Source organism: Salvelinus alpinus, chromosome 16 (assembly GCF_045679555.1).
Source record: "Salvelinus alpinus chromosome 16, SLU_Salpinus.1, whole genome shotgun sequence".
Classification (NCBI taxonomy): Eukaryota; Metazoa; Chordata; class Actinopteri; order Salmoniformes; family Salmonidae; genus Salvelinus; species Salvelinus alpinus.
The window spans coordinates 16,893,471-17,037,649 of record NC_092101.1 but is presented as its reverse complement, the minus strand read 5'-3'; the positions used below and the strand labels follow the sequence as shown (position 1 = coordinate 17,037,649).

The 144,179-nt window shown below is 43.2% G+C and overlaps 4 protein-coding genes across 6 annotated transcripts; 2 read left to right on the top strand and 2 right to left on the bottom strand.

Moving 5' to 3' along the window:
• Nucleotides 1-14,422: 14,422 nt before the first annotated feature.
• Nucleotides 14,423-21,291, bottom strand: LOC139540973 (follistatin-related protein 3-like). Its single transcript, XM_071345070.1, has 5 exons — nucleotides 21,078-21,291; nucleotides 19,323-19,508; nucleotides 16,442-16,657; nucleotides 16,082-16,309; nucleotides 14,423-15,918 (listed from the first exon to the last, which is right to left on the bottom strand). The coding sequence occupies exons 1-5, from the start codon at nucleotides 21,151-21,153 to the stop codon at nucleotides 15,866-15,868; spliced, it is 759 nt and encodes a 252-aa protein (XP_071201171.1). The 5' UTR covers nucleotides 21,154-21,291; the 3' UTR covers nucleotides 14,423-15,865.
• A 4,732-nt stretch (nucleotides 21,292-26,023) lies between these two features.
• LOC139540972 (serine/threonine-protein kinase STK11-like) lies at nucleotides 26,024-61,479 on the top strand. The gene is made up of 11 exons (XM_071345069.1): nucleotides 26,024-26,200; nucleotides 26,824-27,667; nucleotides 28,060-28,143; nucleotides 29,818-29,907; nucleotides 30,024-30,156; nucleotides 30,268-30,404; nucleotides 30,823-30,950; nucleotides 31,783-31,840; nucleotides 39,115-39,317; nucleotides 59,276-59,567; nucleotides 60,846-61,479. Exons 2-10 carry the CDS (start codon nucleotides 27,381-27,383, stop codon nucleotides 59,521-59,523), a joined length of 1,368 nt encoding a protein of 455 aa, XP_071201170.1. The 5' UTR covers nucleotides 26,024-26,200; nucleotides 26,824-27,380; the 3' UTR covers nucleotides 59,524-59,567; nucleotides 60,846-61,479.
• Nucleotides 61,480-62,630: 1,151 nt separating this feature from the next.
• On the bottom strand, nucleotides 62,631-116,281 carry LOC139540971 (voltage-dependent calcium channel beta subunit-associated regulatory protein-like). Of its 3 annotated transcripts, none has more exons than XM_071345065.1 (10): nucleotides 116,180-116,281; nucleotides 90,768-90,840; nucleotides 83,977-84,125; nucleotides 82,794-82,855; nucleotides 77,756-77,927; nucleotides 74,403-74,574; nucleotides 74,026-74,205; nucleotides 71,963-72,197; nucleotides 68,727-68,919; nucleotides 62,631-67,751 (listed from the first exon to the last, which is right to left on the bottom strand). In XM_071345065.1, exons 2-10 carry the CDS (start codon nucleotides 90,813-90,815, stop codon nucleotides 66,242-66,244), a joined length of 2,721 nt encoding a protein of 906 aa, XP_071201166.1. In that variant the 5' UTR covers nucleotides 90,816-90,840; nucleotides 116,180-116,281; the 3' UTR covers nucleotides 62,631-66,241. The 3 variants fall into 3 exon arrangements, with proteins under 3 accessions (XP_071201166.1, XP_071201168.1, XP_071201167.1); XM_071345067.1 differs by having other exon boundaries at nucleotides 77,756-77,924; XM_071345066.1 differs by lacking the exon at nucleotides 116,180-116,281 and adding an exon at nucleotides 108,785-108,907.
• Nucleotides 116,282-118,003: 1,722 nt separating this feature from the next.
• Nucleotides 118,004-122,589, top strand: atp5f1d (ATP synthase F1 subunit delta). The gene is made up of 5 exons (XM_071345064.1): nucleotides 118,004-118,279; nucleotides 119,254-119,407; nucleotides 120,312-120,400; nucleotides 121,800-121,943; nucleotides 122,448-122,589. Exons 1-4 carry the CDS (start codon nucleotides 118,163-118,165, stop codon nucleotides 121,920-121,922), a joined length of 483 nt encoding a protein of 160 aa, XP_071201165.1. The 5' UTR covers nucleotides 118,004-118,162; the 3' UTR covers nucleotides 121,923-121,943; nucleotides 122,448-122,589.
• Nucleotides 122,590-144,179: the final 21,590 nt, after the last annotated feature.

The following is a 144,179-nucleotide window of genomic DNA, read 5'->3' as shown; positions in this document are numbered from 1 at the left end:
TGTATAAATTGCCCAGCCTAATTTACAAATTGTCATGGCCTTTACAGCCTTGTGGGTAGTTATGCCTTTTAAAATATTTTCCATCACATTAGTTAGTTTAATACGAGGACTACTTCTCTTTATCAACTGAGAACATTTTACAGTGATAGGATTTAATGTGAATGGAATGTTCTGCCCATAGGAAATACATAGTAACCCAGTCAGTTAGTCCACAGCTCCTGTATCCTGTGGTGCCTGATCACTGTTGGAGCTGGAGGGGCACTTCTGTTCTATGGGCTGTGAATAGAGAGGTCTGATAGCACTAAGGTTGCTATGTCTAAGTCGCTGAGGTAAGCTATTGTCTCCCTGCTCCCCAGTGTGCTATTGCTGCAATCCAATGTTCATTGTTGCACTTAAATCTGGGGAGTGTCTGTGAGCAGACCAGGGTCAGAGACAGGTCATGTGAGCTGTTGGAAACAATGCAAGACTGAGCAAGCACTCTGATCACGCCACCAAAGTAATATGGGGTTGAGATATTGAATTGATAAGTGTTGAAAATAGAACTGAGCTTACCATTCAAGTATTTTATGGTGTCCCTGAGTCATGTAGAAGTAAGATATGGTGACAGGCAGCAGTTCAATATGAAATATGTTGAATAGCTCAAAATGTGTGTATGCCTAGAGCAGGGCTGTTCCTGGAGAGCTACCCTCCTGTAGGTTTTCGCTCTAACCACAGTTGTAACTAACCTGCATCAGCTCATCAACCTGCTAATTATTAAAAGCTCTGGAGTAAATGGGATGGATTAACACTGTAATAAATCAAATCAAATGTTATTGGTCACATACACATATTTAGCAGATGTTATTGCGGGTGTAGTGAAATGCTTGTGTTCCCAGCTCCAACAGTGCAGTATTATCTAACAATTCACAACAATACACACAAATCAAAAAGTAAAATAATGGAATTAATATATAAATATTAGGACGAGCAATGTCGGAGTGGTATATACATATGAAATTAGTAAATTAGTATGTAACCATTATTAAAGTGACCAGTGATACCATGCCTATATACAGTGCCTTCGGAAAGTATTCAAACCCCTTGACTTTTCCCACATTTTGTAACGTTCCAGCCTTATTATAAAAGTATTAAATTGTTGTTTTCCCCTCATCAATCTACAGTCGTGGCCAAAAGTTTTGAGAATGTCACAAATATACATTTTCACAAAGTCTGCTGCCTCAGTTTGTATGATGGCAATTTGCATATACTCCAGAATGTTATGAAGAGTGATCAGATGAATTGCAATTAATTACAAAGTCCCTCTTTGCCATGCAGATGAACTGAATCCCCCAAAAACATTTCCACTGCATTTCAGCCCTGCCATAAAAGGACCAGCTGACATCATGTCAGTGATTCTCTCGTAAACACAGGTGTGAGTGTTGACGAGGACAAGGCTGTCTGTCATGCTGATTGAGTTCGAATAACAGACTGGAAGATTCAAAAGGAGGGTGGTGCTTGGAATCATTGTTGTTCGTCTGTCAACCATGGTTACCTGCAAGGAAACACGTGCCGTCATCATTGCTTTGCACAAAAAAGGGCTTCACAGGCAAGGATATTGCTGCCAGTAAGATTGAACCCTAAATCAACCATTTATCGGATCATCAAGAACTTCAAGGAGAGCGGTTCAATTGTTGTGAAGAAGGCTTCAGGGCGCCCAAGAAAGTCCAGCAAGCGCCAGGACCGTCTCCTAAAGTTGATTCAGCTGCGGGATCGTGGCACCACCAGTACAGAGCTTGCTCAGGAATGGCAGCAGGCAGGTGTGAGTGCATCTGCACGCACAGTGAGGCAAATACTTTGAGGATGGCCTGGTGTCAAGAAGGGCAGCAAAGAAGCCACTTCTCTCCAGGAAAAACATCAGGGACAGACTGATATTCTGCAAAAGGTACAGGGATTGGACTGCTGAGGACTGGGGTAAAGTCATTTTCTCTGATGAATCCCCTTTCCGATTGTTTGGGGCATCCAGAAAAATGCTTGTCCAGAGAAGACAAGGTTAGCGCTACCATCAGTCCCTTGTCATGCCACCAGTAAAGCATTCTGAGACCATTCATGTGTGAGGTGGCTTCTCAGCCAAGGGAGTGGACTCACTCACAATTTTGCCTAAGAACACAGCCATGAATAAAGAATGGTACTAACACATCCTCCGAGAGCAACGTCTCCCAACCATCCAGGAACAGTTTGGTGACGAACAATGCCTTTTCCAGCATGATGGAGCACCTTGCCATAAGGCAAAAGTGATAACTAAGTGGCTCAGGGAATAAAACATCGATATTTTGGGTCAATGGCCAGGAAACTCCCCAGAACTTAATCCCATTGAGAACTTGTGGTCAATCCTCAAGAGGCGGGTGGACAAACAAAAACCCACAAATTCTGACAGTCTCCAAGCATTGATTATGCAAGAATGGGCTGCCATCAGTCAGGATGTGGCCCAGAAGTTAATTGACAGCATGCCAGGGCGGATTGCAGAGGTCTTGAAAAAGAAGGGTCAACACTGCAAATATTGACTCTTTGCATCAACTTCATGTAATTGTCAATAAAAGCCTTTGACACTTATGAAATGCTTGTAATTATACTTCAGTATTCCATAGTAACATCTGACAAAAATATCTAAAGACACTGAAGCAGCAAACTTTGTGGAAATTAATATTTGTGTCATTCTCAAGACTTTTGGCCACGACTGTACACATAATACCCCTTAATAACAAGGTAAAAAGGTTTTTAGAAATGTTTGCTAATTTATTATAAATTAAAAATAGAAATATGACATTTACATAAGTATTCAGACCCTTTACTCAGTACCTTGTTAAAGCACCTTTGGCAGAAATTACAGCCTTGAGTCTTCTTGGGTATGCTTGGCAAGCTTGTCACACCTGTATTTGGGGAAGGTTCTCCCATTCTTCTCTGCATACCCTCTCAGGTTGGATGGGGAGCGTTGCTGCACAGCTATTTTCAGGTCTCTCCAGATATGTTTGATCGGGTTAAAGACCGGGCTCTGGCCAGGCCACTCAAGGATATTCAGAGACTTGTTCCGAAGCCACTCCTGTGTTGTCTTGGCTCTGTGCTTAGGGTCATTGTCTTGTTGGAAGGTGACCCTTCGCACCAGTCTGAGGTTCTGTGCGCTCTGGAGCAGGTTTTAATCAAGGATCTCTGTACTTTGCTCAATTCATCTTTACCTCGATCCTGACTAGTCTACGAGTCCCTGCTTCTGAAAAACACCCCCAAAGCATGATGCTGCCACCACCATGCTTCACCGTAGGGATGGTGCCTGGTTTCCTCCAGATGTGACGCTTGGCATTCAGGCCAAAGAGTTCAATTTTGGTTTCATCAGACCAGAGAATCTTTTTTCTCATGGTCTGAGAGTCTTTAGGTGCCTTTTGGCAAACTCCAAGTGGGCTGTCATGTGCCTTTTACTGAGTAGTGGCTTCCATCTAGCCACTCTACCATAAAGGCCTGATTGGTGGTGTGCTGCAGAGATGGTTGTCTTTCTGAAAGGTTCTCCCATCTCCACAGAGGAACTCTAGAGCTCTGTCAGAGTGACCATCGGGTTCTTGGTCCCTTCCCTGACCCTTCTCCCCCGATTACTCAGTTTGGCCGGGTGGCTCGCTCTAGGAAGAGTCTTGGTGGTTCCAAACTTCTTCCATTTAAGAATGATGGAGGCCACTGCGTTCTTGGGGACCATCAATGCTGCAGAAATATTTTGGTACCCTTCCCCAGATCTGTGCCTCGACACAATCCAGAGCTCTATGGACAATTCCTTCGACCTCACGGCTTGGTTTCAAGTCTCATAGCAAAGGGTCTGAATACTTACAGTTGAAGTCGGAAGTTTACATACACTTAGGTTGGAGTCATTAAAACTTGCTTTTCAACCACTCCACAAATTTCTTGTTAACAAACTATAGTTTTGGCAAGTCGGTTAGGACATCTACTTTGTGCATGACACAATTAATTTTTCCAACAATTGTTTACAAACAGATCATTTCACTTCTAATTCACTGTATCACAATTCCAGTGGGTCAGAAGTTTACATACACTAGGTTGACTGTGCCGTTAAATAGCTTAGAAAATTCCAGAAAATGATGTCATGGCTTTAGAATCTTCTGATAGGCTAATTGACATAATTTGCGTCAATTGGAGGTGTACCTGTGGATGTATTTCAAGGCCTACCTTCAAACTCAGTGCCTTTTTGCTTGACATCATGGGAAAATAAAAAGAAATAAGCCAAGACCTCAGAAAAAAATTGTAGACCTCCACAAGTCTGGTTCATCGTTGGGAGCAATTTCCAAACGCCTTCCACGTTCATCTGTACAAACAATAGTACGCAAGTACAAACACCATGGGACCACGCAGCCGTCATACCGCTCAGGAAGAAGACGAGTTCTGTCTCCTAGAGATGAACGTACTTTGGTGCGAAATGTGCAAATCAATCCCAGAACAACAGCAAAGGACCTTGTGAAGATGCTGGAGGAAACAGGTACAAAAGTATCTATATACACAGTAAAACGAGTTCTATATCAAAATAACCTGAAAGTTCTCTCAGCAAGGAAGAAGCCACTGCTCCAAAACCAAAAAAGATCGTACTTTTTGGAGAAATGTACTCTGGTCTGATGAAACAAAAATAGAACTATTTGGCCATAATGACCATCGTTATATTTGGAGGAAAAAGGGGGAGGCTTGCAATGCCGAAGACCACCATCCCAACCGTGAAGCACGGGGGTGGCAGCATCATGTTGTGGGGGTGCTTTACTACAGGAGGGACAGGTGCACTTCACAAAATAGATGGCATCATGAGGAGGGGAAATTATGTGGATATATTGAAGCAACATCTCAAGACATCAGTCAAGAAGTTATAGCTTGGGTCTTCCAAATGGGTCTTCCAAATGGACAATAACTCAAAGCATACTTCCAAAGTTGTGGCAAAATGGCTTAAGGACAACAAAGTCAAGGTATTGGAGTGGCCATCACAAAGCCCTGACCTCAATCCTATAGAAAATTTGTGGGCAGAACTGAAAAAGTGTGTGCGACCAAGGAGGCCTACAAACCTGACTCAGATACACCAGCTCTGTCAGGAGGAATGGGCCAAAATTCACCCAACTTATTCTGGGAAGCTTGTGGACGGCTACCCGAAACATTTGCCCCAAGTTAAACAATTTAACGGCAATGCTACCAAATACTAATTGAGTGTATGTAAACTTCTGAGCCCATGGGAATGTGATGAAAGAAATAAAAGCTGAAATAAATCATTCTCTCTACTATTATTCTGACATTTTGCATTCTTAAAATAAAGTGGTGATCCTAACTGACCTAAGAAAGGGAATTTTTACCAGGATTAAACGTCAGGAATTGTGAAACTGAGTTTAAATGTGTTTGGCTAAGGTGTATAAAAACTTCTGACTTCAACTCTATGTAAATAATGGTTTTCAGTTTTTAATTTTAATACATTTTCAAAAATGTCTAAAAACCGGTTTTTGCTTTGTCATTATGAGGTATTCTGTGTAGATTACTGTGGATTTTTATTTGTTTAATCCATTTTAGAATAATGCTGTAACGTATCAAAATGTGGAAAAAGTCAAGTGGTTTGAATACTTTCTGAAGGCACATAGGGCAGCAGTGTACTGTATGTGTGTTTCTATGCAATTTATCTAAGTAGGTCCTTTAGGAACAGCATCGCCTACCCCTGGTGGTACAGTCAGAGGAACAGAAAAATATTTTGTGTATAGGCAACTATTGTCCCGGGCATGCTGGTAGGACGATTGTCACCCCATAGAGTTGTTCCAGACACTCCAGCAGGGAATGCACCGCACAGTTCCGCTTGGCCCCCGAGTACCTAGACACACATCAGTAGCACATTTCCTGGGCCTCTTAGTCATGCATGCGTCACTTATTTTTGCTCCCACTGAACAAGATCCCTCTCCTACACATGCTGGCGGAAGCCATGCGTCACAAGAGCTGAGCATCACACTGTAAAATCCCAGAAGTGAGTCCCAGAGTTGAAATATGTCAGTAGTTAAGGAAAGAGTTGTGCCCAACAAGTCAAGACAGACATAAAACTCCTCAACACATAAATTAAAGTGCCACTTAAACATACGTTAGGCAGTGTGGATTGTCTGCCAAACTAATTCCAGGCCATGAGATCTTCTCTTTGCTCAGCTCATCCAGTGTTTTCCATTGTGTGACTAGACTCTGTGTCATACACACTGGCCGCACTGCAATAGTCCATTAGCTTTGGCAATTACATCATTATACAGCTAAGGAAATATAGACGTCAGTGTGGTCTGCAATAACATGTGTGCACAATTAGCAACAAAAATCCAATCTCCTCTGTCATAGTAAATTTGATCTTAATCACTCTCTGCACATCCTCTTGCAGTACCCAAGAGATCTTGATATCATGGTAGTTTGAGAGTGACTTTATGACCCATTGCTTCACTAACACATTATTACAGTCTTCCCTGAACATGTCTAAGACATGAGTGTGAACACAAAGTGTGCCTCCATCCCTAATCTCGGAACCAGGTCACCATGGTGAGGAACGGTGGCAGAGGGCCACAGCAGACAGATTCAGATCCCTATTTGCATATTTCCCAGGGTGCCTTTTCGAGTGAATTTTACAGTTAGCAGTATCACCCATGACTGTGTTTGCTAGTGACAGAGACATTGCTTTTGCAGTCATTCATTTTCAGATCTGTGGCCTTCACCATTATATCCTAGGTGAATATGTCATCATTGAAATACAATTATTTAAGACAATACTTCACTTACAATATTTAATACAGCCTTCTATGAGGGCCTAGTTTTACCCATATTCAGTGGCCTGAAACTCACAGGTTTCAGGCCACGTCGGGCCTGCAAGTCGCATTATGTTGGCTTGCAAAGTGAAGTGTAATTCCTATTGGAATCCAGCCAGAGTTCGCATATTCACCCTCAACCTGCATTCAGAATGACTGCCATGGTTGGGAAGACTAAGATATGAGACTACCTAAAGCATCTAAACTGGAATAACCATTTCAGTAACGGGTGCAATAAGTCCAACTAATTTATTCTGATCTTTTTTTCACTAATTAGTCTGTTGGCCAATTAGATCAGCTCTGTAGAAGAGCTGATGTGAAAAGATCTGATGTGATTGGTCAAAAGACCAATTAGTGGAAAAAATATCAGAATTGGGCTGCCTGTCTAAACGCCGTCAGATTGGACTAGTTTATAAAAAATGATGCTATTTATATTTGTGTAGAATAAGATTAATTAATCAATCAATGTACATGCATAAACATAGATATTGAACAGTGGCAACCCGTCATTCAGGGCAGGTGGGGCTTTTCTCCACGAGGAGGTGATATTATAATGTTTTTGGGTCTGTAACCATGTTTCCCAGTGAAAGTTCAGTAATAGACCCATGAAATTCCAGTTGATATTGCAAGGATTGTTTTGTTTGCGCAATGCACTGTCTGTGCTTCGGTATAGGCCTATTCTCTATAAAGTGGATCCTTGTGATTGTATTTTCCTTCCTTTTTAGACAACATAAGCCTAATAAAATACTATTAAGCTAACCGCGTCTCACTCTCGCTCTCTCTATCTCTGGTGACTTAAAGAAGAGTAAAATTAACGCCTCAGCATCTGCTGAATATATCTGCACTAACACCTACCTGAATCTCTATCTGTGTCCATTTTGAAGGTGCTGAACGAAGGCCTACCTCTTCGCAGCTCGTTTTCTTGCACTTACTGTACTTATAATTAGAGCTTAGTGTTAATGATATAAGAACAAACATTATGAATCTACTGAACATAAATGTAATAATGTTTGTGTTTGGTTCAAGAGTCAAAACTCATGTCGGCATTCATTATTATTGAAGGAGAAAATGTTTTTTATAGAGTTACACAAATCCACAAGGAGTCAGTAGAAACCATATTTATTTAAGCAAGTCAGCCATATCAGCTATGGTTTTTAAAAAGGCTGAGGCTGAATTAAGGTTTTCGCTGCAAGATGAGGCTCCACTGATAGCCAGGTGTAGCGGGGGTAAAGATACAGGGGCTCCCGAGTGGCGCAGCGGTCTAAGGCACTGCATCTCAGTGCTAGAGGTGTCACTACAGACCCTGGTTTGATTCCAGGCTGTATCACAACCGGCCGTGATTGGGAGTCCCATAGGGTGGCGCACAATTGGCCCAGCATCGTCCGGGGTTAGGGTTTGGCCGGGGTAGACCGTCATTGTAAAAAATAATTTGTTCTTAACTGACTTGCCTAGTTAAATAAATGTTAAATATATATATTTTTTTAAATACACTCCATGGTGCTGAAAGAAAGCTCCACTGTCAGAACAGCTTTATGTAGGCCCTAACAGTTTGTGGGCACTGCTTGTCACCGTTATAGTGGAATTAATATATTGTTCAGTGTTGTGTTGTGTAGTGGCTTTGCTGGCATGCATCTATTTTTTTGTTGTTGAGTTTGCCCCACCAAGATTTACATACTAAAATCGCCACTGATATTGAAACAAACAATTCAAAAAAATCTACCTGCAATAGAGCATGCTGGGAAATCTGATAATGATGGGCGTGGTTTTGGTTTAACTCTGGTTGTTAATACCAACACTGGGGTTATTTTACAACAAAGAGTGTTGATTTAACTCTTTACGGTGTTAATTTAACTCCTGAATCAACACTAGAAATGTTACATGGAAAAATCAACACTCCTTAACAATTTGCTATGTGCTATGAAAGGGACACATCTGCCGGTTTCCACACATTTCAAAGACCTTTTAGAATTCTGAAGAACGGTAGATGCCATATTAAGGTTCCTTATTGGGCAAGAGTTCTCCAAGGAACATCAAGTGCTAAGGAAGAACCATTTAAGAACTTTATTTTGTCCACTGTGTTAGACACAGCATATGTCAAAAGGCTGAGTGCGGTGAAAACAATACAATTACCTAAAGAGCAACAACAATATATAGTACCAGTCAAAAGTTTGGACTCATCTACGCATTCAAGGGTTTTTCTTTATTTTTACTATTTTCTACAATGTGGAATAATAGTGAAGACATCAAAACTATGAACTACTACATATGTGTGCAAAGCTGTCATCAAGGCAAAGGGTGGCTACTTTGAAGAATCTAACATCTAAAATATATTTTGATTTTGTTTAACACTTTTTTGGTTACTACATGATTCCATATGTTTATTTCATAGTTTTGATTTCTTCACTATTATTCCACAATGTAGAAAATAGTAAAAATAAAGAAAAACCCTTCAATGATTAGGTGTGTCCAAACTTTTGACTGGTACTGTAGATGGTGGAGGAGATACATAGTGGGGCTAGTGCGTCAGACTGTTATTGTCGACACGCTCCTGCACTGAGCCGGGACAGATGTTATCAGGGCAGAGGCAAGCAGGCAGGCAGGCAGTCCTCCAGTCTAGAACTCCCTCACCATAAGTCTGTTGCTGAGATGTGTGTAATAGTCAGAGTAAATAGATTCCATATGGCCACAGGAGTTCACTGGGGGTACATTGTTCCCTTCTGATGAGAAGGGAATTCTCTGCAGTTACTTTTGCTATCTAGTTGTGTCCTTGTGGTTAATCTATCAAGTTGATATAAATTGTCACCGTTTGCTTGTATCTTCGAAACGCTGATTTATGCTGCTGAATGTGCACTTGTCAAAAGGTTATGCATAACTTCTGTGAACGAATACAACCAACTATCTATGACAAATAGGCAGGCATTTTGGCCCTCTCTTGAGCCAACGTTTATAAAATAGTTACTACCTGTGTCTAAATTAGCCCACCGAATGTAGGGCAGTGATGTTGCTGATGGTGTAAGAAACCACATATGTACAGATCTACTCAGTTGACTCATTAAGACTGAGTCAGTTGGTAAGACTTAAGACTACTCAGTTGGTAAGACTGGGAACATTCAGTTATCATAACTTCCCCCAATGACGCATTCAACCTGTGCCCGCACCTGGGTTCAATCAGTGACCTTGTCATCACAGGGTGCAGAGGGTCAATCAACAATAATCCTATCCCATTCCTAGACCAAACAATTAAATGGTTGTTTGTCACAGCTGTAATATTTCGCTGAGAATCTGTATGAAAATGATATCACACTCCAGCAAATCCAGCTGCCGTCTCCACTGACTCAATCAGACCACACACAGACACAGTCAGGGGTCAGGCTGTCCCAGTAGACGCATCCAGGAAAATAAAAGTTGCATAATTGGGGACAATTAACTTTTTGCGCAACTTCCCAAATCTGTTGATCTCTTGTCTTGATGGTCTGATTATCCCCCCGCAATTGAAAGCATGGCCCTCAATTGCTAACAGGGCACTGCTGGTGTTTAATGGTGCAGGTGGAGTGATATGTTAGCCTAGTGGTGGCACAGTGGATGGCAAGTTTATGTTGACAACGTAATGATGTAGTCAAAGGGATACATATCTTGCTGTACTTGAAGTCAATTACAAATAGACTCAAAGACAGGTGCTCATCACATACTAAAATAGTTGTCTACTATGCTACTAATTAAAAAAGGTTGTATTTTATATATTTATTAAGGCACATAAATTATGTTTGACTATTTTATTAGGTTCCATCAATATTTTAACTAAGCAAAAACTGGTTTGTAATTTTCTTTGCTAATTTATAAAATAAACTGAAATATCACATTTACATAAGTATTCAGACCCTTTACTCAATACTTTGTTGAAGCACCTTTGGCAGCGATTACAGCATCAAGTCTTGGGTATGATGCTACAAGCTTGGCACACCTATATTTGGGGAGTTTCTCCCATTCTTCCCTGCAGATCATCTCAAGCTCTGTCAGGTTGGATGGGGAGCGTTGTTGCACAGCTATTTTCAGGTCTCTCCAGAGATGTTCGAGTCCAGGCTCTGGCTGGGCCACTCAAGGACATTCAGAGACTTGTCCCAAAGCCTCTTCTGCATTGCCTTAGCTCTGTGCTTAGAGTTGTTGTCCTGTTGGAAGGTGAACCTTCGCCCCAGTCTGAGGTCCTGAGCACTCTGGAGCAGGTTTTAATCAAGGATCTCTCTGTACTTTGCTCCATTAATCTTTTCCTCGATCCTGACTAGTCTCCCAGTCCCTGCCGCTGAAAAACATCCCCACAGCATGATGCTGCCACCATCATGCTTCACCGTAGGGATGGTGCCAGGTTTCCTCCAGACGTGACGCTTGGCATTCAGGCCAAAGAGTTCAATCTTGGTTTCATCAGACCAGAGAATCTTGCTTCTCATTGTCTGAGAGTTTTTTGGTGCCTTTTGGCAAACTCCAAGGGGGCTGTCATGTGCCTTTTACTGAGGAGTGGCTTCCGTCTGGCCACTCTACCCTAAAGGCCTGATTGGTGGAGTGCTGCAGAGATGGTTGTCTTTCTGAAAGGTTCTCCCATCTCCACAGAGGAATTCTAGAGCTCTGTCAGAGTGACCATCAGGCTCTTGGTCCCCTCCCCGACCAAGGCCCTTCTCCCTCGATTGCTCAGTTTGGCTGGGCGGCCAGCTCTAGGAAGAGTCTTGATGGTTCCAAACGTCTTCCATTTAAGAATGATGGAGGTCACTGTGTTCTAGGGGGCCTTTAATGCTGCAGAAATTGTGCCTCGACACAATCCTGTCTCGGGTCTGTACGGACAATTCCTTCGACCTCATAGCTATGTTTTTACTCTGACATGCACTGTCAACTGGGGGACCTTATATAGACAGGTGTGTGCCTTTCTAAATCATGTCCAATCAATTGAATTTACCACAGGTGGACTCCAATCAAATTGTAGAAACATCTCAAGGATGATCAATGAAAACAGGATGGACCTGAGCTCAATTTCGAGTATCATAGCAAAGGGTCTGAATACTTATGTAAAAATGTCTAAAAACCTGTTTTTGCTTTGTTATTATGGGGTATTCTGTGTAGATTGCTGAGGAATTTTTTTTATTGAATCAATTTTAGAATAGGGCTGTAATGTAGCAAAATGTGGAAAAAGTCAAGGGGTCTGAATACTTTCCGAAGGCACTGTATATCAATTTGTTTCAGCTGTGGGGTTGGGGCTGTTTAAAATCAAGTGGTGTGATGTGGAGAGTGGGTGGTCTCTTTGCGAGCCCCAGCATGTTTTTGTCGAGATGTCTATGACGATCAATCTATTGGGCGTAACTTACTGGAAGTTGTCAGTCGACTGTAGGAAATGACGCACCATGACGACGAAAAATAGACAAACATAGGCATGGAGAGAGAGCAATGAGGAATTGTGTATGATCAAAATGGATGGACCCAACAGCTCTCAAACTTGAGTGTGTACACTTAGTTGCTACAAGTGTTTGTTTCAAAGTCTAAACATTTCACTTGGAGCTCCTGACAGAGGGATTTGTGCATCTGTTAGATTCATAGCAACAGAGCAGTGTGTTCTGGGAAAACCCACGGATTTGCATGACGCATCATCTACAGCAGGATTACACACTCAGTCCCACTCCCTCCATTCAGGAAGTGGCCTTCAGAACAGCCCCCTTATGTGTAGAAAACAGATTGCTCTGTGGAGCATGTGATCATGGTGTGTTACGAATCGCAAGCCCCAGGCCGGGCAACACAAAAATGGGAATGGACGTGAACTGGCAGCTGGAAGGCTGTACCATTTCCTGCTGTTGTGCCCTTGAGCAAGACACGTAACTCCCCACAATTGCGCTCCATCCAGGGGCACTGTACTGCTGCTGACCCTGTGCCTCTCGACATGTGTGTGTGTGTCCGGCAGTGGAGGCTGGTGGGACGAGCTATAGGAGGACAGGCTCATTGTAATGGCTGGAATGGAATTGTGGTTTTCATATGTTAGATGTGTTTGATACCGTTCCATTTATTCCAATCCAGCCATTGCCCGTCCTTCTATATCTCCTCCCACCAACCTCCTCTGGTATCTCAGGTGTTGGGAAAGGCTGAAAAACATTTCATTTTCAACTAATTGACAATAAATTTGTTTTCTGTTCTACTGTTCGGTCACAGATATTCCTTTGGGTCACAGTTTAGTCTAGATTGGTGCCAGAAACATTGGTTTTGTTTATTGGGTGGGTCACAAGACAATTGAAAAGGCTTTAGATGGGTCACATCCCCAAAACGGTCTGGAAACCACCGCCTTAAAGCGTGTACATTTTCCCATGCTCTCTCCATAATTAAACTTTACTTTAAATTCCTTACATTTTAGGCCCTTTGGTACTTAACTGTAATATAGAATAGCCTGTGGAATATACTTTTATATGCCAATTATCACTATATGAAAAACTGAGCTGGCATTATTGAGTGGTGCATGCCATTGGATCACATTGAGGTCAGGTCTTGGTTGCTGATGACAAGATCATCAGGCCATTAAAGTTTGTACCAGAACTCAGTAAACTAGGCTAAATGGAATGGGTTAGCAGCGTCACACATTCTTCCCGCTATGTCATCTGATACCGTATAATTTCATTAGAAAACAGAAAAGGAAATAACATAATTTACAGTAGAGAACAAGACATAAGATGCATGCATATCAGAAAAACAACCACTTTTCGATGGCATTGTTATTGCCCGTTCGAGCAAACATTTAAGTCCTTTCCCAATGTAATAAAAGGGTGCTTGGATCAGAATATAAACATCTCCCAAAGTTAAACCAGATGCTGGCCCAGTCAGTCCAGGAGTGGTTCTCAGTCAGAGTAAGGAAAACAAGGAAGGTATTTCATACAGAAAAGTGAGTCAGTCAGTGGCCCTCTGTCTCTCACCTCACCCACCTCCTCTCCTCCAGAGGAGGCTCCAAAGGGACAGGAAACGAGGGCCTGTCCCCCTGCTTTGATGCTCCACCGCCCCTCTCCTCTGGTCTCCTCTCCTCTGAGGCCTGTCAGTGGGCTGTCAGGCGCCAGGGCCATTGCACGCACAGAGGCTGCAGCATTGTAAAAGCCGTCCATCACTCTAGCCCACCTGCTGCTCTTCTGTCAGGGTAGTTAACGTGGACAGTTCACCACAGTTCATAATCATGAACGCGACCTCCTTTTGGCAGTAAGTGATAGATGCTGTGCATATAAGCTTGTCGCGCAGCCACATGAGGCTTGCAATGACTGCCATTGATACATTTCTTTACTATTGTGTGTATTTTTAGACTGACAAAAGGCATATAAACATTACATATAGAATGGCAATTACTGTGCATGCAGTGTCTGTACTGTAAGTGATATGTTGTATGATAGATAGTTAATAACAGAGGGTAGGACAAAGCCTGTCTGGAATTATACACTAAACCAGAGAGACCATAGCCTGAGTACCATTTTCTTTAGCTAACATTCCACTCCTTGTCATTGCCAATGAGACAATTCTGACTTGTGTAACAGGTGTTACTCATTTGTGCTGAATTTAATGCCGGTTGAAGTCGCACCAGAAATTAAAGAGGCATCATGACAAATACTATAGTTTATGTTGAGAGTACAAAAATACAAAAATAAGAAGATACATTTATCATTTAAATTTCACAGTAGGTACACTGGTACGTGGAACATGAAATGGAGTTGTATTTACAATAAACTACTTTTAATTATTCAACAACAGTATGTATTTATTTATTTTTTATCATAAAATTAATTAAGTCATCTAGATAAATGGGAAGCACTATTCATTCACATTACAATAACCAATAGCTATTTGCAAATAGCTATCTGCCCATTTGGTTCAAATGGTTGACAGTATTTCAACATTGAACAGATATATTCAGCTGCATAGTCTGGGGATCCGGTGAGTTAACTTGAGGTCATTTGGCATTCCCAGACAAATTTGATTCTGTTTTCAATTTGATAAGGCTAACAACATTTGTCAGATTTTTCAGTTCCACTGTTATGGTGTATTCAACAACCCGAATGGCATTATATTGAACTCGTATGACCTACAAACATATGAAATAAACAAAGCCAAGACTTCAACAGTGGAAGTATTGTAAAGGCTTGGTGTCGAACAAACAGCCTAATAAAACTGCTGCAGACAGAACTAAACTTTTAATTTCAGTAATCAGCAGGTGGCTCAGAGTTTTGATTGGGCTCCAGCGTAAACAGTATCATACTCTGTGCAGGCAGAGCAAGAGGAGACATGCTGTATACTTTGTTTTGGCTGAGTCTTCCCTCACCTTCAAACAAAGACTGAAACATACTTGACATACATGACTTCACATGGTTGACATATACTAAATGTGGTATCCAGTAACCAAACAAATTGAGGTTGCTTGCCATGTTGCTTTTAGGGGACTAATGCACTTAATTTAGGGATATGAAAAACACAAAAATAAAAACAACTCTCTGAAATAAAAGAATGTCAGTGACCATTGAAATACATGTACATCTAAAAACAAAATACAATATATACATTTTTTTGTAAAAGCTGACCTATGGATATATGGATTTGTATACAGAGTAAAAACATAAATATAACAGATTTGATACCTTCTCCAATAAATAGTAGTGGTATTTATTTACAATATACACATATCTTCCTCTACTCAAAGTCGACTAGATATTTATTTTTTAAGATATATGCCTTTCATCTGTTTCCACAGTTTTACGAGCAAATCATCCCATTTAACATACATTGCATGCATCAACAAATACAGTATTGGTTTCCGTTTGGAATAAAAATGGTTTCTTCCAGCAGGTTCTCCCACATCAAATGTATCGTCATTCTATGTACAGGTGGTAGATATGGAGGGGATAGGTGATTGTAAAAAAGATGTCAACATCAATCAGAGCTTGGGGAGTGAACAGCGGGACAACACTGGTTCACCTATCGAAGGTGATCTCTTGGAAATCTTCTTACCAGGTGGACTGTAGTACCAGGTGGACCACATCAGAACTGTCCCCCTAGAGTGAATTCTCCTCACTGCCCTCCAAATCCAGAGTGTTCCTCGGAACACCTGAGAGAGAGACCCCAAGAGAAAAAGATCAAGCACAGCCAACACATGCCAAATCAATGCAAAGTACGAAATATCTAAAGTCACTAGAAAATGTATTTAGGTTGTTTATTCATTTCTATACTTAGGCTGTGTTGACAGATCAGGAAAGGTGAAGGGGACTTACTAGAGCAGTTGCCATAGTGACGCACTCCTATGGAGCGCCCCAGGAAGCAGGTGGCTCTGCGGAGGTGGCAGGCGCTGGGGTAGGTGATGTTGTCATTGCCACAGATAGGCACCTCGGACTTCAGCGGTATTGGGCAGGGGGTCATGCGGCACATGACACAGTGGGCACTGTTAGTCTGGTCCGTCACACAGGTGTGGGTACCCGGGCACACCACGTTGGAGCACGACTCTGGACAGAACAAGGACACATATTTGTATCCGATATTGTGTGTAATATTGCTTCAGTAGCACAATGAGTACTTGAAATAACCAAACTGCTGACATATGCAAGATAACTTGTTCGAAGCACAGGTGTCCTCACTTTTGCATTCTCCCTGGTACATGACCTCCAGATCAGGGTGGCCCTTACAGCGGGCCATCAGCAGAGCACACTCATCACGGTAGGACTTCCCATCGCTCCCACACACAGCATGCTTTATGGAGATGTGAGTGCAGTCAGGAGAACACACACACTGAGGACGTCCAACCATCATCTTACACACCTTCCCTGGGCCGCATTTCACACCATCACAGGTCTCTGCCCAACATAGAGTAGAAAGTCAGTATTATTGTCAAAGCGTTAACTTACATTCAATGTTCTGTCATCAAGTGATCCAGATCATCTGACGCTCAAGATTCATTCTCCACAGAACAGAATAAAATGGATGAAAAATGTTGTCTTCACTGCAGCATGATTCATCCAGCAAAACATTTGCAATAAACACATATTTTGTTTATGGTCATGCTCGAGGATGTCTAGTCTGTAGGAATGTGTCTGAGGTTGTGCCTGTTTCCATGACAGTGGAATGGATCCCTGCAATGGGCTAAGTCTCATAGATGGATGGAGGGGTGTTCGAGCAGACCGAGCCAGTTCAAAGGCCTGTCACTGGGTTTTACAGGCTGATAGATGTGGCAGGAGGAAACGCAGGCTAAACAGACACTAGTAGACTGTCCAAGGCCCAGCCAGGTCAATAGGAAGTCTCCAGGTACTGTAACCCTAAAACAACACAGATACCATCGTCACTTTTCAACAGGCTTCTCGGGACCCGTTTGATCCTGATACAGAGTGATGTTCGGCCCAGATCCCTGAGATCCTGTAAAAAAGCCGGACTTTATTTCCTTTCTCTGCGAGCACTTGCTTTAATATCCTGTTATTCTCCATCTCCAAAGAGGCCAACTCTGCTACCTCTGGGTTTCTCACACAAGTATTAGATTTGTCCCCCTCCCTTTCAGGGATCCAAGCAGTTCCCTTTTTCTGTTATGTTTTGGTCCGGCTTTACTGGCAGCCGGTTATGATTTTATACATTTTCACAAATCAATGCAGATTGAAAGATAGGCCAGTCATGGAGTTCTAGTCAACACCCAGGAATGTTTTGAACCACTGGAAATCAGTAGCCCCAAGAGGACCAACTGTGGAGGTTCAGTCTGAGTCTGACAGGGAGTGCTACAGTATGATAATAGAACAGCACTTCCCCACAGTATCACATGTACATTGATGCTGTAGTTTTGTTCTTTCAGTTGGACTAATGATCCAAATAGTGCTCCACATTATGAGGAACAGACGTCTGGGCATGTGGCAGACATTTCTCCTGTGGTAAACAGGAATGTGGTTTTTTTTCTCTGAGGGGAGGCAACCAGGCCTGTGTCCCAGCCAGCATTGGGAAATAATTCATGCAGAGTGAATTAGAGGAGGGAGGAGGAGGAAGGTTATTTCCCATTTATTCCATTTTTTCAATGTCATTCATTTGCACTGCAACTTTGAGGAGATATATTAGTGAACAATTCCATTGTGGTAGACCAGCCTCTCGATAGAGAGATACAAATGCAGCTAAATGATTGAATTTTGTAGCTTGTCTTTTATAACTTGTCTGCTTCTCATTCTGGATCACTTGAGTTCATTCATTTACATTTACATTTAAGTCATTTAGCAGACGCTCTTATCCAGAGCGACTTACAAATTGGAAAGTTCATACATATTCATCCTGGTCCCCCCGTGGGGAATGAACCCACAACCCTGGCGTTGCAAGCGCCATGCTCTACCAACTGAGCCACACGGGACCACATTCACTTATCATTGAAGCATCATGTTATTAATGAGAACATTTCATTGTTTCCTTATGCTGACATGTCATTCTAATGCTGCTGTTGATTTGGCTCATACCGTTTTGGTAATAAACAGCATGCTGGAATAGCCTTAATCTTGGATTAAAAAACATGATCCATCATACACTAGTTGGCAGGGATGCTACTGCATTTTGAATCTACGATTCAATTGGTATTTGGTAGCTGCTCAAGGCTTCAGCCTTGCTGACACTAATCATCCTCACATGGTTTAAAATAATCCTCTCTACCCTGGCCAGAGATCACATGCACATGTTCAGGTGCCTTAGTTTCTAAAGACAGGAATAAATATCCTTGAGTGAACCTGAATACCTGGCCAAGGCTTCCAATAGTGGAAGCGACTCAAAACAGCTGGACAGAGTTAGATGGAACGCCTGGCCCAGATCCACAGCTAAGTTTTCAAAAAACTTAGAAGAGACCTCTGGAAATCAACTTAGCTTGGAAATTCCATATGGATCAAAGTTATCCCAAGAAGAAGACAGGTGGTCTGGTTATGGCCAAATGAGCTGCCATTTGGAGCTATACTCAAATGTGGCCCCTAAACTTCTTTGCTTTTTGTTGCTATGTATTAAATGTGATCTATCTCTTATTCATCCAAATAGGCTCCAACACATCTAAATGAAATGTGGCAGTATGAAAAATGTTTTGAGAGGAACACAAAGGTAAGGAGGTTTTGGTGCTACATGTGAGCAGCTGTTTCTCATTTCAGATCGGCCACTGCTTCTCAGTGACTACATTTTCCCACAATGACAAATGAAGACCTGCACCCAATCTTGCATTTCGCCACTTCTTTGTCAGAGGCTGACAACAAGGGGGGACCATATGAAGAAGCTTAAACCAAACCTAACTTGTCTGAAGTACCTTTAGGACACTTCCTGGGATGGTGGCTTGCAATAAAATGATAAAGCGTCAAGGATTGTGATAGTAGGGAATCATAATCAAAATAAATCAGCATCTACTTTTAAGTCAAATAGTTTGAGAAAAAGCAAAACACCCTCATTGATGATAGGGTTGACTAATGTTGTCATTTTGACACAGTTGGTTCACAGCAGGTCATTGTGGGAACTGTAGTGTGCTGTTACCTTTGCAGAGTTTGCAGGACACGATTCCCAGGAAGCCCAGCAGGCTGACCTCGTTGATGGGCAGACTGGTGTTGGACCAGGCCGTGTCTAGACGGCCCCCGGCGCAGCATTCCTCCCTGCTGACCCCACGCATCAGCACCATGTCACAGCGCTGCTCCTGGCTCTGCTGCAGCCAGCACATCCCCGCTGAACACACCACAACAAACACAATAACACGTCTAGTTGGATTTTTTTTTACATACTTGACATACATGACTTCACATGATTGACATACTTAAAGTAGGCATACTTAAGCAATAAGGCCTGAGGAGGTGTGGTATATGGCCAATATACCATGGCTAAGGGCCGTTTTTCTGCACAACGCAACGTGGAGTGTCTGGATACAGTCCTTAGCCGTTGTATATTGGCCATCACAAACCCCAGGTCTACCAAGTGGTGCAGTGGTCTAAGGCACTGCATCGCAGTGCTAGCTGTACCACTAGAGATTCTGGGTTTGAGTCCAGGCTCTGTCGCAGCCGGCCATGACCGGGAGACCCATGGGGCGGTGCACAATTGGCCCAGGGTAGTCCGGGTTAGGGGAGGGTTTGGCCGCCAGGGATGTCCTTGTCCCATCGCACACTAGTGACTCCTGTGAGCAGTACACGCTGACACGGTCGCCAGGTACACGGTGTTTCCTCCGACACATTGGTGCGGCTGGCTTCCGGGTTAAGTGAGCATTGTGTCAAGAACCAGTGCGGCTTGGTTGGGTTGTGTTTCGGAGGATGCACGGCTCTCGACATTCGCCTCTCCCAATTCTGTACGGGAGTTGCAGCAATGAGACAAGACTGTAACTACCAACTGGATACCATGAAATTGGGGAGAAAAATGGGTGAAAGTAACAAACCCCCAAAATTTAAATATATATTTATCACAAACCCCAGAGGTGCCTTATTGCTATTATAAACTGGTTACCAACGTAATTAGAGCCTTAAAAATACATGTTTTGTCATACCCGTGGTATACGGTCTGATATACCACGGCTGTCAGCCAATCAACATTCAGTGCTCGAATCACCCAGTTTATAATTGAATGTATACAATGGCCTCCTGGAAATACAAATAGCCCACTTAGGTTGACTTCAGAGCCAGAACCCACTTGTACAATATTCAGGACTCAGTCTACTCTACATCAAAGTGGGCTGAATGGACCAGACCAGTCATAGCCAGACCTGGCTGACCTCTCTCTCCACACACAATACACTTTACCAGCATTTAATCCACCAATTCAGACAGGAGAATAGAGACCTGCTGTTGCACTGTCATATAGTTTTGTTTATAGGTTTTAGAACTCATCACTTACACATCTCTCATATTGTTTAAAAAATAATATATAAAATATACTAAAGTAGCCAAAATGAGACATTAAAATTACTTTGGAATCCAGAAATATGCAGTTCTGTATACTAATTCCAACCAGTGATGAAGTAGCTAACTGTATGTAATACATACATTATTACTAAGCTGTACTAACACCATGTGCACCTGCACTCTGTAAATATAGAATTCTCAGTATCAAACGAGTAAAAATATGGCTTTAGTTGGTTTATTTTCATTATACTTTTTTTTACTATCAATTTTGAATGATACAAAACTTTGAATAACGTTTAAACATAAACAAATAAAGTTAGACTATTATTTTTTTAGCAAAACTTTTATAATTAATCATAATGTATAAAACATAATTTATTAGAAAATACATTTGAAAAGCTTTACTCACCATTTACATGGTAACTTCCAAAGATTTGACACAAAGCAACAAGTGTCACACCGAAAAGAGCAGTCAAAAAGCCCATGGTGACAAGAAAATCTAAAGTTCTAAAATAAAAGTTGTGGCAAAACTTGCAAAAAAATGTGTTTGTCCTTTTGCAAATGGTTTCAAATATTTTGAACTTGCCAATGGAGAAGTTTTCAGAGTTCTCTCTCTTAAGTGAATGAATGTGTAAGTGATGGTGTTCCCCTCTTTATAAATATTTAGGCCTAACCCACTGAGTTATGCTGCTGGGATAGGCAATGGTCTCAGCCAGTTAAAATGCTGGAACGGACAGTGTTCTACGTGAGACGTCCCCTCACCAGAGTGCAACAGATGTAACTGCACCATGCATCTTCTGATAATGTTATTGTGATTGTAAAGTAGGCATACCACATTTCGAATTGATGTTGCATCATTTTAAATTATTATATGGAAATAAGTACTACATAATTTTTCACATAAATATTTCAAATAATGTAGAACCACTTTAGCACTTTTCAGCTTTCAATTGTGTTACATAGAGATAATTTGCTCTGTGGACAATGTTAGCTATAATCAATAAGAACAATATCACAATTCTGTCTTTAAAAAAATGGTATATACCGATAACAGGATATACAGTTCCTTCGGAAAGTATTCAGACCCCTTGACTTTTCCCAATTTTTTTTTACGTTACAGCCTTATTCTAAAATTGATTAAATAAATAAAATAAAAATCTTTAGCAATCTACACACAATACCCCACAATGACAAAGCGAAAACAGGTTTTTAGAATTGTTTGCAAATTTATTACAAATAAAAAACAGAAATATCTTATTAACATAAGTATTCAGACCCTTTGCTATGAGACTTGAAATTGAGCTTAGGTGCATCCTGTTTCCATTGATCATCCTTGAGATGTTTCTACAACTTCATTGGAGTCCACCTGTGGTAAATTAAATTGATTGGACATGGTTTGGAAAGGCACACACCTGTCTATATAAGGTCCCACAGTTGACAGTGCATGTCAGAGTAAAAACCAAGCCATGAGGTTGAAGGAATTGTCTGTAGAGCTCCAAGACAGGATTGTGTCGAGGCACAATTTCTGCAGCATTAAAGGTCCCCAAGAACACAGTGACCTCCATCATTCTTAAATGGAAGAAGTTTGGAACCACCAAGATTCTTCCAAGAGCTGGCCGCCCAGCCAAACTGAGCAATCGGGGAGAAGGGCTTTGGTCAGGGAGGTGACCAAGAACCAGGGAGGTGACCAAGAGTTCGTCTGTGGAGATGGGAGAACCTTCCAGAAGAACAACCATCTCTGCAGCAATTCACCAATCAGGCCTTTATGGTAGAGTGGCCAGACGGAAGCCACTCCTCAGTAAAAGGCACATGACAGCCTGCTTGGAGTTTGCCAAAAGGCACCTAAAGACTCTCAGACCATGATAAACAAGATTCTCTGGTCTGATGAAACCAAGATTGAACTCTTTGGCCTGAATGCCAAGCATCACGTCTGGAGGAAACCTGGCACCATCCCTACGGTGAAGCATGGTGGTGGGAACATCATGCTGTAGAGATGTTTTTCAGCAACAGGGACTGGGAATGGATGGATGAATGGAGAAAAGTACAGAGAGATCCTTGATGAAAACCTGCTCCAGAGCACTCAGGACCTCACAAGTCTCTCAATGTCCTTGAGTGGCCCAGCCACCCAATCGAACATCTCTGGAGAGACTTGAAAATAGCTGTGCAGCATTGCTCCCCATCCAACCTGACAGAGCTTGAGAGGATCTGGAGAGAATGGAAGAAATTCCCCAAATACAGGTGTGCCAAGCTTGTAGCGTCATACCCAAGACGACTCGAGGATGTAATCGCTGCCAAATGTGCTTCAACAAAGTACTGAGTAAAGGGTCTGAATATTTATGTCAATGTGATATTTCAGTTTTTTCAAAAATATATCAAAAATATTTGTCATTATGGGGTATTGTGTGTAGATTGGTGAGGGGGAAAAAACGATCTAATCAATTTTAGATTAAGGCTGTAATGTAACAATGTGGAAAAGGTCAAGGGATCTGAATACTTTCCAAATGCACAGTATGACATGCAGCTTTTCTTATAGCCTGGATTGTTTTAAGAGTGTAGTGACCATAGTGACTTATTAGGAATATTTTCTTTGCAAATGGAAGCAGTCTCTTTACACTTGTCTGGCTCTGTTGTCTAGGTTCTGTCTGGTTTGTGTTGCATGTCCTCTCCTCCAAACGGAACTCAGCAGATTGTGAGATGTGATTATGGGAGACTGCTGTTACACAAGTACTTAGTGCTTTGTGGATGTGTGTCAGATTTTCCTTATGGGTTAATTAACTCAAAAATAAAGAATGGTTTAAGAATTCAATAATGATTCTTAATTTCCCTCAGTGCAGACGAGCCTAATTTCCTCAACTATACAGACTATTATTGCGCGATAGATTAACCTAAACTGTACGCAAAGTGAATCTGTATCATTAACTAACCTATGAAATCAGACACATCCTGCCTATAGACAGTCTACTACCACTGAGCTCGATGTGGTTAGATAAATACCCACATATTAGAGATGGGTTGTCAGTCTTTGGGCAAGCTAGGGGACAGGCTTTTTCACTTTTTATGAGGGAGGGCACATTAAAGCTAATACGTGATAAAATCAATTTGTGGCCCCAAGTCAGTCTTCAACAGCGGCAGGGCCACCAAGGCAGAGAAGCAGAAGCAGATACAAAACATCTGTATCAGAGTGATGGCAGGTGATTGTGGTGGCTTGGAGGGGGACTGGCACCAAGGCAGGGTAGGTTACTTTCAAAATGTAATCTGTTAAAAGTTACTTGTTACCTGTCCAAAATTTGACTTTTTTGGATTACCCAAACTCAGTAACACACTCTGATTACTGTTACTTTTGGATTACTTTCACCTTAAGAGGCATTAGAAGAAGACTAAAAGGATCCATCAAACTCATTTGGTGTGTCATCATAGTGGTCTTTGACTTGTAGTCAGACTCGCTCAGGTGGGACAAACTTAAACAAACTTGTGCCTTTTTTCAACGCTGAATTGAATGTCATTGAGAAAACAGAAAGGCGTCATAATGTTTTTTTTCTCTTTCACGACATCCTTTCTGAATTGAAGTAATGATCAAGTTATTCAAAAGTATCTGTAATCTAATTACAATATTTCTGCTGGTTAAGTAACTGATTACAGTTAGAGTTTTTTTTGCAATCAAATGACATGTAACTGATTACATGTAATACATGTAATCAGTTGATCCGTAACCCTGTCTGGCACTCATTTCACCGATAGAACCCCTAAGTGAGAATGGCAGAGTGAGCCCCATTTTAGCCACATGTATGCCTCCATCATTCTTCTGCATCCCTGGATCCCTGGTTGTCTATCTGAGAGCCGTCCTTGTGGTCTACATGGACACATCTGGCTGCTAGCCAATTGATTTCTGTGGAAATGAAATACCTTTCAGCCCCCCCCCCCCCAGCCGGCTCCTTTCTTTCTCCTGTCCCCTCTCACTGCCTCTTTCTTCTGTGGAGTATGATGTTGCTTGGGAGCCAAAGTTGTGTCAATCTTCCCATCTGTCTGTCTCTGGCATTAATGTAGTCCCTTTGATGGTGGAGAAAATTAAAGTAGCATATGCTGTTGCTGTAAGTTGTGATGAATGATGTTGCCTTCTGTTGCTGTACAGAGACCCTAGGGCACAGCAGGAATGCGGACCCGTCAGAGTGGTGCAGTGGGTGGGCTGGAGCACTGGGTCACTGCAGCAGCTCACATGGTTTGGATCATTGGGCCACACAGATAATGAGGCCAGTGCATGACAACCCAGACTAACCACTTCAAATCTCCATTATTTATGTAATCTATGGCAAAGCAATACTGATGGGACCTTTCAAGTTGGAGAAATGTTGTGAAACAGCATAAAATTGAAGTATGTGTGGAATCTAGGGTTTTCTCAAAGCTATATGACTAAGGATATATGTTATATCAACCTATCAATCATATATTCTGTCTTCTGTTTGTATGTCTGTCTTTTCTCTTTCCATCCATCTGTCTGTTTACTTGTAGGCTGTGTAGTAATGTGCCACTGTATCATTGGGGCCACTTTGCATTTGTTCCAGAAAAATATAATCTACCAGTGCTGCCATCAACTGGTGAGTGTTAACATCACATCCACATAAGAGAAGGCTGAATAAAATCTAGCTAATTATTATAATTTATTAGCATAATCCAATAATGTATTCATGCAGCATCACCAGCTGATATTGACATGATAGGGCCCTTTCACAGGGCCCTCAATCCTTTGCTCATAGACATGTTTTCATTGAGGTCAACTCACAGAAACCATCATGTTTCTTCAGAAAAAAACTACACATGGTAAAAACACAGTATTTTTTTTGTTTTTTTTGTTTTGAGCATAACCAACCTTAGTAGCAGACTACTGTATGACTTTGATATGGAGAATTTTAACCCCTCGGAGGATCACGCCATGTATTCTTATACCACAATTCTTAGCGGTTGAAATATATTTCTGCATGATAAATTTCTATGGTTTGGACACAGCGTTTCTAAACCCAGAGGCCAACATCGCGAGACTTCCGGGAACGCTTGCGAAACAGACCAAACAGACCAGGCCGGGGTTTGGGGCTTGATAAGTTAATGAGAGAAAATAAGAAGTATTTCTTAGTTGTTCATTTTCTTGAAATCTAAATGCACAACCTAGATTCAAGACAAGTACTTAAGTAGTTGAACATGTTATTACTCCAACCTCGAGAAAGTGACAAACTGAAACGTTTTTATTTTAGTCTAAAACAACTTTATATCGAAGGAGTGCCTTTGATATGTTTGAGTTTAGCGCGAGACGACCATTAGACACGATGACGTATTGTCACGCATGCGCGTTGCTAGTCAACGTCGCCATGACATCGCCTACAACTGTGATCGGGGATTTCTATTGGAGAAGCAGTTTTACCCTATCTTCATATTGTACTGTCTTTGGTTTGGAGCATGGAGTATGTAAACAAGATGGAGGCGTTTCTGACATCCAGCACTTCTACATGGGCAATCGGTGATATCGGTCAAGTAGCATTCAAGGTAAAGTTGACCTCTTTCAACATGCAAAACATGTACCCCGTAACTGCAAATGCTATAAAAAATTACGTGGCGACAGGGGACGTGAAATAAATGTAGCGTTCGTTACGTTATCTAGCAGGTTTGTCGCACATAGCTAGCTAGTATGTATGCTTGCTAAGCTAGCTAGCCGAATGCTAATAACATTGCTTGGTTTGTGGATATGACTGCGAAGCGTTACAGTAGTGAAGAGCTAGTTGGCAAACAGACTAGCTAGTTGGGGAGATATTGTTATTACACGAGTTGGCTGCTACAATCAATCGAATCTCAGAAATGTTATTGTGCTTCTGTGTGCCCGTACGGAAGCTATCTAGCCTCGCTAGCTATCTGCTGGTTTGCACTATCCAAGCTCACTGATTACTGTATATTACCCATGACCTGCTATTGTTGTTGAATGGATGTGATGTTCATAAGAAGATTTAGCATTTCTTGTTGTAATTGGAGCTAGTATTCAAATGTAAATCGTTATGATAGCACATCCATATCATTGGTAGTGTGTATTTGTCATATTCCAAGCATTTGGAAGGTGCCATCTCATGATGTGAATTTCATCAAAATGCTTATGCGATTGTACATTTGTAATGCAGATCTGAGGATCCCTGCAACGATTCATTGACGCTGGCAGACCAGTTTTGCAGTCTTGGCAAGTACCCCGGATTTATTTGGTACATGGGATGGAGGAAGAAAATTTGATCAGCTAAACATTGTAGAAGAACTCAATGAAAATCATATACCAGATGCACAATTAAGTTGCCCAAAACATGACATTCACCAAGAACCAAAGAAAGCTGCACACATCACAACACTGCAGGTCCCAGGTGTCACAAGGACATGGATAAGAAGGAGGGAATAGGCCTATATCATCAGAGAACAAAGAACCAAACCATTCCCTCATACCATAGCCAGACATTGTAATATTGGACAGTACCCAAACCCAGTCCACTCACTTCTCTGCTCAAGCAATGCTGCATGGTCAGCAGGTTAAGGAGAACATTCTGTAGCCTTTCTGCTGTTGCATTATCCTGCATTTCATTATTCAATATTGGAATATTTTTCTTGCAATTTTATATTGTCCGACCCAGGGCATCCAGAAACAAACAGTACAGTAGTATTAAAGAACAGTCAAGTTGCTGAAGGGGCAACCATGAATGACGAGGACATCCATGAACACATGGACTATTTGGAGAATGACTTGACCATGTGCATGGAAACCTTCATCCACCGCATCGACTCCACTGAAGTCATCTACGAGCCGCGGAGGAAGAAGGCCAAGCTGATTGGGAAGTACCTGATGGGAGACCTGCTGGGGGAGGGCTCCTACGGGAAGGTGAAGGAGATGCTGGACTCTGAGACCCTCTGCAGGAGGGCAGTCAAGATCCTCAAGAAGAAGAAGCTGAGACGCATCCCCAATGGGGAGCAAAATGTGAAAAAGTATGTGGAATGCTTTGCATGGCTTTTCAGTGCTTTTAGTGTTGATCTACAGAATAAGCTAGCTGTGTTGATGGATTTGTTGTTTTGGTGTGTGAATATGCTTCTAATCAGATTATATACTTCAGGAGTTACTCTGAGGAATTACTGAATGTAAAATTCACCTCACTATTGATTGAAGTGGGATGTAAATTGAGCTTTTCAGGACACTAATGTTTATCTCAATAAATCTTGCCTTTGAAAGGCCAGAAGATAAAACAACATGAAGGTTGTTCAAATTACTTTTGCCCTGTGTCTTTTGTTGTGAGTGCTGATGAAAATGCAGTATTATTCCATAGTGCAATTACTCCAGTTTTCTTATTACCATATATCTGAACACTTTTATTTCTTTACAGAGAGATTCAGCTGCTACGAAGATTGAGGCACAAGAATATTATCCAGTTGGTTGAAGTTTTGTATAATGAGGAGAAGCAAAAGATATATCCTTTAAAAAATGTTTTTATTCTTTAGCATGAGTACCTAAACCAAGTACGCAAAGTACGTCCTATCCTATTTTTTTTTTTTTTTTTTAATCTCGCCAATTTCGTGGTATCCAATTGGTAGTTACAGACTTGTCCCATCGCTGCAACTCCCGTATGGACTCGGGAGAGGCAAGGGTCAAGAGCTGTGCGTCCTCTGAAACACGACCTAGCCAAGCTGCACTGCTTCTTGACACGATGCCCGCTTCACCCAGCCGCACCAATGTGTCAGAGGAAACACTGTGCACCTGGCGACAGCATCAGCGTTGCACTGCGCCCGGCCCGCCACAAGATTGGCTAGAGTGCAATGGGACAAGGAAATCTCAGTCTGCCAAACCCTCTCCTAACCAGGATGACGCTGGGCCATTTGTGCGCTGCCTCATGGGTCTCCAGGTCACGGCCAGCTGTGACACAGCCTGAGATCTAAGCCGGGTCTGTAGGGATGCCTCAAGCACTGCGATGCAGTGCCTTTGACCGCTGCGCCACTCAGGATGCCCCCGCAAATTGATTTTAACAAACAATTGGTCCCCCAAAAAATGCGGTCCTCTGTTGAATTTCAAAAATCCCGATGTGGCCCTCGACCCAAAGTTTGCCCACCCCTGATCTTAACCATAGTGATGTCATACAAGTCGCACTAACAAAGCCTTCGCAAGCACTGCATAAGATTTGCCCAAGCATAATAACGTGTGGATAGTGGGTTAGGCTAGTCTATTTTGGGGTGACTTTTTCCTCACATCTGGAGAATTATCTTGTCCCATGGAACAGTTGTCGAGTAAGCTATGCAGATCAACTGTAAAAACTATGCACTGTCCTTCAAAGCTCATGTTGCTGTAATTCAGCAGTATGACCACAAGGGGTCTCTGTTGGCCTCTTGGGGAGAAAAAGGCAAGGTTAAATCAGATGGACTAACTAACTTCACAAGGCATTTACCTTCTGCCCCCCCAACTCACTGTCTTTGATTGTAATGATCTCTGGCTTGTCCTTAGTCTGCTGCTCTACACCACATAGACACTCAGTAAACTTTGTCTCTGATATTAAAAGGGTCTCCCCAATACATTTTAGTACAGTTAACACTTAAGATGGCTTTAGGACTTGCTCTTTAGGACCATGAAGGATTCTGCCAATGTCAGGTCAAATAAATCCCAATTGGCATTTTAGGGTAATTGTTGAGGTGAGAACATTATTATAGGAACTAATGATCCCCTTTCACGCCTCTCTCCACCCCGCTCTGGTTGAGGATGCTGGCTAGATGAGTGCCTTCTATAAGTGACCCTGAGGAGTGTGAATACAGAAATGAGTATTGTTTTGACATTCATTTTCACAATTTGTACGCTTTTATTGCCTTGTCATCTTCAGTCCATTCAGGAAGATTAATGTATTCTCAAGGACATTGCATGTTCCCAGACTTGGATCGATTTATATTTTGTGTATCTAGCTAGTTTCATGGATTAGTGACTAGTCAGTCAACCACATATTGATCAGTACTGTAGTAGACATTAGGATTCAAGGTTATTTGTGTAGAATTAATATAGATCCTTTGGTGATGAAGATGTATAGCACGTTTGTTTTGGCACCTTGCTAAATTACCAGTATGAAGCCATTGCCACCTTGTCTCTTTTCCTTGACTCTGCCTACGTATATGGTGATGGAATATTGTGTATGTGGAATGCAGGAGATGTTGGACAGTGTTGATGAGAAAAGGTTTCCAGTCTTTCAAGCTCATGGGTATGTGTATCTTTCATCTCAATTCAATAGTTATAGATATGTGGCTTAAAGATATCTGGCCAAACACTAACACCAAACAGTGACATTAATGCAGATGTATTCCTATTTTTCCCCAGGTACTTTTGCCAGCTGCTAGATGGCTTGGAATATTTGCACAGCCAAGGAATAGTTCACAAAGATATTAAACCAGGGAATCTACTGCTGACGACGGATGGCGCACTAAGAATCTCCGACCTGGGTGTAGCAGAGGTGAGCCCCTAGTCCTCTGACTTTTCCGATATCCACTTTATATTGCAGTTTAATTGGGTTACCTTTATGGGGCCGAATGATTATCTGTGTATTCCTGTTCTCCCTCCCAAGGCGCTGCACCCATTTGCAGAGGATGACACGTGTTGTACGAGCCAGGGCTCTCCGGCCTTCCAGCCCCCAGAGATTGCCAACGGCCTGGACACCTTCTCAGGGTTCAAAGTGGACATCTGGTCTGCTGGTGTCACACTGTGAGTGGCCACTCCGACATTAATTGTTTCGGCTGGTATATTTATTTCATGCCTCTTGGGTGAAAAATACTATTTATTGAATTGAACATGCTTTGCTGTCTAATAATGTGATTTCAATTGCAAATGATCAGGGGCGTAACTTTGGTTTTAGAAGTGTGGGTGATATGTGTATATATATTATCCAGTCGGATAAACACTCCAAACAGCCTACATGACTGCTCGGAGGCGTCCGCATGGTCCTAAACCACACTGTTGCCATGTTTTTGTGTCACATTCCAATGATAATACTGGGGGGGACAAAAATGCAATTTTAGAATGTGGGGGGGCCCTCCCCCATCCCCAGTGAAAGTTGCGCCCCTGCAGATTATTCTTCATTAAAGTACTCTTCTTGATTTTGGAATTGTATTTTTTCTTTCAGTTATAACATAACAACCAGCCTGTACCCTTTCGAAGGTGACAACATCTATAAGCTGTTTGAGAACATTGGGAAGGGAGACTACAGTGTTCCAGAGGAGTGTGGCCCTCTGCTCTCTGGCCTGTTAAGAGGTAAGAGTCTAGACCAGGGCTCTCCAACCTTGTTGCTGGAGAACTAACCCTACTCACTCCAAACCTACTCAAGGTCACCTGATTCTAATAATTAGCTGGTGGATAAGCTTAATCAGGTTAGTTATAACTGGGGTTGGACTGAACCTACAGGAGGGTAACTCCAGGAACAGGGTTCAAGAGCCCTGGTCTAGACTAACACTGCTTCTGGCACTCCCAATATTCTATGTCATGTTATTAAGCCTTATTAGAGATGAAAGCATTAGCTGCAGTCGTAAGAGTATTTGAGGGATGCCAATTTTGATAACTTATTTCTCAAATATGCTTTTAGATATACATGTCAACAATTATTCCTCCAAAGGACCATTCAGTCGATAACATTTTGTGAAAATCCCCCAAATCATGGCGTCTTTTTGTCCCGGTTTCGTGACTCATTACAAGAAGGGTATGGCCACAGAATTATAAATGTTCCTCTTTATTGGACTTAATTTGACCACTCAAATGTACTTAGCAGTTAGTAGTGATTCATTCTTGGAGGTTTTTCTTTTGGAGATGGTTCTGTGGTGATTGTACCTTCTGTGTCACAACAATTGTTATTTTGATGCATCGCGAATATGCAGTGTATTAAACATTTCTCAGATAAAGATGTGTTCGAAGGACAGCCACTCAGTTTTTCTCGGTGGAAACGGTCATTATGCTCAATTGTCTGTTTTCATTGTTGTCAAATAGCCCTGATTTAAACACCGCACAAAAATAAGGACATAATGAAAAGAATAAATGCATCTCATCAAATTATTTCGAAACTGTCTAATTTATTTTTGTATTTTTCTTCCAGGAATGCTTGAGTATGACCCTGAGAAGAGGTTCTCAATACAAAACATTAGACAACACAAGTAAGTCCTCGTGCTCCCTTTCTAGCTGAAGCAGCAATTGAATTTACCTCCATACTTGCTGAAGAGAGGGCTCTTAATTGAAATGCAAATTCAATCGAAAATTAATTGGGGGGGGGGGGGTGAGCGATGTCCAATCTATTTATTTTCAACATAGGATGATGAATGTAAAGTGCTCGAGGAAACAAGCTGTCACTTTAGTGATTGATTTGTTGTCATTTGCATCTGTGCTCTGCTGAAGGCCAAATTGTATCATTTCGATAATGATGGGAGGAGAAAACAGAACCCACTGCCTCTTTCTTGTATCATGTGGAGGTCTAATGTGAGGCCCATTGTGTTGGAACAGGCTTTTATGGTAATGCAGCTCCTGTTTGTTTACAATACATAACCTATATGATATAGGCCACTGTACATTACGCACCACAGAAAAACATAATAGCCCATGGGGCTTACAAAGTTACAAGTATGGGCTAGCAAATTTAATTTTAATTTTGAAATGTAATAGTAATGTAATCAGTAGCCTGACGCATATATATCTTAAATATTTCCCCTAATGTTAGAGCCTACCTCCTCTTTCTCTCTTGTTGCTTCATTCCTTCCTCGCTTTCAACAGTTAAATGAAATATGTTTTGTTGTCCTTATCTTCATCATTCTAATAACATCCTTGAATAATATAGATTTAGAATTAGACGCAAAAGGCTTTCACTTCTCTTCACGAAGATTGAACGGTTAAGGGTCTGAACAAATAACTGCTACAGACCGCTATTGCACGTTCGCTCTTCTTTCAAACTACCCATGAGTTCTATTGGCTGCTGTATTTACCATTCAGGAAACAAGAGCTTGCGTCCCTATTCGAATAGTCTATTGGTATAAGAAATCATGTCCAGCAAGCTTTTCCAGTCTAGCTTTTCCTACATGAGACTCCAAGAGCTAAGGAGCGTTATTTAAGGAGAGAGGCCAGCGGAACACAGGAGGTTCCGTATTGTGCAGGAGACGACGGCTGTAAGTTAGAAGCTTATTATGCATAACCCATCATTAATTAGCCTAATATAAAGGCTGATACTGCATTGAATTTATTACCTGAAAGAGGTAGACTGGGACATCTATATATAAATCTAGAACATCTGTTTTGGAAGCAATTTGAATGTAGTTGATGGAGAGAGAGGACATGGAGAGAGTGCTCGGGCGTGTAAAGATATTCGAGTGATGGGCTGTTTTTAAACTGCAACTGCAGTTTAACGCCAGATGGATGGGTAAATTAGGCATGTATTCTGTCTTTATATTATTGTAACATCGGCTATGTTGTAGCAAGTGTAGGCCTACCTGTCACAGGAAAAAAAAAGTTACCGTGATGAGATCATAGGTCTACATGCAACTGCTGCTCCATAGTGACCCTGAGGATTGATTCATCATGCAGAGGCCGTAGCGAAGTCAGATTTAGACATCACATATAATTTAACAGTTCCATTTCACGCCATGCTTTTCATATAAATAATTTACCGGGTTCTCGCAGCTATTTATCCTGGGAGAAGGGAGTGGTTTTGGACAATAAATCTCGGTAACCGGGTTCCCACTATTCAACCCTAGTTACAACCAATTATGCTTCCAACTTTTTGTATGCCTCTATGTAACATCACCAAGAAGTCATGTGGTAGTGAGATCTGTTGCCTTATTTGGTGCTACCTCAGGGCTTCTGATGAGCTGTAGTTAAAAAGGCATCAGTCAGACTGGCAGCATTTCCCTGCCCGGCCAATCTATCGCTCCCTCTCTCCTCCTAACTTTCCAGTTTTTTCCCCCCCAAGCCCTTAAAGACTCTTGACTACATGGGCTGATGCTCTGGTGAATGCCGGCTGCAGTTACCATGGCAACAGATGATTGAAGCGTATCTGTGTGATGCTAGAGCTCGGGGAGGGAGGGAAAATCACGTATTGTATTCACCGTGGGCGTCTCAAAACTGCTTTAAAATCCTATTTCATTTTGGCTCGCTGTATTGGGTGCAAAATGGAATGAGAGAAAAATGATGAAAACAGGTAGTGTAGATACATACAGTGGGGAGAACAAGTATTTGATACACTGCCGATTTTGCAGGTTTTCCTACTTACAAAGCATGTAGAGGTCTGTAATTTTTATCATAGGTACACTTCAACTATGAGAGACGGAATCTAAAACGAAAATCCAGAAAATCACATTGTATGATTTTTAAGTAATTCATTTGCATTTTATTGCATGACATAAGTATTTGATACATCAGAAAAGCAGAACTTAATATTTGGTACAGATACCTTTGTTTGCAATTACAGAGATCATACGTTTCCTGTAGTTCTTGACTAGGTTTGCACACACTGCAGCAGGGATTTTGGCCCACTCCTCCCTACAGATCTTCTCCAGATCCTTCAGGTTTCGGGGCTGTCGCTGGGCAATACGGACTTTCAGCTCCCTCCAAAGATTTTCTATTGGGTTCAGGTCTGGAGACTGGCTAGGCCACTGCAGGACCTTGAGATGCTTCTTACGGAGCCACTCCTTAGTTGCCCTGGCTGTGTGTTTTGGGTCGTTGTCATGCTGGAAGACCCAGCCACGACCCATCTTCAATGCTCTTACTGAGGGAAGGAGGTTGTTGGCCAAGATCTCGCGATACATGGCCCCATCCATCCTCCCCTCAATACGGTGCAGTCGTCCTGTCCCCTTTGCAGAAAAGCATCCCCAAAGAATGATGTTTCCACCTCCATGCTTCACGGTTGGGATGGTGTTCTTGGGGTTGTACTCATACTTCTTCTTCCTCCAAACACGGCGAGTGGAGTTAGACCAAAAAGCTCTATTTTTGTCTCATCAGACCACATGACCTTCTCCCATTCCTCCTCTGGATCATCCAGATGGTCATTGGCAAACTTCAGACGGGCCTGGACATGCACTGGCTTAAGCAGGGGGACCTTGCGTGCGCTGCAGGATTTTAATCCATGACGGCGTAGTGTGTTACTAATGGTTTTCTTTGAGACTGTGGTCCCAGCTCTCTTCAGGTCATTGACCAGGTCCTGCCGTGTAGTTCTGGGCTGATCCCTCACCTTCCTCATGATCATTGATGCCCCACGAGGTGAAATCTTGCATGGAGCCCCAGACCGAGGGTGATTGACCGTCATCTTGAACTTCTTCCATTTTCTAATAATTGCGCCAACAGTTGTTTCCTTCTCACCAAGCTGCTTGCCTATTGTCCTGTAGCCCATCCCAGCCTTGTGCAGGTCTACAATTTTATCCCTGATGTCCTTACACAGCTCTCTGGTCTTGGCCATTGTGGAGAGGTTGGAATCTGTTTGATTGTGTGTGGACAGGTGTCTTTTATACAGGTAACGAGTTCAAACAGGTGCAGTTAATACAGGTAATGAGTGGAGAACAGGAGGGCTTCTTAAAGAAAAACTAACAGGTCTGTGAGAGCCGGAATTCTTACTGGTTGGTAGGTGATCAAATACTTATGTCATGCAATAAAATGCAAATTAATTATTTAAAAATCATACAATGTGATTTTCTGGATTTTTGTTTTAGATTCCGTCTCTCACAGTTGAAGTGTACCTATGATACAAATTACAGACCTCTACATGCTTTGTAAGTAGGAAAACCTGCAAAATCGGCAGTGTATCAAATACTTGTTCTCCCCACTGTACTTGTAATGAACTATGTTGGCCTCCCGAGTGGCGCAGCGGTCTACGAGCACTGCATTGCATTAAATGAACTATGTTTTAGAGTTGGTTTAGATATGTCTAGCATATGCTTTTTCAATATTCAGTTTATTAACATGGCTTATTCATAGTTTATTAATTTGATAGCAAATGTGTTTTAACTTCAAGTTTCTTTCACTTCCATGTATGGATTGCACATCATGATAGGATGTAGTGCGCCCCGTGTTGCCTAACCTACCTTAGTGCATGTTAATAACAAGCAATTATTCAAAAGTATGTAATCAATTGCTCCTTCATATGTGGTCCTTCTATGTGTGGCCATGCCAAAATAAACCAAGGAAAAGGAGGTGTAAAAAGGAGCTGGAGAAAAATGAAAGTATAAATATTTAACCAGGCAAAAGGGCAGATGGGTCTTTAAAATTAATTACCCAGCTCTGTGCAAATATTAACATTAAGGAGAATTACAATGGGTAGCGACACCATGCTGGAGTTGATGCAACTTTAATGTCCCGGCTCCTTAGGGGCCCCCTTCTCGTTAGGTGAAGCAGCTTCACTAGGCTGCTTTATGGAGGCTTGATACTTATTATCCTACCCTACACACACACACCCACACACCTTATTATCCTACACACACACACACACACACAACTTATTATCCTACCCTACACACACACACAACTTATTATCCTACCCTACACATTTTACTGGCCTTGTCTTAAATCCACATCATAATTATACACTGAACACAAATATAAACGCAACATGCAACAATTTCAAATATTTGACTGAGTTACAGTTCATATAAGGAAATCAGTCAATTGAAATATATTCAATAGGCCCTAATCTATGGATTTCACATGACTGGGAATACAGATACGCATCTGTTGGTCACAGATACCTTTTTAAATGTTTTATTTTATTTTTTAAGTAGGGGCATGGATCAGAAAACCAGCCAGTATCTGGTGTGACCACCACTTGCCTCTTGCTGTGCTACACATTTCCTTCTCATAGAGTTGATCAGGCTGTTGATTGTGGCCTGTGGAATGTTGTATGGAACATTTCTGTGATCTTTTATTTCAGCTCATGACCCATGGGACCAACAATTTTGCATTTTATATTTAAGTAACTGCTTATTCCATTGGTTAGCCTTCTTTATATAACTAGTGAGCGGAGGTGGAGGAGAATGGCTGCAGCACTTGATCAGCGAATAGCAGTGAGTGGGAGTGTGTCCTGTTATAATCATGGAAAAGATGGAGAAGATTTTGGACGGAGGTGTAGATTGAACGTAAAAGAAGAGTTGTACACACAACGTACAGAAAACGCACACAATCAATCCCACGTCACAATGTACAGAAAAAGCATGCACCCACACACGCACTCATACTGTGCGCACATACACCTACCTCTGTGGCCCCATGGCAAGGCTGTCGTCACTGACGCTCCATGTGTTACGAAACAAAAGGCCAAGGTCTCCACAGGCCTCTCTACCATTACTCACTCCTCTCAGAAAGGAAGCTGCCTGTTACATAGTGTGTTGCTTAGCTCTTCACTATTTCTGGCAATAGGAGGAAGGGGACGTGGGACATTTCTGTCTCCTAAAATATGAGCCCTGTCAAGATGATTCTGCTTCATGACATGCAGGAGATTTAGTGGTGACACATACTGCAGTGAGAATGACAAAGAAATCATTGGTCAGTTGTCATGACACATCGCTCTATTGTTGTGCATTGCGGCTCTGCTTCTGTTGTCCTCAATCCGCACTTATAGTCTGCCCACTTCAGAGCAAATCATGCCTGGCTGCAAAGACTACTTTGTTGTCCTGTATTTATTAGGGCTGGGAATTTCCAGGGACCTCACAATACGATATCATCACGATACTGTATTGTGATTTTATTGCGATTTGGTGTTCCAAACATATTGCTCACCATATGTCTGCTGCAGAGAGACGAGGGAACCCCCCATTACTAGTAGTTAGCCCAATGTGATGACACTGGAGATTTGGCTTTGAAGCTGCCTTGGGAGTAGGCTTTTTACACTAACAAGTCTCTCTCTGTACTGTACTTCAGTACAGTAGTTGAGTATTTGCATGTCAAATTACTATGATAGTAATGGATGACAGGGAGTGTCTTTTTTAATATGAAACGCATGAAAGGCCTGTGCTCTTGGGAGAGACCAGCTGTTTCCACCATGCCCCCTAATTAGGAGCCCCTAGTGTGTGTGTGTGTGTGTGTGTGTGTGCACATGCTATTTGATGTGTAAATGAGTAAGAGAGAACCAGACCTAGCTTCAAATACATTATCTAAGTATTTGTTATTTAAATACTCACTCTATGTATTTGAGTATTTTCTAATAATGTGGTGCTGAATCAACTACCTGTATTAGGAGTATTTTTCTAATTTTCTATAAACGGCCTGCTATTTGAAACTATTTTCAAATACTTATTTCCAAATACATTATTTCAAAACTCTAGGACCAAACCGACCTGGATTCAAATGCAAGGGAATATTTGTATTTGAAAATACACTTGCCTGTGTATTTGAGTATTATCAAATACACGCCGATACTTTCCAACTGTATTTCCAAATACAATTAGTGGAATATTAGAATGTATCTTCAAAGGACAAAATCGAGAAATTCTTACTTTGAAATGTATTTAAAATAATTGAAATTATATTTGGAGAGAACACACACTGCCTAATGACGTGGCATATTACAGAAGCTTGCCTCTTTGTCATAGAGATGTCAAAGCCTGTCCCCATGTTCCTCTACATGTCAGCTGCAGAGCCCTGGGACATTCCCCCTTTAGCAGTTTCTTTCACACATTTAACAAGGATGTTGCATATGTTACATATACAGTGCCTTCAGAATGCATTCATACCCCTTGACTTATTCCACATTTTGTTGCATTCAAAATGGATTCTACAAATTTATAATTCACCCATCTACACACAATACTCCATAATGACAAAGTGACAAAATGTTTATTTTTTATTCAAATGTATTGAAAATGAAATACGGAAATATCTAATTGACATAAGTATTCACAACCCTGAGGCAATACATGTTAGAATCACCTTTGGCAGCAATTACAGGTGAGTCTTTCTGGGTAAGTCTCTAAGAAAGGGATATTTCGGGATTTTGACAATGAGGTCCTTTATCTACTTCCCCTGAGTCAGATGTGTGAAGTTTGAAGGAAGTTGCTAACTAGCATTAGCACAATGACGAAGTCTATGGGTAACACTATTTAGCATTGTCTTGTGAAACTACCTCTAACATACTGGACACAGAGATACACATTTTATCCACAAGTTAATCTGACTCTGGTTAAGTAGATAAAGGGTCTAATTGCTAAAATCCCAAAGTATCCCTTTAAGCAAATAAGGTGTCACTGAGTTTTTTGCCTTGAGCATTATTAAGAACTGGTTCTCAACTGACTCACCTGGCTAAATAAACGCTAAATTAGCTGCACAAATAAAGAATAAGCTTGATGGGTCCAAAATGAAAGGCATATGTCACCCCCAAAAATGAGGTAGGGGCCCAAAACAAAGATTGTATCTTATTTTAAGTTTCTGTAATGTTAATTCTGTAACCAATGTTCTGTGGTTTCAGCTGGGTGAGGAAGAAGCACCCTGCCACGGAGCCCCTGGTGCCCATGCCCCCTAGTGCTGACCGGAGGGACGCGTGGCGTAGCATGACCGTACTGCCCTACCTGGAGAACCTGCACGGCTACGCCGACCAGGACGACGAGGATGACGACGAACTCTTCTACGGAGACGGAGAGATCATCTACTCTCAGGGTTTCACTATGACAGGTGAGAGATGGAGGGATTAGAGATCGATGGCGAGGTGGAGCGATAGAGAAACGGAGAAGAATCTTTTGATTTCTGAACTTTACAGCTGGTAGGCAGATAAGGTACATGCGACATAAATACAGTATGTTATTGTTACAACAGCGTTATGTAGGGGTTGGTGGAGGCTTCAAGTAAAGGGTTCCCTGGACAATAGTGTCAACTGTGCATTACATCCATGAGAATATTAAACGTCTAAAGTTGAAGTCGGAAGTTTACATACACCTTAGCCAAATACATTTAAACTCAGTTTTTCACAATTCCTGACATTTAATCCTAGTATTTCAGCTTTTATTTCTTTCATCACATTCCCAGTGGGTCAGAAGTTTACATGCACTCAATTAGTATTTGGTAGCATTGCCTTTTAAATTGTTTAACTTGGGTCAAATGTTTCGGGTAGCCTTCCACAAGCTTCCCACAATAAGTTGGGTGAATTTCCTCTTGACAGAGCTAGTGTAACTGAGTCAGGTTTGTAAGCCCCCTTGCTCGCACACGCTTTTTCAGTTCTGCCCACACATTTTCTATAGGATGAGGTCAGGGCTTTGTGATGGCCACTCCAATACCTTGACTTTGTTGTCCTTAAGCCATTTTGCCACAACTTTGGAACTATGCTTGGGGTCATTGTCCATTTGGGAGACCCATTTGCAACCAAGCTTTAACTTCCTGACTGATGTCTTGAGATGTTGCTTCAATATATGCAAAAAATAATAATTCCTCATGATGCCATCTATTTTGTGAAGTGCACCAGTCCCTCCTGCAGCAAAGCACCCCCACAACATGATGCTGCCACCCCCGTGCTTCACGGTTGGGATGGTGTTCTTCGGCTTGCAAGCCTCTCCCTTTTTCCTCCAAACATAAGGATGGTTATTATGGCCAAACAGTTCTATTTTTGTTTCATCAGACCAGAGGACATTTCTCAAAAAAGTACGATCTTTGTCCCCATGTGCAGTTGCATACTGTAGTCTGGCTTTTTTATGGCAGTTTTGGAGCAAGGAATGACCCCTTCCTTGCTGAGCAGCCTTTCAGGTTATGCCGATATAGGACTTGTTTTACTGTGGATATAGATACGGGTACAAAAGTATCATTGTTGTTCTGGGATTGATTTGCACTTTTCGCACCAAAGTACGTTCATCTCTAGGAGACAGAACGCGTCTCCTTCCTGAGCGGTATGACGGCTGTGTGGTCCCATGGTGTTTATACTTGCGTACTATTGTTTGTACAGATAAACGTGGTACCTTCAGGCGTTTGGAAATTGCTCCCAAGGATGAACCAGACTTGTGGAGGTCTACAATTTATTTTTTCTGAGATCTTGGCTGATTTCTTTTGATTTTCCCATGATGTCAAGCAAAGAGGCACTGAGTTTGAAGGTAGGCCTTGAAATACATCCACAGGTGCACCTCCAATTGACACAAATGATGTCAATTAGGATTTTAGAAGCTTCTAAAGCCATGACATCAATTTCTGGAATTTTCCAAGCTGTTTAAAGGCACAGTCAACTCAGTGTATGTAAACTTCTGACCCACTGGAATTATAAGTGAAATAATCTGTCTGTAAACAATTGTTGGAAAAATGAATTGTGTCATGCACAAAGTAGATGTCCTAACCGACTTGCCAAAACTATAGTTTATTAACAAGAAATTTGTGGAGTGGTTGAAAAACGAGTTTTAATGACTCCAACCTAAGTGTATGTAAACTTCTGACTTCAACTATGTGTTTGGGGGAAAAAAGCAGGAAATCGGTAGAATGGAACAAACATTAACGCCACATCAAACAGCCGTGTTGCGTTGGCCGGTGCTCTTTTCTGCTCACATCACTCTAGACATGCTATTCGTTTCCCAACGTTTTTCACATGAAAGGAAGAATACAATTAATGAAGTCCCTCCAGCCCACCTCTACTTCCTTCCACTCTAATAATTCAAATTCCCTTTCATCTTATTATAACTATTAGATAGAAACCTTTTCCAGAATGCGTTATTAGATCAACCACTCAGAATGGAAGAGATCTACCTAACATGACAGATAAAATGTCTCCGGAAGAAATGGCAGCAGTTTTACGGGCGCCCAACCAATTGTGCTATTATGTGGGGGGGTTTTCGTGTTATTTTTAACTTATTTTGTACATAATGTACATAATGTTTCTGCAAAAAATAGCTTCTGGATATCAGGACAGCAATCACTCACCTCGGATTAGACAACGTTTTTATCTTCAACAAGCAAGACGCACAGGACATTCTCCAAACACCCGACAGGGCCAACATCCCCGTTATTTGCAAGAGGAAGAAATGCAGGTACAGGGGACACAGAGCGGGATGCCTCATGAGGACCCACAGAAGGCGAGTGGGAAAGCTGCCGTTACCTTCAATATTACTTGCCAACGTGCAATCATTGGACAATAAATTAGACGAGGTACGATCACGAATATCCTACCAACGGAACATCAAAAACTGTAATATCCTATGTTTCACGGAATCGTGGCTGAATGACGACATAAATATTCAGCTAGCGGGATATATACGCTGCCACCGGCAAGATAGAACAGCACACTCCGGTAAGACGAGGGGGGCGGTGCATATTTGTAAACAACAGCTGGTGCACGAAATCTGAGGAAGTCTAGATTTTGCTCGCCTGAAGTAGAGTATATTGTGATAGATTGCAGGCCCCACTACTTGCCAAGAGAGTTTTCAGCTATACTTTTCGTGGCTGTTTATTTACCACCACAGACAGATGGCACTAAGACCGCTGTATAAGGAAATAAGCAAACAGGAAACCACTCACCCAGAGGCGGCGCTCCTAGTGGCCCGGAGACTTTAATGCAGGAAAACTTAAATCAGTTCTACCAAATTTCTATCAACATGTTGAATGTGCAACCAGAGGGAATAAAATTATACATCACCTGTACTCCACACACAGAGACGCGTACAAAGCTCTCCCTCACCCTCCATTTGGTAAATCCGACCACAACTCTATCCTCCTGATTCCTGCTTACAAGCAAAAATTCAAGCAGGAAGCACCAGTGACTCGGTCTATAAAAAAGTGGTCAGATGAAGCAGATGCCTAACGACAGGACTGTTTTGCTATCACAGACTGGAACATGTTCTGGGTTTCTTCCGATGTCATTGAGGAGTACACCACATCAGTCACTGGCTTTATCAATAAGTGCATCGAGGACGTCGTCCCCACAGTGACTGTACGTACATACCCCAACCAGAAGCCATGTATTACAGGCAACATTCGCACTGAGCTAAAGGGCAGAGCTGCCGCTTTCAAGGTGCGGGACTCTAACCCGGAAGCTTACAAGAGATCCTGCTATGCCCTGCGACGAACCATCAAACAGGCAAGCGTCAATATAGAGTTAAGATTGAATCATACTACACCGGCTCCGACGCTCGTCTTATGTGGCAGGGCTTGCAAACTATTACAGACTACATAGGGAAGCACAGCCGCAAGCTGCTTAGTGACATGAGCCTGACAGACGAGCTAAATCACTTCTATGCTCGCTTCGAGGCAAGCAACACTGAGGCATGCATGAGAGCATCAGCTGTTCCGGATGACTGTGTGATCACGCTCTCCGTAGCCGACGTGAGTAAGGCCTTTTAAACAGATCAACATACACAAGGCTGCGGGGCCAGATTGATTACCAGGACGTGTGCTCCGGGCATGTGCTGACCAACTGGCAGGTGTCTTCACTGACATTTTCAACATGACCCTGATTGAGTCTGTAATACCAACATGTTTCAAGCAGACCACCATAGTCCCTGTGCCCAAGAACATAAAGTAGCACTCATGTTTGTAGCCATGAAGTGCTTTGAAAGGCTGGTAATAACTCACATCAACACCATTATCCCAGAAACCCTAGACCCACTCCAATTTGCATACCGCCCAAACAGATCCACAGATGAAATCTCTATTGCACTCCACACTGCCCTTTCCCACCTGGACAAAAGGAACACCTACGTGAGAATGCTATTCATTGACTACAGCTCAGCGTTCAACACCATAGTACCTTCAAAGCTCATCACTAAGCTAAGGATCCTGGGACTAAACACCTCCCTCTGCAACTGGATCCTGGACTTCCTGACGGGCCACCCCCAGGTGGTGAGGGTAGGTAGCAACACAACTGCCACGCTGATCCTCAACACTGGAGCCCCCCAGGGGTGCGTGCTCAGTCCCCTCCTGTACTCCCTGTTCACCCACGACTGCATGGCCAGGCACGACTCCAACACCATCATTAAGTTTGCAGACGACACAACAGCGGTAGGCCTGATCACCGACAACGACGAGACTGCCTATAGGGAGGATGTCAGAGACCTGGTCGGGTGGTGCCAGAATAACAACCTATTCCTCAACGTAACCAAGACTAAGGAAATGATTGTGGACTACAGGAAAAGGAGGACCGATTACGTCCCCATTCTCATTGACAGGGCTGTAGTGGAGCAGGTTGAGAGATTCCAGTTCCTTGATGTCCACATCACTAACAAACTAGAATGGTCCAAACACACCAAGACAGTTGTGAAGAGAGCACGACAAAGCCTATTCCCCCTCAGGAAACTAAAAAGATTTGGCATGGGTCCTGAGATCCTCAAAAGGTTCTACAGCTGCAACATCGAGAGCATCCTGACTGGTTGCATCACTGCCTGGTACGGCAATTGCTCGGCCTCCGACCGCAAGGCACTACAGAGGGTAGTGCGTACGGCCCAGTACATCACTGGGGCTAAGCTGCCTGCCATCCAGGACCTCTACACCAGGCGGTGTCAGAGGAAGGCCCTAAAAATTGTCAAAGACCCCAGCCACCCCAGTCATAGACTGTTCTCTCTACTACCGCATGGCAAGCGGTACCGGAGTGCCAAGTCTAGGACAAAAAGGCTTTTAACAGTTCTTACCCCCAAGCCATAAGACTCCTGAACAGGTAATCAAATGGCTTCCTGGACTATATGCATTGTGTGCCCCCCCCCCAACCCCTCATTTACGCTGCTGCTACTCTCTGTTTATCATATATGCACAGTCACTTTAACTATACATTCATGTACATACTACCTCAATTGGCCCGACCAACCAGTGCTCCCGCACATTGGCTAACCAGGCTATCTGCATTGTGTCCTGCCACCCACCACCCGAGAACCCCTCTTTACGCTACTGCTACTCTCTGTTCATCATATGTGCATAGTCACTTTAACCATATGTACATACTACCTCAATCAGCCTGACTAACCGGTGTCTGGATGTAGCCTCGCTAGTGTTTTTCACTGTCTTTTTACTGTTTTTATTTCTTTACTTACCTATTGTTCACCTAATGCCTTTTTTGCACTATTGGTTAGAGCCTGTAAGTAAGCATTTCACTGTAAGGTTTACACCTGTTGTATTCGGTGCACGTGACAAATAAACTTTGATTTGATTTGAAAATACTGTTTGACATCATTTGAGTTATATAATCAAGTTAAAGCTGCCATATGTAACTTTTTGGGTGACAGACCAAATTCACATAGAAATTGTGTTATAGCTCTAATTCTCAATGAAAGCAAGTCTAAGAAGCAGTCGGCCTGTTCTATGTGCACTATTTCTTTGCTTCCCGTTTAAGTTTGTTTTTGCATCTTTTCCTTTCTGCTTTGTACACCAGCTGAAAATACATTGACTTTGGTTATGAAAAATATATATTCTCTACACTATACTTGTTTGTTTTGTCACAAACTGAAATTAGGCAAACTATTAGAATTTTTGCAACCAGGAAATTGCGGAGCGATTTCTGCGTAGGGAATCTTTTAATATTTGAAATGGTATCTGTATTCTTTAACCTATACGGGATCGCTCCCCCCCGTAGGACAGTTGAGCTAATGTGATTAACATGAGGTTGTAAATTACAACAAAAATCCCAGGACATAGATCTATCTGATATGGGCAGAAAACGTATATTCTTGTTATTCTAACTGCACTGTCTTATTTACTGTAGCTATTATAGTGAAAGAATACCATGATATTGTTTGAGTAGAGTGCTCAATTATGAACTTGTATATGTATTAATAAACCAATTAGGCACATTTGGGCAGTCTTGCTACAATATTTTGAACAGATATACAATGGTTCATTGGATCAGTCTAGAACTTTGCACATACACTGCTGCCATCTAGTGGCCAACATCTAAATTGCACCTTGGCTGGAATAATACATTATGTCCTTTCTCTTGCATTTCAAAGATGATGGTACAAAAAATGCATGTTTTTCTTATTTGTATTATCTTTTACCAGATCTAATGTGTTATGTTTTCCTACATTAAAATTGAAAAAAAGGGTCAGATGGCAGAAGCTTTTGACAAATTATTTTGTAAAAGAAATGAGATTTGTGTTGTTGATGTCTGTTTTGAATTTCTTTTGAATTGGGAGTTAAATGCTACTTTAATTCAAATTCTGCTTCCGTTGGGGTGTGGCCAATTTTTTTTTTAATTCATGGGTTGAATTGAATTAAATTCTGAATTGACCCCAACTCACTCACACACCATCCTCCAACTACCTCTCTGTGTCAGCCACCTTTGTTCTTGTCACAAATCCACAGACACACACAGGGGAGGAAGTGGCTTCTCTCCAGCCTGATTAGTAATTAGTCATCTCTGGGTAGACTAGATGGTAATGGGAGGTGATTGTCTGGGACTGACGAGCCACGCTCATATCTAAAAGAGACTGTGAATTTCCTTCTGTTCTGTCTCCATTTGGTTTTTCCTCGTCCTCCCGTTTCTCTTTCATAATAATCTGATGTAGCCAGACGCTTATCTAGTGCAGGAGAGGAGACCGTCGGGTCTGGTGGAGCCAAGGGAATGCTGCTGACATTGTACACTGCACTACGACCTACTAAGGACCCACACCATGACACAAATGTCAATGTTTTGTGGGGTTTTTATGAAAAAAAAGTTGAAGTACTATGTATGTAAAGGGTGGAAAGCAGAAAGTCCGGGTAGCCGTTTGATTAACTGTTCAGCAGTCTTGGCTTTGGGGTAGAAGCCTTTTTGTACCAGACTTGGCGCTCCGGTACCACTTGCTGTGCAGTAGCAGAGAGAACAGACTGATTTTGACAATTTTTAGGGCTTCCTCTGACACTGCCTCCTATAGAGGTCCTGGATGGCAGGGAGTTCGGCCCCAGTGATGTACTGGGCCATACGCATTACCCTCTGTCGCACCTTGTGGTCGGATGCCGAGCAGTTGCCATACCAAGCGCTGATGCAGCCATTCAAGATGCTCTCAATGGTGCAGTTGTAGAACTTTTTGAGGATTTGAGGGCCCATGACAAATCTTTTCAGCCTCCTGAGGGGGAAGAGACATTGTCGTGCCCTCTTTATGACTGTGTTGGTGTGTTTGGACCATGATTGGTCATTAGTGATGTGAACACGGAGGAACTTGAAGCTCTTGATCGTCTCCATTACTGTCCCGTCGATGTAAATTGGGGTGTGCTTTGCCCTTTGTTTCCTGTAGTCCACAATAAGCTCATTTTGTCTTGCTGGTGTTGAGGGAGAGGTTGTTGTTCTGGCATCACACTGCCAGGTCTCTGACCTCCTCCCTGTAGGCTGTCTCATCGTCGTCAGTGATCAGTTCTACCCCCGTTGTTGTGTTAGCAAAGTTAAAGATGGTGTTGGAGTCATGTGCGGCCACACAGTCGTGGGTGAACAGGGAGTGCAGGAGGGGGCTAAGCACACGCCCCTGAGGTTAGGTGATTGATTTGAGGGTCAGCGCGGCGAATGTGTTGTTGCCTAGCCTCAGCATCCTGTCAAATTCTAGTATCCAATTGCAGAGGGAGTTGTTTAATCCCAGGGTCCTTATTAGTGAGCTTGGAGGGCACTATAGTGTTGAACGATGAGCTGTAGTCAATGAACAGCATTCACATGTAGGTGTTATTTTTGTCCAGGTGGGAATGGGCAGTGTGGCGTACGATAGAGATGGCGTCATCTGTGGATCTGTTGGGTCGGTATGCGAATTCGAGTGTGTCCAGGGTGCCTGGGATGATGGTGTTGATATGGTCCATGACCATCCTTTCAAAGCATTTCATGACTGCAGATGGGATTGCTATGGGCGATTTAGTAATTTAGACAGTGTTCTTGGGCACGGGGACTATGGTGGTCTGCTTGAAACATGTAGGTATTACAGACTAGGTCAGGGTTAGGTTGAAAATGTCAGTGAAGACACTTGCCAGTTGGTCAGCGCATGCTCAGAGTACACATCCTGGTAATCCGTCTGACCCTGCGGCCTTGTGAATGTTAACTTGTTTAAAGGACTCACACAGTCATCCGGAACAGCTGGTGCTCTCATGCATGGTTCAGTGTTGCTTGCCTCGAAGCAAGCATAGAAGGCATTTAGCTCGTCTGGTAGGCTCGTGTCACTGGGAAGCTTGCGGCTCTGTTTTCCTTTGTAATCTGTGATAGTTTGCAAGCCCTGCCACATCTGACGAGTTTAGTAATCACTGTTTTGATGTCCAGAAGCTCTTTTCGGTCATATGAAACGATGGGAGATTTTATATATTTTTTTAACTCAACAAAAAAAGAAATGTCCCTTTTTCAGGACCCTGTCTTTTCAAAGATAATTCTTAAAATCCAAGTAACTTCACAGATCTTGTAAAGGGTTTAAACACTGCTTTCCATGCTTGTTCAATGAACCGTAAACAATTAATGAACATGCACCTGTGAAACGGTCGTTAAGACCCTAACAGCTTACAGACGGTAGGCAATTAAGGTCACAGTTATGAAAACCTAGGACACTAGAGGCCTTTCTACTGGCTCTGAAAAACACCAAAAGAAAGATTCCCAGGGTCCCTGCTGATCTGCGTGAACGTGCCTTAGGCATGCTGCAAGGAGGCATGACTGCAGATGGGGCCCAGGCAATAAATTGCAATGTCCGTAATGTGAGATGCTTAAGACAGCGCTACAGAAGGGACAGCTGATCGTGTAACAACACCTGCACAGGATCGGTACGTCCGAACAACACACCTGCGGGACAGGTACAGGATGGCAACAACAGCTGCCCGAGTTACACCGGGAACGCACAATCCCTCCATCCGTACTCAGACTGTCCGCAATGGGCTGAGAAAGGCTGGACTGAGGGCTTGTAAGCCTGTTGTAAGGCAGGTCCTCCCCAGACATCACCGGAAACAATGTCGCTTATGGGCACAAACGCACCGTCGCTGGACGAGACAGGACTGGCAAAAAGTGCTCTTCACTGACGAGTTGCGGTTTTGTCTCACCAGGGGTGATGGTCGGATTCGTGTTTATCGTCAAAGGAATGCGCGTTACACCGAGGCCTGTACTCTGGAGCGGGATCGAGTTGGAGGTGGAGGGTCCGTCATGGTCTGGGGCGGTGTGTCACAGCATCATCGGACTGAGCTTGTTGTCATTGCATGCAATCTCAATGCTGTGCGTTACAGGGAAGACATCCTCCTCCCTCATGTGGTACCCTTCCTGCAGGCTCATCCTGACATGACCCTCCAGCATGACAATGCCACCAGCCATTCTGCTCGTTCTGTGCGTGATTTCCTGCAAGACAGGAATGTCAGTGTTCTGCCATGGCCAGTGAAGAGCCCGGATCTCAATCCCATTGAGCACGTCTGGGACCTGTTGGATTGGAGGGTGAGGGCTTGGGCCATACCCCTCCAGACATGTCTGTGAACTTGCAGGTGCCTTGGTGGAAGAGTGGGGTAACATATCACAGCAAGACCGGGCAAATTTGGTGCAGTCCATGAGGAGGAGATGCACTGCAGTACTTAATGCAGCTGGTGGCCACACCAAATACTGACTGTTACTTTTGATTTTGAACCCCCCCTTTGTTCAGGGACACATTCAATTTATGTTAGTCACATGTCTGTGTAACTTGTTCAGTTTATGCCTGTTGTTGAATCTTGTTATGTTCATACAAATATTTACACATGTTAAGTTTGCTTAAAATAAATGCAGTTGACAGTGAGATGATTTTTATTTTTTTGCTGCATTTTTTTTATATATATACAGTGGGGAGAACAAGTATTTGATACACTGCCGATTTTGCAGGTTTTCCTACTTACAAAGCATGTAGAGGTCTGTAATTTTTATCATAGGTACACTTCAACTGTGAGAGACGGAATCTAAAACAAAAATCCAGAAAATCACATTGTATGATTTTTAAATAATTAATTTGCATTTTATTGCATGACATAAGTATTTGATCACCTACCAACCAGTAAGAATTCCGGCTCTCACAGACCTGTTAGTTTTTCTTTAAGAAGCCCTCCTGTTCTCCACTCATTACCTGTATTAACTGCACCTGTTTGAACTCGTTACCTGTATAAAAGACACCTGTCCACACACTCAATCAAACAGATTCCAACCTCTCCACAATGGCCAAGACCAGAGAGCTGTGTAAGGACATCAGGGATAAAATTGTAGACCTGCACAAGGCTGGGATGGGCTATAGGACAATAGGCAAGCAGCTTGGTGAGAAGGAAACAACTGTTGGCGCAATTATTAGAAAATGGAAGAAGTTCAAGATGACGGTCAATCACCCTCGGTCTGGGGCTCCATGCAAGATTTCACCTCGTGGGGCATCAATGATCATGAGGAAGGTGAGGGATCAGCCCAGAACTACACGGCAGGACCTGGTCAATGACCTGAAGAGAGCTGGGACCACAGTCTCAAAGAAAACCATTAGTAACACACTACGCCGTCATGGATTAAAATCCTGCAGCGCACGCAAGGTCCCCCTGCTTAAGCCAGTGCATGTCCAGGCCTGTCTGAAGTTTGCCAATGACCATCTGGATGATCCAGAGGAGGAATGGGAGAAGGTCATGTGGTCTGATGAGACAAAAATAGAGCTTTTTGGTCTAACTCCACTCGCCGTGTTTGGAGGAAGAAGAAGTATGAGTACAACCCCAAGAACACCATCCCAACCGTGAAGCATGGAGGTGGAAACATCATTCTTTGGGGATGCTTTTCTGCAAAGGGGACAGGACGACTGCACCGTATTGAGGGAAGGATGGATGGGGCCATGTATCGCGAGATCTTGGCCAACAACCTCCTTCCCTCAGTAAGAGCATTGAAGATGGGTCGTGGCTGGGTCTTCCAGCATGACAACGACACAAAGCACACAGCCATGGCAACTAAGGAGTGGCTCCGTAAGAAGCATCTCAAGGTCCTGGAGTGGCCTAGCCAGTCTCCAGACCTGAACCCAATAGAAAATCTTTGGAGGGAGCTGAAACTCCGTATTGCCCAGCGACAGCCCCGAAACCTGAAGGATCTGGAGAAGATCTGTAGGGAGGAGTGGGCCAAAATCCCTGCTGCAGTGTGTGCAAACCTAGTCAAGAACTACAGGAAACGTATGATCTCTGTAATTGCAAACAAAGGTTTCTGTACCAAATATTAAGTTCTGCTTTTCTGATGTATCAAATACTTATGTCATGCAATAAAATGCAAATTAATTACTTAAAAATCATACAATGTGATTTTCTGGATTTTTGTTTTAGATTCCGTCTCTCATAGTTGAAGTGTACCTATGATAAAAATTACAGACCTCTACATGCTTTGTAAGTAGGAAAACCTGCAAAATCGGCAGTGTATCAAATACTTGTTCTCCCCACTGTATATATAAATAATAGGATCAGCACAAACACACAAAATAACACACTTGGTCAGGAGCCCATAAAACGGCGGCCATCCCCTCTGTCGCCATTATTTGATTAGATCAGGGCTCTCCATCCCTGTTCCTGGAGAGCAACCCTCCTGTTGTTTTTATTTTTGCTCCAACCCCTGTTTTAACTAACCCGATTCAGCTTGTCAACCAGGTAATTATTAGGTTCAGATGGGTAGATTAGGGTTTGAGCGAAGACCTACAGGATGGTAGCTTTTCAGGGACAGGGTTGGAGAGCCCTGGATTAGATGATCATCCCAGATCTGTCCTCAGGAGGATATTGAATTGTCCCAGGTGTCATCTATATACTGTTGAGTGAGTGAGTCCATCCGTCTCCCGGAAGAGCTGGTCAGTCTATCTGTAATTGCATCAGCCCAGTGAGTCTGTGGGCTGGCTGGCTGCTACTCTGGACCAGTGAGTCACTTTGCCCCAGCTGAAATTAGTGATTGGACAAGTCATCGCTGAGAGGAGTCTGGAAGAGGAGGGAGCAGATGAAGTTGAGTACCTCATGCTCTGAGAATGTCCATGGACTTGGTTGTTGGGTTCTTTTCTACTGTCCTTAGTAGAACTATTTTTCTCTCTGTCTGTAACTTGCTGTGATGTGCACATATTTATATGGAGTATTGATATTTATGTTTTGCATTGAGGACATTGGTTTAGCATTGGTCATTTCTCACATTTAACAGTTTGTCATAGTAATATAGTATAGCAGTAGCTAATGCCTGAAGGTAGACTTATATTGGCTGTCTTGTACAAATGTTGTAACATAAGGTGCTAGAAGCGCTCAAGTCCTCGCCTGCCTCTGCTAATTACTGCATGCTGTTGGTGTCATGGGTCCGGTTAGAGACACAGTATAGTCATTCTTGGCCCACTGTTAAAGCCCTAGGCACCGGCTGTGATGTAGGATACATTACACACTATATATTTCAAGGCTATAGCAACTACGCGTTTCACTCCCTCAAAGCGACAGGGATCCAGTATTGAATTCATACAAAAAGCCCATCAGGCATATTATATCAAAAGATAAGATGGAAACAGTGAAGATTAGATTGTATGGCATCTAGGAATCTAATCTGAAATCGGATTGTTCCTGTGTCCCTGTAATCTTCAGATTTTGTTAACTGATAGCAGTACATTTGATAGATGCCATGATAAGCCCACACAGCTATTTGCCTGTTTTAATGACTCATTCTAGTATGGGTTAGTTTTGGGTTAATGTTTTACTTTTTCCTGTTGACTGCAGTGATTCGCCTACCTGAGTCATAATATAGAAGATTGGCCAAACTGCCTCCTCTCTTATAACCACTGTGAAGTTCAAAAACTAAATCAGCCATTCCTAGCCATTCTGTCTTCTTAGAGATAAGAAGGGATGGAAATTGTTTTCATTAGCTTTTTTATTATATTGGTTTTCAAGGAGATTACATTATTTATCTTTCCACAATAGACCTTTATGGGCTTGTTTGAACTGTTTCCAATCGGTCCATACCCAATTACATGAGGACAGCATGCAGAGAGAGTATCCATCATTCTTTTAATTTTTTTCCTTTCAATTCACTATTTCCTGGCAGTCTTTTATTAAGTGATTTGTCTGCCGTGGCTTCTTGTGCATTGTGTGTTGCCAATTAAAGTTAAGTCAATTTAAACCGGAATCTTGTTTATGTTCTGGGTACATTTTATTCCGTACTCTCCTCCTCAAAGGGAAGCACAAATAGATTATTTGTATTTTTGATTTGATTCACCACTGCTTCCTCTTGGGTGTCCTGTGGAGGATATTTTGTGAAATTATACCCACTACCCTTAAGAGTCCGACCGATATATCGGTTCACCGATATAATCTGCCAATATTGGCTTTTTACCTCTATATCGGTATCGGACGATATATCCACCGATAAGCAATATTTAATAAATAGGATGAAAAAAGGGAATCTTATGCTTATCTGAACACTTGCAGTCATTCTCATGTTATTCATTTCACAATGTAAGAAATCAACATTTGAAGCATATTTATTGGACAGTTGCAGTTTTTGGATGGCAATTTATAAGAACTCAGTGTGGAAAACATACACTTTAATTTCTCCGACATAAAATACAATATCAGCTGATATGTCAGTATCGGTAAGTTTGTCCGCCCAAAAAAAGGTAAATGACCCCCAAAAATTTCCCCTCACTGTCATCGGAGTCTGTTGTGTTTGCTCTCTGTGCCATGCTGGAGCTGTTAAATTTGGAAAATAGGGCTTTAAAATAACAGGAATCACAGTGTGGCTTTGTAGGGCAATGCCTGTTGGGAGGCTGATTTGTGAGAAAGGTGAACAACCGTGTGAGTGTGTAGGGGAACAACGGTGTGATAGAAATGTTAATTAGAATTTGTATCTGTCATATAGTAGTAGTCTGTTTTTTTTTCTTGCCCACTTCCTCTCCAGTCAGCCTCCTATACTGCACACCACACACTCCTGTATTTTCTCTCTTTCTCTTTCTCTCTCTATTCCTCTTACGGTTGAAGCATTCTTAAGCAATTTAAGAACTCCTAAAGGATTTGTATGTGTGTAGGGATGCGTAGTACATGGTTGCTGCTCATTTAGGGCATAGAAACCACCCCAGCAGCACCCACTCATACTGTGCAACAATGCAACCCATTATAGAGGGGGGAACAGCTTGACTGCATTAGAGAGGTGAGGTGTTTTAGAGAAAGAGAGGGAGGTGTATGTATGGCCTGGGGTGTATTTGACGTCAAACGTCCTAGTTTGTGACCCCGGCGTCAGCCTTGTGCTCATTTTGTGCATACACACACACACACCACCACCACGTATTTTAATGATTTCCGGAAACATAAACCCCCCCCCCCTTTTCTCTCCGCTCGCCGGCTCCATGAGCAGCAGTTCAAAATCGACGATTAGAGAGTAGCGAGTGTTTAAGTTGCCATGGCAACTAGGTGAGTCATCCTGCTGCAGTTCGTTAAGTCACTTGCACTGTATATCCCCCCCTTCCTCCGCCTCCCTCTCTCTCTCTCCTCCCTCTCTCTCTGCTCTGACACTATGATTCTACCTGTTCTTTTGTCACCTTTGCTGTTGTCAGAAAGGGGGTGACAGGCACAGGTCTTCACAGGTTAGCCATTGTTGGAGTAAAGGGGAGGAGAGGTGCTGTGAGGGGGAGGTTAATGAGGGCGAGCCCGGTGTCGCTGTGCTGCCTTTGATTACATATTTATGGCCCAGGCTAATCAGTAAGCCCAGTGTCGACAGCTTCACAGGGGGTTTAGAGGGAGAGCGAGGGCCCAGTCAGACTTCATTTAGCTGGTGTTCAATTACTGAGAGTTCCGGAAGCACTTTGATTTCTGATTGAACAAGTCTAATAATGTGCAGATGTCAATTGTGGTTAATTATGGTGATGATTGTCGTTATGACCGGGGTTTTAGTCATCTTTTGCCTGGTGAACCTGTGTGCATAAATCAGGGTGACTTCATCGCCCCATTCATGAAAGGTCATGATTAATGATTATTAATGTCATGTAGTTTGCTTTGAGAAAATTTAGTTTTCTTTTCCTTTTTCAACTTGCATGTTTTACTAACCTGTAGCACACTTTATCTTGGTTCCTGAAGCAACATATCACTGAGAGATGTCATATTCTGCGCTCTATAATGAAGCGAAACCAGTTCAGACAAGAAACTTGAGTGTTTGCATCATCTGAGATGGCACCAATCTGATTCAAACATTTCCTACCTTATGACAGTCTATTTAAGTTGACAAGTTCTGCACAAACATCCTAACTGAGCAATCTGGGGAGAAGGGCCTTGGTCAGGGAGGTGACCAAGAACCGAATGGTCACTCTGACAGAGCTCTAGAGTTCCTCTGTGGAGATGGGAGAACCTTCCAGAAGGACAACCATCTCTGCAGCACTCCACCAATCAGGCCTTTATGGTAGAGTGGCCAGACGAAAGCCACTCTAGAGTAAAAGGAACATGACAGCCCGCTTGGAGTTTGCCAAAAGGCACCTCAAGGACACAGACCATGAGAAACAAGATTCTCTGGTCTGTTGAAATCAAGATTGAACTATTTGGCCTGAATGCCAAGCATCACGTCTGGAGGAAACCTACGTTAAAGCATGGTGGTGGCAGCATCATGCTGTGGGGGTGTTTTTCAGCAGTAGGGACTGGTATACCAGTCAGGATTGAGAGAAAGATGAACGAGCAAAGTACAGAGATCCTTGATGAAAACCTGCTCCAGAGTGCTCAGGACCTCAGACTGGGGTGAAGGTTCACCTTCCAACAGGACAACGACACTAAGCACACAGCCTAGACAATGCAGGAGTGGCTTTGGGACAAGTCTCTGAATGTCCTTGAGTGGCCCAGCCAGAGCCTGGACATGAACTCGATCGAACATCTCTGGAGAGACCTGAAAATAGCTGTGCAGCAACGCTCTCCAACCAACCTGACAGTGCTTGAGAGGATCTGCAGACAAGATTGGGAGGAACTCCCCAAATACAGGTGTGCTAAGCTTGTAGCGTCATACCCAAGAGACTCTAGGCTGTAGTCCTGCCAAAGTTGCATCAACAATGTACTGAGTAAAGGGTCTGAATACTTATGTAAATGTGATCTTTCTATCTATACATACAGTTGAGGTCGGAAGTTTACATGCACTTAGGTTGGAGTCAATTAAACTTGTTTTTTCAACCTCTCCACCAATTTCTTGTTAACAAACTATAGTTTTGGCAGGTCGGTTAGGACACCTACTTTGTGCATGACACAAGTAATTCTTATAATTCACTGTGTCACATTTCCAGTGGTTCAGAAGTTTACATACACTAATTTGACTGTGCCTTTTAAACCGCTTGGAAAATTCCAGAAAATTATGCAGTGGCTTTTCAAGGCCTACCTTCAAACTCAGTGCCTCTTTGCTTGACATCATGGGAAAATCAAAAGAAATCAGCCAAGACCTCAGAATAAAATTCAACAAGTTTGGTTCATCCTTGGGAGCAATTTCCAAACGCCTGAAGGTACCACGTTCATCTGTACAAACAATAGTACGCAAGTATAAACACCATGGGACCATGCAGCCGTCATACCGCTCAGGAAGGAGACTCGTTCTGTCTCCTAGAGATGAACGTACTTTGGTGCGAAAAGTGCAAATCAATCCCAGAACAACAGCAAAGGACCTTGTGAAGATGCTGGAGGAAACAGGTACAAAAGTATCTATATCCACAACCTGAAAGGCCGCTCAGCAAGGAAGAGGCCACTGCGCCAAAACCGCCATAAAAAAGCCAGACTATGGTTTGCAACTGCACATGGGGACAAAGATTGCGCTTTTTGTAGAAATGTCCTCTGGTCTGTTTGGCCTTAATAACCATTGTTATGTTGGGAGGGAAATGGGTGAGGATTGTAAGCTGAAGAACACCATCCCAACCGTGAAGCACGGGGTGGCAGCACCATGTTGTGGGGGTGCTTTTCTGCAGGAGGGACTGGTGCCCTTCACAAAATGGATGGCATCATGAGGAAGGGAAATTATGTGGATATATTGAAGATACGTCTCAACATCAACTGCGTGAATCAGGCCTTCATGGTTGAATTTCTGCAAAGAGGCCACTACAAAAAGATACCAATAAGAAGAGACTTGCTTGCACCAAGAAACACGAGCAATGGACGGTAGACCGGTGGAAATCTGTTCTTTTGGTCTGATGAGTCCGAATTTGAGATCTTTGGTTCCAACCGCTGTCTTTGTGAGACGCAGAGTAGGTGAACGAATGATCTCTGCATGTGTGGTTCCCACCGTGAAGCATGGAGGAGGTGTGGGGGCGCTTTGCTGGTGACACTCAGTCTGTGATTTTATTTAGAATTCAAGGCACACTTAACCCGCATGGCTACCACAGCATTCTGCAGCAATACGCATCCCTTCTGGTTTGCTCTTAGTGGGACTATCACTTGTTTTTCAATACAAAACCTAGGAGGCTCATGGTTCTCACCCGCTTCCATAGACTTACACAATAATTATAGCAACTTCTGGAGAAATTATGCCAACCTATCAGAGCTCTTGCAGCATGAACTGCCATCCAATCAAAGGATCAGAGAATTAATCTAATACTGAAAGCATAAGCTACAGCTAGCTAGCACTGCAGTGTATAAAATGTGGTGAGTAGTTGACTCAAAGAGAGAGAAAGACAAGAGTTGAACAAATGTAATTCCTTACAAAATGAGGAAGCAAGAGGGAAATAGAGATGTCATTTCTTTTTCAGTTTCACTTAACGTTACTTAGCTAGCAAATGCAGCTAGGTAGTTTAGCCTACTGAAAGAACCCCTCTGTTTGAGCAGGGTGTATGTTAGCTCACTGGCTTTGACTTTCCAACACGATGTAAGCTTTTGGTATTAGAAATATATTGCCACGAGGCCCGCTGGTGTAACTGCTTACTGACTGTACACTAACGTTGATGTAGGCTGTGTAGCGGATCGGTTTGGAAAAAGATGTATGTATTTTTTTGCCTGGTCACATACAGCTGATGTGTTGTCCACACATGAAGAGAAAAGGTGAGAGGAGAAGAGTGCATAGAGTGAATAGAACGTGGCTGCTATGATCAGGGGTGTAGTCATCCACTGATTCTGTTGAAAAACGTTTCTTAAACGGAAGTTAACAAAACGGGATGAAAATGCCTGAATTTGTCCAATAGAAACTCGTTTGCAAGCTAGATGCAGGCAAGATTGTGCAAGGCGGTATATAATGTGTAACTGTCTGTCACTGTGTCACCTCAAATTTCTCTTTCGACCTGTGTGCGCCTACGTTGTAAACTTTCATTCATAGGCTCGGTTGTGGCAACCTCTTGATGGGTATAGGGAAAATGTGAGTATCATGTAGTAGCCTAAACCTATCAATGTTACATTGAACTGGGTGAATGGAATATGAATGACAGTCATCCAATATGCTGTAATAGAAATAAGGCCATGCTCATAAAAAAACATTTGTCCTCACTTATCTTAAACGACACTGACCGCCACTGCGTAACATGTGGTATACAGGCTATGTATTGTATAACAGCGCAATCATTTTAATTCTGTTTTTTCTTTCGGGCTTGGGCTCATATATAGGCATATGCATAAGCCCTGATATTCGTATGGGTGTTCGACATGCAATGTCTTAAAGGCTTTTGAATGAATCATCACCTTAGAAAGCGCTGTCCATTTCATTGTGTTTGGCTTTGAAACAACATCCACAACAACCATGTTTTCCACTCAGATCCAACCTGTTGTTGAACTTCTTTCTTCACATTGATCATCACAGATGTAACAAAATGTAGCCATGATACTGTTTTGATGATAAGTGTTTGCTGTTATTTTTGCTGTTATTTTAGATTGCATTTGCATTAACGTCAGAGTGGTTAGAGGGACAATAGAGCCCTGAGTATCAGGTCATTAGTAACCTGATGTTCATTAGTGAATTGGATACCAACACATTCTTGAGTCACGTGGTTTTTGACTGCAGTCATGACTCCCGGTGTGGTGGTAATACTGTCACCGCAACAGCCCTAATGTAGGGTTTCCCGGACATAGAAGCATAGTCTAAGACTAAAAAACAGGACTGGTGGGAATACTGTTTGCGTCTGGAGGATTTGATTTGGCAAGCGGACCCAAATGTCCTCAGTCATTACTTAAGCTAAAGCCCACCTCACCTTTAGTTTTGCAAGACTTTTGCAACTTTAGAAGAACTGCATTTAAATAAAGCAGGCTGTTTTTGGTTGTGCTGAGTTTCACACATAGAGGAAATGGCATGAAACGCTTTGGCATTAATTAGGAAATGTGTTCTCTTTAGGTGAGACATTTGACATTTTCAGGGATATGTGCAAATGTGTTATTCTTGTCAATGTTTGAATGGAGTGTTTTTTATTTCTATGCTACATTTGCTAATACAATTATATTGGGAGCCTGAACAGTCTCTTTTGTAAAAATGCAAACTGCTGAAGAACACAGTAAACATATGCTTACATTTAGTGAAGGTCTCCCAACAGTTTTTGCTCGTCTACAAACTTTCTTCAAGGCTGCTCAGTGCTCGCTCACCTCCCTCATTATCTCGGGTCACTCTGACCTGTTACTAACAGTGTGGAGGAAAATGTCCTCCTAGACCTAGATACTTATCTGACAATGATTTACGGGCATTTTTTCATTTCCGCCTAATGGTTTGGGGGGAGTAAGCTGATCCCAGATCTGTGCATAAAGCTGACTTCCACCAGGAGTCTAACCTGATGGCTGACAGCGTATGTTTCTCTGAGTCAGCTTAGACCACTGACCTCCAAACTCTAATTCTCGTCTCTGTGTTCTCTCCACAGGTCGGGTGCATGAGGATGGGCTGGAGCAGAACGGGCACCAGGGGGGTTGTGTGGGGCCGGGGCTGGGGCTGGGGCTCAGGACCCTATGTGTGAACGGTACAGAGACAGACCAGGACCACTACCCAACCACCAGCAGGACCAGGTCCCGATCAGAACGCCTCTCCTCCTCCTCCTCCTCCAACCCCTCACGCAAAGGAGTGTCCACCTACAGCCGCATCCGCAAGCTGTCCAACTGCAAGCAGCAATGAGGGCAGCCCCTGGACCCCCAGCCCTGAACACATATACTGGGCAGGTGAGGAGGAGGAGGCATTGGGGGAGTGTTTAACAGCTGTACAATATGGTGTAGTTTAGACCTTGTCGCATCCCTGTGACCTTCAGATGATAATGCTACTAAATCCAAGTAATATGACATTTTTATCAATTTAACTGAGATGACATACTCCTTTGATCCCCTCCTGAAACCTACAGCTAACTGTATACAAAAAAAGCAAATGGAAGTAAGATTCTGGCTACACGTCTGCCTGGTGTAATTACGCATGTGTGCCTTGATTGTCTTCCAAGCTGCTCTCAAGGTAAAAAAAAACACAGGCCTGAGGAGTCTAATTATGGAGCCGAACAGTAGAGTGGCGTCTCCAGGGAGGAAGACTCGGTTATTGGAGAGGCAGGATTGGGCTGGTTGACGCAGCGTATGGTGCTAGGGACGGGGTGGGGTTGGAAGAGCCCTGACTGACGCTCTCCTCTGTATGGATGGAGAGCAGGAGTGTGTGGGCGGACTGCGTGGGAGGGAGATGCAGCATGATCTGCTTTCTAGGCTTCTCTCCTCTCTCCTCTCTCTTCCCATTTCCCCTCCTCTGTGTTCCCCCCGAGGCACCTGCTCATTCATGTGGGTTCCCCTCTTTCTCCCTCCCTGTCTCTCTCTCTCTCATTCTTTCTCTCCCTATGAGTCATTGCTGAGTACGGGTTCTGACTCTTTAACAAGCTCCCCCTGCCTCACGCCTCACATTCCTCTTTCTGAAGAATGATGAAGGATCCCATCATGCACTCCTGCCTGGTTAACAGGTTCATGCAAATGCATTTCATTTGAACACAACCGTCACACCATCTCCTGGGCCAATAGGGGATTTTGATGCTAATCCCTTCCTAACAAACATGTTTCCCCGTTTTATCACAATTTACAAAATTGTGATCGTGCTATATGAAACACATTTGTTAAAATAATTATATAATACAGTACCCCGGGGAAATGATTTTATTGGCATATTTGAAATGCTACATCTACAGTACTGTATGAAATTGAAGATTACATAATTTCCCACAGAGGCTTATAGCACCAACTGAGTGGAGAAGCAATACAGATGCAGAATACTAACCATACAATCTTGGTTCCATTCTTCTTTTAGACTGTAATACTATGTGAATCCTGCATTATTTAGACTGTAATACTATGTGAATCCTCTATTAATTCAGTCATCTTTAACTGTATTGTGCAAATGTTTAATTGAGGGGTGCTGATAACTGATTGAGTAATACTGTAAATGATTGTAGCTAATTGTCGGTTTGATTCCCTCAGGTTTGTGTTCTCTATTTTCCGGCTCCCTGACGTTTGGGTGATGAATGTTTTGACAGCCTGGTCTGCAGCATGCAATAACAGGACATGATGCACTACAGTGGTTTATTTCACTAGTTATTTTCTGTCTGACGACTGACAACGTGATGATGTAAGAGTGAAGCTCCAGAGAGAAATGGAGAAGAGGCTAGGACTTACCCCCTTCTGCAAATCATACTGGGAATCCCACCCCTCACTGTATGAATGTAGCTCGTTTTAGACTACTACACTGTTTATCCTACAGTTACTCTGTATTAAAGCGCACATTGTGATGTGTATTGAATGACATGGATCATTTCAATAAACTACAATATTTGTAACGGTAATAATTATGGTCATTTAATGAAAAAATGCATTAACGGCATATGCAGGCTAAAGGAAAGGGAACTATAGACACGCCAAGTATACATAACTATTCAAGAATGTCTGTGCTTTAGATTTTTTTGCATCTTTAGTTTTGTTTTGGTGTTTTAGTCCCCAAAATGGGTTTGAATTATTATTTATATCAAATGCACCCCAACCTCACCAGCTGTTTGTTCTGTGATTTCTCTTTATTTGTGGCTGTATTATAAATAAATGTATCTTGTCAATCAAACAATAGGCAGTGTGAAACTTTATAACCGACTCGTCCCCAGGCTCAATTGCTAGGTTCTGAGAGCAAGACAGTTGATGGACTTTGACATTTCACTGAGATATATCAGTTCCGTCACTAATTTTGTTTGGTTTTTCACTTGTTCAGATCTGTCTTCCTCATTGAAAGCAGGTCTAAGAAGCGGTAGATCTGTTCTATATGCACTCTTCCTATGCTTCCCATTAAGTGTCCTTTTTGCGTCTTACTTTCGGTTTTGTACACCAGCTGAAAACACTATTTGGTACAATGATTGATTCTCTACGCTATACTTGCTTGTTTTGTCACATATCTAAAATTAGGCGAACTATTATAATTTTTGCATCCAGGAAATGACAACGATTTCGGCATAGTGCATCTTTAAGGAACATCTGTGTGTGCTGCTGCAGTCAAACCTGCAGGTCCCTCTGGCACTACACTGCAGATTGCTTCACCTTGACTTTGATGTATTATTCTGATTGGTGTATTGGCTGGTGGGAGGGTTGGCTGCAGCCTACTTTGATAAGATGATATGTGGCTCCTGCTGTGATGGGCTTGTTTTAGTGGAGCTGGCCTGGCCACTATTGATCTGGACTGTCAAACCTTGTTCTGTACTAGACCATCCCTGAGAGTGATGTTCACACAGACCAAAAAGGCTACCCCTACCCCAACACTGCATCGTTTATAAATCCAAGAGCAAAAGCGAACAGAAGTCATAGCTTTGCTGCAGGTTGGTAAATAAATCCACATGGTATTAGTGGTTGATCATTGCAATAATGACTTGAATCATTGGAGTAAAGCTATTGGGGAATCTGATGGAATGCTGGCATTTTTTATTATCATATTTGCTGATGTAGTGTTGGTGATGCAGTTCTTCTGCAGGTTGAGACTGCTGTCCTACTTTCACTCTGCTTTGCAATCGATTGGGAACCCTAATCACTGTGAAGTCATTCATTGATGTGCATGGGCTCTGGTGCATATTAACAGCTCCACACACTGTCAGACCCTCAACACTTGAAATGAACAACACACGGAGTGGGATGGAGAAGAGGGAGGATAGTGTTGCAGTCCCCTTGTCTTCCTCTTCTTCCCACTCTTTTTGCTTTGGAGTACCATTAAAAATTTGAAATGAGACACAACCATTAATGCCTTATTCATTTATTTACTTATTGGAAAAAAAAACAAATAACGGTTTAATTGTTTGGTCCGTCAAGGCTCATATAGTTCTGGGTCAACAAATCAGTTATTTATAAAGCTCTACTTAACTAGTTTGAGAAATATAGCAGTTATAACAAGCAGGAATACAGAAATAGATTGTATATTTTTCTCTTTCATGGAAATAAATCTCAATTGTAGATTATCAGTTAGCATGGCATGACTCCTAAACAAAGGTAGATTCCATAGAATGCAAAACCTCTAAGTACCAGTGCTGATTTAAATGTCTGTTCTGTCGACCGACAACCATGGAATCATTCATTTGGTGCAGTAGTTCTGAGAAATCATGAATATATGTACTAAAACGGTTAATTATCATGCAAACCTATGCACAGTAATGCGTCAATGCATTGGACAGGCTACTTGTGTACAAAACGTCTTTCACCACAGTGTCGCCAGTTACGTCTACACCTAATAAAAGAGACTACACTAGTTCCTGCAACATTGTGCTTGTATACACAACAAAGTTAATCTTTGTACAAATGTACTAATTTGTTTGCGCCTCTAGTCTTTTTCATTAAGTTGGTGTTGACACCCCCTTGCTAAGTCCAGAAATGATGCACCATTCCTCTCATTACTGACAAGAATCAGAGAATGCTGAGTAACCAGTAACCTCAAAGGCATCTGATCTTGTTTGTTCCCAAGGTGACTGGCGAAAGGATCCGTCTCCTTCCTTGACGTTCTAACACCTCCATAAAAGGCACCTGGTAATGACACAAAATGGTGCTGAGACATGTGAAGCCCCTGGGTTTCCTTCCCATGGTGACAGAATGTGCACTGTCTGATGTGAAGTAGGTGAGAGAAAGGAAGGATATCACTAGCCTCCACGCTAGAAGACCAATTCAAGCCCTCTCACCAGCTTTCATCTTGGCCATTGTTCCCCTAATGAGTTAAGGTACCTTCTGCCTGTGAGTCCACACAGCTATAACAAGGGGCTATCTGATGTCCCTATTAGAGGAACCATATCTGATTCACCGGGGCTGTGAAGTAGCACGGTCACACCCAAAAGGAGGGAAATGAAAGCTAGAAATATCTCCCTCTTTTCCATTTACGGCAATTTCTCTATCTTCATTGTGTTACACCCTCAGCAAGAGACCAGGCAGAGTGGACTTCAACTACGGGAGGGGGACTCCCCTTCGTTTTTGATCAAATATTCCTGCTGATTGTGGAATGTAGGAGAAGCAGACTCCCAGCCACTACACAGTTAAGTGCAAAATAGTTTCCAAGGTAATTCTGGAACGGGCATGCCATTCCTTGCCTTCTTTTGGCACATAAGACATAATCTGATAATGGGGTTATACTTGAATGGCATTGGGTTGCAAAGTCCACACAGAGGATGTCAAAGGGGAAGATGTGGAATCTGCTCCAAATAACAACTTTGTTCTGGTTTGGTAACGGACAAGAAGTGCAGTCCTTTTAGCCCAGAGGGATGCGCTGCTGCGTTATCAACTTTCACAGGAGAAGGAGGGGAAAGAAAAGAAAGTGAGCAAACAAATAAAGCCTGTTTGGTAAACCCATGCACAAGAAAGTATGCCTTTATGAATAAATTCAATAAACGCAAATGTCTGCGAGGGCAACATCGGCCCCATTCAAAGCCTTAATTTAAACCTTTACAGCTATAGACCAGCACTAACCAACACTGTTGGGGGAGGCCAAGGGAGCCTTGCCTTTGATGTGTGATTCTAACAGAGTTGTCAGCAGGGGTTGGAACAAAGGAACAACATTTTTCAAGGAACAGAAACGGAACCTGGAATGAAAGTGATCCTTACTGATCCAGAACAGAACCGTTATTTTTAAAAGCTTTGGAACCGATTAATAACGTTATTTTACATTCCAGGCATTTTTTTTTAGTCCCACAACAAAACACCTATGCAAAGCTCTCACTCTGTCACTCAAACTTATTCCAGTTACTGCCTGCAAGCTGAAAATCTGTGTGTGTGTGTGTGTGTGTGTGTGTGTGTGTGTGTGTGTGTGTGTGTGTGTGTGTGTGTGTGTGTGTGTGTGTGTGTGTGTGTGTGTGTGTGTGTGTGTGTGTGTGTGTGTGTGTGTGTGTGTGTGTGTGACACACCTGCTCCTCTCCAAAGCATAGGCTACTGTACTGAGGTTACAAGCTTGATTCAGAAGTCGGGAGACCTTTTTAATTAGCTAGAAAATAATGGATGGACTTTTTCAATGCTAGTTAAGGATACTATAGGCTTAGTTATCATGTTTTATGTCGAATATATTAACTACAAAAAATATGTTTTTAATTATGGTGTGGCTCTGCACACACTAGCTAGCTAGCTTGCTCGAAGGACATTCAAAGTTCCTCCATAGAAGCCGCTCCTCCGTAGGTATAATTCTGTGGACCTAATTCAGATAATGCATGTCATAAGATGCCCAGCACTTCAACCCTCGCTCGCTCTCTCCACCTGCAAAATTTATGTTGCATCATAGGCTACACTTGCCTGTCCATCACACATGTAAACAACTAAATGAGCTAAATGTAAAGAAATTAAATAAATGATTTGACAGGTTAAAAAAGGAACAATATAAACCAGGACTTTTTTGTGGGTTCTAAACTCTTGCTGGTCGGAACAGTGGGAAAATATGAAAATTTAGAGGTTCTGTTCAAAACTAAACGATTGGGAAAATGTTTTGGTTCCAACCCCTGGTTCAGTAACACTTGAGATCCCTCCATTAGCGAACAAGGTATTTTTGGCACAGAAATTAGGTAAAAACCTGCCATTTAAGTTGCTCTCACCCTGGCCTCCAGTATGCCAGATATTACAGTCACAACCAGAGTGAAATGTAAAACAAGCATAGACATGTAAATGAAATGTGTCAACAAATACAAAAGGCATTGAATAACATGTTCTAACAACCATCACTTTTCTGGAAAGCAGTAAGATTTTTTTTATAGAAACATGAGGCCAGACTTTAAGCAACAAGGATACTTGATGAAGAATATGCTCTGATCCAGTGTGGATATGATGAGGCGGTCCTAATATGGATACTGGAATTTATTTGGTGTCCAAATTAGGACAGCATCTTCATACCCATTTAATGAGTGTTTATGAGAAGAAAGAAAATGCATTTTCAAATTCATGGTCTGATCTGTTTTTGTTCCTAGTACCATAGATTCTGATGAAATTACATCACATTACAATTAAACAGTCTTGGCTGGCCTATCAGTCAAGACTGGCCTATTACGCCCAGATAAACTTTGTATCCAGATCTTGAGATGACTTCAAGTCTAATAGCACCTAGTTTCACAGTGGATAGACTAGTGCAGACGGCATACTGGCTCTTTACGTCATCACTTCTCTAAGAGGAGAAAGGAATCACAGCAGTAAGAGACACTATGGTACTGTAAATACTATCTAGGGGTGTATTCTTCATATAGCCTACATGATACTGTATAGTGTAGCCTGTTTTCTTGTTACTGGTCTGGGACCAGCTAATTCAGACAGACGGAGAAATTGTAGTTACCCGGCATAGAATGAAATCAAATGAAACACAAAAGATCAGGGAGGAGTGGAGGAGGACTGGAGACATGCTACACTGGGCTGTGGTCGGGGGAGGCGTGAACGACCTTCACCACACACTCTGTCACCGCCGCTGTGTCCTTGGTCCGTCGCAGGCCTGTGTACAGCCGCTCATCCAGAGTGGCGCTCAGCTTGTCCGTCAGCTCGGCTGTGATGGTCTGTCGGCCGTTGCCCGTGTCAGGAGGCTGGCGGGGCTCGTAAGGGGCCTCAGGGGGGTGTACCGCCTGCCTAGTGTCTTCCTGGGGGTCGGGCTGCTCCCCTAGCAGGCCCTCTCTATCCGGAACAGTGGGAGGGGAACAGGATGCCCTCCCTTCCAGGTCTCTAATGGTCACGGTGCTGCTGCCACAGCTACTGCTGGGACTCGCCCTCCTCCTGTCTCCTTCCTCCACCTCTCCTGCTCCTCCCGCCACCACCGCCTCGGCCTTTGGCGTCTGGGGGGTACTGGGGGCCCCCTCGCTGGCCTCTTCATCAGGCGCACTGACGATGCGTGGCAGTGTGCTGTGGAAGCCCGTGTCCAGAGGGTAGTTGACGCTATCACCTCGTCGCAAGGGGGTCCGCTGCCTCTCAAAGGAGTGGTACTGGTAGCGAACGCCCGGGTCACTGTACTGCTTGTTGCGCTGCCACTGTTTGCGGAGGTGGATGCGCGAGCGATGTTTCCTCGGTGACTCCTGCTGGTCGAACTGGGGGTCGTGGCGGAGGAACTCATGGAAGAGCGCGTCAGTTTTCTTGTCGATGCTGTAGTCGCGGCGGTGTAATGATAAGGGTGGGTGGGAGTGCGGCTGCGCCTCTCGTGGAGTGAACATCTGCCCATACGGAGACCAGCCCAGGGGAGACCTGGACGTTTCTATTGCAATGCCGCCCGTCGCCCCCACCAGCATCTCCTCGCCTGGCTCTTCCTCGAAGATGCGGGCCTCGAAGCTCTCGCCCACTGTGCCAGTGTGCCCTGCACTGGTGAAGTAGTGTCTCTTCTCCAGGGCCGTTCTGTCTATACTGCCACTACTGCCAAACAGTCTCAGCTCCTCTGGCGCCCGTGATGGAGCCTCTATAGACGTATAGCCACTGTCCATCTGCATGAGCTTACGGTTCCCTGACTCCCCGTCACTGACCCTCTCTGACTCCACACTGTCCTGCTTCCCCCCTTTCTTCTTCTCTTCCTTCTCCTCTCCCATCCCATCATCCACGGGCAGCTCTACATCCCCTTCGGGTTCATCCCCGATGTCCTGGGAGGGGTTACTGGGCAGCTCCCCCCTCTCGGTCCGGCCCCCCAGGGAGATGACACTGTCGGCGTCGCTGCGAAAGGAGTCCCTGTCGTTGTTGATCTGGTCTGAGGAGCCGTACTGCTCTAGAGAGGCCCGGAGCGTCCAGATGTCTCTGTACAAGGCCTGGTGGTCTGAGGCCAAGCTCTGCTGTCTACAGTCCCCCAGGCTCGCTGCCTCGTCCTGGGGCTCCGGGGACAGGCCGATCAACCCCGGTACCTGGCCCCTGCTGCAGCTGGGCTCCACCACCACCTCCACCTCTAACCTGCGTTGACACACACACACACACACACGTACAAAGACAGGCACACACACACACACACACACACACACACACACACACACACACACACACACACACACACACACACACACACACACACACACACACACACACACACACACACAGTATAAAAGTCAGTCACAGAGTGCCCATACACAGATCTGATGTCTGATGTTTGAGTATGTTTGCAGCCACTGTGATTACAAGTGATCACCATGACTTCTTATGGTTGTAGCATGTTTTCCACAAACCACTGAACTGCAATGCACAAATGTCATGTGTTTTGCAAATGTGTAGAATTTCCCTACATTGTGATTTCACTGGTCCCAGTTAGTTATCCATTAGAAGCATGACATATGGCTTGCATTATGTTAGCAACTATGCATGTTCAGGAATCAACATGAATACTTTCAACTTCCAGCACTGTAGAAGAAACAAATATGGATTGGCTTTGATTATTACTTAAAAGCTGATCATATACAGTGGCTCGGAGAAATATAGAGAGAAATACATGGTTAAAGTGGTTTACAAAGTTATTTTTATTCAGTATATGAACACATATTTGTATTCCTTAAAATCCATCACAGCTCTGCGTCCACAGTAACTTCAAGTAAGGGGGTCACTAATGGAAAATCTTAATTGCACACTGCTTGGGTCCCCTCGCGAGGAAAGGAGAGAGGATGCGAGGAGTTGGCAGTTGAGATTCTCCCATTGACCCCAAAAACTATTCCTGTCCATGACATCATCACTCTGCATCAGCAATGGAATGGGCTGGCTTGTTAAGCAGCTGTGGGTAAAAGTTTCCTGTAGACACAGATCTAGGATCAGCTTACTCTCCTCAAATCCTAACCTTAACAGGTAAAACATACACAAAACTATCCATAATATTGTTAGTTACCGTATTGATGACTGAGGCAAAGCGGTGAGGTGGAAGGATGGCGAGGGAATTAAAGATACCTGCCGAGGGAGGGTGGTGGCTTGGAGGAAGAGGAGGGGGAGAGGAAGCAGGCGGAGGGGCTGGGGTGGTAGGTGACGTCCTGGGTGCGGGCGATGTACTGGATGAGGTCCATGTGGTGGGCGTCGTTATCCTCCTGGTCCATGCTCTCGCTGGCGGCGCGCTGCCGCTGGAACTGCCTCCTCTTAGGGGACCCTGACACACAGGACGAAGCAGGGCAAACATTAGTCCACAGAGAGACATGGGATGTTGGCACCAACATTCACCATGGTATATCAAGTTTCAAGTTGTATTAGGTGTATGATTGGGATACACATGGTAAACACCATCCAACGAAATGCTTACTTGCAGGTTCCTTCAACAATAAGAAATAATAAAAGATAAGAATATGAATAAAGTAAATGGCTCAGTAGAATACAATAAATATTTTAGCATAAGTCTAATACAGGAAGGAACAATTTATAGTCCAATATTTACACGTTTGTTTTGGGGAAAGGGGAACTGGGGGCAAGTGTTTAAATTGTGCAGTATTTAGAAATCATAATAAGAGTCTGGTAGCAGCAGTTGTGTTGTGTGTAGCATGAATACAGTGCCTTCAGAACATACTCATACCCCCGGACTTATTCCACATTTTGTTATGTTACAGCCTGAATTCAAAATGGATTAAATATAATTTGTTTTACTCATCTACACACAAAACCCGATAATGACAAAATTAACTTGTTTTTGACATTCTTGCACATTTATTGACAATGAAATACAGAAATATCTTTATGGGTAAGTCTCTCAGAGCTTTGCACAACTGGATTGTACAATATTTGCCCATCATTCTTTTCAAAATTCTTCAAACTGTCAAATTGACCACTGATTCACTGTCTTCTTGGTAAGCAACTCCAGCGTAGATTTGGCCTTGTGTTTTAGGTTATTGTTCTGCTGAAAGGTGAAATAATCTCCCAGTGCCTGGTGGAAAGCCAACTGAACAAGGTTTTCCTCTAGGATTTTGCCTGTGTTAAGCTCCATTACGTTTATCCTGAAAAACTCCACAGTCCTTAAAGTTTACAAGCATACCCATAACATGATGAAGCCACTACTATGCTTGAAAATATGGAGAGTGGGACTAAGTAATGTGTTGTATTGGATTTGCCCCAAACATATAGGTGAGCTACAAATGTATTGGGACAGTGACACATTGGTTGTTTTGGTTCTGTCCTCCAGCACTTTGGATTTGAAATGATACAATGACTAGGGGTTAAAGTGCAGACTGACAGCTTTATTTTAAGGGTATTTTCATCCATATCGGGTGAACCGTTTAAAAATTATAGCACTGTTTGTACATAGTCCCCACATTTTAGTGGACCAAAATGTTAAAAAAAAAATACTTGTGTATAACCTAGCATACAATGATTACATTAAGCTTGTAACTCTACAAACTTGTTGGATGCAATAGAAATTAAAATGGTAAATAATGTAGTGTCAATTTTATTGTAAATGAGAATAGAATATCTTTCTAAACACTTCCACATTAATGTGGATGCTACCATGATTACGCATAGTCCTGAATGAATCGTGAATAATGATGAGTGACGAAGTTAGATGCACAAATATCATACCCCCCCAGAAATGCTAACCTCCCCTGTTATTGTAATGGTGAGAGGTTAGCATGTCTTATCTGCTTATGTACTGTACCAGTCAGCTGAAGAGATACCAGCAGGCATTGAGATACACTACATTACCAAAAGTATGTGGACACCTGCTCGTCTAACATCTCATTCCAAAATCATGGGCATTAATATGAGGTTGGGAAAGCTTTCCACTAGATGTTGGAACATTGCTGCAAGGATTTGCTTCCCTTCAGCCACAAGAGCATTAGTGAGGTCGGGCACTGATGTTGGGCAATTAGGCCTGGCTCGCAGTCGGCGTTCCAATTCAGCCCAAAGGTGTTTGATGGAGTTAAGGTCAGGGCTCTGTGCAGGCCAGTCAGGTTCTTCCACACCGATCTTGACAAACCATTTCTGTATGGACCTCGCTTTGTGCACGGGGGCATTGTCATGCTGAAACAGGAAAGGGCCTTCCCCAAACTGTTGCCACAAAGTTGGAAGCACAGAATCATCTACAATGTAATTGTATGCTGTAGCGTTAAGATTTCCCTTCACTGGAACTTAAGGGCCTAGCCCAAATCATGAAAAACAGCCTCAGACCATTATTCCTCCTCCACCAAACTCTACAGTTGGCACTATGCATTGGGGCAGGTAGCATTCTCCTGGCATCTGCCAAACCCAGATTCATTCGTCAGACTGCCAGATGGTGAAGCGGGATTCATCACTCCAGAGAACGCGTTTCCACTGCTCCAGAGTCCAATGGCGGTGAGCTTTACACCATTCCAGCTGGCATTGCGCATGGTGATCTTAGGCTTGTGTGCGGATGCTCGGCCATGGAAACTCATTTCACGAAGCTCCCGCTATACGCTTTCGGCGGCCCCGTTCTGTGCGCTTGTGTCGCCTACAACTTCGCGGCTGAGCCGTTTTTCCTCCTAGATGTTTCCACTTCACAATAACAGCACTTACAGTTGATTGGGGCAGCACTAGCAGGGCAGAAATTTGACAAACTGACATGTTGGAAAGGTGGCATCCTATGACAGTGCTAAGTTGAAAGTCACTGAGCTCTTCAGTAAAGCCATTCTACTGCCAATGTTTGTCTATGGAGATTGCATGGCTTTGTGAACAATTTTATATACCTGTCAGCAACGGGTGTGATTGAATCGCCAAATCCACTAATTTGAAGCAGTGTCCACATACTTTTGTATATATAGTCTATTTGGGAGGTGTTGGAACTGTGTGCTCTGTTGTTAGCTGTGTAGGGGGAGCAGGTGGGGGAGCAGTATTTGTGTGTTTGTGAGGAAAGCTGTGGGGAGGCTTCAGTTAGGCTCACAATGCCTTGGAAGAGAAGAGTCCTGCGTCATAAAGCCATCTGTCAGAGGGTGTGTGTGTGTGTGTGTGTGTGTGTGTGTGTGTGTGTGTGTGTGTGTGTGTGTAGTGTACACAATGCGCCTTGGCAGTTAAGTGAAGCCTCTTGCAGTTGGACCTCATTCTTAAGAAGCATTGTCTTTAAAATAGAATTTGTACACTAAATTTGAGTACAAAGAACCATTTAAATGAGGCCGATGCTCCATCTATCATTCTGTACATACAGTAAGCCTGAAACATACTTCACATAAATATTAATAAGAAGTTTGTTCTACCTCTGGTGTCCAGACTAGAAGCCCGCTGGCTGCTGTCCAGCTTCCACTTCTTGATCTTGAAGTATGGGCTGGCACCCTCTAGGCTGGCATGGCGCCTCAGCTTGGTGAAGAACTGCAGGACCGGGCCCTGCCCCACTCCCGCGCTAGGGGACGCACCCGCCACAGACGTCACCGACGCCCCCTCACTCAAAGACGGACTGCCCCCATTCCTGGAGCAAGAAACCATCACCTCAATCTGGGGGAGAGAGAGGGAAAGGGGAAACCTAGTCAGTTGCACAACTGAATGCATTCAACCGAAATGGGTATTCCGCATTTAACTCAACCCCTCTGAATCAGAGAGGTGCGGGGGGCTGCCTTAAATTGACATCCACATCAAGGAGGGGATATAAGGGAATTGTCCATATTGTATGGGCAATAACGTTTTTGTAATTGTAATATGAAAGGTACTCAACACCTTAAAGAAAACATTGAAGTTGATATAAAAATGAGTTTTTATTTGCTCGCTCTCTCCTCCCAAAGTTAAGAAACAACAAAAATGTGAACATTTGCCATACAACAGTTAACTTTCTCCTATCTACCACGGAGAAGGAAGTGGGGCCGGTGAACAGCCAGGAGCGATGAAGAGATGTGGGGAGCAGTGGTGTCTGTAATCGTCCCCGAACAAGGCCTTTCCAGAGTCTCTCCCTTGTTTACCGATCATCCTCCACCACTGTGGATGCACATGCGTTACTCCTCCTCTAACGGTTCAGAGGCTTCATGATGACCTCTAGGCTCCAACGTTTCCAGACCAATTAATACTTGTGATTAGCGGCTAACTGTATTCCATGGTTAAATTAGGATTTTAATTTAAACGTTAGGGTTTACATCCAACCCAATAATACGGTCATTCAATACTCGGCCCTACCATACGTACAGTGCCTTCAGAAAGTATTCATACCCCTTGACTTATTCCACATATTGGTGTGTTACAGCCTTGAATTCAAAATTTTACCCCTCTACACACTATACCCCATAATGACAAAGTGAAAACATATTTTAGGAATCGTTTGCAAATGTATTTAAAATTAATTTAATAATACTAATTTACGTAAGTATTCACACCCCTGAGTCAATACTTTGAAGAAGCACCTATGGCAGCGATTAGAGATGTGAGTCTTTCTGGGTAAATCTCTAAGAGCTTTCCACACCTGGATTGTGCAACGTTGTTCAAAATTCTGAAGGTCTATCAAATTGGTTGTTGATCATTTCTTGACAACCATTTTCAGGTCTTGCCATAGATTTTCAAGAAGTGTCAGACCCTTTTCCAGTACATGACACACTGACGTCACACACAGATGTGCACAACTCTTTGCGGGAGTAAGAAAGCCATAGCCATCTGCGCCCATTCAACATAGCCTAGATTTACGTTTTTTAAATTCTAAACAATATACCTTTTTTAGGGTTCTCATAAACTTACAATTAGGTTTTTATTCCATCTTGAACAGTCACTAAGATTATACACTACCGGTCAAAAGTTTTAGAACATCTACTCATTCAAGGGTTTTTCTTTATTTTTACTATTTTCTACATTGTAGAATAATAGTGAAGACATAAAAACTATGAAATAAACACATATGGAATCATGTAGTAACCCAAAAAAACTTTAACAAATCCAAATATATTTTATATATGTTTATATATGTTTACTCCTGAACTTATTTAGGCGTTGAATACTTTAAAAAAAAAAAATCTAAATCCACTTTGACATTATGGAGTATTGTGTGTGTAGGCAGGTGATAAAAAAAATATTTTTAATACATTTAAAATTTAGGCTGTAACACAACAAAATGTGTCAAGGGGGTGAACACTTTCTGAAGGCACACACTTTGTATGTGATGATGAGGGATTAACTGAGTCGCTTAACGTAGTGTTTAATACTGTAGATAACATTTGATTGATTGGTTCGTTAGTGGGTTGACTGATTGATAGATAGATAGATAGATAGATAGATAGATAGATAGATAGATAGGTAGATAGGTAGATAGGTAGATAGGTAGATAGGTAGATAGGGGGTAATGACTCACGCTGCTGCTGCTGGGCTTCTTGGGTCCCGGGACCAGGGAACTCTCACTGAAGCTGGAGTCCACCACCGAGTTGAGGGTGTCCCCAGGGAGGGCTGAGCTGGGGCTGACACTCAGACTGGTCAACGCTGTCTGGGGTAGGGGACATAGGGGCCGCAGGGGCCGCAGGGCACACAGTGCCGGCTATACACATAATGATTGAGAAACTTCAGTTAAAGGCAAAATCAATGTATATGTCTCATTGGAAAGAGGAGGCAGAATGATCCCTGGGCTGTATCTGATAGGGCTGAAACACGCTGTGGGCCCCACAATGATGGATGGCCTAATTGGTCAAGTAATGACTAATGATGTATCAATGCTAATAGCAGCACGGCTGTCACCTGGAAGATGGAAAGGCTGGACTTGGCGGCGGGGCGAGTCGTCATGGCCATGCTGTTCTCTGATGTCTCACACTCGTGGATGGTGACGATCTTGAGGGCCAAGGGCGGGATGTGGAGGTGTGTGAGTCGCGCATTCTTCAGGTGGTGGAAGTCACCCTCAGTCAACGTGTACCTGAGGTGGAAAACAGTTGAGAAACAGTTCAGAGAGTTCAAGGCTGATGCAATATAAATGCTATTGTGCAATCCCTTACAAGGAATGTTCTTCTATCCTTGTCCTCGGGAGCCACAAGGAGTGAAGTATTTTATTCTCAGCTATCCCTACACCTGATTAGACAAATCATCAACCGGTTCCTTTGTTGGAAGTTTTCAGTACTGGGCTGGGAAAAAAGCTTGCACACACTGTAGGTTCCTGGGACCAGAATCAGAGAACATTCGTTTAGGGAAAGATGGTGAATAGAGAATACTGATGCAACATGGGTGCAGTTACTGAGCTGTGTTAACTTTCAACCGATAAAAAACAGATTTTCTCACTTCAAACTCAAGGCTCAGCTGTAATATGTATTTAGCCCTACAGAATCTATAAACTTAATTTGCATATCAGAATGAGGTGGGGCTCATGCAAAGAACCCGGGACAGTCAGAAAGAGAGAGCACAGAGCTTAGTTACCATACATAATACATTTAAGCAATAAGGCCAGAGGTGTGGTATATGGCCAATATAACATGGATAAGGGCTGTTTTTAATCACGACGCAACACGGAGTGCCTGGACACAGTCATTAGCCGTCACATGACCGAATACAAACAGTGTAGCTATTCCCTCCGCAAGGCAATCAAACAAGCTAAGCGTCAGTATAGAGACAAAGTAGAGTTGCAATTCAACGGCTCAGACACAAGAGGTATGTGGCAGGGTCTACAGTCAATCACGGATTACAAAAAGAAAACCAGCCCCGTCGCGGACCAGGATGTCTTGCTCCCAGACAGACTTAATCATTTCTTTGCTCGCTTTGAGGACAATACAGTGCCACTGACACGGCCCGCTACCAAAACCTGCGGACTCTCCTTCACTGCAGCCGACGTGAGTAAAACATTTAAACGTGTTAACCCTCGCAAGGCTGCCGGCCCAGACGGCATCCCCAGCCGCGTCCTCAGAGCATGCGCAGACCAGCTGGCTGGTGTGTTTACGGACATATTCAATCAATCCTTATCCCAGTCTGCTGTTCCCACATGCTTCAAGAGGGCCACCATTGTTCCTGTTCCCAAGAAAGCTAAGGTAACTGAGCTAAACGACTACCGCCCCGTAGCACTCACTTCCGTCATCATGAAGTGCTTTGAGAGACTAGTCAAGGACCATATCACCTCCACCCTACCGGACACCCTAGACCCACTCCAATTTGCTTACTGCCCTAATAGGTCCACAGACGACGCAATTGCAACCACACTGCACACTGCCCTAACCCATCTGGACAAGAGGAATACCTATTTGAGAATGCTGTTCATCGACTACAGCTCAGCATTTAACACCATAGTACCCTCCAAACTCGTCATCAAGCTCGAGACCCTGGGTCTCGACCCCGCCCTGTGCGACTGGGTACTGGACTTCCTGACGGGCCGCCCCCAGGTGGTGAGGGTAGGTAACAACATCTCCACCCCGCTGATCCTCAACACTGGGGCCCCACAAGGGTGTGTTCTGAGCCCTCTCCTGTACTCCCTGTTCACCCACGACTGCGTGGCCATGCACGCCTCCAACTCAATCATCAAGTTTGCGGACGACACTACAGTGGTAGGCTTGATTACCAACAACGACGAGACGGCCTACAGGGAGGAGGTGAGGGCCCTCGGAGGGTGGTGTCAGGAAAATAACCTCACACTCAACGTCAACAAAACAAAGGAGATGATAGTAGGGTAGTAAGTTTTAAGTTCCTCGGCGTACACATCACGGACAAACTGAATTGGTCCACCCACACAGACAGCGTTGTGAAGAAGGCGCAGCAGCGCCTCTTCAACCTCAGGAGGCTGAAGAAATTCGGCTTGTCACCAAAAGCACTCACAAACTTCTACAGATGCACAATCGAGAGCATCCTGTCGGGCTGTATCACCGCCTGGTACGGCAACTGCTCCGCCCACAACCGTAAGGCTCTCCAGAGGGTAGTGAGGTCTGCACAACGCATCACTGGGGGCAAACTACCTGCCCGCCAGGATACCTACACCACCCGATGTCACAGGAAGGCCATAAAGATCATCAAGGACAACAACCACTCGAGCCACTGCCTGTTCACCCCGCTATCATCCAGAAGGCGAGATCAGTACAGGTGCATCAAAGCAGGGACCGAGAGACTGAAAAACAGCTTCTATCTCAAGGCCATCAGACTGTTAAACAGCCACCACTAACATTGAGTGGCTGCTGCCAACATACATTACTCAACTCCAGCTCACTTTAATAATGGAAATTGATGGGAATTGATCAAAAATGTATCACTAGCCACTTTAAACAATGCCACTTAATATAATGTATATGTATATACTGTACTCTATATCATCTACTGCATCTTGCCATCTTTATGTAATACATGTATCACTAGCCACTTTAAACTATGCCACTTTTATGTTTACATACCCTACATTGCTCATCTCATATGTATATAATGTACTCGATACCATCTTCTGCATCTTGCCTATGCCGTTCTGTACCATCACTTATTCATATATCTTTATGTACATATTCTTTATCCCTTTACACTTGTGTGTATAAGGTAGTAGTTGTGGAACTGTTAGGTTAGATTACTCGTTGGTTATTACTGCATTGTCAGAACTAGAAGCACAAGCATTTCGCTACACTCGCATTAACATCTGCTAACCATGTGTATGTGACAAATAAAATTTGATTTGATATATTGGCCATATTTCACAAACCCCTGAGATGCCCAATTGCCATTATAAACTGGTTACCGACGTAATCAGAACAGTAAATAGTACATTTTTGTCAAACTCGTGGGGTACAGACCCACATCCTATAGCTAAAGTGGGCTACATCGCACAATTATGTTACACGAGTATGTCTGCATTTTGGAAACCCTTTCTATGAATGTGTATAATCCATTTTCAGAGCATCAGTCCCTATAATTATCCTGTAATAAACCATCCATAACAACTATTTTAAAACTGCCTTTATAATGTATTATACAGTTGTCTCCATAATGTCTTCCAATGTAACAAACTATGCACCAATCTTCTCACAGATTTTTAAAACAAACACTTTGTTGCCAAGGCAGTCATTGTCTTGTAGTGCAGAATACTGAGCATATTCAGCGTGGTCTAGTGCGGGGGAGTCAGTGGGCGTCTGGATCTGTCTGACCTGCGGCCTTTATCCAGGGCCTTCCTGCCGTGGTTGAAGAGCGCCGCCTCGTTGAAGGAGACCCGGCGGCCGCCCTGGGTGCCCGTGGACAGGAAGCGCTCCGTCTCCATGTCCATGTGGGAGCTGGCGGCCGACAGGCAGTCTGACTCGTCGACCCGGATGGTGATCTCTGCTGGGGGAAAGTGGGGTGTATAGAGGGAGAGGTAAAGGTCTGGTGGAAGAACAGCACCACAGCCTCATTTACTACTCTCTTGTTGTCATGCAAATGTGTCTATGTCTAGTCTTTTATGTATTCTAAATGGAGCTGTGCTTATTCTAATATATTCAGAGACATAACAGATCTGATAGTGTAGTAAATGTACTTTCTATTAGGGACAGCGCCTTCAGAAAGTATACACACCCCTTGACTTTTTCCACAATTTGTTGTTACAGCCTGAATTTAAAATGGTTTTAATTGAGATGTTGTGTGTCACTGGCTTATACACAATAATCCATAACGTCAAAGTGGAATTATGTTTTTAGAAATGTTTACAAATTAATTAATTAAAGCTAAAATGTCTTGAGTCAATAAGTATTCAACCCTTTTGTTATGGCAAGCCTAAATACACAGAACAAAAACATAAACGCAACATGTAAAGTGTTGGTCCCATGTTTCATGAGCTGAAATAAAAGATCCCAGAAATGTTCCATATGCACAAAAAGCTTAATTCTCTAAAATGTTGTGCACAAATTTGTTTACATCCCTGTTAGTGAGCATTTCTCCTTCGCCAAGATAATCCATCCACCTGACAGGTGTGGCATATCAAAAAGCTGATTAAACAACATGATCATTACACAGGTGCACCTTGTGCTGGGGACAATAAAAGTCCACTCTAAAATGTACAGCTGTCACACACAACACAATACCACAGACGTCTCAAGTTTTGAGGGAGTGTGCAATTGGCTTGCTGACTGCTGGAATGTCCACCAGAGCTGTGGCCAGAAAATTGAATGTTAATTTCTCTACCATAAGTCGCCTCCAATGTCGTTTTAGAGAATTTGGCAGTACGACCAACTGGCCTCACAACCGCAGACCACGTGTATGGCGTTGTGTGGCGAGCGGTTTGGTCATGTCAACATTGTGAACAGAGTTCCCCATGGTGGCAGTGGGGTTATGGTATGGTCAGGCTACGTACAATGAACACAATTGCATTTTATCAATGGCAATTTGAATGCACAGAGATACCATGACGGGATCCTGAGGCCCATTGTCATGCCATTCATCCGCCGCCATCACCTCAAGTTTCAGCATGATAATGCACAGCTCCATGTCCCAAGGATCTGAACCCAAATCCTGGAAGTTGAAAATGTCCCAGTTCTTCCAAGGCTTGCATACTCACCAGACATGTCACCCATTGAGCATGTTTGGGATGCTCTGGTTCGATGTGTACGACAGCGTGTTACAGTTCCCGCCCAATATATAGCAGCTTTGCACAGTCATTGAAGAAGATTGGGACAACATTCCACAATCAACCGCCTGATCAACGCTCTGCGAAGGAGATGTCAGGCTGCATGAGGCAAATGGTGGTCACACCAGATACGGACTGGTTTTCTGATCCACGTCCCTACCTTTCTTTTAAAGGTACAGTTGAAGTCATAAGTTTACATACACCTTTGCCAAATACATTTCAACTTAGTTTCTCACAATTCCTGTCATTTAAGCCTAGTAAAAATTCCCTCTTAGGTCAGTTAGGATCCCCACTTTATTTTAAGAATGTGAAATGTCAAAATAATATTAGAGAGAATGATTTATTTCAGCTTTTATTTCTTTCATCGCATTCCCAGTGGGTCAGAAGTTTACATACACTCAATTAGTATTTGGTAGCATTGCCTTTAAATTGTTTAACTTGGGTCAAATGTTTCGGGTAGCCTTCCACAAGCTTCCCACAATAAATTGGGTGAATTTTGGCCCATTCCTCCTGACAGAGCTGGTGTAATTGAGTCAGGTTTGTAGGCTAGTGTTCTTCGGCTTGCAAGCCTCCCACATTTTACTCCAAACATAACAATGGTCATTATGGCCAAACAGTTCTATTTTTGTTTCATCAGACCAGAGGACATTCCTCCAAAAAGTGCGATCTTTGTCCCCATGTGCAGTTGCAAACCGTAGTCTGGCTTTTTTATGGTGGTTTCTTCCTTGCTGGGCGGCCTTTCAGGTTATGTCGATATAGGACTTGTTTTACTGTGGATATAGATACTTTTGTACCTGTTTCCTCCAGCATCTTCACAAGGTCCTCTGCTGTTGTCCTGGGATTGATTTGCACTTTTCGCACCAAAGTACGTTCATCTCTAGGAGACAGAACACGTCTCCTTTCTGAGCGATATGACGGCTGCGTGGTCCCATGGTATTTATACTTGCGTACTATTGTTTGTACAGATAATCGTGGTACCTTCAGGCATTTGGAAATTGTGCCCAAGGATGAACCAGACTTGTGGAGGTCTACAAATTTTTTTCTGAGGTCTTGGCTGATTTCTTTTGATTTTCCCATGATGTCAAGCAAAGAGGCACTGAGTTTGAAATACATCCACAGGTACACCTCCAATTGACACAAATTATGTCAATTAGGATATCAGAAGCTTCTAAAGCCATGTCATAATTTTATGGAATTTTCCAAGCTGTTTAAAGGTACAGTCAACTTAGTGTATGTAAACTTCTGACCCACTGGAATTGTGATACAGTGAATGATAAGTGAAATAATCTGTCTGTAAACAATTGTTGGAAAGATTACTTGTGTCATGAACAAAGTAGATTTCCTAACCGACTTTCCAAAACTATAGTTTGTTAACAAGACATTTGTGGAGTGATTGAAAAACAAGTTTTAATGACTCCAACCTAAGTGTATGTAAACTTCTGACTTCAACTGTATCTGTGACCAACAGATGTATATCTGTATTCCCAGTCATGTGAAATCCATAGATTAGGGCCTCATTTATTTATTTCAATTGACTGATTTCCTTATATGAACTGTAACTCAGTAAAATATTTGAAATTGCTGTGTTTATTTTTGTAAAATATACAATATTTGCACATTCTTTTAAAAATTCTTCAAGCTCTGCCATGGCTAGACAGCCATTCTCAAGTCTTGACATAGATTTTCAAGCCGATTTAAGTCAAGTTTTGACTGTAACTAGGCCACTCAGGAACATTCAGTGTTGTCTTGGTAAGCAACTCCAGTGTATATTTGGCCTTGGGTTTTAGGTTATTGTCCTGCTGAATGGTGAATTTGTCTCTGTGTCAGTTGGAAAGCAGACTGAAACAGGTTTTCCTCTAGGGTTTTATTTTTATTCAAAACAACTCCCTCGTCCTTGCCAATGACAAGCATACCCATAACATGATGCAGTCACCACCAGGCTTGAAAAAATGAAGACTGGTATTCAGTGACATGTTGGATTTGCCCCTAACAACACTTTATTCAGAACATAGTCAATTTCTTTACCATGTTTTTTGCAGTTTTACTTAGTACCTTATTGCAAACAGGATGCATGTTTTGGAATATTTTTATTCTGTACATGCTTCCTTCTTTTCACTCTCATTAAGCTTACTATTGTGGAGTAACTACAACATTGTTGATCCATCCTCAGTTCTCCTATCACAGCCATTAAACTCTGTAACTGTTTTAAAATCACCGTTGGCCTCATGGTGAAAGTGGTTTCTTTCCTCTCCAACAACTAAGTTAGAAAGGAAGCCTGTATCTTTGTAGGGACTGGGTATATTGATACAAAGTGCAATGAATAACTTCCCCATGCTCAAGGGGATATTCAATATCTGCCTTTTTTATTTATACCCCATCCACCAATAGGTGCCCTTCTTTGCCAGGCATTGGAAAACCTCCCAGGTCTTTGAATCTGTTTTTTAAATGCACTGCTCGACTGAGGGACTTTACAGATAATTGTGTGGGGTACAAAGATGAGGTAGTCTTTCAAAAAATCATGCCACTAGAGTCGATTTCCATGGCCCCGCTGAAATCTATACTGAACAAAAATATAAATGCAACATTTGAAAAGATTTGACTGAGTTACAGTTCATATAAGAAAATCAGTAAATTGAAATAAATTCCCTAATTTATGGATTTCACATGACTGGGCAGCGGTGCAGCCACTTGGGAGCCAGGTCCTACCACTCAGGCCAATCAGAATGAGTTTTTCCCCAGAAAAGGGCTTTATTAAAGACAGAAATACTCCTCAGCACCCTACCTCCCCCTCCTCAAGTGAAGAAGTCGGATGCGGAGGCCCCGGGATGGCGTGGTTGCACGTGGTCTGCGGTTGTGAGGCCGGTTGGATGTACTGCCAAATTCTCGACAAATGTCTGGGATTTTTTATTTCAGCTCATGAAAAATGGGACCAACAGTTTACATGTTGCGTTTACATGTTTGTTCAGTATACAATCCAGGTGTGCAAAGCTCTTAGAGACTTACCCCTAAAAGACTGACAGCTGTAATCACTGCCAAATGTGATTCTAACATGTATTGACTCAGGGGGTTGAATACTTTTGTAATCAAGACTCTTTATATTAGCTTTTTATTTCTAATATATATTTTTATAAATGTTCAAATTTTTCTTCCACTTTGACATTACAGATGGTTTTGTGTAGATCGTTTACAAAACTGACATTTAAATCCATTTTAATCCCACTTCGTAACACAACAAAATGTGGAAAAAGGGGTGTGAGAATACTTTCTGAAGGCACTTTAAGTACTTTGTCTCGCTTAATGAATGTAAATGTGTTACTGAATTATCATACCCAGAAGAGAGCGGAGATCCTCAGAAAACCCACATCTAAATGTTTGTATTTACACAACATGATTACGTATCAGAGGAGCATGACCTCAATTTCACATAATGTTGTGTTCTTGGGATAAAACATGGCAGCTAGCTGCCGAAACAGTGACTTTAAAGAAATTATTTGCATCGGAGCAAAAGTGTTTATTTTATTCGGCTGCTATACATTCTTTTCCCAAGTGCGGAAGAATGAAAAACATGGTTTTGACTCTCCCTCACTCACCATGGACTGGTTGAGACACCTCAGTGTAGGTCGTGTTGGTTTTCTCAGGGTCGTCGCTGGCACTGCAGCACAGAGGAGCAGATCAATGCACAGACATTATTACCCCTGATGTCTATGGCTCTGTCTCAAATCATACGCTAGTCTCTATTTAGTACTTTTGACCTATATAGGGAATAAGGTGTGATTTGAGAGGTTTCCTATGCATTTAGAACTTTAGGCCAGCTGACAGTAGCACATAGAGAGGACCAGGATACTCTCACAGCAAGGTCAATCAGACTAGTAGCAGCAGAATCAATGCACATGTAAATCATGTCAGGTGACATGGAAACCTTCAGGGAGAAGGAACCTCCTGACCTCTTCAATAGAGAATGGGATGTCAGTTCTATACTATGGGTTTCAGTGGAGGCTGCTGTGGGGAGGATGGATCATAATAATGGCTGGAACGGAGCAAATGGAAGGGCAACAAACAAATGGAAACCATGTGTTTGATACCATTCCACTGATTCTACTCCAGCCAATACCACAAGCCCGTCCTCCCCAATTAAGGTGCACCAACCTCCTGTGATGGGTTTTCTACTAATAAATATTACTAGATTAAATCTCTACGAATACCTATGGTACAAATTAAAAGATTTATGATCTGCAGTTCTAACCCTATACATTTCTCTAAGGGGAGGAATTGTTTATTCCCTATATTATTGCTTATTGCCCTGAATGCAGTGTGTTTTTGACCCCCACCACAACTTATACTGGAGCAGTAGAGCAGCGGAGGTCTCTTCCCTGTCAGTGCGTCTGCGGTTCCTTTGTGCTATATTATCTGTGAGAGAATGACTTGAGGGATTTCTCTGTCCGCCCGGCTCTGCGCTTTCATTTCCTCTGTGCGCTCTGCCTGTGGTGTGTGTGTTTCACAGGGCTGCAGCCAGAGCTTATAGCAGTGTGAGACGCAAGATGAATCACCGCCGATGGCTGCAATGAAATCTCATTACACTCATCATTTGTACCAGTCAGCACTACTCTACCCTGGCCAGCCTGCAGCCTGCCTCTATATGTGCTGCTGTGTACAGAAAGGAGAGGCGCATGGTAATGGAATAAACATGGCTTTCTATACAAATATTTGGATGGTCTCCATCTCACTCAGACATACATAGCTACATCACTAAACCATGCAGACTAGTGGTCTGACCTGTTATAGCGGCGGTCTCCATCACAGCAGCGTCTGGAAACAATCAGGATGACAGACAGCAGGACCAGTGTCCCCCCTAGGAAGATGGACAGGAGCACCAGCAGTAGGACGTAACCATTCTGTTGTTTACCAGGCTCAAATGGGACCCCCTGGAGAAACATTGGAGAGGATGAGGGACACCTGGGTGCACAGGTGTGCTGATTGTTCTGGGGTTGAGACTAAGTGCATGACTAACATCCTGAGAGGAATGGGTGTTTACTGAGAGACAGGGACCACTGAGGCTGTGTGTGTAGGATAGTGGAGAGAAAAAAAACTGTCTTTCTCACATGAACATCAAAGCCCAGGGTATAGCTACTTGTAGCAGGGCCTCCTGGCTAATTGCTCCCCTGATGTCTGTATGATCAGGCTATTCATGGGAGACAAGGCAGCAGGAAGGCTAAATGGAAAAAGCACTGCACCACACTTTCCTCAGCAACAGTTCCTTTTAATTGCTTTTACTTGTTAGAGAGCAATTATTAAGCTCTACATACAGTACCAGTCAACAGTTTGGACACACCTACTCATTCAAGGGTTTCTTTATTTTTACTATTTTCTACATTGTAGAATAATAGTGAATACATGAAAACACATATGGAATCATGTAGTAACCGAACAAAAGTGTTATCTCAAAAATATTTTATATTTGAGATGCTTCAAATTAGCCAGCTTTTGCCTTGATGACAGCTTTGCACACTCTGGTCATTCTATCAACCAGCTTCATGAGGTAGTCACCTGGAATGCATTTCAATTTACAGGAGTGCCTTGTTAAAATTAATTTGTGAAATTTCTTTCCTTCTTAATGCGTTTGAGCCAATCAGTTGTGTTGTGACAAGGTGGGGTTGGTATACAGAAGATAGCTGTAATGAAGACGCTGCGAGACGAGACGCAGGTGAAACGTTTAATAAAACAAACATGGAACCAGACAACATAACAGTAGTGTCTTTGCATAAACACAGGATCAATACTGACTGGGGAAGGAACCTAAGGGTGTGCCAGATATAGGGGAGGTAATAAGTGAGGTAACGGAGTCCAGGTGTGCCTCATGACGTACAGGTGCGTGTAATGATTGATGGCAGGTGTGCGTAATGATGGATCCCAGGACCGGTGGTTAGTATACCGGTGACGTTGGAGGGGAGGAGCAGGAGTAGACGTGACAGTACACCCTGACGCGCGGCTTCAGCCGCAGGATGACGCCAACCAAAGGGATGGCCCCGAGGATGAGGAGCGGGCCAGTCCAGGCGGTGAAGGTGGTATTCACGGATGATGTTGGGATCCAGAATGTCCTCCACCGGAATCCAACACCGCTCCTCTGTGCCATACCCCTCGAAGTCTACCAGGTACTGAAGCCGACCCCCACAACGGTCGGGAGTCCAGTAGAGATCTGATGGCATAGGCCAGACCACCCTCGATGTCCAGCTAGGGGACCAGGAACCACCAGCCTGAAAAGGGAGACATGACAAAAAAAGTGAGATACGGTAGTCACTGCGAAGCTGTAACCTGTACGTCACCTCGTTGATCCTCCAGAGAACCTTGAACGGCCCCACAAACCGGGGACTCAGCTTCTTGCAGGGCAGGCGGAGTGGGAGGTTCCTGGCAGAGAACCAGACACGATCCCCAGGGCACATACGGAACAGGAGTTGACGTAGCGAGTGACGTCCTGCACCAAGGTGGCCCACCAGTACTTCTCAGAGATGAATTGAGTAGTGTGAGAAATACCTGGATGTCCAGCGATGACAGCTTGGTGTGCCCAGGTCAGCAGCCAATCCCTTATCCCTGTAGGAACATAGGATGTGCTCATGAGGACAGTTAAGGGGTGTGGGCTCCCTCTCCAAAGCCAGGTGAATGTCCACATCTACGTCCCAGACCAATGGAGCTACGACTCAGAAGGGATTATTGGTGCACTCTGGACAGGACCTTCTCCTGAATTGTAGAGACGGGACAGGGCATCGGCCTTGGTGTTCTTTGAACCTGGGCAATAGGTCAGTGTGAAGTCGAACCTTGTGAAGTAAAGGGCCCACCTTGCCTGGCGCGGATTCAGCCTTCTCGCTGTCCATATGTTCTCCAAGTCCGATGGTCGGTGAGGATGACGAATGGTTCCTTGGCACCCTCAAGCCAGTATCTCCACTCCTCTAATGCCAACTTCACTGCCAGGAGCTCTCAATCGCCGACGCTGTAATTCCTCTCTGCAGGGGACAGTTTCCAATAGTAATATGCACATGGATACAATTTCTGTGGCTTACGCTGTCGTTGAGACAGAACTACCCCCGTGCCCACCTCATGCCCACCTCCGCTTCCACCACAAAGGATATCGTGGGATCTGGGTGTTTGAGCAATGGGGCGGAGGTGAAAAGTCCCTTCAGTAGACGGAAGGCCTTGTTGGCTGCTGGGCTCCACACCAACCTACAGGGCCCACCCTTGAGAGGTGACGGACCTGAAGTTCCTGATGAAATGGCGGTAGAAGTTGGCAAACCCCCAAAACCATTGTAACCCCTTTATGGTGGTTGGAACTGGCCATGACCTGACCACATCTACCTTCTTGTCATCCATGCTCACTCCCTGCGGGCTGATTGGATTAATTAATGCCTAAGGAGACAGCCTTCTGATGAAATTGGCACTTCTCAGCCTTGAAGAACAGGTGGTTAGCCAGGAGACGTTCCAGGACTGCTCGATGTGATCATCCAGGGTAGCCTAGTAGACCAGGATGTCATCGATATACACGACCACCTGGCATCCGAGCATGTCCCTGAACACCTCATTAATGAATGCCTGGAACACTGATGGAGCATTGGCTAAACCAAATAGCATAGTGACCAGACATCGTGCTAAATGCAGTCTTCCACTCATCCCCCTCCCGGAACCGGATGAAATTGTATGCACACCTCAGGTCCAGTTTGGTAAAGAACCTGGCCTTGTGGAGCTGTTCGATGGCTGCCGGCACTAACGGGAGGGGTAAAGGTACTTTGTGGTGATTGCATCGATTCCTATGTACTCAATACATGGGCGTAACCTTCCATTTTTTTGGGCCACGAAGAAGAAAACAGCCAACACAGGAGAAGTGGACGTGCGGATGAAACCTTGTTGGAGCGCCTCTTAGATGTAATCATCCATGGCCTGGGTCTCAACCACTGACAGAGGGTAAATGCGTCTGTGCAGAGGCACAGGCCCTGCCAGCAGGTTGATGAAACAGTGCCAGGGAATGATGAGGGGAAAGACAGGTGGCGCCGGTCTTGGAGAATACCTCCCGCAGGTCCTGGTATACCTCCGGGATATTGGGCTCAAGGGAAACCACAGGACTTTCAACTGACGTGGAACCACATGGGATGGGGAAGCAGGTCCTCTGGCATTCGGGTGACCAGTCTGTGATTCTCACCTTCGCCCATGAGATGGTGGGGTTATGGCGTTAGAGCCAAGGGAGGCCGAGGATGATCTTGTGACCTGGTGCATTGGTGATGAAGAAGGATATTCTCCTGACCATGGTGAGGGTGAGTGGTTGGGTGATATGTGTGATGGTTCCAGATCCTAGTGGCCGATTATCAAGGGCTTGAACCGGGAAAGGAGAGGAGAGCGGGTATGAAATGAAGTTAAGAGAGGAGGCAAGGGTCTGGTCAATAAAGTTAAGAGGCACCAGAATCCACTAACGCTGTAGACAGTACATGAGGGACAGTCAACTAGTGTGACGGACACCAAAAAGAGTTTAGTAGAAAGTGATGAAGATGGTCACTCACTCCTGTCCTATGAGGTGGAAGATCACGTGACCATCCCTCTGCTCTGGTGGATCCCGGATTAGGAAGCACCAGACACCGCTGGAACTGGTGCCCTCCTTGACCACAATACAGCCCCAGCTGTCTCCGTCGTTCGGCCGCAGGGAGGTGTGAGACCCCTACCTCCATGGGTTCAGGCTCTGATCCAGAGTGTTCTCTGAAGGAGGGAGAGACGCGATGAGCGTTCCGACACTCACGTAGTAGCAATGAGTGTGTCCAAAGAGGTTGTCTTCGACAGACCAATTCCATCTGGAGCTCCTCGCGCAACCCTCTTTGGAAGAGCATATGAAGCGCCGGCTCGTTCCATCCTTTGGATGCTGCTACTGTCCGGAAGGTGAGCATGTACTCGGCAGCCGTCTGGTCCCCCTGCCGTCATTGGAATAAGCACTCACCCCCCCTCTCTGCCCTCCTGGGGATGATCGAAGATGCATTTGAACAGAACCATGAACCCCTCATATGAATCTAGCTTGTCCTCTCTCCCAGGCGGCCATGGCCCATTCCAAAGCCCGCCCAGTCAGAGAAATAACCGTGGCAATCTTGGACCTCTAGGTAGTGGGGGCTCCCCTCTGGTGCATAAAGAAGAGGGAGCACTGAAGTAGGAAGCCACAGCATTTAGATGGGGTGCTGTCATATTTACCCGGGGAGGGACAAACGGGTATCACTGACCTGAGTGGGCTGCTGAATGGGCTGTTGTGTTGGCGCGACTGGTTGTAGAGTATCCTCCGCTAGTTGACGGCAATGCCTCCCAAGGTATGTTCGAGACTGAAGAACCTCTCCCATAGCCGTCCCCAGTTGTGCCAGCTGGTCCTGGTGTTGACGTAGAAGGTATCCCTGCTGGTTTGGACCAAGTCCATGTTATGGCAAGAACCGCTCAAATAAGCGAAGAGAAACGACAGTCCATCACTTTAAGACATGAAGAAAATCAAGAACTTTGGAAGTTCTCAAGTGCAGTCACAAAAACCATCAAGCGTTATGATGAAACTCTCATGGGGACCGCCACAGAAAAGGAAGACCCAGAGTTACCTCTGCTGCAGAGGATAAGTTCATTAGAGTTACCAGCCTCAGATAATTGGCAATTAACTGCACCGCAGATTGCAGCCCAAATAAATGCTTCACAGAGTTCAAGTAACAGACATGTCAACATCAACTATTTAAAGAAGTTGATGTGAATCAGGCCTTCATGGTCAAATTTCTGCAAAGAAACCACTACTAAAGGACACCAATAATAAGAAGAGACTTGCGTTGTCCAAGAAACACGAGCAATGGACATTAAACCTGTGTAAATCTGTCCTTTGGTCTGATGAGTCCAAATTTGAGATTTTTGGTTCCAACCGCAATGTCTTTGTGAGACAGAGTAGGTGAACAGATGATCTCTGCATGTGGTTCCCACCACGAAGCATGGAGGAGGTGGTGTGATGATGCTTTGTTGGTGACACTGTCAGTGATTATTTTGTAATTTTTTTAATTCAAGGCACACTTAACCAGCATGGCTACCACAGCAGTCTGCAGCAATACGCCATCCCATCTGGTTTGCGCTTAGTTGGACTATCATTTGTTTTTCAACAGGACAATGACCCAAAACACACCTCCGGGCTGTGTAAGGGATATTTGACCAAGGAGAGTGATGGCGTGCTGCATCAGATGACCTGGCCTCCACAATCACCCAACCTCAACCTAATTGAGATGGTTGGGATAAGTTGGACCACAGAGTGAAGGAAAAGCAGCCAACAAGTGCTCAGCATATGTGGGAACTCCTTCAAGACTGTTGGAAATGCATTCCAGGTGACTACCTCATGAAGCTGGTTGAGAGAATGCCAAGAATGTGCAAAGCTGTCAAGGCAAAGGGTGGCTACTTTGAAGATCCTCAAATATATTTTGATTTGTTTAATATTTTGCTTACTACATGATTCCATGTGTTATTTCATAGTTTTGCTCTCTTCACTATTATTCTACAATGTAAAAAATAAAGAAAACCCCTTGAATGAGTAGGTGAGTCCAACCTTTTGACTGGTACTGTACTTCTACCTATTGTGTAAGACCAGGTATGATAAGGGTGATCAAAACTCTAGTAGCTTTCAGATGTTAAAAACAGACAAACAAACCACTGTGCAGATGCATAACCTTACCAATTACAGCATGCAGGTTGAAGCCATTGATTTACCCCCACTGGTTTGTGCACCGTGAATCTATAAATGCCACAGAGCGATTTATCAATTGTGGCCTGTGCTATTAACCTGTTTGCACCTAAGACAGGACAAGGTGCTCTGAGGGTGGTGCTGGAGCTGACTGAATTACAACAGGGAGGAGATTTTAGGCCGGCTGTTCAACGCATAGTTTGGGTTCGACCAAAAAGGTCATATTCTGAATGAGGTTGGACTTCCATATGATAGAAATGTGTCTACCTAAAAGCTTTACAAAGAGGTAGGAGCTTCCTTTCAGACAGTAAACCTGCACCCCGACAACAGCATGTCAAGGCACTTTGACTCTAGAGAAGCTGTGTGTGGCTAATTGAAAAAGCATCAGACAGGCAGAAAGTCCCTTTGATAGACTACTATCCAAACAAAAACCTTGGAAACTCTCCAGCTAGTTTACTCAGAAACAAACTTTTGGGGCTTCCTTCATCCATTGCATTGTTAGATGCAAACCGCTCAAGAGCAGCAGTACAACGGTTGTACAGAGGCATGCTGCTATTGTACGCATGTTTAATACCAGTCACAAAGGCTACAGTCCATGTAGTAACCAAGGTTAAAAACTGTAGTCTGTACCATAAACTCAGTAATATGCATGTTACCCCAGTGTTGACTGCTGACATTGAAGAAAATAATTTCTCTAAAAGGAGGAATTACATTAAGATTAGATCAGGGATTTAATTATTTCAGACCCAGCCCAGGATGTTCCCTCTATCAGCCATTCAGGCAGAATAGAGGAAGAACAGTCAGCTCTGTCAGTTAGCAGAAAACACACACAGAAGGGGCCCTGGAGGTGACTTACGGTGGAGTTCTCGGTGACGTTGTTCCAGACGGTAGACTCATTGCTCATGGTCCAGGCAAGCGTGAGCGTCCCCCTGAGACAACAAACAGGAAGTTAGGCAGCTGTTCGAATAGACACCACAAAACACTTCAGACACCAGTCATATCTGAGAGATCTACTGTAAATATATCTGCAGACATATGTCCCTCTAAAAAAATTGAGGAATATGGAGGAAAAACAAAAACAGAATGACAAAGGCCTGTAACAGTTCTACTGTAGGCCACCTTTATCAACCTGCTGCATATAAAAGTGGCATTGAATCTGAACAAATACACTTCAGAACATATACCAACATACAGTGGCAAGAAAAAGTATGTGAACCCTTTGGAATGACCTGGATTTCTGCATAAATTGGTCATCAAATTTGATCTGATCTTCAATAGAAAAAGTCTGCTTAAACTAATAAACAATTATATGTTTTCATGTCTTTATTGAACACACCGTGTAAACATTCACAGTGCAGGGTGGAAAAATTATGTGAACTGTAGGATTTAATAACTGGTTGACCCTCCTTTGGAAGCAATAACCTCAACCAAACGTGTTCTGTAGTTGTGGAGCAGACCTGCACAACGGTCAGGAGGAATTTTGGACCATTCCCCTTTACAAAACTGTTTCAGTTCAGCAATATTCTTGTGATGTCTGGTGTGAAGCGCTCGAGGTCATGCTACTGCATCTCAAATGAGGTTGAGGTCAGGACTCTGACTAGGCCACTATTTTTTTCTGTTGAAGCCATTCTGGTTGTTGATTTACTTCTGTGTTTTGGGTCGTTGTCCTGTTGCATCACCCAACTTCTGTTGAGCTACAATGGGCGGACAGATAGCGTCATATTCTCCTGCAAAATGTCTTGATAAACTTGGGAATTCATTTTTCCGTCATGATAGCAAGCTGTCCAGGCCCTGAGGAAGCAAAGCAGCCCCAAACCATGATGCTCCCTCCACCATACTTTACAGTTGGGATGAGGTTTTGATGTTGGTTTGCTGTGCATTTTTTTCTCCACACAATGTTGTGTGTTCCTTACAAACAACTCAAATTTAGTTTGATCTGTTCACAGAACATTTTGCCAGTAGTAATGTGGAACATCTAGGTACTCTTTTGCAAACATCAGACGTGCAGCAATGTTTTTTTTTGACAGCAGTGGCTTCATCCGTGGTGTCCACCCATGAACACCATTCTTGTTTAGTGTTTTACATATCATGGACTCACAGATGATAGCATGTTCCAGAGATTTCTGTAAGTCTTTAGCTGACACTAGGATTCTTCTTAACCTCATTGAGCACTCTGCGCTGTGCTCTTGCAGTCATCTTTGCAGGACGGCCCCTCCTAGGGAGAGTAGCAACAGTGCGGAACTTTCTCCATTTATAGACAATTTGTCTTACCATGGACTGATGAACATCAAGGCTTTTAGAGATTTTTGTAACTCTTTCCAGCTTAATGCAAGTCAACAATTCTTAATCTTAGGTCTTGTGAGATCTTTTGTTTGAGCCATGGTTCACATCAGGCAATGCTTCTTGTGAATAGCAAACTCAAATTTTGTGTATTTTTTAACAGGACCGGGCAGCTCTAACCAACATCTTCAATCTCGTCTCATTGATTGGACTCCAGGTTAGCTGACTCCTGACTCCAATTAGCTTTTGGAGAAGTCATTAGCCTAGGGGGTTGACATACTATTCCCACCTACACTGTGAATGTTTAAATTATGTATTCAATATGGACAAGGAAAATGCAATAATTTGTGTGTTATTAGTTTAAGCACACTGTGTTTGTCTATTGTTGTGACTTAGATGAAGGTCAGATCAAATTTTATGACCAATTTATGCAGAAATCCATTGCAATTCCAAAGGGTTCACATACAGTGGCAAGAAAAAGTATGTACATACAACTTAAAATATTTTTCCCATAAATAAAACCCAGCAAACTGGGAATATTCCTAGGATTTTAGCTAACATTACTATTAAGTTGTCATTAGGGTTTGAGCTAACATTAGAATGATAACAACCCACAAACATTAAAATATATATATATATATTTTTTAAATCACCAAATATTTTATCTAAGAAATTGTTTGGAATTACATTTCCTTGGGATTCTCTAACATTAACAAAAATGTTGTTCATAAAATCTGTAAAAAACACCACAGAACATTCCCCTAAGGATCTCAGCTTGCCAGGGAACGTATACTGAACAAAAATATCAATGCAACAATTTCAAAGACTTGACTGAGTTACAGGTCATATAAGGAAATCAGTCAATTGAAATAAATTCATTATGCCCTAATCAATGTATTTCACATGATTGGGAATACAGATACGCATCGGTTGATCACAGAAACAGTGCATTTGGAAAGTATTCAGACCCCTTGACTTATCAATTTGTTACGTTACAGACTTATTCTAAAATTGATTGAATTCCCCCATCAAATCAACACAATACCCCATTATGACAAAGCAAAAACAGGTTTAGACATTTTTGCAAATGTATAAAAAATGTACTTAATTATTACATTTACATTTGTATTCAGACCCTTTACTCAGTACTTCGTTGAAGCACCTTTGCCGGCGATTACAGCCTTGAGTATGATGTTACAAGCTTGGCAAACCTGTATTTGGGGATTTTCTCACATTCTTCTGTGCATGGGGAGGTTGGATGGGGAGCGGCGCTGCACAGCTATTTTCAGGTCTCTCCAGAGATGTTCGATCGGGTTCAAGTTCGGGCTCTGGCTGGCCCACTCAAGGACATTGAGACTTATCCCGAAGCCACTGCTGCGTTGTCTTGGCTGTGCGCTTAGGGACATTGTCTTGTTGGAAGGTGAACCTTTGCCCCAGTCTGAGGTCCTGAGAGCTCTGGAGCAGGTTTTCATCAAGGATCTCTTACTTTACTCCGTTTATCTTTCCCTCGATCCTGACTAGTCATCAGACCAGATAATCTTGTTTCTCATGGTCTGAGAGTCCTTTAGGTGCCTTTTGGCAAACTCCAAGCGAGCTGTCATATGCCTTTTACTGAGGGGTGGCTTCTGTCTGGCCACTCTACCATAAAGGCCTAATTGATAGACTGTTGCAGAGATGGTTGTCCTTCTGGAAGGTTCTCCCATCTCCACAGAGGAACTCTAGAGCTCTGTCAGAGTGACCATCAGGTTTTTGGTCCCTTCCCTGACCAAGGTCCTTCTCCCCCGATTGCTCAGTTTGGCCAGCTCAAGGAAGAGTCTTGGTGGTTCCAAACTTCTTCCATTTAAGAATGATGGAAGCCACGGTGTTCTTGGAGACCTTCATTGATGCAGAATTTTTTTGGTACCCTTCCCCAGACCTGTGCCTCGGCACAATCCTGTCTCGGAGCTCTATGGACAATTCCTTCGACCCTCATGGCTTGGTTTTTGCTCTGACATGCTCAGTCAACTGTGGGACTTTACATATAGACAGGTGTGCGCATTTCCAATCAATTGAATTTACTACAGGTGGACTCCAAATCAAGTTGTAGAAGGATGATCAATGGAAACAGGATGTACTGGAGCTCAATTTGAGTCTCATAACAAAAAGGGTCTGAATACTTATGTAAATAAATACATTTGAAAAATTGTGTGTGAAGATGGATAGAAAAAACATTTCTCATCAAGTTCATAATAAGGCTGTAATGTAACAAAATGTGGAAAAGAGAAGGGGTCTGAATACTTTCAGAATGCACTGTATAGACTGAAATATGTTCCCGGGATTCATCCAATGGCGTTGAAGAGTATAACACCTCAGTCATCGCCTTCATCAATAAGTGCATCAACGACTTCGTCCCCACAGTGACCGTACGTAGTGGGGTCACTCTGAATGCTGTGAATGCAAATTAATTACTTAAAATCATACAATGTGATTTTGTTATAGATTCCGTCTCTCACAGTTGAAGTGTACCTATGATAAAAATTACAGACCTATACATGCTTTGTAAGTAGGAAAACCTGCAAAATCGGCAGTGTATCAAATACTTGTTCTCCCCACTGTACATATCCCAACCAGAAGCCGTGGATTACAGGCAAAGTCCGTATCGAGCTAAAGACTAGAGTTGCCGCTTTCAAGGAGCGGGACACTAATCCGGTCACCTATAAAGAAATCCCGCTACGCCCTCAGACGAACCATCAAACAAGCAAAGCGTCAATACAGGATTAAGATTGAATCCTACTACATCGGCTCTGACGCTCGTCGGATGTGGCAGGGCTTGAAAACTATTACGGCCTACAAAGGGAAACCCAGATGTGAGCCTACCAGACGAGCTAAATGCCATTTATGCTCGGTTCGAGGAAAGCAACACTGAAGCATGCACAAGAGCACTAGTTGTGTTTTAACGCTCTCTGTAGCCGATGTGAGCAAGACCTTTAAACAGGTCAACATCCACAAAGCCGCAGGGCCAGATGGATTACCAGGATGTGTACTCAAAGCATGCGTGGACCAACTGGCAAGTGTCTTCACTGACATTTTCAACCTCTCCCTGACTGAGTCTGTAATACCTACATGTTTCAAGCAGACCACCATAGTCGCTGTGCCCAAGGAAGCAAAGGTAACCTGCCTAAATGATTACCGCCCGTAGCACTCAGGTCGGTAGCCATGAAGTGCTTTGAAAGGCTGGACATGGCTCACATCAACACCATCATGCCGAATCTCAATCGCACGCCACACTGCCCTTTCCCACCTGGACAACACCTATGTGAGAATGCTGTTCATTGACTACAGCTCAGCATTCAACCCCATAGTGCCCCCAAACGCATCACTAAGCTAAGGACCCTGGGACTAAACACCTCCCTCTGCAACTGGATCCTGGACTTCCTGACGGGCTGCCCCCAGGTGGTAAGGGTAGGCAACTACACATCTGCCACGCTGATCCTCAATACTGGGGCCCCTCAGGGGTGTGTACTTAGTCCCCTCCTGTACTCCCTGTTCACCCACGACTGCGTGGCCAAATACGACTCAAACACAATCATTAAGTTTGCTGACGACACAACAGTAGTAGGCCTGATCACCGACAACATTGAGAGCTTATAGGGAGGAGGTCAGAGAACTGGCAGTGTGGTGCCAGGACAACCGCTCCCTCAATGTGAGCAAGACAAAGGAGCTGATCGTGGACTACAGGAAAAGGTGGGCCGAACAGGCCCCCATTAACATCAACGGGGCTGTAGCGGAGTGGGTCGAGAGTTTCTTGGTGTCCATGTCACCAACAATCTATCATGGTCCAAACACACCAAGACAGTCGTGATTTGGGCACAACAAAACATTTCCCCCCTCGAGACTGAAAAGATTTGACATGGGTCCCCAGATCCTCAAAAAGTTCTACAGCTGCACCATCCTGACCGGTTGCATCACCGTCTGGTATGGCAACTGCTCGACATCTGACCGTAAGCCACTACACAGGGTAGCACGTATGGCCCAGTACATCACTGGGGCCAAGCTTCCTTCAATCCAGGACCTATTTAATAGGCAGTGTCAGAGGAAAGCCCCCCCCCCCCCCCCCAAAGAAAGTCAGACTCCAGTCACCCAAGTCATTGACTGTTCTCTTTACTACCGCACGGCAAGCGGTACCGGAGCGCCAAGTCTAAGACCAAAGGCTCCTTAACAGCTTCTACCCCCAAGCCATAAGACTGCTGAACAATTAATCAAATGGCCACCAGACTATTACATTGACCCCCCCTCCATTTGTTTTGTACACTGCTGCTACTCTGTTTATTATCCATGCATAGTCACTTCACCCCTACCTATGTACAAATTACCTCTAACCTGTACCCCCGCACACTGACTCGGTACCCCCTGTATATAGCCTCGTTATTGTGGTACTTTTTACAGCCAGGCACCAGAGGGTAATAGAGATTTTTTTCTTTACTCTGACTGAAACTTTACCAGTTGAATGTATACATAATGCAATACAATATATTGTAAGTGAAATTATTTTAAAATATGCAAATGAGGCAAACTGTCCTTAAATATGCACTAAATTTGCATATTACAATAATCTGTTTTTCAACACATTGCTTCAAGGCAGAATGTTTTATTATGATAAGACACTCAATGGTCAGACTTTTACAGATCAGTATATAAAAATACCGTCATTTCATGGCATCATAAAAATAAAAAACACTTCACATGTATGAAGGATGCATATATTTACACATAAAATGACACTTAAAATCAAAACGACACAAGATTGTCATTATCGTCTGTAGAATAAACGGACCAAGGCGCAGCGTGCCTAGAGCTCCACATGTTTAATTAAACTCACCAAAACAATACAGAACAAACAAAACGTGAAGTCAAATGCAGTGCTCACAGGCAACTACACACAAATGAACAAGATCCCACAAAAACTCAGTGGGAAAAAGCTGCCTAAATATGATCCCCAATCAGAGACAACGATAAACAGCTGCCTCTGATTGGGAACCATACCAGGCCAACAGACATATAATAACCTAGATAACCCACCCTAGTCACACCCCGACCTAACCAACATAGAGAATAAAAGGCTCTCTATGGTCAGGGCGTGACAACTATATTTTTTTTTAAAGGCTTCAAGTATGACACTAAGACCCTGTATGTGGAATAATGTGAATGCACGTCCTTTGAAGACTGAGAAAAATGAATTGGCGCACGGGGAACATGTCATTTTTAGAAAATGGCTGATAAAGATATGCTAATGCAATTAAAATGTACTTTCCATAAATATGACAATTTGTCACATTAATTAAACTCTTATTTATAGATAACTTCTAAACATCAAATATACCTTTACCTACATTTGTTTCAATTGAGCATATGCTTCGAATACTGGTCTGTTGGGCAGTTTTGGGCAAATTCTCATATCACTTTGCTCAATTTGTCACATACAAGGATTTTGTATGGCTGTTGAAATGTGCAGAACATTAATCAGCTATGCCTGCCCCATATGTAAGGCCGGGTGGATATTATAACAGTACATGGCCAAGCTGTTCAAGTGTTCATAGATGACCAGCATGGTAAAATAATAATAATCACAGTAGTTGTTGAGGGTGCAGCAAGTCAGCACCTCAGGAGTAAATGTCAGTTGGCTTTTCATAGCCGATCATTCAGAGTTACAGACAGCAGGTGCGGTAGACAGAGAGAGAGTCGAAAACAGCAGGTCCGGGACAAGGTAGCACGTTCGGTGAACAGGTCACACCTATCCCGTAGTTGGAAGGGAATCCTCTCGTGCCAAGTGCCATCAAAGGATACATTAAGGTCTATGATGGAATCCTCATCCAACAACTCTGCTATGTCTGGGTCTATATCTGCACATGCTCTTCTAATTATCTTTGCAGCACTCTGACTGTAGCCCTCTCCATCGACTGTAGCCCTCTGAATCTCTGCAACTAAAGAGGGGGGGGATAAAGTACTTATGTCTGTCGACATCAGTCATAACTGCAGGACTAAATATCAGCATATTACCCAATGTTAATATTAGCATCCATTTACTTTATGTTAAGCTAATTTCTCACTAATCACATTAGGCTACAGCCCTATGACACTGTAGGCTAATGTGACAGTCTCATTGTATAGTTGTTTTCCTATCATTCTGTTTTGTTCACTTTGAATACATTTGCTGGAGCAAGGAAATAAATATTATTTATACACAGCAAGTCACCTGACAATAACGGGCTACTCTCATTTTTATTTATGTGTCACTCTCTGGTCATTTCGCTGATATGAGCTGAGACTCAAGGAAGGAATCCCGAGGACTTTGTTTATTTTCTTTAGATCTGCATAACCAAGTCCGTGGGCTAGAAGAACCATCCTCACATTTATATCAAATGCCACATCTTCCCTGGAGCACTCCTGCAGCCTGGAGGAAGTGTAAACACTCTTCCTAAATGCATCATGATCACCTCATTCTATCATGACAGAATCCCTGGTTGGTGAAGTCAATGGTGATTTTCAGTCCAGTGTTTAGACACTTATGGCAAATCAAATCATGTTGGTTTATTTGAGACATGTGGAATAAAAAGCCACAGTTACTTTTTTTGATCAGCTTTAATGTTGCAGATAGATTGTTGCTTCCATCAATGTAATTGTCTGCATCATTTCCAAACCCCATATATTTTTGGGGTAAATACACACATTTTAGAATATACCTTTATTATTCCACGCAAACCCTACCAGCCCTCCCCCAATTGGAGTAAACACTTAGGCTTCTACATATTATACACATTTTACAGACACAAGTTATATTTTGTTTGTTTTTAGTCCTTCCTCTATTTCTGATGTCCATCCAGTTTGATTTCTATTTGCAACTGTGCTATTTCACAACATTTCTGAACCTATATACATTGGTTCTCTTGTTGTTATTAATCTCACCCTTCAGCTTCATTCAACCCTTCCCATCTATCTCTTAACACCATCCATTTTGGATTTCTAACTGTGCTGTGATGCTTCACAAAAGTACTGCCCCTTTGTTCTCATAGCTTCTACAGATTGTAAATGAAAACATTTTTTTTGCTAAAATAATTATATATTAGTGATTGACTAGGACTTCTCAAATCACCCAGTATTGTCATCTGCAGCGATAGTTCCAGGTAAATGTTGCAATTCTTCAGCCATTCCTGGATCCGTGACCAAAAACGAGCTACATATGAACAGTACCAAAATAAATGATCTAATGGCTCTGCCTCCTCACAGCAAAATCTTCAGAGCTGGGAAGGTTGTATCCCATATATACAGTGGGGAGAACAAGTATTTGATAACCTGCAAAACCGACAGTGTTTCCTACTTACAAAGCATGTAGAGGTCTGTAAGTTTTATCATAGGTACACTTCAACTGTGAGAGACGGAATCTAAAACAAAAATCCAGAAAATCACATTGTATGATTTTTAAGTAATTCATTTGCATTTTATTGCATGACATAAGTATTTGATACATCATAAAAGCAGAACTTAATATTTGGTACAGAAACCTTTGTTTGCAATTACAGAGATCATACGTTTCCTGTAGTTCTTGACCAGGTTTGCACACACTGCAGCAGGGATTTTGGCCCACTCCTCCATACAGATCTTCTCCAGATCCTTCAGGTTTCGGGGCTGTCGCTGGGCAATACGGACTTTCAGCTCCCTCCAAAGATTTTCTATTGGGTTCAGGTCTGGAGACTGGCTAGGCCACTGCAGGACCTTGAGATGCTTCTTACGGAGCCACTCCTTAGTTGCCCTGGCTGTGTGTTTTGGGTCGTTGTCATGCTGGAAGACCCAGCCACGACCCATCTTACTGAGGGAAGGAGGTTGTTGGCCAAGATCTCACGATACATGGCCCCATCCATCCTCCCCTCAATACGATGCAATACAAATTAGACCTCTACATGCTTTGTAAGTAGGAAAACCTGTAAAAATCGGCAGTGTATGAAATAGTTGTTCTCCCCACTGTATATATATATATATATATATATATATTAAAAAAACATTTGTTGGAAGAGTTTCATATAATAATGGGAAAAAAATAAGTTTTGAATCCGGCGTTGTTTTGCGTGTCAATTCATAAACCATGGAATCGGTAGGTCGAAAATCTCTTCAACTATTTTTCAATTTATAATGACACAGCTGTCAATTTTTTGGTCCTTAAATGAAATTGGTATATGTTTTTATTTATCACAATTTTCTTTAACCATGTGTGGTCTTTAATGCAGGGCCAACAGACAAGTTCCTTACACACCCCCCCCCTCTACTTGCCTCTTCCATGTGGTAACGCTGCAATTAGTTGGTTGTAATTTTGGGTAGAGCAGACATTTCCATATGTCCGTGTTAACTGCATGTGACAATTTACAAAAATTATACTTTTTTTAAATTATCAATTAGTATATTTGAGTTTAACCACAATATTTGTTCTGTCTTTTCAGGTGGATTAAACTGAAATTGCAACCAACTTTAAGGCTTGTTAAAAAATATATATATATGATTTTGTTTTCAAATAACCGAAAGTGAGCAGTTGTAATCTGAATAAAGGGAAAAAGGCCATTCTTGAACATGGGGTGAGACATTCTTACTAATTTACTAGAGAACCAGTTTGGATTTAAGTATAACTTTTGTATGACTGAAGACTTTAGAGAGAGGTCTAATGCGTTAATATTTAATCATTTCTGCCCTCCGAATTCATATATAAAACAGGCCCTTCTAATTTTTTCTGGCTTGCCATTCCAAATAAAATTGAATATTTTTGGATCATATAATTTAAAAAGCAGGTCACTAGGTGTAGGTAAAACCATAAGTAAATAGGTACACTGTGATATGACTAAAGAGTTAAAATCAGGGTGATTTTTCCACAAATAGACAGGTATTTTCCTTTCCATGCTAGCAAGAGCTTATCTATTTTTGCATACCAAGTATTTGTATACCAAGTATGTCCACATTCGTCAGACCATTTTATTGGTAAACTACACGGTAATGCAAAAAGTAGCATTGTTTAGTGATCCAATACGTAATATAGTACACTTATAATTTGGTTTTAATCCAGAGAGGTTAGCAAAATAATCTAGATCCTCTATGAGGCTGTGGAGTGATTCAAATTGTGGTTTTAAAAGAAAACATGAATCAGCATATGACACCTTTGTTTTTAAACCACGGATTTCTAATCCCTTAATTTAGATCCAACAATAATATTAACAACTAACATTTCGATGGCAATAATAAATAGATATGCCGATAGTGGACAACCTTGTTTGACTCCTCCTGACAGTTTAAAACTTTGAGACGTAGCCATTATTTACTAAAATCCGACATCCCTTATTCAGGACCGTCTTTCAAAGATAATTCTTAAAATCCAAATAACTTCACAGATCGTCATTGTAAAGTGTTTAAACACTATTTCCCCATGCTTGTTCAATGAACCATAAACAATTCATGAACATGCACCTGTGGAACGGTCGTTAAGACACTAACAGCATACAGACGGTAGGCAATTAAGGTCACAGTTATGAAAACTTAGGACAATAAAGAGGCCTTTCTACAGACTCTGAAAAACACCAAAAGAGAGATGCCCAGGGTCCCTGCTCATCTGCGCAAACGTGCCTTAGGCATGCTGCAAGGAGGCATGAGGACTGCAGATGTGGCCAGGGCAATAAATTGCAATGTCCGTACTGTGAGACGCCTAAGACAGTGCTACAGGAAGACCGGACGGACAGCTGATCGGCCTCGCAGTGGCAGACCACGTGTAACACCTGTACAGGATCGGTACATCCGAACATCACACCTGCGGGACAGGATGGCAAAAACAACTGCCCGAGTTACACCGGGAACGCACAATCCCTCCATCAGTGCTCAGACTGTCCGCAATAGGCTGAGAGGCTGGACTGAGGGCTTGTAGGCCTGTTGCAGGTCCTCACCGGCAACAATGTCACCTATGGGCACAAACCCACCGCCACTTGACCAGACAGGACTGGCAAAAAGTGCTCTTCACTGACAAGTCGCGGTTTTGTGTCACCAGGGGTGATGGTCAGATTCGCGTTTATCGTCGAAGGAATGAGCATTACACCGAGGCCTGTACTCTGGAGCAGGATCGATTTGGAGATTGAGGGTCCGTCATGATCTGGGGCGGTGTGTCACAGCATCATTGGACTGAGCTTGTTGTCATTGCAGGCAATCTCAATGCTGTGAGTTACAGGGAAGACATACTCCTCCCTCACGTGGTACCCTTCCTGCTAATCCTGACATGACCCTCCAGCATGAAAATGCCACCAGCCATACGGCTCAATCTGTGCGTGATTTCCTGCAAGACAACAATGTCAGTGTTCTGCCATGGCCAGCGAAGAGTCCAGATCTCAATCCCATTGAGCACATCTGGGACCTGTTGGATCGGAGGGTGAGGGCTAGGGCCATTCCCCCCAGAAATGTCTGTGAACTTGCAGGTGCCTTGGTGGAAGGGTGGGGTAACATATCAGTGAGGAACTGGCAAATCTGGTGAAGTCCATGAGGAGGAGATGCACTGCAGTACTTAATGCAGCTGGTGGCCACACCAGATACTGACTTACTTTTGAAACCCCCCCCTCTTTGTTCAGGGACACGTCTGTGTAACTTGTTCAGTTTATGTCTCAGTAGTCAAATCTTATGTTCATACAAATATTTACACATGTTAAGTTTGCTGAAAATAAACACAGTTGACAGTGAGAGGATGTTTCTTTTTTTGCCAAGTTTATTTTACACCTAGGGTTACTATACATAACTTTAACCCATTTTATAAGACATTCTCCAAATTGAAATATCCTAGGCATTTATATATAAACTCCAGTCGTACTTTATCAAAAGACTTTTCAAAATCAGCTATGAAAACCAGGCCTGGTTTCCCCGATATTTTTTAGTATTCTATAGTTTCCAGTACTTGTCTTATCTCCAATGTATCGTCCATGCAAAAAACTGATTAGGATGAATATCTGACAATACCTTTTTAAATTCTATGCGCCAAGCATTTAGCTAGAATTTTTGCATCACAACACTGAAGTGTAAAACGCCTCCAACTTTTCAAATGGACTGGATCTTTACACACAACTTGGATCCTGTTTCAGTAATAATGAAATCAGACCTTGTTACGTGTCCAATAACCACTCCTATATAAAACACGCTAATAATGGTCCTCTGAGTATATATCAAAAAAAGTTTGGTATACTTCCACTGGTATGCCAGCCAGCACTGGAGTTCTCAGCCTTAAAGGCTTTAATTGCATCAAGAAGTTCCTCCTCTGTAGTTTGGCCTTCACATGAGTCTCTGTACAGTTAATTTTACATTATTAATAGGAAGAAAAAAATCCATATAATTAGTTTTGGTTAGTGGAGACTGAAAACATATGAAAGTACTTTACTTCCGCTTTCAAAATATAAATTTGGTGAATTATGCGTGACATCATTTGTAACAACTTTCAATGCATTTTTTTGGTAGCATTTCTATGTTAAAGATGGGAAAAATACACAAAATTCTTTCACATATTCCATCTAGTTTGCTTTATTTTTATAATAATAAATATATATATATATATATATATATATATATATACACACACACTGCTCAAAAAAAAAAGGGAACACTTAAACACAATGTAACTCCAATTCAATCACACTTCTGTGAAATCAAACTGTCCACTTAGGAAGCAACACTGATTGACAATAAATTTCACATGCTGTTGTGCAGATGGAATAGACAAAAGGTGGAAATTATAAGCAATTAGCAAGACACCCCCAATAAAGGAGCGGTCCTGCTGCTGGGTTGTTGCCCTCCTACGGCCTCCTCCACGTCTCCTGATGGACTGGCCTGTCTCCTGGTAGCGCCTCCATGCTCTGGACACTACGCTGACAGACACAGCAAACCTTCTTGCCACAACTCGCATTGATGTGCCATCCTGGATGAGCTGCACTACCTGAGCCACTTGTGTGGGTTGTAGACTCCGTCTCATGCTACCACTAGAGTGAAAGCACCGCCAGCATTCAAAAGTGACCAAAACATCAGCCAGGAAGCATAGGAACTGAGAAGTGGTCTGTGGTCACCACCTGCAGAACCACTCCTTTAGTGGGGGTGTCTTGCTAATTGCCTATAATTTCCACCTTTTGTCTATTCCATTTGCACAACAGCATGTGAAATTTATTGTCAATCAGTGTTGCTTCCTAAGTGGACAGTTTGATTTCACAGAAGTGTGATTGACTTGGAGTTACATTGTGTTTAAGTGTTCCCTTTATTTTTTTGAGCAGTGTATATAACACTGGATCTTGAATAAGTTCCCCCATTTCTTTTCTCTAACTTACTATGTGCCTCTATTGCTATCCAACTGTACTGTTAGTCCTTCAACTTCCTTTGTTAACACGGACTCTTTTGATCTAAATTGCTTTTGTTTTATAGATGAGTACTGAATTGCATGGCCTCTAAAGGCCCATTTAAAAAGTGTCCCATAACATAGGTACAGCAGATCCCCTTAATGTATGTCAGAAAAAGTCAGTTATAAAGTCTTCTGTCCTAGTTATAAACAAGTTATCATCCAATAGTCTTTGATTAAATTTCCAATATCCTCACCCACGTGGAAATTCTGTAAGAGTAATATGCCAATTATGTGATGATCCAACTGTATTCTGTCCCCCATCAACACTAACTTTTGGTGCCGGAGAGAATGACATAAGAAAGTAATCAAGATGACTAGCTTGATTAAGCCTCCGCCATGTATATCTCACTAGGTCAGGGTATTTAAGCTTCTATATATCCACTAATTCCACATTTATCCATGACATTCATGATTTACTTAAGTGCCTGAGGGTGATAGTTTGTAGTGTGATTTCCTTCACGGTCCATAGAGGTATTGAAAACCGTATTAAAATCCCACCATAATAATAATTATTATAATAATAATAATAATAATAATAAGAGTCTAGTGTTGCTTGTAGAGTTGACAAATACTTAAATTTTCAAAAGAAGCTTGGATCATTATTTGGACCGTATAGGTTAACAAGCCATATGTTTATTGTCCAATAACATTTCAAATAATCCATCTACCTTGATGATCTGTTTGGACAATTTGCACATTTGGAGCAAAATTACTGTTAATATCATCACCTCTTTTAAATTTCTTTGCCCATGGGAGAAATATACTTCACCCCCAAAGTCCTTTTCCCACAAAACTTAATCTAAAATTGTTGAATGAGTTTCCTGTAAACAATAGATCATATATTCCTTCTATTTTAGCCAGGTAAATACTGATCGTCTTTTCTTATTATCTGCTAAGCCATTACCATTATAACTGGCTATACTTACAGTGGGGAGAACAAGTATTTGATACACTGCCGATTTTGCAGGTTTTCCTACTTACAAAGCATGTAGAGGTCTGTCATTTTTATCATAGGTACACTTCAACTGTGAGAGACGGAATCTAAAACAAAAATCCAGAAAATCACATTGTATGATTTTTAAGTAATTAATTAGCATTTTATTGCATGACATAAGTATTTGATACATCAGATCTCGCGATACATGGCCCCATCCATCCTCCCCTCAATACGGTGCAGTCGTCCTGTCCCCTTTGCAGAAAAGCATCCCCAAAGAATGATGTTTCCACCTCCATGCTTCACGGTTGGGATGGTGTTCTTGGGGCTGTACTCATCCTTCTTCCTCCAAACACGGCGAGTGGAGTTTAGACCAAAAAGCTCTATTTTTGTCTCATCAGACCACATGACCTTCACCCATTCCTCCTCTGGATCATCCAGATGGTCATTGGCAAACTTCAGACGGGCCTGGACATGCGCTGGCTTGAGCAGGGGGACCTTGCGTGCGCTGCAGTATTTTAATCCATGACGGCGTAATGTGTTACTAATGGTTTTCTTTGAGACTGTGGTCCCAGCTCTCTTCAGGTCATTGACCAGGTCCTGCCGTGTAGTTCTGGGCTGATCCCTCACCTTCCTCATGATCATTGATGCCCCACGAGGTGAGATCTTGCATGGAGCCCCAGACCGAGGGTGATTGACCGTCATCTTGAACTTCTTCCATTTTCTAATAATTGCGCCAACAGTTGTTGCCTTCTCACCAAGCTGCTTGCCTATTGTCCTGTAGCCCATCCCAGCCTTGTGCAGGTCTACAATTTTATCCCTGATGTCCTTACACAGCTTTCTGGTCTTGGCCATTGTGGAGATGTTGGAGTCTGTTTGATTGAGTGTGTGGACAGGTGTCTTTTATACAGGTAATGAGTTCAAACAGGTGCAGTTAATACAGGTAATGAGTGGAGAACAGGAGGGCTTCTTAAAGTAAAACTAACAGGTCTGTGAGAGCCGGAATTCTTACTGGTTGGTAGGTGATCAAATACTTATGTCATGCAATAAAATGCAAATTAATTACTTAAAAATCATACAATGTGATTTTCTGGATTTTTGTTTTAGATTCCGCCTCTCACAGTTGAAGTGTACCTATGATAAAAATTACAGACCTCTACATGCTGTGTAAGTAGGAAAACCTGCAAAATCGGCAGTGTATCAAATACTTGTTCTCCCCACTGTATCTCACCACAGAGACAAGTTTCAATTCTATTTATCAAAATATACAGTTGAAGTCAGAAGTTCACATGAACAAGTTTTAATGACTCCAACCTAAGTGTTTCAACCACTCCACAAATGTCTTGTTAACAAACTATAGTTTTGGCAAGTCGGTTAGGACATCTACTTTGTGCATGACAAGTAATTGTTTACAGACAGATAATTTCACTATCACAATTCCAGTGGGTCAGAAGTTTACATACACTAAGTTGACTGTGCCTTTAAACAGCTTGGAAAATTCCAGAAAATGATGTCATGGCTTTAGAAGCTTCTGATATCCTAATTGACATCATTTGTGTCAATTGGAGGTGTACCTGTGGATGTATTTCAAGGCCTACCTTCAAACTCAGTGCCTCTTTGCTTGACATTATGGGAAAATCAAAATAAATCAGCCAAGACCTCAGAAAAAAAAATGGTAGACCTCCACAAGTCTGGTTCATCCTTGGGAGCAATTTCCAAACACCTGAAGGTACCATGTTCATCTGTACAAACAATAGTACGCAAGTATAAACACCATGGGACCACACAGCCGTCATACTGCTCAGGAAGGAGACACGGTCTGTCTCCTAGAGATTAACGTACTTTGGTGCGAAAAGTGCAAAGGACCTTGTGAAGATGCTGGAGGAAACAGGTACAAAAGTATCTATATCCACAGTAAAAACGAGTCCTATATCGACATAACCTGAAAGGCCGCTCAGCAAGGAAGAAGCCACTGCTCCAAAACCCCAATAAAGCCAGACTACGGTTTGCAACTGCACATGGGGACAAAGATCGTACTTTTTGGAGAAATGTCCTCTGGTCTGATGAAACAAAATAGAACTGTTGGCCATAATGACCATCCTTATGTTTGGAGGAAAAAGGGGGAGGCTTGCAAGCCGAAGAACACAATCCCACCCGTTAAGCACGGGGGTAGCAGCATCATGTTGTGGGTGCTTTGCTGCAGAAGGGACTGGTGCACTTCACCAAATTGATGGCATCATGAGGTAGGATTTTTTTTTTTATACATATATTGAAGCAACAGCTCAAGACATCAGTCAGGAAGTTAAAGCTTGCTCGTAAATGGGTCTTCCAAATGGACAATGAGTCCATACATACTTCCAAAGTTGTGGCAAAATGGCTTAAGGACAACAAAGTCAAGGTATTGGAGTGGCCATCACAAAGCCCTGACTTCAATCCTATAGAAAATGTGGGCAGAACTGAAAAATCGTGTGCGAGCAAGGAGGCCTACAAACCTGACTCAGTTACACCTGCTCTGTCAGGAGGAATGGGCCAAAATTCACCCAACTTATTGTGGGAAGCTTGTGGAAGGCTACCCGAAACATTTGACCCAAGTTAAACAATTTAAAGGCAATGCTACCAAATACTAATTGAGTGTATGTAAATGTCTGACCCACTGGGAATGTGATGAAAGAAATAAAAGCTTAAATAAATCATTCTCTACTAGTATTCTGACATTTCACATTCTTAAAATAAGTGGTAATCCTAACTGACCTAAGAAGGAATTTTTACTCGGATTAAAATGTCAGGAATTGTGATAAACTGAGTTTAAATGAATTTGGCTAAGGTGTATGTAAACATATATATATATATATATATAGTCAACATCTCCAGACATGAAAGACTGGCAAGAAGCAGAACCAAAACTAGTGTCTGTCTGCCGAATTGCGAAAGAGTCGCTAGCCAGGCAGCCTAGCTTCAACGCGTAAATCATCCTTACATCCTCAGCCCCCAGACCTCTCTTCATCAAATAGAGGCTCTGCCATCACATTACTACGAGACAGCTGCGGTGGTCCAACAGCTGAGGCCCAATGCATTCCCTCATACAAAACAAATCAGCCATTCATTCTGCTGCAGTGTTCCGTCCACACTGCGCACACACAAAGCAGGGGAGAAGCAGCATGGCAGCAGCACCTATTCTTCCTCCCCCAGCACCGCTGCCTTTGCTACAGGGGAGATGCCTGTCGGCGTGTCTTACCCTGATGGAGGGCTGTTTGCAGCAGCTCTGGATGTGGCTCTCTCCCTTCTCAGCTCCACCTCAGCTTCCTTGCTGCATGCTCAGCCTGCCTCTGCCCACCCACCTGGCTGGCCAGCCTCCTTATGCTGAGAGGATACTACAGCCCTAGGCTTGCCTGGGCTCTGACCAGCAGCTCAGCAACAAGGCACCGGCAAATCATATACACTGCCGCTAGCAAAACAATACGTTGCATTCTAATTTTTTAAATTTTAAGCCATGGAAACAGACATTTCCCAATGTGTTACTTGTTGTGTATTAGGGTTGTATCATTTGCACCTCCGTACTTAAGGTAGTTGTATAGGCAGAGCATCATGGGTAATATGTGTTGAGATGAGCACGTTCAAGATTAATGTTTGAACTGATTCCGGTCTCGTCATTATTGACTTGTTATAAAGATGTGGTTGAAGATATCCCTCTTGTGGTGTGGGGGCTGTGCTTTGGCAAAGTGGGTGGGGTTATATCCTGCCTGTTTGGCCCTGTCCGGGGGTATCGTCGGTTCCTGTGTGAATTTAAGTATGCTCTCTCTAATTCTCTCTCTGAGGACCTGAGCCCTAGGACCATGCCTCAGGACTACCTGGCATGATTACTCCTTGTTGTCCCCAGTCCACCTGGCCGTGCTGCTGCTCCAGTTTCAACTGTTCTGCATGCGGCTATGGAACCCTGACCTGTTCACTGTGATTACTATTATTTGACCATGCTGGTCATTTGTGAACATTTGGGCCATGTTCTGTTATAATCTCCAGCCCGCACAGCCAGAAGAGGACTGGCCACCCCTCATAGCCTGGTTCCTCTCTAGGTTTCAGCTTTCTAGGGAGTTTTTCCTAGCCACCGTGCTTCTACACCTGCATTGCTTGCTGTTTGGGGTTTTAGGCTGGGTTTCTGTACAGCACTTTGAGATATCAGCTGATGTAAGAAGGGATATATAAATACATTTGACTTGAAATTGTTATGAAACCCACAAGACATAAAATATTGACGATGAGTAAGTCTGAACCTACAGAAAATATTCTGTCCAGAAGAGGACCGTTTTTAGAAGTTTAAACATATTTTCCTTGGTACAGTCTAGGCTAATGTTAGCTCAGTGTATTGCTAGCAGAGGCAAGTGCATAGTCGAGCTAGCTAAGAGGGAGTTAGCGTCGCCATGGATGGCAGAAACAGATTTGAGAAACACGTTGGAGCGGGAAAACGTGATTAAAAAAGGGAGGATATTTAGTTAAACTGTGAAGACTAACTTGAAAAATGAGCGAATTTGGAGTAAACATCAGTGCGTGAAGTGAAGAACACTAAATATTGCCATGGCAGAAGAAAACAATATTGAAGTGAGTGACAATCAGGAGCCTATTGAGAAATGAAAAATGTCTGGAATGGTTGGAAATATTGGACAGTTTGCTGAAAGTATTGAGCAGTGGAGCTCATATACAGAACGGTTTGAATATTTTGGTCTTGCAAATAACATTGATGAGGACAAGAATGTAGGCCCAATTTAATTTACTTCGCAGCCTGCTACAGCCAGGCACTTTTCACCAAAACCACTAGTTATTGCTCAAAGGTTTAGGTGCCACAGGAGAAATCAGAAAGTTGGAGAATCAGTGACAATGTTTGCTGTGGCATAAACTTTTTTTTATTTTTTAAAAATCAGAGTACTGTGAGTTTAATGATGTTCTAAATGACACCATCAGAGACCGACTAGTATGTGGGCTACGGAGCGAAACTACACAAAAGAGACTATTGACTGAAAGTAATCTGATTTTGGCAAAGGCAATTGAAGTCAGTGTGGCCATGGAAGAGGCTCAGCATTAGAGATCATCAGGATAAGTGCACAGTTGCAACTGAAAAGCAGAGACAGGGAAATCAAGGCACATGCTTCCACTGTGGCAAAGCAGGACATCAGGCATCTATGTGCTCGTTTAAGTACATGGATTGCAGAGTCAGTGGTAAAAAAGGTAAAAATTAAGAATGAAAGTCACACACTAATTATGCTGCAAAACATTTAATGGGTATAGCAACCAATGTTTTGTCACACAGTGCCTTCTCACTTGAAGGCACTGCGTGCCAAAACGTTGGTTTCTATACCCATTAAATGTTTGGCAGCATAATTAGTGTTAAACGTTTTCTTTTCATAGATTACTCTGTTAGTCAGCACTGAAAATACTTACTGTTGCTGGGGGGGGGGGGGGGGGGGCATGGCTGTCTCTTGCTAGGTGCTTGCTAATGCGTATGGAGATTGTCTGACATGAGATACAGCTGCTCCCGTGTCATTCTACAAAAAGACACTGAAACACCTTCCACGTCGGCCAGCACACATTGTGTTAAAGACTTACACAGGTGAATCCGTTGCTGTGAGAGTTCAGTTAAACAGTTCAGTTAAACTGAAACGCTGCCACTACATCATGGAAGGAGACTATCCATCACTACTGGGTTGTTTGCAGTTAGATCACACTGGACTGGCAATCAGTGCGTACAATGACCGATGGAGACACAGGCCTATCCGCCATCTTAAAGAAACATGGAGAGGTATTTAATGGAGAACTGTGTATCATGAAAGACATTACAGTGAAGCTCAGCATTAAGCCAGACGGCAAACCAAAGTTTCTGAAAACATGACCTGTACCTTATGCTATCAGACCAAAAGTCGAGACGGACTTGGACACTTTAGTCAAGAACAAAGTACTGAAGCCGGTCAGTGTGAGTCAAGACACACAAGGGGCTCTTCAGGTAATGTCGTCTACCATTTGGAATCACAAGCACAGTGCTGTTCCAGAGGGTGACCATATCTTGAGTGGATTGCCAGGAGTACAATGCTACCTGGATGACATCCTTGTTACTGGAAAGGCTGAGGACCATCTCCAGAACTTGGAATCTGCCTTAAAGAGATTGAAGGACTACGAGTTCGTTAGAACAAATGTGCATTCTTCCAATCGGTTCAATACCTGGGTCACGTCAGGCGCGATGGGACTTCACAAGGCTCCATCCAAGGTTAAGGCTATCTTGGATGCCCCAGCTCCTCGGATACTTTATCCTGAGCTTGGCAACAAAGCAGAAGTCACTGCATCAGTTGCTTTGTCAGGAAAAAACATGAAAATGGACAGAACAATGTGAGGAAGCATTCGTCAAAAAAGCAAGGAAATACTCCTGAAAACTGAGTCACTGACAAACTTCGACAAGTCATTGCCCATCCAACTAGCTTGAGATGCTAGTCCCTAGGTTGTGGGAGCAGTCAACCCATATCATGCCTTCAGATAAAAAGAAGCCGACTGCTTTCACATCAAGGACATTAAAGAAAGCAGAAACTACGCAGCTGAAACGGGAATCCCTAGGCATCATTTTTGGAGTGGGTTTCACCAGTATCTGTAAGGGAGGAAGTTCAGCTACACTCATTCTGCAAGCAGAATGCAAAGGTGGGCTTTGTTCTTGTCAGCACACGCATGACATCAAGTACCGCAAGGCAGAACTGCATTACAACACAGATTGACTCTACAGATTACACTACCTGTAGTCAAAACAGTCACATCTCCTACCTCAGATAAGTGGAAAACGCACCAGTCACTTCAACACAAGTGCAGAGAAACACCAGAAATCACCCGGGGTTATCTGAAGGGATGGACATCAAAAGTAAAGCCACAGGTGATGCTCCAGAACTGAAACCTTACCAGGAGAACTGAGCTGTCAGTACAGTCTGGTTGTCTGCTGTGGGAGAGGAGTCATCATTCTACCGTCGCTGAGGAAACCATTGTTGCAACAGCTACACGGTGGAATGGTTTGCATGAAGGAAATCAAAGCTACTTCTGGTGGCATGGATTGGATGGAAGCATTGAGGAGAAAGCAAAAACATGTTCCTCATGTCAGAAGGTTCACAAAGTACCTCAACTTGCATCTCTTCATCCGTGGGATTGGCCGGAGGCATCACATAAGTGAACTTCGCAGGTCCATTCAAAGACAAAAAGTTTCTCATGGATGCTCAAAGCAAAATGGCCAGAGTTTGCCATAATGAGGTCTACTACTGCTGAGAAGACCAGCAAGAAGCTTGTAGAAGTGTTTAGTCGGTTGGGAACCCCACTCCAACTCATTAGCGACTAAACGGACCAGAGCTAGTGTCCCAAGAAATTGCCACATTCCTACAAGTGAATGGTGTACAGCACATCAGGTCTGCACCGTATTCCCCATCTACTAACGGGCTGGCGGACGTTCGTACAGACCATGAAACATGCCTTAAAAGCCTCAGGGTCAAGGTACACTGCATCAATGCTTGAACAGTTTCCCGCTATCCTAAAAGGAGCACCCCACATGCAACCACCAAAGCTTCATCTGCATCACTACACATGGAGAGCTATGCACAAGCTTCGACTTACTCAAACCTCTGAACATAAAGGATACAGTGCGACAGCAACAGGAGAGTCAATTCAAAAGTCATGAACTAAGAGCAAAGGATGGGACTTTCAATCCTGGAGAAACGCTAAGAACTACCTCAAAGGACCAAAGTGGGTTCCTGCTACAGTCATCTGGAAAAAGTACACAGATCAGTTACTGTTGAGTAAAGCAACACCGTCAGAAACACCATTTGGGAGCGGTCCAGAACTGTTACTGGGTGACACCCTGACCCAGCAGTCGTCACCTAGGGGCTCACAATCACGTGACAGATTTTTTAATTTTATTTCACCTTTATTTAACCAGGTAAGCTAGTTGAGAACAAGTTCTCATTTAGAACTGCGACCTGGCCAAGAAAAAGCAAAGCAGTGCGACAAACAGCGTTACACATGGAATAAACAAGCGTACTGTACAGTCAATAACACAATAGAAAAAGAAAGTCTATATACAGTGTGTGCAAATGGCGTTAGGAGGTACTGCAATAAATAGGCCATAGTAGCGAAGTAATTACAATTTAGCAAATTAACACTGGAGTGATAGATGAGCAGATGGTGATGTGCAAGTAGAAATACTGGTGTGCAAAAGAGCAGAAAAGTAAATAAAAACAATATGGGGATGAGGTAGGTAGATTGGGTGGGATAATTACAGATGGGCTATGTACAGCTGCAGCGATCGGTTAGCTGATGTTTAAAGTTAGTGAGGGAAATATGTCTCCAGCTTCAGCGATATTTGCAATTCGTTCCAGTCATTGGCAACAGAGAACTAGAAGGAAAGGCGGCCAAATTAGGTGTTGGCTTTAGGGATGACCAGTGCGATATACCTGCTGGAGCGCGTGCTATGGGTGGGTGTTGTTATCGTGACCAGTGAGCTGAGATAAGGCGGAGATTTACCTAGCATAGACTTATAGATGACCTGGAGCCAGTGGGTCTGGCGCCGAATATGTAGCGAGGGCCAGCCGACTAGAGCATACAGGTTGCAGTGGTGGGTGGTATAAGGGGCTTTGGTGACAAAACGGATGGCACTGTGATAGACTGCATCCAATTTGCCGAGTAGAGTACTGGAAGCTATTTTGTAAATGACGTCGCCGAAGTCGAGGATCGGTAGGATAGTCAGTTTTACAAGGGCATGTTTGGCGGCGTGAGTGAAGGAGGCTTTGTTGCGAAAGAGGAAGCCAATTCCAGATTTAATTTTGGATTGGAGATGTTCACACCTATATCATCGCCCCAGTCCAAAGACATGGTTGTTGAGTCAGGTTGACTGCTATGAGAGATTGGTGGGTACCTAGATGCTTGATCTTGTAAAACAGACCCTCTCAACAGTTAATGTAGGAGGGGAGGTGTTGTGTATTAGGGTTGTGCCATTTGCACCTGCATACTTACTGTAGTTCTAGACACAGCACATCATGTGTTGTAATGAGTACTTTCTAGATAAATGGTTTAACTGATTCCGGGTCTCATCATTATTTCATTATTGTAAAGATGTGGTTATGAAAGCCAGGGGCATCATGCACCCCAAAAATTGAAGGGGCACAAAAAGCTTCTGGATCCGCACTTGAGACAGCGTTTTTCACCACAACCATACAAAACAAATGAATTTCTCCCAGAAGAATGGCGTTGCATCCCTCCAATAGCATTTCAGACACTTGTAGAACCAATGCCAAGGTGCATTGAAGCTGATCTGGCTACCTGGGCAGCAGGTAGCTGAGAGGTTAAGAGTGTTGGGACAGTAACTGAAAGGTTGCTAGTTCAAATCCCTGAGCCAACTAGGGTAGAAATTTGTCACTGTGCCCTTGAGCATCACACTTAACACTAAATGTTCTAGATAAGTGTCTACTAAAATGTAAGACACTTTGTTAGTATTTCCTTTATTTTGGCAGTTACCTGTAGTTAGACAAGCCATCTACTCAAATTTGATTGATAGACAGAAATGGCTTCTTGTTAATTAGTTATGAGGTTGGGGACATATCTGGGCTATCTAAAAGCAACTTCATAAACTTGCTAGTTGGGGGGGCACATGTCACATGGCCCTGTGCCCCCTATGGGCATGACACCTCTGATGAAACCCACAAGACATAATCGCACAAGCAAGAAAAACCTGAACTGTAACGTCACTCAAGCTGGCTTTTATAGACAATACAATAAAGATAATAAGAAAGCCTCAGTCAATGTATATGTTGTATTTCCATGGTACTGTAGGACTCCTAAGAATTTCCCCTGCCCATATTAAGATGCATTAGACTACTGTAACTCTCAAAGTGTGAAGCAAACCCTAGGAACTTTTACTGTAATTTAAGTAGCTTACTGTAAAACCATGCATGCAAATAAGCCACCCATCATGTACAGTATCAGATGTCTGAATGCTGTCACATGTATAATCAGACATGATTCATCATTATGCAAGGTGACTGTTCAGTTGACTGCTACTGTAAATCAGTAGGAAAACAAAATTACAGCCTTTTCTTGCTCTTTGATTCCGCTGCATTCCTCATAAACATGGCTATGGCAATAGACCTTCGAAAATACTTTGAATTAAAAATGTTTGCCTTTGTTGCTATAAAAAGCACATAACATCTGAATTAATGGGTTGTCTCTGTATGGATCCATGTCATGCTATTTCATTTGTACAGTCCAAGACGTTGGGATGAATTTGCCGTGCTCAACAGAAAGGTGTAGCGCTCGCTCCAAATAATAGCCTATTCTAGAAGAACGCGTATCGGTGCGTGCCTCATTCCACAGGCTCTTCCATTTCGTTAAGGGTGTTAAGGAGCGCCTGCTCTAGAAGCGACTATTCCAATTACATTCATTTCCTTCTATTTACACAAATACATAATTATAGAAAAGCTTTCCTTGCACTGCCAACTGTTTCCATCCAGTCTATACGGACTATCTGCAATATCATCGACTTAGGCTGGTATTCAATGTGTAACCGATAAGCTACGGGTTGATGTTCATCACAAACATGCATGTGCAAAAAAACTGAAATGCCACTCACCTAATTACAATTCAGGTGATCCATGTATGGGGACGTACAGTAGGCAGAAGCCAATAGCGCCAAACCTTCGCCGAACACTGTAATGTTGCTTTAACAGCTAAAACTATTTATGAATGAAACCCTATGCTTAAGACACACCCACCACCAGTCAGAGACGCACCACGTGACGTAAGTGATTGACGAGCAGGCGGAGGCGCGTGCTGAAGATCATCAGCATCCCTCCCTTCAATTAAAGTATTTGGGGGTGACGTTATGAATAGGCTTTCGGTGGAACATAATGAAAATAGGTACACCTAAATTCATATTATGTTTGGAATGAAGAATCGGTTCATTAATGACATTTTAGAGGTATATACAGATCGACAAGATGAAAAGTGAATAGGCCTTCTGGATGATAAGGTTATGTTCTGAACATTCTTATGTAGTAGGCTACTTTAATGTAGGCCATTTGAGCACCCATGGTGGGTAGGCCTGCTTGCAGCTCTATATTATTTACATCTGGTAAAACAGATCAGTAGGCTATCACAATGTAACTTCTGATTTTCTTTAACAAGGCAAGTCAGTTAAAAACAAATGATTTACAATGAAGGCCTACCAAAAGGCCTCCTGCAGGAGCGAGGCCTGGGATTAAAATTAAAAAATGAAATATATAGGACAAAACACACATCACGACAACATAATACTACATAAAGAGAGACCTAAGACGACAACATAGCATGGCAGCAACACATAACACAACATGGTAGAAACACAACATGGTAGCAGCACAAAACAGGGTACAGACAACATCACAAAGGGCAAGGAGGTAGAGACAACAATACATCACGCAAAGCAGCCACAACTGTCAGTAAGTGTCCATGGTTGAGTCGTTGATTGAAGAGATTGAGGTAAAGCTGTCCAGTTTGAGTGCTTGCTGCAGCGAACTGAAAAGACGAGCGACCCAAGGATGTGTGTGCTTTGGGGACCTTTAACAGAATGTGACTGGCAGAAGGAGTGTTGTATGTGAAGGACGACGGCTGCAGTAGATATTTCAGATAGGGGGGAGTGAAGCCTAAGAGGGTTTTATAAATCAGCATCAACCACCTTGATGGGTCAGCCAACACCTGATGATCGATCAAGGATGAAAAGTCTAAACGGAATCCTTGGGACGTCACCCCACTGAAGTGAACATTTGTAAGGGTTAAGGCAGGGTTTCCCAAACTTGGTGCACGTTTTGGTTTTTGCCCTAGCACTACACAGCGGAAATAATCATCCACTAATCATCAAGTTTTGAATCAGCTGTGTAATGTTAGGGCAAAAACCAAAACGTGCACCAAGTTTGGGAAACCCTGCCTTAACCCTTACAAATGTCAACTTCAGTGGGTTGACGTCCCAAGGATCCCGTTTAGACTTTTCATCCTTGATCTATCATCAGGTGTTGGCTGACCCATCAAGGTGGTTGATGCTGATTTATAAAACCCTCTTAGGCTTCACTCCCCCCTATCTGAAATATCTACTGCAGCCGTTCTGCCAGTCACATTCTGTTAAAGGTCTGGGGTCCCCAGGACCGAGTTTGGGAAACGCTGGGTTAAGGTTAGGGTGAGTGTTAAGGATAGCACTAAACAACAGCTGATAATTTGTTACATTCTAACAGCGCCACACTCTGGCAGTAAAGTATGAGATGTTTCACACGACCATAAATAAGCATATACTTATTCTGGTTATTTACAATAGCAGAATATACACAAAATATGACTTATTTAATTTTAAAGATCACACTGAACGACACACTGATTTCAGATGAAACATTGAATCTTTGGATTGAATGCGTCTCTTCTGGAAAATAACTACATTTCCCTTCATGCTTTGAGCACTCATAAGGAATTGTGGGTAGGCTACCAACGTCCTTGTCCTATCAGGCGCACACTGTTTGACTGACTTCACACAAGGGCTAGGGGATCCTTTCGCTTCGGGTTGAACCTGAATTAGATTTATTCCACGAAAATGATGGCAGCAAGGTTTCTCCGTCGCTCTATTCCTGTATTGAGGCACGCAAGATGTTATGCCGATGCACCCTCAGGCGCTTCCCAGATGTCCTTCACATTTGCGTCGCCAACTCAGGTAAGCGAATCCGGGGTTGGCAAGGCTTTTGGGCCTACTAACGTAGTAAGTTGTCTAGATAGCTCCTTCTCATTTTAATATACATTATGAAAACCTTATGCATTTTGCTAGTTATTCATGTAAATATGACCAACATTACCTATATGCTTAGGTGTGGTTAGTTAGCTTGAACTTGTCACCAGTCTTAGTTGGCTTGAACTTGTCACCAGTCTGTGGTGCACATAGTTGTAAAAAGGGACGGTCGGGCATGGATATTCCAACCAAGCCTACAAAGCTTGTCAGTTTGACATTCCTACTGTCAGTGTTGGCACTTGCTAGCTTACAATTGTTAACCGTGAGTGAACTACTTTAGCTAGCTAACGTTAGCTACCAAAATGTTTGGTCACAGGGCCTTGCAGTTTATGTTATTCTGTCACCTTGAGAATAGAAAGGGAATACTATTCAATTGTTAGTAATACTTTCTGAATAATAACTCGTTGGCTAAGTATTTAGTCGTGTGCGGACTGCACCATTTTAGGCACCCATATAGCTATTCTGCAAGCTATGTATAATTTAACCTTACACTTCAGCTAACTAGTTATTAGATATCACTAATACTGATTGCGTCTGACAGTACGCTATTTGCTAGCTAGTTGGATACACAATGTCATACCTAGCTAACTACATAACTCAACAGTCAACATTAAAGATGAATTGAAGAGAGAAGTATGCACTTGCTATTTAACCTCTGTCAGTTATGATGTTAATATGCCATTACTGCCTATCTGGAATGCACCAGGACCTCAAAATGGAGTAACATAACACCTCAGTAAATATGCATAGACTTCATTCATTAGAAACAACAATCTAGTACTGCATGCACAGATTGTGTATATTTCCACATAATATTGAAACATCCCACTTCAATTCTCATCTGAAAGGCAATAACAGTCAAGTACAGTAATGTCTGCTTATGTTTCTCCTTCTCCTCCCAGGTGTACTTCAAGGAGGCCAGTGTGAAACAGGTTGATGTGCCCACACTGACTGGTGCTTTTGGTATCCTCCCTGCCCACGTCCCCACGCTGCAGGTCCTCAGGCCTGGCGTGGTCACAGTGTTCAACGATGACGGCTCCGCAGCTAAATTCTTTGGTAAGATGTGGCTTGATCATGTAGATGGAATAGTGGGCGGGTCTCATGACCTCTGTCGTACATGATGTGAGAGGGGATCATGGTTCAGAATTGCCCAGTCCCAAATCAAACCCTACGCCTTTTCCCCTAACCTCTAGCTCCTTGCCTAGGCTACATCTAAAATGGTTGGAGTTGGATAGGTGTAGCAACATTGTGAAAATACCATTTTTTAATAATCCTTTATGAAATGGTAGGACATTGTCTGACCTCTATTTATGTGAAAAGGGACTTCAGTGGTGTCACCTTCTAGAACTATTTGAGTCACTATGGCTAGATATTTACCCTGACAGCCATATTGTATCAGGAAATGTGGAAATACCAATAGTGGGCCTATATGTAATTTGGATGCTTTGATTGTATTTTCACTGCTGCTGTATTTTCACTGCTGCTGTATTATCTCAATACTAAACTCTGGTTACTAAAAGCAATCATTTCAAAGTGAATTAACTTAATGTACCAAATGAGGATAATACTTGCACATGTTTTCAATGTTGAAATTCCTATTAATAGAATCATGATTGCAAGGGTCAGTTCCATATCAATATCTGGCCACTATTATGGACTATCCAGCAGGGGTCAGCCCTGTCTCGATTTGTTTGGGATAATGATGACTGTGTCCTAGACCTGAGAGATCTCACTTTTTAGTGTAACACTTTCAAATTGTAGGCTACTTCCCTGATTTTGAAATCAACTAAAACAAAATGGCACATTTGTATCTGTGGCTGCACTGAACTTTAAGAGACGCTTGCTGGTGCAGTCAGTGCATTTAATTAACTTCAATGGTGTAGTCCTACTGCTGGGTGGCATGATGGCTGGGTGGAACAGGTTGGTATGTATATTCACAGATGCTGTGTATGTTTTGCAGTGAGCAGTGGGTCAATCACAGTGAACGCAGACTCCTCAGTGCAGCTGCTGGCTGAGGAGGCCTTCCCCTTGGACCAGCTGGATGTGGCTGTAAGTATCACCAACTCCTATAGATCGATGTAGTATTTCTATGGTAACGGGTGGGGAACTCTGGTCCTTGAGAACCACAGGGTGAGCAGGCTTGTGCCATCAACACACCCTGACTCTAGTTATCAACTAGGATAATCATAGTAGCTAGTTGGAGCGTGATTCGTTTTACCAGGTGTGTTAGAGCTGGTCTGGAAGACTCGCATAGGGATGACCTCTGTTTTTGCATGCTTCAATTGTGGAAAAAGTATTCTGGGTCATGCTCATTAATGGCTGTCCATCAGAAATAAAATGTTTGCCTAGCTTTAAATGGATTCCTACCCAATTTAAGAAGTGCCCATCCTCGACATTAGTTTTAAGCCATTCTCTAGATTAGGCTTACAGGAAGACTCACGTGATTGGGAAAGCCAGGCTAGAGAGGTGTGATTGGCAGGCTCATTCAGCCCATGCAGAGCCAGTCAGTCATTGATTGATTGAAACCCAACAGGAGCCCTTTGCCAATCCCAGTGCCCTTTATAAAGACGATAACTGTGTACAGCTCTCCTCAGTCAGACCTTTGTAAAGCTATGAAGTAAACCTTCCATGAAATGTCCAAATCCCTTCAACATTAGTGTATTGCACAGCATTGGCCCAAATGTCAGTCAAAACATGTCAGTGTGTATGAAATGTCCCCACGGCCATGTTGTTCATTCACAGCCACATCAGCCAATTACACACGTTCATCATAGAGGTGCTCGTTCTCTCTTTGACCCCGCCCAAGGAGGGCACACTGTCAACTTGACTCCATAGAAATAGATGATCCCCCCCCCCCTCTGTGAGATAAAAATGCACAGGAGGCCCTGCTGTTAATAAGGCAGGAAAGGTCAGTCACTGTTGAGTTATAACAGATGTGTCAAGTCCCCGCTGGGAGACCTTTAACTAATGTTTGGCATTTCTACGCTGTAAACACTACTGTGACAAATGGGCCTTTCACAGGAAAGAGGCAACGTGAATTTGCTATGCTAGTCTCTCTTACCAGATATGCTCCCTGACCTCCTTTTAACATAAACTGGTATATTGGAATGAGTTCATGTGTCTGCCTGGAAGAATCATAAAGCGACATAGGCTATGCCCCCATTATGTTATTGCCCCAATGAGCCATAACTGTATAGGTTTCTGTAGCTGGAGCATCGCTGAGTTGATGAAGTGTTTCCCCTGACAATGCTTACACTGGTCTGGCTGCCTAGCTCTGACCCCTGTCTAAAAAAGGATTTGCCTCAATTGGTTATTCAGTCAAATGTGAGAAATATAAAGACAATGTTAGTACTGTGCTAGCATATTTAGTGTGCATGATATCTAACACATTGCATCATAGTATACATATGCAGAAACTGTTTTGACGTGTATCTGACGCCTCTCTTAGGCTGCCAAGGCCAACCTGGAGAAGGCCCAGTCTGAGATGGCATCAGCGTCTGACGAGGCTGCCAGGGCTGAGGTCCAGATCAACATAGATGCCAACGAGGCCATCGTCAAAGCCCTGGAGTAGGCCGTGGGACTGGTCTCTGTGGTAAGTGCTGCAGACATATCTTTGTGATGGAAAAGTGAAGAGTATATGAGTCTTGCATCCTAGACCTTGTTGGAGTACCTTTTAAAATGCATCCCACCCATGATCATTTACTCACTGATGCGTATTTCTAAAGTATTACCTGCTGTTCACACTTGCCGAGATAATCCACCACTTAGCTCCCAGCGACCGGTCATTTTTAATGAAAGGAGGAGACCGGAGACACGGCGACTTAAAGGTCGGCGACTAGCGCAACAGCCAATCGGGAGGGCAGCTCTTGCTGGCAAGCTTTGATATTGGCTAGCAACAAATGATTGACATTATGCATTGATCCACCCACCAGGGGGATCACAACGACTTGATGGCTGATTATCTTGGCAAGTGTCCATCCAGAGGTAGCGTTCAAACAGGGTCTTTAGCACACTCAATGTTATTTCTACATTACTTGTTGTTTATTTGTTTAAAGCCTGCGTACTTACCCAAATCATATTTTCTCCTTTGTTCTAGATGTCGTGTTGGTATAACAGAAATGAAAATTCTCCAACTTTGTTTGTTTCCCTGCCCCGTCAAGTCAGTAACTGCAAGATCTCATGCTTGCTTTGTACAGTGGAATGAAATTACCAATAAATTAATTTGGATTTACCTGCCAGTCATTTTCTGTCTTTATGTCCCTCTTATGTCGGATTCAGTGAGTTCCATTGTGAGCCCATTATTATAAGGGGAAAGTGAACGAACATTCTGTGTACAATGTGTTGCTCCTGTATTTTGTTATGGAGCTTTTTGCCGTTCTCATTTCCGCCACTTGGTGGCAGTGTTACCACATAAACCATGGTAGGCCAGTCACAGCAAGTCTGTCCCTTTGTGGTGAGACTACCACTTCAACCAAGGGTAGCTATTATAATCACATTTTGGTTCAGCTATGTTGTGATTTATCACGCCTTATAATTAAATGATTAAAGGCACTGAATGATATTTTTTTCCAATATTGAATTCTGTCTGCATGCCAATTTTGTTGTTGGAAATTTTGTCAGGTGGTTCGCTTAGGTGTTACTCAATGACCCGGGGGGGGGGGGGGGGGGGGGGTTGGCCGCTTTTAAAGGTCTCCATTACTCCCTCTTTATCCCTAGGCGTGAGCATGTTTATACTGTGAGTCAATATGGTGACCTCAGGTTTCTGTGGTGCTGCCAGGAAAGTTGCCCGTTTGAAACAGAATGCAGTGGCATTGAAGAAAATGCCTCTGGGTTCATGTTAACGTAAGCGCTCCAGAGCTCTAATCATGTGTGGACTGGATGCTTTCAGAGTTCCAACCACGACCGGTTTTCTGAATGTCACAACTCTAGCCAGGCCCATTTTACTAGTGAGCAAGCTTCTCTTGAAAGACTGGCCCCTAGCACCTTTTTTTGACATTAACTCTGTCATAACCACATTTGGACCCATGATGGAACTGTCAATTGTTTTTAAAGCCTGCTCATTAAAATTGGTATTTAATGAGGTTTCTACCTTGTCAGCAAACTCCTTACTCTGCCTTTGACCAGCACACTGTATGTCCATAGACTAGACAGTGGAAAATGTGGATCAGTTTCTGCAGGCAGGAACATGACACTTTATTAGGTTATTCCATGCTAAGTGTTATGAAGCGGACAAAGTCATGTGATTCACAATAGTGGAAACTCCAGTTTCCATTAACATGGGATATTTAAAAAGCCTCCACATCCTGTCTCCTTCCCAATCTGTCACTCTCACCGAGACTTGTTCCAGCTGCACAGCCCCTGGGCCTGAAGGCAGAGCAGAACTGCTCTGAACAGGCCAGGACCCGGAAGGAGATGAAACAATCCTGTCAGACATGTTTATTCAAGATTTATTATCGGTATGTAGAAACCTGATATTGATCCAGTTTAGTCCCCTTAAAACACCCCTTTTATAGAAAGCTGAATCAGAAAATGTCCATGTGCTTCGTCAGCATGTGAGGTGTTAGTAAATCAAACTGGGCAGGCTTACTCACATACTGGGCGTGAGATCCAAAGAATGGGTTGTGATCAATTGACAATATCTACTTACTAGTTTCTAAGCAGTGACTCCAGTTGGTGACGCTGTGGATTGAGAAGTCATCTAGAGGGGGATGCCACTTTCGGGAATTGCTGTTAGTGTACAAATGACAGGGAAGGGGAGGCCATTTTGGGGGTTGTCCTGTGGCATTAGAATGAGATCCCTGAGGAAGCTGTAACTGAATCAAGTGAAGGCAGAGAACAGGGACACAGTGTTCCTATTGAGCACTTGAATGGCTCAACCATGTCACAACATGACTCCATAGGCTGGTTAAATGCTTTCTGACCACTAATCAGTCCCCCTCTGCTGCACCAGTCTTACTCAACTGCTATTAGAGTCTATGCTGAAAGATAGTTTCTTATAGCGGTTAACCCAGAACTAAAATCTTGCGTAATTTGGTCAGATATCTACGCTACCGTTTGTTTACTAGTCTGTCCCCATTCATTTTTACGTATCTATTAACTTCCGCCCTAAAACATCTCACGTGTCTTCGGTATAAAGGGCTCTCACTGGATACTTGTTTGTTACACCTATCCATTGCCTGTATTCCAATGTAGTTGTAAGGCTCAATGTACATATTCATGTACAGTTCCCAGTGATTTTTGTTGTTGTATCCTTTGTGGCCTCCGTCACACTATCAGTGGTCTACCTGACATTTCCCTCTTGTTATTAATATTAATACCAGCCCTTCACTGTAGGAAGGTAGCTCATTATGGAAAATAACATAACCTGTGTAATTATATAACAAATGAATAAGTACGTTTTAGAAGTGTGTAATTTGGAGAAGTTAAGTATCAGTGGTGAAAGTGTTTTGCTTGTGGCAGGTGGTCCTTTTTGAGATGGTATTGGGAGCGTGCTGTGTGAGAGGAAATGAAAGGCCTTCGAACATTTGTAAAATTAGAGGGTTGGGAAATCAAAAAGGTATGTTAAATAAAATGTCTTGAGGATAGTTGCTAAAGTATATCTGAATTACACACATGTCACCAACAGAGAAATCATCAACCACCAATTAGATCGGTATTCAGACACACACAAAAACAACAGAATTCAATCCAGGTTGTTTGTCTGTGTAGTGTGTACTAAAGCTAGCAGACACCTGTACAGCCTGGGGCAAAGTCAAGCTTGGCTGTGCACTGAGAGGCAGCAGAGGGCTAAACTGATTGAAGTACCTGACCTTTTGGTGGTTCTGTGTAAAGAGGGGGCCTGCAGACTCTCAGTCAGCTGTCAGATACTGCATCCAGGCTGGGAGTGGGAGTTGGGGCCTGACTCTGGCTCCCACGCCACTGACCCACTTCTCTTCTTCTCACAAACAGCCAGCCAGGGGACCAGCTAGGTAACGTTTCCACAAATAGGAGTGTGGGGCATTTCGGAGAAAGTCGCCAATCCGCAACAAACATCCTGCTGCTGGCTTGAGGTAATTAGCTTTGTGGCTAGGAGCAAATGGTCTTCACTCCACACAGAGAGAGGCATCTCCCTGTGCTCCATTTGGCAAATCTGACCATAATTATATCCTCTATCCAGCTGATTCCTGCTTATAAGCAAAAACTAAAGCAGGAATTACCAGTCACTCGCTCAATACAGAAGTGGTCAGATGACGCGGATACTACGCTACAGGACTGTTTTGCTAACACAGACTGGAATATGTTCCGGGATTAATCCAATGGCATTGAGGAGTATAACACCTCAGTCATGGGCTTCATCAATAAGTGCATCGACGACGTCGTCCCCACGGTGACCGTACGTACATACCCCAACCAGAAGCCATTGATTACAGGCAACATCCGCATCAAGCTAAAGACTAGAGCTGCCGCTTTCAAGGAGCGGGACACTAATCCGGACGCCTATACGAAATCCCGCTATGCCCTCAGATGAACCATCAAACAAGCAAAGCGTCAATACAGAATTAAGATGGAATCCTACTACACCGGCTCTGACGCTCTTCTGATGTGTCAGGGCTTGAAAACTATTACGGACTACAAAGGGAAACCCAGACGCGAGCTGCCCAGTGACGCGAGGCTAGCAGACGAGCTAAATGCCTTTTATGCTCGCTTCAAGGCAATCAACACTGACGCATGCATGAGAGCACCAGCTGTTCTGGATGACTGTGTGATAAAGCTCTCAGTAGCCGATGTGAGCAAGACCTTTGAACAGGTCAACATTCACAAAGCTCCGGGGCCAGATGGATTACCAGGACGTGTACTCAAAAACTAAACACCTCCCTCTAGGACTAAACACCTCCCTCTGCAACTGGATCCTGGACTTCCTGATGGGCCGCCCCCCAGATGGAAAGGGTAGGCAATAACATGTCTGCCACGCTGATCCTCAACACTGGGGCCCCTCAGGGGTGTGTACTTAGTCCCCTCCTGTACTCCCTGTTCACCCACGACTGTGTGGCCAAATACGACTCCAACACCATTAAGTTTGCTGATGACACAACAGTGGTAGGCCTGATCACCGACAACGATGAGACAGCCTATTAGGAGTAGTTCAGGGAACTTGCAGTGTGGTACGAGGACAACAACTTCTCCCTCAATGTGAGCAAGACAAAGGAGCTGATTGTGGACTACAGGAAAAGGCGGGCCGAACAGGCCCCCATTAACATTGACATGGCTGTAGTGGAGCGGGTCGACAGTTTCAAGTTCCTTGGTGTACACATCACCAACGATCTATCGCGGTCCAAACACACCAAGACAGTTGTGAAGAGGGCACGACAAAACCTTTTCCCCCTCAGGAGACTGAAAAGATTTGGCATGGGTCCCCAGATCCTCAAAAAGTTCTACAGCTGCACCATCGAGAGCATCTGACCGGTTGCATCACGGCCTGGCATGGCAACTGCTCGGCGTCTGACCGTAAGGCGCTACAGAGGGTAGTGCGTACAGCCCAGTACATCACTGGGGCCAAGCTTTCTGCAATCCAGGACCTATATATTAGGCGGTGTCAGAGGAATGCCCATAATATTGTCAGAGGCTCCAGTCACCCCAAGTCATAGACTGTTCTCTCTGCTATCGCACAGCAAGCGGTACCGGAGCTCCAAGTCTGGGTCCAAAAGTGTGTGTTTGTGTGTGTGTATTCCTGAGAGAGAGCATTTTAGAGTTTTTGCTATGGTTTATTATCTGTATCTAAAACCATGTGAACACACACAGTGCACCCCAGCCTTCCTTTGTTCTGTGCTGTTTAAAGCTGCCTGTCCCCTTCCTAGAGAGAGCCGAGATGGGGCGCATTTTATGTCTGAAATGTGCTGCATGTTTGCATGCAATGAGCTCTGAGTCATCGCCTTGGGCTTTCTTCAAGGAAATCCTTACATTTTTCACACCTTTGATCCTCATTCAGTTGTGCGTTCATGCCAGCATAAAAAACATCTTCCTCACACCTTGATTTTACAGACACTGCTAGAGTGTTCCAATTCAAAGACATCTGTTTCTTCCCCTCTCCGCCTGAGGTTGTTCAAAACAAAATGGTGGGGCTAGTCGTGACTGCCTTGGCTGGGATCAATGTGTAAAATATCCCTGGCTCTCCCTGGGGCTGCTAACAATGATGTTTGTGGCACTGTGGCATTCCAACAGTAGGGTAGGACAGAGGGGGAGACGGGGGAGAGATGAGTGGGGTGCCAGGGTGAGGCTGTGGGCACAGGGGTCTGTAAATGCGTTAACCCCCTCCACTTTCTAACACTGTTGTGTGATTCACTAGGTAATTGGGGGAGAGCTCATCGAGGCAAGCATGTTCTTTCAGAAGGCATATGTCCTGTACATTTAGATTGAGTCAGATAGTCTGGTAGAAAGTAACTTTGCAGCAGCGCTGAAAAGATCATAACAGTGTTCATTTGTTCATTTGCCAAGCCATTCATGTTCCTTTGGCCATTAACTATGTTGGGAGAGAGAGGGGTTTTTGAGATGAGCGAACACTTTCATATTTTTGTATGTCCTCGTGACCTTTTTATATCATCCTGTGGTCACTTACAGTCAATTCTACATGTCATTCACAGCATGTTGCTACAATAATACTGCATGGCGGGCCGGACGGATGGGAGGGCCTCTTCTGGTGACAGCTGTGGGTGACAGTGCTAGCATGTAGATCCTGGCCAAGTCATTCCCTTTGCTCTTACCAAACAAGGGGCTAGGGCCTTTTGGTTGGCACCATCTTTTGAGTTAGTCGTGTTTTGGCTGTGGAACTTTCCTGTGAGATGTCCATCAGAGGGATCTGGGATGGGATGGTCTTTGTTTTCCTGCCCGATGGGAATTTAAAGAAGACTCGTGAACACACATTCTCCTGTTCTGGTTGATCTCTCTCTTTCCATAACACAGAGCACCACAAAGGAATGTATTTGTTTTACACACACAACTGTGTGTGTGTGTGTGTGTGTGTGTGTGTGTGTGTGTGTGTGTGTGTGTGTGTGTGTGTGTGTGTGTGTGTGTGTGTGTGTGTGTGTGTGTGTGTGTGTGTGTGTGTGACACATATACACACAGACAACTAGAACTCTTAAGAGGGTCAAGTGTTGTCTCAGACATGTCAGTGTACTTCTAATAGCCTGGTATGTCCAGATAAGTATAATGTGGTTATATGAGTGTAAGGACCTGTTATTGGAGGAATAGAGTCAAAGGGTTCAGAATGGAAAGTAGAGAAACACCTTCGTGAGTATCTCCTTTCTTTTTTCTGCCTTTTGAGTTGTTTGGAAACTTTTGACAAGCATTGAAGTTCAGAGGACATTCATTTAGAATGTGCCCGCACTGCAAGGTCTGTCAAAGTGACTCACACCACCCCTCCCCCTATCCTCCCCTCCTTTTGGTTAGCTAACTGTCCCTCTTCTCTCCCTGTGTGACTGAGTGCTCAGTGGTTTCCTAATCACATGACTCTCCTCTGAAGCACTTGGAAAATATGCCATTGAGCTAGTTTCCACCGAGGACAACAAAGGCAGGCAGGCATAACTCCTTTAACACGCTTAGATCAGCTCTGGCAGGGCCCAGATTTCAGAGCTGTCCTCCTCATGCCTGCACGCAATCTCCCCCTGACACCTTCCAGTCTGGGGGACAGTGGAGCTGGCACCAATGTCTGCTTCAGAGGCCAGGCCCATTGATCAAATTCTGTCAGGTGGCTGTGGCCCAGCGCAAAGGGACAAGAGGAATGCAGTTATCACAGTTGTCCCCTCAGACTCACCGTGCTGATTGGCCAGTGACACTTTGGGGGACTCGATGACAAAAACAACAATGACAGGTTTGGCACTGTCTGAATTGATATAACAGTGAACCCCTTTAAACTGCAGAACTCCCCATAGATAGACACCTGTAGATGAATATAGGCCATGACTATCCCTGTCTAGAGGGGTAATGTTCCATAGAGGATTCCCACTGATATCCATCCTGGCTCCTGCGTCACCCTCCTCCCTGATTCTCCTCCCTACGTCAGCCCACTTTGGATTTTCCACCCTCTTCATGGTCTTGATGATGACGTTCACTGCTAATCCCTGCATATTATGGCCTGTGTCCTAGTGACCTAAGTTGCCAGACCAAACAGGGCTACAGGGACTGCTATGGTTCAATCTGACCATAACCATTGCAGCTATCTGTTTGTCAGACGACATTGTATTGCAGTGGTTGTGTGTGTGTTTAGCCACGGCCAGGGTGGTCAGGAATCCCCAGAATGCCGTCATTGATCTGTGCGTCACGTGCATTTCCAAAAGCACAGTGGTCAGTCCAGGACTCCCTCCAACTAGAATCTCAGGGGATTTTCCCGAAATGTTTGGAAAAGGACTGAGACTGGAGATGTTTAAAGTGAAGTGGTGTACTTATCTCTCTGGTGGAAGCTTTGCATCTATTAAGAATACTGTGAGGCCAGGAGTATTCTACATTGTCCAGGGGTCATTAATAGGGGTCTGACCCCCCCCTATCAAGTATTTTTTTAAATAATTGATTTGGCTGAACTTTGCCGTGCACAATAAACACATCCTTAACAAGCAGTTAATGCCAGGTATATCAACTGGACAGTAAAAATAGACACATCTGACTAATTAACTGTGAAGTTATAGTTGGCTGACTGGCTGTATCGAGTAACGTCAACAGAAACAATATTCAACATGACTAAACATAGCCAGATAGCGATCTTAGATCAAATCAAATTTTATTTGTCACATGCGCCAAATAGAACAATACAACCTTACCGAAAGCCCTTAACCAACAATGCAGTTCAAGAAATAGGGTTGAGAAAATATTTCCTAAATAAACTAAAGTAAACATTTTAAATTAAAAGTAACACAATACAATAACAATAACAAGGCTATATACAGGGGGTACTGGTACTGAGTCAATGTGTGGGGGTACAGGTTAGTCGAGGTAATTTGTACGTGTAGGTAGGGGCGAAGTGACTATGCATAGATAATGAACAGCGAGTAGCAGCAGTGTAAAAATAAATGGGGGGGGGGTCAATATAAATAGTCTGGGTGGCCATTTGATTAATTATTCAGCAGTCTTGTGGCTTGGTGGTAGAAGATATTAAGGAGCCTTTTGGACCCAGACTTGGCGCTCTGGTACCGCTTGCTGTGCGGTAGCAGAGAGAACAGTCTATGACTTGGATGACTGGAGTCTTCAAAAAAATATTGGGCCTTTCTCTGACACTGCTATGCTTAGTCTGAAGTATTATTACCCAGGGTGTTTTTCTAGACTATAATAGACAATGTGAGGATATTGTGCAACTTCAGATCTGTTGATCTAAATTATTCCCAGAATAATACAATCCTTGAAATAAAAAGATAAAAAAATTGTTTTTCCCCCACACATTTGAGAGCCATGAGGTGATCAAATTCCTTTTCAGTTGGCTGCTTTTGAACTCAAGTGTCTCCTTTGATCTCTCAAGTCTCTCCTACATTAGTCATATACTTCTGTAGATATACTGTAGAGGAGACAGTCAGTTTGAAGTTGCTGCTCTGACTCACTACTGATTGATGTAATGTAATCTATCCAGAATAATGCTTTAACTGCAGATGGATATCATTGTCAGTAGATTGGTATAAAAACATGCCTTCTAAGAAATGACGGATTGAGATCATTTCAGTCATCAGTTTGTGCAATGTAGTTGTAACCAACTGGGGAAGTCAAGGGAGGGGGAAGATAGCTACATTTGATTTGCATCTATTTGTCCTGCTCGTGACAATTCTTGGAACACCTGACTTCAGTCTAGAGTACAATGAACCCTCAGCTATAGATTTACAGCCCACACTATGCTGTTATCAGAGCGAGAGAAAGAGGAGCTGGCAGAGGGAGAGAGAAAAACGGCCGGGGCTGAGCCAGTAGGAGAGGGGAATGAATGACGTCACCAGTGATGATAGTGCTATTTTAAGCGTGCAATAGGGAGAAGGCCGCAGCCAGCGATCGCTACTCTCCTGACATCAGAAATGAAATCAGGCTCTCTGACTGATAATGACCTTTTGTGTCAATGATTAGAGAACCGAGAGAGGAAGAAAGAGGGAGATAGGGATAGAGATGGTGAAGAGAGAGCGAGAGTCAGAGGAAGAGAGAGAGAAAAAGAGAAATAAAGAGACCGCATGAAGAAAAAGGTGTTAGAGGGGGTTTGCCAGTTCAGTGCTGATTAGATTAGACCAGCTCGTCATCCAGCATTAAGCCCAGGATACACAGGGATTAGTGGCCAAGGGATTCTGCAGAGTCCTGGCATGTGGGTGTGGATATGTTCATACGTGTGTGGGAGGAGAGTGAGTGGGTGGTTTCTCAACTTGTTTGGACCGAGAAAGGAAATGGCTGCATCTGGTACTGATCATTGTGTACAGTACACAGTATCATTGCTTTGTTCCTTTTGAAAACACACCAGGAACACGGCAGCCTTTATTATGTCACTGACATCTGGACAGATGTACAACTGATGGGATTCATATTCATAAGGGCAGTCTCTAAGATTTTCCAGAAGAAATTAGTCATGTCCAAGAAGTTCATTCCTCAGTGCCAAGCTATCCCGTTCTGCTCTGCCGGGCACTTCCCTACCTTCCCTAGTCCATGAAGTCACGTTTAACCTTTTCCAGTCCACGCTTTGTCCCTCTGATACACTGCCTCTAGCTGCCAAACAAACAAATTGAGTTAACACCCTCCCGGCGTGACAAACTTCACCGCTATAAAGGTTCTTATCGTGCTTGGCTTGTGTCTGGTGGGTTGATTTAATTTGCTTATTTAGCACATTGAGGCGAGTTCCAGGGTGAGTCTTATTGTGGGGCCTTTCAATGTGACAACACCATAAAAGGCTGCAATTATCAGGTCCACTTTGTGGGGGTGTTAAGTTTACACCATTTAGATCCGGCTGTGCTCTGTAAGTGGCTGCCAGGACATTGGGATGGAGGGGTGAGGTCCCACTGAGGAGTCAGTCGAGGTGTCCGATTATCCGCCTCACGAACTGGGATGTGTTTTGAAATGAGAATGAGAAACGATTCTAAAACAATGAGAAATGGTGAGAAACAATGAGAAACGATTCTGGCTAAAGACAGGATCTGATCGAAACAACTGTTTGGTTAACAAAAATGATTTTTTTAAAAGCCTCTCTTACCAGCCTGGTTGCCAGCTTTATGAGTCATTTCCTGATGTTTGTCCAATGATACAGCAAAGTAGCAGCAGTACAGTGCATACTGTATGAAACAGTTTAAATTTCAGTCAGAGGTCTTAGTCATTGATGATGAGGCAGTTGATGTATCATTGTTGTGAATAGTGTGAATAGGAGTTAGCCATAGTTGACAATACAGCCTGGAGGGCCTGGCTCATAGCTGCACCCATATCTTCCTGTTTGACTCAACCCTGTCTATAGACATTGTTTCAGGTGTAAGAGATAGTCAAATGACTGAACTTTTGATTGACCAATAATTTACGAATGGTCCCTTGGATTACTTACACTGTACACAATGTACATTTATCCGGCTATAACTGCCAGTTTGGAATGTGTTGACCAAGAAACTGTGTGATGATACATCAAATGTTGTGCAATGGCAGTTGGAAGTTGGAAAAACAATGTGAAATGTTTGGCTTTTATCTATAATGCCTTGGGGTCCTATCCAATAAAAAGAGACTACCAGGTTTGTGGTTCAAAGTTAAGCTCACTAGTGAGAGACTATACATGTACAGTCGTGGCCAAAAGTTTTGAGAATGAAACAAATATTAATTTCCACAAAGTTTGCTGCTTCAGTGTCTTTAGATATTTTTGTCAGATGTTACTATGGAATACTGAAGTATAATTACAAGCATTTCATAAGTGTCAAAGGCTTTAATTGACAAATTCTTGAAGTTGATGCAAAGAGTCAATATTTGCAGTGTTGATGCTTCCTTTTCAAGACCTCTGCAATCTGCCCTGGCATGCTGTTAATCACCTTCTGGGCCACATCCTGACTGATGGCAGCCCATTCTTGCATAATCAATGCTTGGAGTTTGTCAGAATTTGTGGGGTTTTGTTTGTCCACCTGCCTCTTGAGGATTGACCACAAGTTCTCAATGGGATTAAGGTCTGGGGAGTTTCCTGGCCAGTTTCCTGGCCATTTCCTGACCAAAAAATAAAAATGTTTTGTTTCCAGGACCACTTAGTTATCACTTTTGCCTTATAGCAAGGTGCTCCATCATGCTGGAAAAGGCATTGTTCGTCACCAAACCGTTCCTGGATGGTTGGGAGAAGTTGCTCTCGGAGGATGTGTTGGTATCATTCTTTATTCATGGCTGTGTTCTTAGGCAAAATTGTGAGTGAGCCCACTCCCTTGGCTGAGAAGCAACCCCACACATGAATGTCATGTTGGCATGACACAAGACTGATGGTAGCGCTCACCATGTCTTCTCCGGACAAGTTTTTTTCCGGATGCCCCAAACAATTGGAAAGGTTATTCATCAGAGAAAATGACTTTACCCCAGTCCTCAGCAGTCCAATCCCTGTACCTTTTGCAGAATATCAGTCTGTCCCTGATGTTTTTCCTGGAGAGAAGTGGCTTCTTTGCTGCCCTTCTTGACACCAGGCCATCCTCCAAAAGTATTCACCTTACTGTGCATGCAGTTGCACTCACACCTGCCTGCTGCCATTCCTGAGCAAGCTCTGTACTGGTGGTTCCCCGATCCCGCAGCTGAATCAACTTTAGGAGACGGTCCTGGCGCTTGCTGGACTTTCTTGGGTGCCCTGAAGCCTTCTTCACAACAATTTAACCACTCTCCTTGAAGTTCTTGATGATCCGATAAATGGTTGATTTAGGTGCAATCTTACTGGCAGCAATATCCTTGCATGTGAAGCCCTTTTTGTGCAAAGCAATGATGACGGCACGTGTTTCCTTGAAGGTAACCATGGTTGACCGAGGAAGAACAATGATTCCAAGCACCACCCTCCTTTTGAAGCTTCCAGTCTGTTATTCGAACTCAATCAGCATGACAGAGTGATCTCCAGACTTGTCCTCATCAACACTCACACCTGTGTTAACGGGAGAATCACTGACATGATGTCAACTGGTCCTTTTGTCGCAGGGCTGAAATGCAGTGGAAATGTTTTTGGGTGATTCAGTTAATTTGCATGGCAAAGAGGGACGTTGAAATTAATTGCAATTCATCTGATCACTGTTCATAACATTCTGGAGTATATGCAAATTGCCATCATACAAACTGAGGCAGCAGACTTTGTGAAAATTTATATTTGTGTCATTCTCAAAACCTTTGGCCACGCCTGTATAATATATACATGGATTTTTTTGTTGGCTGGATTTGTAGAGTACACATGTATGTTTGACGGAGTAGTCTAACCATTTAAAAGAATAGTCTATACATTGAATAACCTAGTTGGCAAGTTTGACACTTTTTCCATCTCATGTTCTGCGCTATAATCTGTAAGAACCACCGATGTGTCATCAGTCATCTGTTACTGTTACCTGAGAACTGCTTCAATTCAAAGCTCCTCCTCGTGCAGGTGTGGGATCAGAGCCTTGACTATACGCCACCTCAGCCCTCCAGCCTTACTACTTAACAGGCTGTCTATCTTCATATGGGCCTGGGGATCAGACAGCAGGTTGGACTGGTGAGTGGGAGCTTTCCTAGAAGTTCACTCCATTTCTTCTAAGAGTTGGAATGATCTGCCATGAGATAATTGATCTGAATACCAATATTCTGCCCTCAGGTATACAGGTGCACTTCTGGCTTATTCCGTTTGAATAATTAAAGTCTTTGACTCACCTCTGAACTCCCAGATTGGTTTACTTTCCACACTGTAAATCTTTAAGGCTCACTCATCTGGGTCTGTTTTTCCACTTCCTGTCTTGTCATACAGTTTCATTAGGTTGTGGCAGGTGTGTCCCACTGCCTTGCCGTGTGATTCAGGAGAATATCATCGCTTGAGAACAACAAGCTGTGAACCGACTGAATCTGGCTTCTCTCACTCTCATTTGTTTGTCTCTGAAGCCGGGGGCGGCCCGCTGGTGACTTTGATAGACTGAAATGCTGCTCACCCACACACACACGTTCACACTGTCACACACTCCCACGCACATACACTCATCACACACACTGTCTGTCACACACACATCTGATATCCAATGTGAAATGTTTACGATCCACCCACACCACTCCATGCATGCTCTCTTGTCAAGAAACTCTTTCCTGTCCAGAAGTATGTGAGAAGTTACCATATAGTAAATACTGTGTACGTCTGTTAATAGGCCTACACATGCTTATCCTACCATAGACTATCTGTATGGCTGTGTTGCTCTGATCTTATAATCCATATAATAATGTTGGCAAAGGGTCATGGCACAGCCGTAAGAGATAAGGTAGAATGAAATGAAAATATATCACTCCCTCTGAAAAATGTCCGCTTCTCAGCCAATAAAATGTTTTGCCTCCTGAGTGTAGGACAGGCTGTTTGTCTGATTATGAAAACCTGTTTCTTACTGTCCTGCAAACACTGTGGACAACCAGCATATAGATGTGTAGCCTATAGCCTCAGATCTTCAATAGGATCAATGTTTCTCCATTGTGTGTGTGTCTGTGTGTACTGTGCATTCGGAAAGTATTCAGACCCCTTGACTTTTTTCGCATTTTGTTACGTTACAGCCTTATTCTAAAATGTATTAAATTCTTTTTTCCCCCTCATCAATCTACACACAATACCTCATAATAAAAAAAGTGATATGTTTTTTTATTTTTATGTTTACAAATGTAGAAAAATACATTACAATGATATATTTTACTTTATAAGGACTGAACGCTAAGGCTACCAAGCTTGCTAAGACAAAAGAGATACAACTTCAATTAGCACTGACGTGAAGCGAGAGGTGTTGAAGCCTTTGAGCCCAACAAATGGCAGGCTACCCCACCCAAATCCAGAGGCCTTAAAGCCCCCTCCTGCTGTTCAGAGACTGGCATTTTCTACAAGAAATCTGCCTCCAGAAATAAAATCTTCTCCCAGGTGGGTGTGACACCTACTCCCGTTGCCTGCTGCACTGCTGCTTGGATTCCACCTGGCAATCTGTTCACCGTCTGCCCTGGTTGTCTCCTCCTGTCTGGTACAGGTACCCCCACCACACTCCCCCCTCTCTCCTGAGCTTTCGCTCGCCTCCAGCACACAGGCACTGTTGGTGCGAGTGATTCTGAACTTACAATGGCTAGCCCCAAGTCGTTATATATTATATATTGCTATTTGCCTCATGACTCCTGCATGCTTTGTTGACTACGAACTTTCTTTACCAAACCGTGGGACAGACTATGTTTGTTCCCACACTCAGGACTCTGACTCTATTGGTTACACAGACTTTTGGCCTCCCATCCCAATCTAACCACCTCTCGCCAGCTTTGTATTCATTATAACTGATGAAACTGCTATACAATATGATCTTGTTGCCGTCTGATGCACATTCAGTTGTCATAAATCAACACTGCAGAGCTCTCCCTGTCCTCTGCCGTGCACTGATTGTATTACTGCTGATGATATCTGGAAATGTGCATGTACACCCTGGCCCATCTACTGTTGCTAGCCCCAATTCTGACTTGTGCTCTGATATCTGCTTCACTGATTTCTGCTCTCGTAAAAGCCTGGGTTTTCTGCCCGTTAACACTGGAAGCTTATTACCTAAAATGGATCAATTGAAATTGTGGGTTCACAGCTCCAATCCAGATGTGTTGGTCATTACTGAGACGTGGTTAAGGAAGAGTGTTTTGAATACTGAGGTTAACCTTTCTGGTTATAACCTTTTTCAGCAAGACAGATCTTCCAAAGGTGGGGGAGTGGCAATCTTTACCAAGGATCACCTTCAGTTCTCGGTTGTCTCCACCAAGTCTGTCCCCAAACAATTTGATTTGCTGGTTTTAAGTATTAAACTTTCAAATAGCTCTTTGTTGACTGTTGCTGAGTGCTATCGTCCTCCATCATCACCGGCCTGTACCCTACCTGCCCTAAGCTCTCTCCTGGCACCTTACACTAAGTCTGAATTTGTTCTGCTAGGTGACCTAAACTGGGACATGCTTAAACCACCCGACCAAGTCCTAAAGCAATGGGACTCCCTAAATCTTTCTCAGATTATTACCAACCCCACAAGGTATGACTCCAAACACCCAGAAAAGGCTACTCTTCATGATGTTATCCTCACAAATAATCCTGATAGGTATCAGTCTAGTGTTTTATGTAATGACCTTAGTGATCACTGTTTTACAGCCTGTGTTCGTAATGGCTGCTCAGTGAAATGACCTATCCTGATTTGTCATAGACGCTTCCTAAGAAACTTTAATGAGCAAGCCTAACTTCATGAACTGGCCTCTGTAAAATGGTATAGAATCAGTTTGACCCCCTCTGTCGAAGACGCTTTGACCTTCTTTTTTATATTTTCAGTGGTATTGTTAACAAACACATCCCCATAAAGAAAATGAGAATTGAAAACAGGTTCAGCCCCTGGTTCGACCGTGATCTTGCAGAGTTACTCCACCTCAAGAATTGCACACACGCATACTCAGGTTGACTGGCTCTCGTTCAGGCAAATGAGAAATAAGTGCACTCAGTCTATCTGGAAGGCCAAAGTTAGTTACTTTAAGGAGCAGTTCTCTCTCTCTGTGAGTCTAACCCCAAGAAGTTCTGGAGAAACGGTTAAAGATCTGGAGAATAAACCCTCCTCCTCACAGCTGCCCATGTCCCTTAAAGTTGATGATGTGGTTGTTACTGACAAGAAGCACATGGCTGAGCTCTTTAATCACCACTTCATTAAGTCAGGATTCCTATTTGACTCAGCCATGCCTCCTTGCCCGTCCAACATTTCCTAATCTCCCACCCCTTCTAATGCAACTATCCCCGATGCTTCTCCCTCTTTTCCCCCTGCCCCGCTACAAAGTTTCTCCCTGCAAGCAGTCACTGAGTCCGAGGTGCTAAAGGAGCTCCTGAAACTTGACCTCAAATAAACATGTGGGTCAGATGGTTTAGACACCTTCTTCTTTAAGGTTGCTGCACCTATCATTGCCAAGCCTATATCCAACCTTTATGTCTCTCCTTTCTGGGGAGGATCACATTGCTTGGAAGGCAGCCACGGTTCGTCCTTTATTTAAAGGGGGAGATCAAGCTGATCCTAACTGTTATAGACATATTTCTATTTTTCCCTGTTTATCAAAAGTGTTGGAAAAACTTGTCAATAATCAACTGACTGGCTTTCTTGATGTCTACAGTATTCTCTCTTGTATGCAATCTGGTTTCCGCTCAGGTTATGGATGTGTCACTGCAACCTTAAAGGTCCTCAATGATGTCACCATTGCCCTTGATTCTAAGCAATGTTGTGCTGCTATTTTTACTGACTTGGTCAAAGCTTTTGATACGGTAGACCATACCATTCTTGTGGGCCGGCTAAGGAGTATTGGTGTCTCTGAGGGGTCTTTGGCCTGGTTTGCTAACTACCTCTCTCAAAGAGTGCAGTGTATAAAGTCAGAACATCTGCTGTCTCAGCCGCTGCCTGTCACAAAGAGAGTACCCCAAGGCTCAATCCTAGGCCCCACACTCTTCTCAATTTACATCAACAACATAGCTCAGGCAGTAGGAAGCTCTCTCATCCATTTATATGCAGATGATACAGTCTTATACTCAGCTGGCCCCTCCCCAGATGTTGTGTTAAATGCTCTACAACAAAGCTTTCTTAGTGTCCAACAAGCTTTCTCTACCCTTAACCTTGTTCTGAACACCTCCAAAACAAAGGTCATGTGGTTTGGTAAGAAGAATGCGCCTCTTCCCACAGGTGTTGTTACTACCTCTGAGGGTTTAGAGCTTGAGGTAGTCACCTCATACAAGTACTCGGGAGTATGGCTAGACGGTACACTGTCCTTCTCTCAGCACATATCAAAGCTGCAGGCTAAAGTTAAATCTAGACTTGGTTTCCTCTAACGTAATCGCACCTCTTTCACCCCAGCTGCCAAACTAACCCTGATTCAGATGACCATCCTACCCATGCTAGATTACGGAGACATAATTTATAGATCGGCAGGTAAGGGTGCTCTCGAGCGGCTAGATGTTCTTTACCATTCGGCCATCAGATTTGCCACCAATGCTCCTTGTAGGACACGTCACTGCACTCTATACTACTCTGTAAACTGGTCATCTCTGTATACCCGTCGCAAGACCCACTGGTTGATGCTTATTTATTAAACCCTCTTATGCCTCACTCCTCCCTATCTAAGATATCTACTGCAGCCCTCATCCTCCACATACAACACCCGTTCTGCCAGTCACAATCTGTTAAAGGTCCCCAAAGCACACACATCCCTGGGTCGCTCGTCTTTTCAGTTCGCTGTAGCTAGCAACTGGAACGAGCTGCAACAAGCACTCAAACTGGACAGTTTTATCTCAATCTCTTCGTTCAAAGACTCAATCATGGACACTCTTACTGACAGTTGTGGCTGCTTTGCGTGATGTATTGTTGTCTCTACCTTCTTGCCCTTTGTGCTGTTGTCTGTGCCCAATAATGTTTGTACCATGTTTTGTACTGCTACCATGTTGTGTTTCTACCATATTGTTGTCATGTTGTGTTGCTACTATGTTGTGTTGTCATGTGTTGCTGCCTTGCTATGTTGTTGTCTCTTTATGTAGTGTTGTGTTGTCTCTCTTGTTGTGATTTGTTGTGTTTTGTCCTATATTTATATAACATTTTTATTTGTATATTTTTTAATCCCAGCCCCTGTCCCCGCACGAGGCCTTTTGCTTTTTGGTAGGCTGTCATTGTAAATAAGAATTTGTTCTAAACTGACTTACCTAGTTAAATAAAGGTTAAATAAAAAATAAAAGTTTTTTAAAATAATATATTTTAAAATAAAAAACAAAAAACAACCTTATTTACATATGTATTCAGACCCTTTGCTATGAGACTCGAAATTTAGCACAGTTGCATTCTGTTTCCATTGATCATCGTTAAGATGTCTCTACAACTTGATTGGAGTCCACCTGTGGTAAATTAAAATGATTGGACATGATTTGGAAAGGCACACATCTGTCTATATAAAGTCCCATTTTTGACAGTGCATGTCAGAGCAAAAACCAAGCCGTAAGGTCGAAGGAATTATCCGTAGAACTCCGAGACAGGATTGCGTCGAGGCACAGATCTGGGGAAGGGTGCCTAAAAATGTCTTCAGCATTGATGGTCTCCAAAAACACAGTGGCCTCCATCATTCTTAAATGGAATAAGTTTGGAACCACCAAGACTCTCCCTAGAGCTGGCTGCCCAGCCAATCTGAGCAATGGGGGGAGAAGGGCCTTGGTCAGGGAGGTAACCAAGAACCTGATGGTCACGATGGTCACTCTGAAAGAGTTCCAGAGTTCCTCTGTGGAGATGGGAGAACCTTCCAGAAGGACAACCATCTCTGCAGCACTACACCAATCAGGCATTTATGGTAGAGTGGCCAGACGGATGCCACTCCTCAGTAAAAGGTACATGACAGCCCACTTGGAGTTTTCCAAAAGCCACTTAAAGGACTCTCAGAACATGTTTAACAAGATTCTCTGGTCTGATGAAACCAAGTTTGAACTCTTTGACCTGAATGCCAAGCGTCACGTCTGGAGGAAAACTGTCACCATCCCTATGATGGCAGCATGGTGGTGGCAGCATCATGCTGTGGGGATGTTTTTCAGTGGCAGGGACTGAGAGACTAGTCAGGATCGAGAGAAAGATGAACAGGGCAAAGTACAGGTGTGCCAAACTTGTGGCGTCATACCCAAAAAGACTAGAGGCTGTAATCGCTGCCAAAGGTGCTTCAACAAAGTACTGAGTAAAGGGTCTGAATACTTACAGTAACAGTCAAAAGTTTGGACACACCTACTCATTCATTTATAAAAATATATTTTACTATTTTCTACATTGTAGAATAATAGTGAAGACATCAAAACAATGAAATAACACATCATGTATTAACCAAAAAAGTGTCAAACAAATCAAAATATATTTTATATTTGAGATTATTCAAAGAAGCCACACTTTGCACACTCTTGGCATTCTCTCAACTAGCTTCATGAGGTAGTCACCTGGAATGCTTTTCCAACAGTCTTGAAGGAGTTCCCACATATGCTGAGCACTTGTTGGCTGCTTTTCCTTCACTCTGCGGTCCAACTCATCCCAACCATCTCAATTGGGTTGAGGTCGGGTGATTGTGGAGGCCAGGTCATCTGATGGAGCACTCCATCACTCTCCTTCTTGGTCAAATAGGCCTTACACAGCCTGGAGGTGTGTTTTGGGTCATTGTCCAAATGATAGTCCCACGAAGCGCAAACCAGATGGGATGGCATATCGCTGCAGAATGCTGTGGTAGTCATGCTGGTTAAATGTGCCTTGAATTCTAAATAAATCACAGACAGTGTCACCAGCAAAGCACCTCCACAACATCACACCTCCTCCTCCATGCTTCACTGTGGGAACCACACATGCAGAGATCATCCGCTCACCTACTCTGCATCTCACAAAGACACGGCGGTTGGAACCAAAAATCTCAAATTTGGACTCATCAGGACAGAGTTACACCGGTCTAATGTCCATTGCTCATTTCTTGGCCCAAGCAAGTAACTCTAATGAACTTATACTCTGCAGCAGAGGTAACTCTGGTTCTTCCTTTCCTGTGGCAGTCCTCATGAGAGCCAGTTTCATCATTGCGCTTGATGGTTGTTGCAACTGCACTTGAAGAAACGTTCAAATTTCTTGAAAAGTTTGGAATGCCATGAACCAAGAGGTTGTGAGCGCATGTTGAAGAATAACTACTCAATAAATGAAAATGCATAATGTAAAAATGTATGTCAACCTGTGTCATATGTCAATTGAAAACATTGTAAGTTAAAAGCAATATTTGTGTTGGACAGCCTTTTTAAGTTAAGATGCCCAAATAATAATTTATAGTTAAATGAACATACACTACATGAACAAAAGTATGTGGACACCTGCTTGTCGAACATCTCATTCAAAAATCATGGGCATTAACATGGATTTGGTTTCCCCTTTGCTGCTATAATAGTCTCCACTCTTATGGGAAGTTTGGATCCATTCTGCCACAAGAGCATTAGTGAGGTCAGGCACTGATGTTGGTCGATTAGGTCTGGCTCGTAGTTGGCGTTCCAATTCATCCCAAAGGTGTTCGATGGGGTTGAGGTCAGGGCTCTGTGCAGGCCAGTCAAGTTCTTCCACACCGATCTCGACAAACCATTGCTGTATGGACCTAGCTTTCTGAATGGGGGCATTGTCATGCTGAAATAGCAAAGTGCCTTCCCCAAACTGTTGCCACAAAGTTGGAAGCAAAGAATTGTCTAGAATGTATGCTGTAGCGTTAAGATTTCCCTTCACTGGAACTAAGGGGCCGAACCATGAAAAACAGCGCCAGACCATTATTCCCCCTCCTCAAAACTTTACAGTTGGCACTATACATTGGGGCAGGCAGCGTTCTCCTGACATCTGCCAATCCCAGATTCGTCCGTCGGACTGCCAGATGGTGAAGCGTGATTCATCACTCCAGAGAACGTGCTTGCTCTGCTCCAGAGTCCAATGGCGGCGACTTTACAGCCCTCCAGCCGATGCTTGGCATTGTGCATGGTGATCTTAGCCTTGTATACAGCTGCTCGGCCATGGACACCCAGTTCATGAAGCTCCCGACGAACAGTTATTGTGCTGACGTTGCTTCCAGAGGCAGTTTGGAACTCGTTAGTGAGTGTAGCTACCGAGGACAGATGATTTTTACACGCTACTTGCTTCAGCACTCGGCAGTCCCGTTCTGTGAGTTTGTATGGCGTACCACTTCGTGGCTGAGCCGTTATTGCTCCTAGACATTTCCACTTTCCACAATAACAGCACTTACAGTTGACTGGGGCAGCTCTATCAGGGCAGAAATGTGATGAACTGACTTGTTGGAAAGGTGAAATCCTATGACGGTGCCACGTTGAAAGTCACTGAGCTCTTCAGTATGGGACATTCTACTGCCAATGTTTGTCTATGGAGATTGCATGGCTGTGTGCTCGATTTTCTACACCTGTCAACAACGGGTGTGGCTGAAATAGCCGAATCCACTAATTTGAATGGGGGGTGTCCACATACTTTATGAGACAAGTTGAGCAAACTCATAACTTTAAATGGACTACGTTTTTGCCTAAGTTTTCTCAAATTGGATCTAATTTGGGGCAACATTTTTTTTTATTGTTGGGGGTTTTGTTGCATGCATTGCATTCCAATCGAGTTCTTCCAACCTTTAATAGTTATGAAATTATACAACTGTCACGCCCTGATCTGTTTCACCTGTCCTTGTGCTTGTCTCCACCCCTTCCAGGTGTCGCCCATCTTCCCCACTTATCCTCTGGGTATTTATACTTGTGTTTTCTGTCTCTATGTGCCAGTTCGGCTTGTTTGTCAAGCTTACCAGAGTTCGTCCTGTCAGCACCTGTCTTTTCCCAGACTTTCTTTTTTGTCAGTCTGGTTTTTGACCATTGCCTGTCCTGATACGGTACCTGACCAGTCTGCCCGTCCCTGAGCCTGCCTGCCGTCCTGTACCTTTGCGCATACTCAGGATGGTCAACCCCTGCCTGCCTTGACCTGTCATTTGCCTGCCCCTGTGGTTACAATAAACATTGTTACTTCACACAGTCGGCACTTGGGTCTTACCTTGATTCCTGATATCTACATGTCGGCTATGCAAGATCAAATTGTTACATCAACTGATGCTGCCTGCCATCTGCAGACAGTAACAGTGGTGGTTATCACTGACCTATAGGATA

Excerpts from the sequence above, each read along its gene's own strand:
- LOC139540972 (XM_071345069.1), top strand. The coding sequence starts at position 27,381 with ATGAATGACGAGGACATCCATGAACACATGGACTATTTGGAGAATGAC. Across the intron at positions 29,908-30,023 it reads CCAGTCTTTCAAGCTCATGG|GTACTTTTGCCAGCTGCTAG; the intron begins GTATGTGTATCT and ends ATTTTTCCCCAG. Across the intron at positions 31,841-39,114 it reads CAAAACATTAGACAACACAA|CTGGGTGAGGAAGAAGCACC; the intron begins GTAAGTCCTCGT and ends CTGTGGTTTCAG.
- atp5f1d (XM_071345064.1), top strand. The coding sequence starts at position 118,163 with ATGATGGCAGCAAGGTTTCTCCGTCGCTCTATTCCTGTATTGAGGCAC. Across the intron at positions 118,280-119,253 it reads CATTTGCGTCGCCAACTCAG|GTGTACTTCAAGGAGGCCAG; the intron begins GTAAGCGAATCC and ends TTCTCCTCCCAG. Across the intron at positions 120,401-121,799 it reads TGGACCAGCTGGATGTGGCT|GCTGCCAAGGCCAACCTGGA; the intron begins GTAAGTATCACC and ends CGCCTCTCTTAG.
- LOC139540973 (XM_071345070.1), bottom strand. The coding sequence starts at position 21,153 with ATGGGCTTTTTGACTGCTCTTTTCGGTGTGACACTTGTTGCTTTGTGT. Across the intron at positions 19,509-21,077 it reads TGGAAGTTACCATGTAAATG|CGGGGATGTGCTGGCTGCAG; the intron begins GTGAGTAAAGCT and ends TGGTGTGTTCAG. Across the intron at positions 16,658-19,322 it reads GTCCTGCAAACTCTGCAAAG|AGACCTGTGATGGTGTGAAA; the intron begins GTAACAGCACAC and ends TATGTTGGGCAG.
- LOC139540971 (XM_071345065.1), bottom strand. The coding sequence starts at position 90,815 with ATGAGCAATGAGTCTACCGTCTGGAACAACGTCACCGAGAACTCCACC. Across the intron at positions 74,575-77,755 it reads GCCCTGGATAAAGGCCGCAG|GTACACGTTGACTGAGGGTG; the intron begins GTCAGACAGATC and ends TTTCCACCTCAG. Across the intron at positions 74,206-74,402 it reads CCAGCCTTTCCATCTTCCAG|CCGGCACTGTGTGCCCTGCG; the intron begins GTGACAGCCGTG and ends TTATGTGTATAG.